This window comes from Pseudophryne corroboree, chromosome 8 (genome assembly GCF_028390025.1).
Source record: "Pseudophryne corroboree isolate aPseCor3 chromosome 8, aPseCor3.hap2, whole genome shotgun sequence".
Lineage (NCBI taxonomy): Eukaryota > Metazoa > Chordata > Amphibia > Anura > Myobatrachidae > Pseudophryne > Pseudophryne corroboree.
In genome coordinates this window covers 153,144,698-153,288,876 of record NC_086451.1, presented here as the reverse complement: position 1 = coordinate 153,288,876, position 144,179 = coordinate 153,144,698, and positions in this window count along the sequence as shown.

The window sequence follows — 144,179 nt, the reverse complement described above, 5'->3', positions numbered from 1 at the left end:
GACATAGATATTCATATTATAGAGCCACAAACCACACTAGTAAAATAAAAACATGATAACATTGGATTCGAACCAATGACAGTCTTAATTTGATAGTGCAAACCCAACACCTTACTAACTGTGCTAACCAGACTGTGCATACCAGGCACACAATTTATCAGAGATTTAAGTGAATAAGCTACAGTGTCCAAGGTACTAAACATAATATATTCTATGGGGTGTCATAAGCAAGTCATTAGAATACTTTCCTACTAAATTTATAAGACATAAGCATTCAATATTTTAGTAAACAAAGAGAAAATAAAGCTATCTATTAGGTTTCACTAAAAAGTCCATTGAAAGACTTGACTATTGTTGTTAAAAGACATATGCAATCATATTATAGAGCCACAAACCACACTAGTAAAATAAAAACATGATAACATGGGATTCAAACCAATGACAGTCTTAATTTGATAGTGTAATCCCAACACCTTACTAACTGTGCTAACCAGACCGTGCATGCAATACACACAATTTATCAGAGATTTAAGTGAATAAGCTACAGTGTCCAAGGTACTAAACATAATATATTCTATGGGGTGTCATAAGCAAGTCATTAGAATACTTTCCTACTAAATTTATAAGACATAAGCATTCAATATTTTAGTAAACAAAGAGAAAATAAAGCTATCTATTGGGTTTCACTAAAAAGTCCATTAAAAGACTTGACTATTGTTGTTAAAAGACATAGGCATTCATATTATAGAGCCACAAACCACACTAGTAAAATAAAAACATGATAACATGGGATTCGAACCAATGACAGTCTTAATTTGATAATGCAAACCCAACACCTTACTAACTGTGCTAACCAGACTGTTCATATAAGACACACAATTTATCAGAGATTTAAGTGAATAAGCTACAGTGTCCAAGGTACTAAACATAATATATTCTATGGGGTGTCATAAGCAAGTCATTAGAATACTTTCCTACTAAATTAATAAGACATAAGCATTCAATATTTAAGTAAACAAAGAGAAAATAAAGCTATCTATTGGGTTTCACTAAAAAGTCCATTGGAAGACTTGACTATTGTTGTTAAAAGACATAGATATTCATATTATAGAGCCACAAACCACACTAGTAAAATAAAAGCATGTTAACATGGGATTCGAACCAATGACAGTCTTAATTTGATAGCGCAAACCCAATACCTTACTAACTGTGCTAATCAGCCTGTGCATACCAGGCACCCAATTTATCAGAGATTTAAGTGAATAAGCTACAGTGTCCAAGGTACTAAACATAATATATTCTATAGGGTGTCATAAGCAAGTCATTAGAATACTTTCCTACTAAATTAATAAGACATAAGCATTCAATATTTGAGTAAACAAAGAGAAAATAAAGCTATCTATTGGGTTTCACTAAAAAGTCCATTGGAAGACTTGACTATTGTTGTTAAAAGACATAGGCATTCATATTATAGAGCCACAAACCACACTAGTAAAATAAAAACATGAAAACATTGGATTCAAACCAATGACAGTCTTACTTTGATAGTGCAAACCCAACACCTTACTAAATGTGCTAACCAGACTGTACATACCAGGCCCATAATTTATCAGAGATTTAAGTGAATAAGCTACAGTGTCCAAGGTACTAAACATAATATATTCTATGGGGTGTCATAAGCAAGTCATTAGAATACTTTCCTACTAAATTTATAATACATAAGCATTCAATATTTGAGTAAACAAAGAGAAAATAAAGCTATCTATTGGGTTTCACTAAAAGTCCATTGGAAGACTTGACTATTGTTGTTAAAAGACATAGGCATTCATATTATAGAGCCACAAACCACACTAGTAAAATAAGAACATGATAACAAAGGATTCAAACCAATGACAGTTTTAATTTGATAGTGTAAACACAACACCTTACTAACAGTGCTAACCAGACCGTGCATACCATACACACAATTTATCAGAGATTTAAGTGAATAAGCTACAGTGTCCAAGGTACTAAACATAATATATTCTATGGGGTGTCATAAGCAAGTCATTAGAAAACTTTCCTACTAAATTTATAATACATAAGCATTCAATATTTGAGTAAACAAAAAGAAAATAAAGCTATCTATTGGGTTTCACTAAAAGTCCATTGGAAGACTTGACTATTGTTGTTAAAAGACATAGGCAATCATATTATAGAGCCACAAATCACACTAGTAAAATAGAAACATGATAACATGGGATTCGAACCAATGACAGTCTTAATTTGATAGCGCAAACCCAATACCTTACTAACAGTGCTAATCAGCCTGTGCATACAAGGCACCCAATTTATCAGAGATTTAAGTGTATAAGCTACAGTGTCCAAGGTACTAAACATAATATATTCTATAGGGTGTCATAAGCAAGTCATTAGAATACTTTCCTACTAAATTAATAAGACATAAGCATTCAATATGTGAGTAAACAAAGAGAAAATAAAGCTATCTATTGGGTTTCACTAAAAAGTCCATTGGAAGACTTGACTAGTGTTGTTAAAAGACATAGATATTCATATTATAGAGCCACAAACCACACTAGTAAAATAAAAACATGATAACATTGGATTCGAACTAATGACAGTCTTAATTTGATAGTGCAAACCCAACACCTTACTAACTGTGCTAACCAGACTGTGCATACCAGGTACACAATTTATCAGAGATTTAAGTGAATAAGCTACAGTGTCCAAGGTACTAAACATAATATATTCTATGGGGTGTCATAAGCAAGTCATTAGAATACTTTCCTACTAAATTTATAAGACATAAGCATTCAATATTTTAGTAAACAAAGAGAAAATAAAGCTATCTATTGGGTTTCACTAAAAAGTCCATTGAAAGACTTGACTATTTTTGTTAAAAGACATATGCAATCATATTATAGAGCCACAAACCACACTAGTAAAATAAAAACATGATAACATGGAATTCAAACCAATGACAGTCTTAATTTGATAGTGTAAACCCAACACCTTACTAACTGTGCTAACCAGACCGTGCATGCAATACACACAATTTATCAGAGATTTAAGTGAATAAGCTACAGTGTCCAAGGTACTAAACATAATATATTCTATGGGGTGTCATAAGCAAGTCATTAGAATACTTTCCTACTAAATTTATAATACATAAGCATTCAATATTTGAGTAAACAAAGAGAAAATAAAGCTATCTATTGGGTTTCACTAAAAGTCCATTGGAAGACTTGACTATTGTTGTTAAAAGACATAGGCATTCATATTATAGAGCCACAAACCACACTAGTAAAATAAAAACATGATAACATGGGACTCAAACCAATGACAGTCTTAATTTGATAGTGTAAACCCAACACCTTACTAACTGTGCTAACCAGCCAGTGCATGCAATACACACAATTTATCAGAGATTTAAGTGAATAAGCTACAGTGTCCAAGGTACTAAACATAATATATTCTATGGGGTGTCATAAGCAAGTCATTAGAATACTTTCCTACTAAATTTATAAGACATAAGCATTCAATATTTTAGTAAACAAAGAGAAAATAAAGCTATCTATTGGGTTTCACTAAAAAGTCCATTAAAAGACTTGACTATTGTTGTTAAAAGACATAGGCATTCATATTATAGAGCCACAAACCACACTAGTAAAATAAAAACATGATAACATGGGATTCGAACCAATGACAGTCTTAATTTGATAATGCAAACCCAACACCTTACTAACTGTGCTAATCAGACTGTTCATATAAGACACACAATTTATCAGAGATTTAAGTGAATAAGCTACAGTGTCCAAGGTACTAAACATAATATATTCTATGGGGTGTCATAAGCAAGTCATTAGAATACTTTCCTACTAAATTAATAAGACATAAGCATTCAATATTTAAGTAAACAAAGAGAAAATAAAGCTATCTATTGGGTTTCACTAAAAAGTCCATTGGAAGACTTGACTATTGTTGTTAAAAGACATAGATATTCATATTATAGAGCCACAAACCACACTAGTAAAATAAAAGCATGTTAACATGGGATTCGAACCAATGACAGTCTTAATTTGATAGCGCAAACCCAATACCTTACTAACTGTGCTAATCAGCCTGTGCATACCAGGCACCCAATTTATCAGAGATTTAAGTGAATAAGCTACAGTGTCCAAGGTACTAAACATAATATATTCTATAGGGTGTCATAAGCAAGTCATTAGAATACTTTCCTACTAAATTAATAAGACATAAGCATTCAATATGTGAGTAAACAAAGAGAAAATAAAGCTATCTATTGGGTTTCACTAAAAAGTCCATTGGAAGACTTGACTAGTGTTGTTAAAAGACATAGATATTCATATTATAGAGCCACAAACCACACTAGTAAAATAAAAACATGATAACATTGGATTCGGACCAATGACAGTCTTAATTTGATAGTGCAAACCCAACACCTTACTAACTGTGCTAACCAGACTATGCATACCAGGCCCACAATTTATCAGAGATTTAAGTGAATAAGCTACAGTGTCCAAGGTACTAAACATAATATATTCTATGGGGTGTCATAAGCAAGTCATTAGAATACTTTCCTACTAAATTAATAAGACATAAGCATTCAATATTTAAGTAAACAAAGAGAAAATAAAGCTATCTATTGGGTTTCACTAAAAAGTCCATTGGAAGACTTGACTATTGTTGTTAAAAGACATAGATATTCATATTATAGAGCCACAAACCACACTAGTAAAATAAAAGCATGTTAACATGGGATTCGAACCAATGACAGTCTTAATTTGATAGCGCAAACCCAATACCTTACTAACTGTGCTAATCAGCCTGTGCATACCAGGCACCCAATTTATCAGAGATTTAAGTGAATAAGCTACAGTGTCCAAGGTACTAAACATAATATATTCTATAGGGTGTCATAAGCAGGTCTTTAGAATACTTTCCTACTAAATTAATAAGACATAAGCATTCAATATTTGAGTAAACAAAGAGAAAATAAAGCTATCTATTGGGTTTCACTAAAAAGTCCATTGGAAGACTTGACTATTGTTGTTAAAAGACATAGGCATTCATATTATAGAGCCACAAACCACACTAGTAAAATAAAAACATGAAAACATTGGATTCAAACCATTGACAGTCTTAATTTGATAGTGCAAACCCAACACCTTACTAACTGTGCTAACCAGACTGTACATACCAGGCCCATAATTTATAAGAGATTTAAGTGAATAAGCTACAGTGTCCAAGGTACTAAACATAATATATTCTATGGGGTGTCATAAGCAAGTCATTAGAATACTTTCCTACTAAATGTATAATACATAAGCATTCAATATTTGAGTAAACAAAGAGAAAATAAAGCTATCTATTGGGTTTCACTAAAAGTCCATTGGAAGACTTGACTATTGTTGTTAAAAGACATATGCAATCATATTATAGAGCCACAAACCACACTAGTAAAATAAAAACATGATAACATGGGATTCAAACCAATGACAGTTTTAATTTGATAGTGTAAACACAACACCTTACTAACTGTGCTAACCAGACCGTGCATACCATACACACAATTTATCAGAGATTTAAGTGAATAAGCTACAGTGTCCAAGGTACTAAACATAATATATTCTATGGGGTGTCATAAGCAAGTCATTAGAATACTTTCCTACTAAATTTATAATACATAAGCATTCAATATTTGAGTAAACAAAGAGAAAATAAAGCTATCTATTGGGTTTCACTAAAAGTCCATTGGAAGACTTGACTATTGTTGTTAAAAGACATAGGCAATCATATTCTAGAGCCACAAACCACACTAGTAAAATAAAAACATGATAACATGGGATTCAAACCAATGACAGTCTTAATTTGATAGTGTAAACCCAACACCTTACTAACTGCGCTAACCAGACCGTGCATGCAATACACACAATTTATCAGAGATTTAAGTGAATAAGCTACAGTGTCCAAGGTACTAAACATAATATATTCTATAGGGTGTCATAAGCAAGTCATTAGAATACTTTCCTACTAAATTAATAAGACATAAGCATTCAATATTTGAGTAAACAAAGAGAAAATAAAGCTATCTATTGGGTTTCACTAAAAAGTCAATTGGAAGACTTGACTATTGTTGTTAAAAGACATAGATATTCATAGTATAGAGCCACAAACCACACTAGTAAAATAAAACCATGTTAACATGGGATTCGAACCAATGACAGTCTTAATTTGATAGTGCAAACCCAATACCGTACTAACTGTGCTAATCAGACTGTGCATAGCAGACACCCAATTTATCAGAGATTTAAGTGAATAAGCTACAGTGTCCAAGGTACTAAACATAATATATTCTATGGGGTGTCATAAGCAAGTCATTAGAATACTTTCCTACTAAATTAATAAGACATAAGCATTCAATATTTGAGTTAACAAAGAGAAAATAAAGCTATCTATTGGGTTTCACTAAAAAGTCCATTGAAAGACTTGACTATTGTTGTTAAAAGACATAGATATTCATAGTATAGAGCCACAAACCACACTAGTAAAATAAAACCATGTTAACATAGGATTCGAACCAATGACAGTCTTAATTTGATAGTGCAAACCCAATACCGTACTAACTGTGCTAATCAGACTGTGCTAACCAGACACCCAATTTATCAGAGATTTAAGTGAATAAGCTATAGTGTCCAAGGTACTAAACATAATATATTCTATGGGGTGTCATAAGCAAGTCATTAGAATACTTTCCTACTAAATTTATAATACATAAGCATTCAATATTTGAGTAAACAAAGATAAAATAAAGCTATTTATTGGGTTTCACTAAAAGTCCATTGGAAGACTTGACTATTGTTGTTAAAAGACATAGGCAATCATATTCTAGAGCCACAAACCACACTAGTAAAATAAAAACATAATAACATGGGATTCAAACCAATGACAGTCTTAATTTGATAGTGTAAACCCAACACCTTACTAACTGTGCTAACCAGACCGTGCATGCAATACACACAATTTATCAGAGATTTAAGTGAATAAGCTACAGTGTCCAAGGTACTAAACATAATATATTCTATAGGGTGTCATAAGCAAGTCATTAGAATACTTTCCTACTAAATTAATAAGACATAAGCATTCAATATTTGAGTAAACAAAGAGAAAATAAAGCTATCTATTGGGTTTCACTAAAAAGTCAATTGGAAGACTTGACTATTGTTGTTAAAAGACATAGATATTCATAGTATAGAGCCACAAACCACACTAGTAAAATAAAACCATGTTAACATGGGATTCGAACCAATGACAGTCTTAATTTGATAGTGCAAACCCAATACCGTACTAACTGTGCTAATCAGACTGTGCATAGCAGACACCCAATTTATCAGAGATTTAAGTGAATAAGCTACAGTGTCCAAGGTACTAAACATAATATATTCTATGGGGTGTCATAAGCAAGTCATTAGAATACTTTCCTACTAAATTAATAAGACATAAGCATTCAATATTTGAGTTAACAAAGAGAAAATAAAGCTATCTATTGGGTTTCACTAAAAAGTCCATTGAAAGACTTGACTATTGTTGTTAAAAAGACATAGATATTCATAGTATAGAGCCACAAACCACACTAGTAAAATAAAACCATGTTAACATAGGATTCGAACCAATGACAGTCTTAATTTGATAGTGCAAACCCAATACCGTACTAACTGTGCTAATCAGACTGTGCTAACCAGACACCCAATTTATCAGAGATTTAAGTGAATAAGCTATAGTGTCCAAGGTACTAAACATAATATATTCTATGGGGTGTCATAAGCAAGTCATTAGAATACTTTCCTACTAAATTTATAATACATAAGCATTCAATATTTGAGTAAACAAAGATAAAATAAAGCTATTTATTGGGTTTCACTAAAAGTCCATTGGAAGACTTGACTATTGTTGTTAAAAGACATAGGCAATCATATTCTAGAGCCACAAACCACACTAGTAAAATAAAAACATGATAACATGGGATTCAAACCAATGACAGTCTTAATTTGATAGTGTAAACCCAACACCTTACTAACTGTGCTAACCAGCCAGTGCATGCAATGCACACAATTTATCAGAGATTTAAGTGAATAAGCTACAGTGTCCAAGGTACTAAACATAATATATTCTATGGGGTGTCATAAGCAAGTCATTAGAATACTTTCCTACTAAATTTATAAGACATAAGCATTCAATATTTTAGTAAACAAAGAGAAAATAAAGCTATCTATTGGGTTTCACTAAAAAGTCCATTAAAAGACTTGACTATTGTTGTTAAAAGACATAGGCATTCATATTATAGGTCCACAAACCACACTAGTAAAATAAAAACATGATAACATGGGATTCGAACCAATGACAGCCTTAATTTGATAATGCAAACCCAACACCTTACTAACTGTGCTAACCAGACTGTTCATATAAGACACACAATTTATCAGAGATTTAAGTGAATAAGCTACAGTGTCCAAGGTACTAAACATAATATATTCTATGGGGTGTCATAAGCAAGTCATTAGAATACTTTCTTACTAAATTAATAAGACATAAGCATTCAATATTTAAGTAAACAAAGAGAAAATAAAGCTATCTATTGGGTTTCACTAAAAAGTCCATTGGAAGACTTGACTATTGTTGTTAAAAGACATAGATATTCATATTATAGAGCCACAAACCACACTAGTAAAATAAAAGCATGTTAACATGGGATTCGAACCAATGACAGTCTTTATTTGATAGCGCAAACCCAATACCTTACTAACTGTGCTAATCAGCCTGTGCATACCAGGCACCCAATTTATCAGAGATTTAAGTGAATAAGCTACAGTGTCCAAGGTACTAAACATAATATATTCTATAGGGTGTCATAAGCAAGTCATTAGAATACTTTCCTACTAAATTAATAAGACATAAGCCTTCAATATTTGAGTAAACAAAGAGAAAATAAAGCTATCTATTGGGTTTCACTAAAAAGTCCATTGGAAGACTTGACTATTGTTGTTAAAAGACATAGATATTCATAGTATAGAGCCACAAACCACACTAGTAAAATAAAACCATGTTAACATGGGATTCGAACCAATGACAGTCTTAATTTGATAGTGTAAACCCAATACCGTACTAACTGTGCTAATCAGACTGTGCATACCAGGCACCCAATTTATCAGAGATTTAAGTGAATAAGCTACAGTGTCCAAGGTACTAAACATAATATATTCTATGGGGTGTCATAAGCAAGTCATTAGAATACTTTCCTACTAAATTAATAAGACATAAGCATTCAATATTTAAGTAAACAAAGAGAAAATAAAGCTATCTATTGGGTTTCACTAAAAAGTCCATTGGAAGACTTGACTATTGTTGTTAAAAGTCATAGATATTCATATTATAGAGCCACAAACCACACTAGTAAAATAAAAGCATGTTAACATGGGATTCAAACCAATGACAGTCTTAATTTGATAGCGCAAACCCAATACCTTACTAACTGTGCTAATCAGCCTGTGCATACCAGGCACCCAATTTATCAGAGATTTAAGTGAATAAGCTACAGTGTCCAAGGTACTAAACATAATATATTCTATAGGGTGTCATAAGCAAGTCATTAGAATACTTTTCTACTAAATTAATAAGACATAAGCATTCAATATTTGAGTAAACAAAGAGAAAATAAAGCTATCTATTGGGTTTCACTAAAAAGTCCATTGGAAGACTTGACTATTGTTGTTAAAAGACATAGATATTCATAGTATAGAGCCACAAACCACACTAGTAAAATAAAACCATGTTAACATGGGATTCGAACCAATGACAGTCTTAATGTGATAGTGCAAACCCAATACCGTACTAACTGTGCTAATCAGACTGTGCATACCAGACAGCCAATTTATCAGAGATTTAAGTGAATAAGCTACAGTGTCCAAGGTACTAAACATAATATATTCTATGGGGTGTCATAAGCAAGTCATTAGAATACTTTCCTACTAAATTTATAATACATAAGCATTCAATATTTGAGTAAACAAAGATAAAATAAAGCTATCTATTGGGTTTCACTAAAAGTCCATTGGAAGACTTGACTATTGTTGTTAAAAGACATAGGCAATCATATTCTAGAGCCAAAAACCACACTAGTAAAATAAAAACATGATAACATGGGATTCAAACCAATGACAGTTTTAATTTGATAGTGTAAACCCAACACCTTACTAACTGTGCTAACCAGACCGTGCATGCAATACACACAATTTATCAGAGATTTAAGTGAATAAGCTACAGTGTCCAAGGTACTAAACATAATATATTCTATAGGGTGTCATAAGCAAGTCATTAGAATACTTTCCTACTAAATTAATAAGACATAAGCATTCAATATTTGAGTAAACAAAGATAAAATAAAGCTATCTATTGGGTTTCACTAAAAAATCCATTGGAAGACTTGACTATTGTTGTTAAAAGACATAGGCATTCATATTATAGAGCCACAAACCACACTAGTAAAATAAAAACATGAAAACATTGGATTCGAACCAATGACAGTCTTAATTTGATAGTGCAAACCCAACACCTTACTAACTGTGCTAACCAGACTGTACATACCAGGTCCACAATTTATCAGAGATTTAAGTGAATAAGCTACAGTGTCCAAGGTACTAAACATAATATATTCTATGGGGTGTCATAAGCAAGTCATTAGAATACTTTCCTACTAAATTTATAATACATAAGCATTCAATATTTGAGTAAACAAAGAGAAAATAAAGCTATCTATTGGGTTTCACTAAAAGTCCATTGGAAGACTTGACTATTGTTGTTAAAAAACAATTGCAATCATATTATAGAGCCACAAACCACACTAGTAAAATAAAAACATGATAACATGGGATTCAAACCAATGACAGTCTTAATTTGACAGTGTAAACCCAACACCTTACTAACTGTGCTAACCAGACGGTGCATGCAATACACACAATTTATCAGAGATTTAAGTGAATAAGCTACAGTGTCCAAGGTACTAAACATAATATATTCTATGGGGTGTCATAAGCAAGTCATTAGAATACTTTCCTACTAAATTTATAATACATAAGCATTCAATATTTGAGTAAACAAAGAGAAAATAAAGCTATCTATTGGGTTTCACTAAAAGTCCATTGGAAGACTTGACTATTGTTGTTAAAAGACATAGGCATTCATATTATAGAGCCACAAACCACACTAGTAAAATAAAAACATGATAACATGGGATTCGAACCAATGACAGTCTTAATTTGATAATGCAAACCCAACACCTTACTAACTGTGCTAACCAGACTGTTCATATAAGACAAACAATTTATCAGAGATTTAAGTGAATAAGCTACAGTGTCCAAGGTACTAAACATAATATATTATATGGGGTGTCATAAGCAAGTCATTAGAATACTTTCCTACTAAATTAATAAGACATAAGCATTCAATATTTGAGTAAACAAAGAGAAATTAAAGCTATCTATTGGGTTTCACTAAAAGTCCATTGGAAGACTTGACTATTGTTGTTAAAAGACATAGGCATTCATATTATAGAGCCACAAACCACACTAGTAAAATAAAAACATGATAACATGGGATTCGAACCAATGACAGTCTTAATTTGATAGCGCAAACCCAATACCTTACTAAATGTGCTAATCAGCCTGTGCATACCAGGCACCCAATTTATCAGAGATTTAAGTGAATAAGCTACAGTGTCCAAGGTACTAAACATAATATATTCTATAGGGTGTCATAAGCAAGTCATTAGAATACTTTCCTACTAAATTATTAAGACATAAGCATTCAATATTTGAGTAAACAAAGAGAAATTAAAGCTATCTATTGGGTTTCACTAAAAAGTCCATTGGAAGACTTGACTATTGTTGTTAAAAGACATAGGCATTCATATTATAGAGCCACAAACCACACTAGTAAAATAAAAACATGAAAACATTGGATTCGAACCAATGACAGTCTTAATTTGATAGTGCAAACCCAACACCTTACTAACTGTGCTAACCAGACTGTACATACCAGACACACAATTTATCAGAGATTTAAGTGAATAAGCTACAGTGTCCAAGGTACTAAACATAATATATTCTATGGGGTGTCATAAGCAAGTCATTAGAATACTTTCCTACTAAGTTTATAATACATAAGCATTCAATATTTGAGTAAACAAAGAGAAAATAAAGCTATCTATTGGGTTTCACTAAAAGTCCATTGGAAGACTTGACTATTGTTGTTAAAAGACATAGGCATTCATATTATAGAGCCACAAACCACACTAGTAAAATAAAAACATGATAACATGGGATTCAAACCAATGACAGTCTTAATTTGATAGTGTAAACCCAACACCTTACTAACTGTGCTAACCAGACAAATGCATGCAATACACGCAATTTATCAGAGATTTAAGTGAATAAGCTACAGTGTCCAAGGTACTAAACATAATATATTCTATAGGGTGTCATAAGCAAGTCATTAGAATACTTTCCTACTAAATTAATAAGACATAAGCATTCAATATTTGAGTAAACAAAGAGAAAATAAAGCTATCTATTGGGTTTCACTAAAAAGTCCATTGGAAGACTTGACTATTGTTGTTAAAAGTCATAGATATTCATATTATAGAGCCACAAACCACACTAGTAAAATAAAAGCATGTTAACATGGGATTCAAACCAATGACAGTCTTAATTTGATAGCGCAAACCCAATACCTTACTAACTGTGCTAATCAGCCTGTGCATACCAGGCACCCAATTTATCAGAGATTTAAGTGAATAAGCTACAGTGTCCAAGGTACTAAACATAATATATTCTATAGGGTGTCATAAGCAAGTCATTAGAATACTTTTCTACTAAATTAATAAGACATAAGCATTCAATATTTGAGTAAACAAAGAGAAAATAAAGCTATCTATTGGGTTTCACTAAAAAGTCCATTGGAAGACTTGACTATTGTTGTTAAAAGACATAGATATTCATAGTATAGAGCCACAAACCACACTAGTAAAATAAAACCATGTTAACATGGGATTCGAACCAATGACAGTCTTAATGTGATAGTGCAAACCCAATACCGTACTAACTGTGCTAATCAGACTGTGCATACCAGACAGCCAATTTATCAGAGATTTAAGTGAATAAGCTACAGTGTCCAAGGTACTAAACATAATATATTCTATGGGGTGTCATAAGCAAGTCATTAGAATACTTTCCTACTAAATTTATAATACATAAGCATTCAATATTTGAGTAAACAAAGATAAAATAAAGCTATCTATTGGGTTTCACTAAAAGTCCATTGGAAGACTTGACTATTGTTGTTAAAAGACATAGGCAATCATATTCTAGAGCCAAAAACCACACTAGTAAAATAAAAACATGATAACATGGGATTCAAACCAATGACAGTTTTAATTTGATAGTGTAAACCCAACACCTTACTAACTGTGCTAACCAGACCGTGCATGCAATACACACAATTTATCAGAGATTTAAGTGAATAAGCTACAGTGTCCAAGGTACTAAACATAATATATTCTATAGGGTGTCATAAGCAAGTCATTAGAATACTTTCCTACTAAATTAATAAGACATAAGCATTCAATATTTGAGTAAACAAAGATAAAATAAAGCTATCTATTGGGTTTCACTAAAAAATCCATTGGAAGACTTGACTATTGTTGTTAAAAGACATAGGCATTCATATTATAGAGCCACAAACCACACTAGTAAAATAAAAACATGAAAACATTGGATTCGAACCAATGACAGTCTTAATTTGATAGTGCAAACCCAACACCTTACTAACTGTGCTAACCAGACTGTACATACCAGGTCCACAATTTATCAGAGATTTAAGTGAATAAGCTACAGTGTCCAAGGTACTAAACATAATATATTATATGGGGTGTCATAAGCAAGTCATTAGAATACTTTCCTACTAAATTTATAATACATAAGCATTCAATATTTGAGTAAACAAAGAGAAAATAAAGCTATCTATTGGGTTTCACTAAAAGTCCATTGGAAGACTTGACTATTGTTGTTAAAAAACAATTGCAATCATATTATAGAGCCACAAACCACACTAGTAAAATAAAAACATGATAACATGGGATTCAAACCAATGACAGTCTTAATTTGACAGTGTAAACCCAACACCTTACTAACTGTGCTAACCAGACGGTGCATGCAATACACACAATTTATCAGAGATTTAAGTGAATAAGCTACAGTGTCCAAGGTACTAAACATAATATATTCTATGGGGTGTCATAAGCAAGTCATTAGAATACTTTCCTACTAAATTTATAATACATAAGCATTCAATATTTGAGTAAACAAAGAGAAAATAAAGCTATCTATTGGGTTTCACTAAAAGTCCATTGGAAGACTTGACTATTGTTGTTAAAAGACATAGGCATTCATATTATAGAGCCACAAACCACACTAGTAAAATAAAAACATGATAACATGGGATTCGAACCAATGACAGTCTTAATTTGATAATGCAAACCCAACACCTTACTAACTGTGCTAACCAGACTGTTCATATAAGACAAACAATTTATCAGAGATTTAAGTGAATAAGCTACAGTGTCCAAGGTACTAAACATAATATATTATATGGGGTGTCATAAGCAAGTCATTAGAATACTTTCCTACTAAATTAATAAGACATAAGCATTCAATATTTGAGTAAACAAAGAGAAATTAAAGCTATCTATTGGGTTTCACTAAAAGTCCATTGGAAGACTTGACTATTGTTGTTAAAAGACATAGGCATTCATATTATAGAGCCACAAACCACACTAGTAAAATAAAAACATGATAACATGGGATTCGAACCAATGACAGTCTTAATTTGATAGCGCAAACCCAATACCTTACTAACTGTGCTAATCAGCCTGTGCATACCAGGCACCCAATTTATCAGAGATTTAAGTGAATAAGCTACAGTGTCCAAGGTACTAAACATAATATATTCTATAGGGTGTCATAAGCAAGTCATTAGAATACTTTCCTACTAAATTATTAAGACATAAGCATTCAATATTTGAGTAAACAAAGAGAAATTAAAGCTATCTATTGGGTTTCACTAAAAAGTCCATTGGAAGACTTGACTATTGTTGTTAAAAGACATAGGCATTCATATTATAGAGCCACAAACCACACTAGTAAAATAAAAACATGAAAACATTGAATTCGAACCAATGACAGTCTTAATTTGATAGTGCAAACCCAACACCTTACTAACTGTGCTAACCAGACTGTACATACCAGACACACAATTTATCAGAGATTTAAGTGAATAAGCTACAGTGTCCAAGGTACTAAACATAATATATTCTATGGGGTGTCATAAGCAAGTCATTAGAATACTTTCCTACTAAGTTTATAATACATAAGCATTCAATATTTGAGTAAACAAAGAGAAAATAAAGCTATCTATTGGGTTTCACTAAAAGTCCATTGGAAGACTTGACTATTGTTGTTAAAAGACATAGGCATTCATATTATAGAGCCACAAACCACACTAGTAAAATAAAAACATGATAACATGGGATTCAAACCAATGACAGTCTTAATTTGATAGTGTAAACCCAACACCTTACTAACTGTGCTAACCAGACAAATGCATGCAATACACGCAATTTATCAGAGATTTAAGTGAATAAGCTACAGTGTCCAAGGTACTAAACATAATATATTCTATAGGGTGTCATAAGCAAGTCATTAGAATACTTTCCTACTAAATTAATAAGACATAAGCATTCAATATTTGAGTAAACAAAGAGAAAATAAAGCTATCTATTGGGTTTCACTAAAAAGTCCATTGGAAGACTTGACTATTGTTGTTAAAAGACATAGGCATTCATATTATAGAGCCACAAACCACACTAGTAAAATAAAAACATGAAAACATTGGATTCGAACCAATGACAGTCTTAATTTGATAGTGCAAACCCAACACCTTACTAACTGTGCTAACCAGACTGTACATACCAGACACACAATTTATCAGAGATTTAAGTGAATAAGCTACAGTGTCCAAGGTACTAAACATAATATATTCTATGGGGTGTCATAAGCAAGTCATTAGAATACTTTCCTACTAAGTTTATAATACATAAGCATTCAATATTTGAGTAAACAAAGAGAAAATAAAGCTATCTATTGGGTTTCACTAAAAGTCCATTGGAAGACTTGACTATTGTTGTTAAAAGACATATGCAATCATATTATAGAGCCACAAACCACACTAGTAAAATAAAAACATGATAACATGGGATTCAAACCAATGACAGTCTTAATTTGATAGTGCAAACCCAACACCTTACTAACTGTGCTAACCAGACTGTACATACCATGCACACAATTTATCAGAGATTTAAGTGAATAAGCTACAGTGTCCAAGGTACTAAACATAATATATTCTATGGGGTGTCATAAGCAAGTCATTAGAATACTTTCCTACTAAGTTTATAATACATAAGCATTCAATATTTGAGTAAACAAAGAGAAAATAAAGCTATCTATTGGGTTTCACTAAAAGTCCATTGGAAGACTTGACTATTGTTGTTAAAAGACATAGGCATTCATATTATAGAGCCACAAACCACACTAGTAAAATAAAAACATGATAACATGGGATTCGAACCAATGACAGTCTTAATTTGATAATGCAAACCCAACACCTTACTAACTGTGCTAACCAGACTGTTCATATAAGACACACATTTTATCAGAGATTTAAGTGAATAAGCTACAGTGTCCAAGGTACTAAACATAATATATTCTATAGGGTGTCATAAGCAAGTCATTAGAATACTTTCCTACTAAATTAATAAGACATAAGCATTCAATATTTGAGTAAACAAAGATAAAATAAAGCTATCTATTGGGTTTCACTAAAAAATCCATTGGAAGACTTGACTATTGTTGTTAAAAGACATAGGCATTCATATTATAGAGCCACAAACCACACTAGTAAAATAAAAACATGAAAACATTGGATTCGAACCAATGACAGTCTTAATTTGATAGTGCAAACCCAACACCTTACTAACTGTGCTAACCAGACTGTACATACCAGGTCCACAATTTATCAGAGATTTAAGTGAATAAGCTACAGTGTCCAAGGTACTAAACATAATATATTCTATGGGGTGTCATAAGCAAGTCATTAGAATACTTTCCTACTAAATTTATAATACATAAGCATTCAATATTTGAGTAAACAAAGATAAAATAAAGCTATCTATTGGGTTTCACTAAAAAGTCCATTGAAAGACTTGACTATTGTTGTTAAAAGACATAGGCATTCATATTATAGAGCCACAAACCACACTAGTAAAATAAAAACATGATAACATGTGATTCGAACCAATGACAGTCTTAATTAGATATTGCAAACCCAACACCTTACTAACTGTGCTAACCAGACTGTTCATATAAGACACACAATTTATCAGAGATTTAAGTGAATAAGCTACAGTGTCCAAGGTACTAAACATAATATATTCTATGGGGTGTCATAAGCAAGTCATTAGAATACTTTCCTACTAAATTAATAAGACATAAGCATTCAATATTTAAGTAAACAAAGAGAAAATAAAGCTATCTATTGGGTTTCACTAAAAAGTCCATTGGAAGACTTGACTATTGTTGTTAAAAGTCATAGATATTCATATTATAGAGCCACAAACCACACTAGTAAAATAAAAGCATGTTAACATGGGATTCAAACCAATGACAGTCTTAATTTGATAGCGCAAACCCAATACCTTACTAACTGTGCTAATCAGCCTGTGCATACCAGGCACCCAATTTATCAGAGATTTAAGTGAATAAGCTACAGTGTCCAAGGTACTAAACATAATATATTCTATAGGGTGTCATAAGCAAGTCATTAGAATACTTTTCTACTAAATTAATAAGACATAAGCATTCAATATTTGAGTAAACAAAGAGAAAATAAAGCTATCTATTGGGTTTCACTAAAAAGTCCATTGGAAGACTTGACTATTGTTGTTAAAAGACATAGATATTCATAGTATAGAGCCACAAACCACACTAGTAAAATAAAACCATGTTAACATGGGATTCGAACCAATGACAGTCTTAATGTGATAGTGCAAACCCAATACCGTACTAACTGTGCTAATCAGACTGTGCATACCAGACAGCCAATTTATCAGAGATTTAAGTGAATAAGCTACAGTGTCCAAGGTACTAAACATAATATATTCTATGGGGTGTCATAAGCAAGTCATTAGAATACTTTCCTACTAAATTTATAATACATAAGCATTCAATATTTGAGTAAACAAAGATAAAATAAAGCTATCTATTGGGTTTCACTAAAAGTCCATTGGAAGACTTGACTATTGTTGTTAAAAGACATAGGCAATCATATTCTAGAGCCAAAAACCACACTAGTAAAATAAAAACATGATAACATGGGATTCAAACCAATGACAGTTTTAATTTGATAGTGTAAACCCAACACCTTACTAACTGTGCTAACCAGACCGTGCATGCAATACACACAATTTATCAGAGATTTAAGTGAATAAGCTACAGTGTCCAAGGTACTAAACATAATATATTCTATAGGGTGTCATAAGCAAGTCATTAGAATACTTTCCTACTAAATTAATAAGACATAAGCATTCAATATTTGAGTAAACAAAGATAAAATAAAGCTATCTATTGGGTTTCACTAAAAAATCCATTGGAAGACTTGACTATTGTTGTTAAAAGACATAGGCATTCATATTATAGAGCCACAAACCACACTAGTAAAATAAAAACATGAAAACATTGGATTCGAACCAATGACAGTCTTAATTTGATAGTGCAAACCCAACACCTTACTAACTGTGCTAACCAGACTGTACATACCAGGTCCACAATTTATCAGAGATTTAAGTGAATAAGCTACAGTGTCCAAGGTACTAAACATAATATATTCTATGGGGTGTCATAAGCAAGTCATTAGAATACTTTCCTACTAAATTTATAATACATAAGCATTCAATATTTGAGTAAACAAAGAGAAAATAAAGCTATCTATTGGGTTTCACTAAAAAGTCCATTGAAAGACTTGACTATTGTTGTTAAAAGACATAGGCATTCATATTATAGAGCCACAAACCACACTAGTAAAATAAAAACATGATAACATGTGATTCGAACCAATGACAGTCTTAATTAGATATTGCAAACCCAACACCTTACTAACTGTGCTAACCAGACTGTTCATATAAGACACACAATTTATCAGAGATTTAAGTGAATAAGCTACAGTGTCCAAGGTACTAAACATAATATATTCTATGGGGTGTCATAAGCAAGTCATTAGAATACTTTCCTACTAAATTAATAAGACATAAGCATTCAATATTTAAGTAAACAAAGAGAAAATAAAGCTATCTATTGGGTTTCACTAAAAAGTCCATTGGAAGACTTGACTATTGTTGTTAAAAGTCATAGATATTCATATTATAGAGCCACAAACCACACTAGTAAAATAAAAGCATGTTAACATGGGATTCAAACCAATGACAGTCTTAATTTGATAGCGCAAACCCAATACCTTACTAACTGTGCTAATCAGCCTGTGCATACCAGGCACCCAATTTATCAGAGATTTAAGTGAATAAGCTACAGTGTCCAAGGTACTAAACATAATATATTCTATAGGGTGTCATAAGCAAGTCATTAGAATACTTTTCTACTAAATTAATAAGACATAAGCATTCAATATTTGAGTAAACAAAGAGAAAATAAAGCTATCTATTGGGTTTCACTAAAAAGTCCATTGGAAGACTTGACTATTGTTGTTAAAAGACATAGATATTCATAGTATAGAGCCACAAACCACACTAGTAAAATAAAACCATGTTAACATGGGATTCGAACCAATGACAGTCTTAATGTGATAGTGCAAACCCAATACCGTACTAACTGTGCTAATCAGACTGTGCATACCAGACAGCCAATTTATCAGAGATTTAAGTGAATAAGCTACAGTGTCCAAGGTACTAAACATAATATATTCTATGGGGTGTCATAAGCAAGTCATTAGAATACTTTCCTACTAAATTTATAATACATAAGCATTCAATATTTGAGTAAACAAAGATAAAATAAAGCTATCTATTGGGTTTCACTAAAAGTCCATTGGAAGACTTGACTATTGTTGTTAAAAGACATAGGCAATCATATTCTAGAGCCAAAAACCACACTAGTAAAATAAAAACATGATAACATGGGATTCAAACCAATGACAGTTTTAATTTGATAGTGTAAACCCAACACCTTACTAACTGTGCTAACCAGACCGTGCATGCAATACACACAATTTATCAGAGATTTAAGTGAATAAGCTACAGTGTCCAAGGTACTAAACATAATATATTCTATAGGGTGTCATAAGCAAGTCATTAGAATACTTTCCTACTAAATTAATAAGACATAAGCATTCAATATTTGAGTAAACAAAGATAAAATAAAGCTATCTATTGGGTTTCACTAAAAAATCCATTGGAAGACTTGACTATTGTTGTTAAAAGACATAGGCATTCATATTATAGAGCCACAAACCACACTAGTAAAATAAAAACATGAAAACATTGGATTCGAACCAATGACAGTCTTAATTTGATAGTGCAAACCCAACACCTTACTAACTGTGCTAACCAGACTGTACATACCAGGTCCACAATTTATCAGAGATTTAAGTGAATAAGCTACAGTGTCCAAGGTACTAAACATAATATATTCTATGGGGTGTCATAAGCAAGTCATTAGAATACTTTCCTACTAAATTTATAATACATAAGCATTCAATATTTGAGTAAACAAAGAGAAAATAAAGCTATCTATTGGGTTTCACTAAAAGTCCATTGGAAGACTTGACTATTGTTGTTAAAAAACAATTGCAATCATATTATAGAGCCACAAACCACACTAGTAAAATAAAAACATGATAACATGGGATTCAAACCAATGACAGTCTTAATTTGACAGTGTAAACCCAACACCTTACTAACTGTGCTAACCAGACGGTGCATGCAATACACACAATTTATCAGAGATTTAAGTGAATAAGCTACAGTGTCCAAGGTACTAAACATAATATATTCTATGGGGTGTCATAAGCAAGTCATTAGAATACTTTCCTACTAAATTTATAATACATAAGCATTCAATATTTGAGTAAACAAAGAGAAAATAAAGCTATCTATTGGGTTTCACTAAAAGTCCATTGGAAGACTTGACTATTGTTGTTAAAAGACATAGGCATTCATATTATAGAGCCACAAACCACACTAGTAAAATAAAAACATGATAACATGGGATTCGAACCAATGACAGTCTTAATTTGATAATGCAAACCCAACACCTTACTAACTGTGCTAACCAGACTGTTCATATAAGACAAACAATTTATCAGAGATTTAAGTGAATAAGCTACAGTGTCCAAGGTACTAAACATAATATATTATATGGGGTGTCATAAGCAAGTCATTAGAATACTTTCCTACTAAATTAATAAGACATAAGCATTCAATATTTGAGTAAACAAAGAGAAATTAAAGCTATCTATTGGGTTTCACTAAAAGTCCATTGGAAGACTTGACTATTGTTGTTAAAAGACATAGGCATTCATATTATAGAGCCACAAACCACACTAGTAAAATAAAAACATGATAACATGGGATTCGAACCAATGACAGTCTTAATTTGATAGCGCAAACCCAACACCTTACTAACTGTGCTAATCAGCCTGTGCATACCAGGCACCCAATTTATCAGAGATTTAAGTGAATAAGCTACAGTGTCCAAGGTACTAAACATAATATATTCTATAGGGTGTCATAAGCAAGTCATTAGAATACTTTCCTACTAAATTATTAAGACATAAGCATTCAATATTTGAGTAAACAAAGAGAAATTAAAGCTATCTATTGGGTTTCACTAAAAAGTCCATTGGAAGACTTGACTATTGTTGTTAAAAGACATAGGCATTCATATTATAGAGCCACAAACCACACTAGTAAAATAAAAACATGAAAACATTGGATTCGAACCAATGACAGTCTTAATTTGATAGTGCAAACCCAACACCTTACTAACTGTGCTAACCAGACTGTACATACCAGACACACAATTTATCAGAGATTTAAGTGAATAAGCTACAGTGTCCAAGGTACTAAACATAATATATTCTATGGGGTGTCATAAGCAAGTCATTAGAATACTTTCCTACTAAGTTTATAATACATAAGCATTCAATATTTGAGTAAACAAAGAGAAAATAAAGCTATCTATTGGGTTTCACTAAAAGTCCATTGGAAGACTTGACTATTGTTGTTAAAAGACATAGGCATTCATATTATAGAGCCACAAACCACACTAGTAAAATAAAAACATGATAACATGGGATTCAAACCAATGACAGTCTTAATTTGATAGTGTAAACCCAACACCTTACTAACTGTGCTAACCAGACCGTGCATGCAATACACGCAATTTATCAGAGATTTAAGTGAATAAGCTACAGTGTCCAAGGTACTAAACATAATATATTCTATAGGGTGTCATAAGCAAGTCATTAGAATACTTTCCTACTAAATTAATAAGACATAAGCATTCAATATTTGAGTAAACAAAGAGAAAATAAAGCTATCTATTGGGTTTCACTAAAAAGTCCATTGGAAGACTTGACTATTGTTGTTAAAAGACATAGGCATTCATATTATAGAGCCACAAACCACACTAGTAAAATAAAAACATGAAAACATTGGATTCGAACCAATGACAGTCTTAATTTGATAGTGCAAACCCAACACCTTACTAACTGTGCTAACCAGACTGTACATACCAGACACACAATTTATCAGAGATTTAAGTGAATAAGCTACAGTGTCCAAGGTACTAAACATAATATATTCTATGGGGTGTCATAAGCAAGTCATTAGAATACTTTCCTACTAAGTTTATAATACATAAGCATTCAATATTTGAGTAAACAAAGAGAAAATAAAGCTATCTATTGGGTTTCACTAAAAGTCCATTGGAAGACTTGACTATTGTTGTTAAAAGACATATGCAATCATATTATAGAGCCACAAACCACACTAGTAAAATAAAAACATGATAACATGGGATTCAAACCAATGACAGTCTTAATTTGATAGTGCAAACCCAACACCTTACTAACTGTGCTAACCAGACTGTACATACCATGCACACAATTTATCAGAGATTTAAGTGAATAAGCTACAGTGTCCAAGGTACTAAACATAATATATTCTATGGGGTGTCATAAGCAAGTCATTAGAATACTTTCCTACTAAGTTTATAATACATAAGCATTCAATATTTGAGTAAACAAAGAGAAAATAAAGCTATCTATTGGGTTTCACTAAAAGTCCATTGGAAGACTTGACTATTGTTGTTAAAAGACATAGGCATTCATATTATAGAGCCACAAACCACACTAGTAAAATAAAAACATGATAACATGGGATTCGAACCAATGACAGTCTTAATTTGATAATGCAAACCCAACACCTTACTAACTGTGCTAACCAGACTGTTCATATAAGACACACATTTTATCAGAGATTTAAGTGAATAAGCTACAGTGTCCAAGGTACTAAACATAATATATTCTATAGGGTGTCATAAGCAAGTCATTAGAATACTTTCCTACTAAATTAATAAGACATAAGCATTCAATATTTGAGTAAACAAAGATAAAATAAAGCTATCTATTGGGTTTCACTAAAAAATCCATTGGAAGACTTGACTATTGTTGTTAAAAGACATAGGCATTCATATTATAGAGCCACAAACCACACTAGTAAAATAAAAACATGAAAACATTGGATTCGAACCAATGACAGTCTTAATTTGATAGTGCAAACCCAACACCTTACTAACTGTGCTAACCAGACTGTACATACCAGGTCCACAATTTATCAGAGATTTAAGTGAATAAGCTACAGTGTCCAAGGTACTAAACATAATATATTCTATGGGGTGTCATAAGCAAGTCATTAGAATACTTTCCTACTAAATTTATAATACATAAGCATTCAATATTTGAGTAAACAAAGAGAAAATAAAGCTATCTATTGGGTTTCACTAAAAGTCCATTGGAAGACTTGACTATTGTTGTTAAAAAACAATTGCAATCATATTATAGAGCCACAAACCACACTAGTAAAATAAAAACATGATAACATGGGATTCAAACCAATGACAGTCTTAATTTGACAGTGTAAACCCAACACCTTACTAACTGTGCTAACCAGACCGTGCATGCAATACACACAATTTATAAGAGATTTAAGTGAATAAGCTACAGTGTCCAAGGTACTAAACATAATATATTCTATGGGGTGTCATAAGCAAGTCATTAGAATACTTTCCTACTAAATTTATAATACATAAGCATTCAATATTTGAGTAAACAAAGAGAAAATAAAGCTATCTATTGGGTTTCACTAAAAGTCCATTGGAAGACTTGACTATTGTTGTTAAAAGACATAGGCATTCATATTATAGAGCCACAAACCACACTAGTAAAATAAAAACATGATAACATGGGATTCGAACCAATGACAGTCTTAATTTGATAATGCAAACCCAACACCTTACTAACTGTGCTAACCAGACTGTTCATATAAGACACACAATTTATCAGAGATTTAAGTGAATAAGCTACAGTGTCCAAGGTACTAAACATAATATATTATATGGGGTGTCATAAGCAAGTCATTAGAATACTTTCCTACTAAATTAATAAGACATAAGCATTCAATATTTGAGTAAACAAAGAGAAATTAAAGCTATCTATTGGGTTTCACTAAAAGTCCATTGGAAGACTTGACTATTGTTGTTAAAAGACATAGGCATTCATATTATAGAGCCACAAACCACACTAGTAAAATAAAAACATGATAACATGGGATTCGAACCAATGACAGTCTTAATTTGATAGCGCAAACCCAATACCTTACTAACTGTGCTAATCAGCCTGTGCATACCAGGCACCCAATTTATCAGAGATTTAAGTGAATAAGCTACAGTGTCCAAGGTACTAAACATAATATATTCTATAGGGTGTCATAAGCAAGTCATTAGAATACTTTCCTACTAAATTATTAAGACATAAGCATTCAATATTTGAGTAAACAAAGAGAAATTAAAGCTATCTATTGGGTTTCACTAAAAAGTCCATTGGAAGACTTGACTATTGTTGTTAAAAGACATAGGCATTCATATTATAGAGCCACAAACCACACTAGTAAAATAAAAACATGAAAACATTGGATTCGAACCAATGACAGTCTTAATTTGATAGTGCAAACCCAACACCTTACTAACTGTGCTAACCAGACTGTACATACCAGACACACAATTTATCAGAGATTTAAGTGAATAAGCTACAGTGTCCAAGGTACTAAACATAATATATTCTATGGGGTGTCATAAGCAAGTCATTAGAATACTTTCCTACTAAGTTTATAATACATAAGCATTCAATATTTGAGTAAACAAAGAGAAAATAAAGCTATCTATTGAGTTTCACTAAAAGTCCATTGGAAGACTTGACTATTGTTGTTAAAAGACATAGGCATTCATATTATAGAGCCACAAACCACACTAGTAAAATAAAAACATGATAACATGGGATTCAAACCAATGACAGTCTTAATTTGATAGTGTAAACCCAACACCTTACTAACTGTGCTAACCAGCCAGTGCATGCAATACACACAATTTATCAGAGATTTAAGTGAATAAGCTACAGTGTCCAAGGTACTAAACATAATATATTCTATGGGGTGTCATAAGCAAGTCATTAGAATACTTTCCTACTAAATTTATAAGACATAAGCATTCAATATTTTAGTAAACAAAGAGAAAATAAAGCTATCTATTGGGTTTCACTAAAAAGTCCATTAAAAGACTTGACTATTGTTGTTAAAAGACATAGGCATTCATATTATAGAGCCACAAACCACACTAGTAAAATAAAAACATGATAACATGGGATTCGAACCAATGACAGTCTTAATTTGATAATGCAAACCCAACACCTTACTAACTGTGCTAACCAGACTGTTCATATAAGGCACACAATTTATCAGAGATTTAAGTGAATAAGCTACAGTGTCCAAGGTACTAAACATAATATATTCTATGGGGTGTCATAAGCAAGTCATTAGAATACTTTCCTACTAAATTAATAAGACATAAGCATTCAATATTTGAGTAAACAAAGAGAAAATAAAGCTATCTATTGGGTTTCACTAAAAGTCCATTGGAAGACTTGACTATTGTTGTTAAAAGACATATGCAATCATATTATAGAGCCACAAACCACACTAGTAAAATAAAAACATGATAACATGGGATTCAAACCAATGACAGTCTTAATTTGATAGTGCAAACCCAACACCTTACTAACTGTGCTAACCAGACTGTACATACCATGCACACAATTTATCAGAGATTTAAGTGAATAAGCTACAGTGTCCAAGGTACTAAACATAATATATTCTATAGGGTGTCATAAGCAAGTCATTAGAATACTTTCCTACTAAATTAATAAGACATAAGCATTCAATATTTGAGTAAACAAAGATAAAATAAAGCTATCTATTGGGTTTCACTAAAAAATCCATTGGAAGACTTGACTATTGTTGTTAAAAGACATAGGCATTCATATTATAGAGCCACAAACCACACTAGTAAAATAAAAACATGAAAACATTGGATTCGAACCAATGACAGTCTTAATTTGATAGTGCAAACCCAACACCTTACTAACTGTGCTAACCAGACTGTACATACCAAGTCCACAATTTATCAGAGATTTAAGTGAATAAGCTACAGTGTCCAAGGTACTAAACATAATATATTCTATGGGGTGTCATAAGCAAGTCATTAGAATACTTTCCTACTAAATTTATAATACATAAGCATTCAATATTTGAGTAAACAAAGAGAAAATAAAGCTATCTATTGGGTTTCACTAAAAGTCCATTGGAAGACTTGACTATTGTTGTTAAAAAACAATTGCAATCATATTATAGAGCCACAAACCACACTAGTAAAATAAAAACATGATAACATGGGATTCAAACCAATGACAGTCTTAATTTGACAGTGTAAACCCAACACCTTACTAACTGTGCTAACCAGACCGTGCATGCAATACACACAATTTATCAGAGATTTAAGTGAATAAGCTACAGTGTCCAAGGTACTAAACATAATATATTCTATGGGGTGTCATAAGCAAGTCATTAGAATACTTTCCTACTAAATTTATAATACATAAGCATTCAATATTTGAGTAAACAAAGAGAAAATAAAGCTATCTATTGGGTTTCACTAAAAGTCCATTGGAAGACTTGACTATTGTTGTTAAAAGACATAGGCATTCATATTATAGAGCCACAAACCACACTAGTAAAATAAAAACATGATAACATGGGATTCGAACCAATGACAGTCTTAATTTGATAGCGCAAACCCAATACCTTACTAACTGTGCTAATCAGCCTGTGCATACCAGGCACCCAATTTATCAGAGATTTAAGTGAATAAGCTACAGTGTCCAAGGTACTAAACATAATATATTCTATAGGGTGTCATAAGCAAGTCATTAGAATACTTTCCTACTAAATTATTAAGACATAAGCATTCAATATTTGAGTAAACAAAGAGAAATTAAAGCTATCTATTGGGTTTCACTAAAAAGTCCATTGGAAGACTTGACTATTGTTGTTAAAAGACATAGGCATTCATATTATAGAGCCACAAACCACACTAGTAAAATAAAAACATGAAAACATTGGATTCGAACCAATGACAGTCTTAATTTGATAGTGCAAACCCAACACCTTACTAACTGTGCTAACCAGACTGTACATACCAGACACACAATTTATCAGAGATTTAAGTGAATAAGCTACAGTGTCCAAGGTACTAAACATAATATATTCTATGGGGTGTCATAAGCAAGTCATTAGAATACTTTCCTACTAAGTTTATAATACATAAGCATTCAATATTTGAGTAAACAAAGAGAAAATAAAGCTATCTATTGGGTTTCACTAAAAGTCCATTGGAAGACTTGACTATTGTTGTTAAAAGACATAGGCATTCATATTATAGAGCCACAAACCACACTAGTAAAATAAAAACATGATAACATGGGATTCAAACCAATGACAGTCTTAATTTGATAGTGTAAACCCAACACCTTACTAACTGTGCTAACCAGCCAGTGCATGCAATACACACAATTTATCAGAGATTTAAGTGAATAAGCTACAGTGTCCAAGGTACTAAACATAATATATTCTATGGGGTGTCATAAGCAAGTCATTAGAATACTTTCCTACTAAATTTATAAGACATAAGCATTCAATATTTTAGTAAACAAAGAGAAAATAAAGCTATCTATTGGGTTTCACTAAAAAGTCCATTAAAAGACTTGACTATTGTTGTTAAAAGACATAGGCATTCATATTATAGAGCCACAAACCACACTAGTAAAATAAAAACATGATAACATGGGATTCGAACCAATGACAGTCTTAATTTGATAATGCAAACCCAACACCTTACTAACTGTGCTAACCAGACTGTTCATATAAGGCACACAATTTATCAGAGATTTAAGTGAATAAGCTACAGTGTCCAAGGTACTAAACATAATATATTCTATGGGGTGTCATAAGCAAGTCATTAGAATACTTTCCTACTAAATTAATAAGACATAAGCATTCAATATTTAAGTAAACAAAGAGAAAATAAAGCTATCTATTGGGTTTCACTAAAAAGTCCATTGGAAGACTTGACTATTGTTGTTAAAAGACATAGATATTCATATTATAGAGCCACAAACCACACTAGTAAAATAAAAGCATGTTAACATGGGACTCGAACCAATGACAGTCTTAATTTGATAGCGCAAACCCAATACCTTACTAACTGTGCTAATCAGCCTGTGCATACCAGGCACCCAATTTATCAGAGATTTAAGTGAATAAGCTACAGTGTCCAAGGTACTAAACATAATATATTCTATAGGGTGTCATAAGCAAGTCATTAGAATACTTTCCTACTAAATTAATAAGACATAAGCATTCAATATTTGAGTAAACAAAGAGAAAATAAAGCTATCTATTGGGTTTCACTAAAAAGTCCATTGGAAGACTTGACTATTGTTGTTAAAAGACATAGATATTCATAGTATAGAGCCACAAACCACACTAGTAAAATAAAACCATGTTAACATGGGATTCGAACCAATGACAGTCTTAATTTGATAGTGCAAACCCAATACCGTACTAACTGTGCTAATCAGACTGTGCATACCAGACACCCAATTTATCAGAGATTTAAGTGAATAAGCTACAGTGTCCAAGGTACTAAACATAATATATTCTATGGGGTGTCATAAGCAAGTCATTAGAATACTTTCCTACTAAATTTATAAGACATAAGCATTCAATATTTTAGTAAACAAAGAGAAAATAAAGCTATCTATTGGGTTTCACTAAAAAGTCCATTGAAAGACTTGACTATTGTTGTTAAAAGACATAGGCATTTATATTATAGAGCCACATACCACACTAGTAAAATAAAAACATGATAACATGGGACTCGAACCAATGACAGTCTTAATTAGATAATGCAAACCCAACACCTTACTAACTGTGCTAACCAGACTGTTCATATAAGACACACAATTTATCAGAGATTTAAGTGAATAAGCTACAGTGTCCAAGGTACTAAACATAATATATTCTATGGGGTGTCATAAGCAAGTCATTAGAATACTTTCCTACTAAATTAATAAGACATAAGCATTCAATATTTGAGTTAACAAAGAGAAAATAAAGCTATCTATTGGGTTTCACTAAAAAGTCCATTGGAAGACTTGACTATTGTTGTTAAAAGACATAGATATTCATAGTATAGAGCCACAAACCACACTAGTAAAATAAAACCATGTTAACATAGGATTCGAACCAATGACAGTCTTAATTTGATAGTGCAAACCCAATACTGTACTAACTGTGCTAATCAGACTGTGCTAACCAGACACCCAATTTATCAGAGATTTAAGTGAATAAGCTATAGTGTCCAAGGTACTAAACATAATATATTCTATGGGGTGTCATAAGCAAGTCATTAGAATACTTTCCTACTAAATTTATAATACATAAGCATTCAATATTTGAGTAAACAAAGATAAAATAAAGCTTTTTATTGGGTTTCACTAAAAGTCCATTGGAAGACTTGACTATTGTTGTTAAAAGACATAGGCAATCATATTCTAGAGCCACAAACCACACTAGTAAAATAAAAACATGATAACATGGGATTCAAACCAATGACAGTCTTAATTTGATAGTGTAAACCCAACACCTTACTAACTGTGCTAACCAGACCGTGCATGCAATACACGCAATTTATCAGAGATTTAAGTGAATAAGCTACAGTGTCCAAGGTACTAAACATAATATATTCTATAGGGTGTCATAAGCAAGTCATTAGAATACTTTCCTACTAAATTAATAAGACATAAGCATTCAATATTTGAGTAAACAAAGAGAAAATAAAGCTATCTATTGGGTTTCACTAAAAAGTCCATTGGAAGACTTGACTATTGTTGTTAAAAGACATAGGCATTCATATTATAGAGCCACAAACCACACTAGTAAAATAAAAACATGAAAACATTGGATTCAAACCAATGATAGTCTTAATTTGATAGTGCAAACCCAACACCTTACTAACTGTGCTAACCAGACTGTACATACCAGACACACAATTTATCAGAGATTTAAGTGAATAAGCTACAGTGTCCAAGGTACTAAACATAATATATTCTATGGGGTGTCATAAGCAAGTCATTAGAATACTTTCCTACTAAGTTTATAATACATAAGCATTCAATATTTGAGTAAACAAAGAGAAAATAAAGCTATCTATTGGGTTTCACTAAAAGTCCATTGGAAGACTTGACTATTGTTGTTAAAAGACATATGCAATCATATTATAGAGCCACAAACCACACTAGTAAAATAAAAACATGATAACATGGGATTCAAACCAATGACAGTCTTAATTTGATAGTGCAAACCCAACACCTTACTAACTGTGCTAACCAGACTGTACATACCATGCACACAATTTATCAGAGATTTAAGTGAATAAGCTACAGTGTCCAAGGTACTAAACATAATATATTCTATGGGGTGTCATAAGCAAGTCATTAGAATACTTTCCTACTAAGTTTATAATACATAAGCATTCAATATTTGAGTAAACAAAGAGAAAATAAAGCTATCTATTGGGTTTCACTAAAAGTCCATTGGAAGACTTGACTATTGTTGTTAAAAGACATAGGCATTCATATTATAGAGCCACAAACCACACTAGTAAAATAAAAACATGATAACATGGGATTCAAACCAATGACAGTCTTAATTTGATAGTGTAAACCCAACACCTTACTAACTGTGCTAACCAGCCAGTGCATGCAATACACACAATTTATCAGAGATTTAAGTGAATAAGCTACAGTGTCCAAGGTACTAAACATAATATATTCTATGGGGTGTCATAAGCAAGTCATTAGAATACTTTCCTACTAAATTTATAAGACATAAGCATTCAATATTTTAGTAAACAAAGAGAAAATAAAGCTATCTATTGGGTTTCACTAAAAAGTCCATTAAAAGACTTGACTATTGTTGTTAAAAGACATAGGCATTCATATTATAGAGCCACAAACCACACTAGTAAAATAAAAACATGATAACATGGGATTCGAACCAATGACAGTCTTAATTTGATAATGCAAACCCAACACCTTACTAACTGTGCTAACCAGACTGTTCATATAAGACACACATTTTATCAGAGATTTAAGTGAATAAGCTACAGTGTCCAAGGTACTAAACATAATATATTCTATGGGGTGTCATAAGCAAGTCATTAGAATACTTTCCTACTAAATTAATAAGACATAAGCATTCAATATTTAAGTAAACAAAGAGAAAATAAAGCTATCTATTGGGTTTCACTAAAAAGTCCATTGGAAGACTTGACTATTGTTGTTAAAAGACATAGATATTCATATTATAGAGCCACAAACCACACTAGTAAAATAAAAGCATGTTAACATGGGATTCGAACCAATGACAGTCTTTACTTGATAGCGCAAACCCAATACCTTACTAACTGTGCTAATCAGCCTGTGCATACCAGGCACCCAATTTATCAGAGATTTAAGTGAATAAGCTACAGTGTCCAAGGTACTAAACATAATATATTCTATAGGGTGTCATAAGCAAGTCATTAGAATACTTTCCTACTAAATTAATAAGACATAAGCATTCAATATTTTAGTAAACAAAGAGAAAATAAAGCTATCTATTGGGTTTCACTAAAAAGTCCATTGAAAGACTTGACTATTGTTGTTAAAAGACATAGGCATTCATATTATAGAGCCACATACCACACTAGTAAAATAAAAACATGATAACATGGGATTCGAACCAATGACAGTCTTAATTAGATAATGCAAACCCAACACCTTACTAACTGTGCTAACCAGACTGTTCATATAAGACACACAATTTATCAGAGATTTAAGTGAATAAGCTACAGTGTCCAAGGTACTAAACATAATATATTCTATGGGGTGTCATAAGCAAGTCATTAGAATACTTTCCTACTAAATTAATAAGACATAAGCATTCAATATTTGAGTTAACAAAGAGAAAATAAAGCTATCTATTGGGTTTCACTAAAAGTCCATTGGAAGACTTGACTATTGTTGTTAAAAGACATAGGCAATCATATTCTAGAGCCACAAACCACACTAGTAAAATAAAAACATGATAACATGGGATTCAAACCAATGACAGTCTTAATTTGATAGTGTAAACCCAACACCTTACTAACTGTGCTAACCAGACCGTGCATGCAATACACACAATTTATCAGAGATTTAAGTGAATAAGCTACAGTGTCCAAGGTACTAAACATAATATATTCTATAGGGTGTCATAAGCAAGTCATTAGAATACTTTCCTACTAAATTAATAAGACATAAGCATTCAATATTTGAGTAAACAAAGAGAAAATAAAGCTATCTATTGGGTTTCACTAAAAAGTCCATTGGAAGACTTGACTATTATTGTTAAAAGACATAGGCATTCATATTATAGAGCCACAAACCACACTAGTAAAATAAAAACATGAAAACATTGGATTCGAACCAATGATAGTCTTAATTTGATAGTGCAAACCCAACACCGTACTAACTGTGCTAACCAGACTGTACATACCAGGCACACAATTTATCAGAGATTTAAGTGAATAAGCTACAGTGTCCAAGGTACTAAACATAATATATTCTATGGGGTGTCATAAGCAAGTCATTAGAATACTTTCCTACTAAATTTATAAGACATAAGCATTCAATATTTTAGTAAACAAAGAGAAAATAAAGCTATCTATTGGGTTTCACTAAAAAGTCCATTAAAAGACTTGACTATTGTTGTTAAAAGACATAGGCATTCATATTATAGAGCCACAAACCACACTAGTAAAATAAAAACATGATAACATGGGATTCGAACCAATGACAGTCTTAATTTGATAATGCAAACCCAACACCTTACTAACTGTGCTAACCAGACTGTTCATATAAGACACACAATTTATCAGAGATTTAAGTGAATAAGCTACAGTGTCCAAGGTACTAAACATAATATATTCTATGGGATGTCATAAGCAAGTCATTAGAATACTTTCCTACTAAATTAATAAGACATAAGCATTCAATATTTAAGTAAACAAAGAGAAAATAAAGCTATCTATTGGGTTTCACTAAAAAGTCCATTGGAAGACTTGACTATTGTTGTTAAAAGACATAGATATTCATATTATAGAGCCACAAACCACACTAGTAAAATAAAAGCATGTTAACATGGGATTCGAACCAATGACAGTCTTTATTTGATAGCGCAAACCCAATACCTTACTAACTGTGCTAATCAGCCTGTGCATAACAGGCACCCAATTTATCAGAGATTTAAGTGAATAAGCTACAGTGTCCAAGGTACTAAACATAATATATTCTATAGGGTGTCATAAGCAAGTCATTAGAATACTTTCCTACTAAATTAATAAGACATAAGCATTCAATATTTGAGTAAACAAAGAGAAAATAAAGCTATCTATTGGGTTTCACTAAAAAGTCCATTGGAAGACTTGACTATTGTTGTTAAAAGTCATAGATATTCATATTATAGAGCCACAAACCACACTAGTAAAATAAAAGCATGTTAACATGGGATTCAAACCAATGACAGTCTTAATTTGATAGCGCAAACCCAATACCTTACTAACTGTGCTAATCCGCCTGTGCATACCAGGCACCCAATTTATCAGAGATTTAAGTGAATAAGCTACAGTGTCCAAGGTACTAAACATAATATATTCTATAGGGTGTCATAAGCAAGTCATTAGAATACTTTCCTACTAAATTAATAAGACATAAGCATTCAATATTTAAGTAAACAAAGAGAAAATAAAGCTATCTATTGGGTTTCACTAAAAAGTCCATTGGAAAACTTGACGATTGTTGTTAAAAGACATAGATATTCATAGTATAGAGCCACAAACCACACTAGTAAAATAAAACCATGTTAATATGGGATTCGAACCAATGACAGTCTTAATTTGATAGTGCAAACCCAATACCGTACTAACTGTGCTAATCAGACTGTGCATACCAAACAGCCAATTTATCAGAGATTTAAGTGAATAAGCTACAGTGTCCAAGGTACTAAACATAATATATTCTATGGGGTGTCATAAGCAAGTCATTAGAATACTTTCCTACTAAATTTATAATACATAAGCATTCAATATTTGAGTAAACAAAGATAAAATAAAGCTATCTATTGGGTTTCACTAAAAGTCCATTGGAAGACTTGACTATTGTTGTTAAAAGACATAGGCAATCATATTCTAGAGCCACAAACCACACTAGTAAAATAAAAACATGATAACATGGGATTCAAACCAATGACAGTCTTAATTTGATAGTGTAAACCCAACACCTTACTAACTGTGCTAACCAGACCGTGCATGCAATACACACAATTTATCAGAGATTTAAGTGAATAAGCTACATTGTCCAAGGTACTAAACATAATATATTCTATAGGGTGTCATAAGCAAGTCATTAGAATACTTTCCTACTAAATTAATAAGACATAAGCATTCAATATTTGAGTAAACAAAGAGAAAATAAAGCTATCTATTGGGTTTCACTAAAAAGTCCATTGGAAGACTTGACTATTGTTGTTAAAAGACATAGGCATTCATATTATAGAGCCACAAACCACACTAGTAAAATAAAAACATGAAAACAGTGGATTCGAACCAATGACAGTCTTAATTTGATAGTGCAATCCCAACACTTTACTAACTGTGCTAACCAGACTGTACATACCAGGTGCACAATTTATCAGAGATTTAAGTGAATAAGCTACAGTGTCCAAGGTACTAAACATAATATATTCTATAGGGTGTCATAAGCAAGTCATTAGAATACTTTCCTACTAAATTAATAAGACATAAGCATTCAATATTTGAGTAAACAAAGAGAAAATAAAGCTATCTATTGGGTTTCACTAAAAAGTCCATTGGAAGACTTGACTATTGTTGTTAAAAGTCATAGATATTCATATTATAGAGCCACAAACCACACTAGTAAAATAAAAGCATGTTAACATGGGATTCAAACCAATGACAGTCTTAATTTGATAGCGCAAACCCAATACCTTACTAACTGTGCTAATCCGCCTGTGCATACCAGGCACCCAATTTATCAGAGATTTAAGTGAATAAGCTACAGTGTCCAAGGTACTAAACATAATATATTCTATAGGGTGTCATAAGCAAGTCATTAGAATACTTTCCTACTAAATTAATAAGACATAAGCATTCAATATTTAAGTAAACAAAGAGAAAATAAAGCTATCTATTGGGTTTCACTAAAAAGTCCATTGGAAAACTTGACGATTGTTGTTAAAAGACATAGATATTCATAGTATAGAGCCACAAACCACACTAGTAAAATAAAACCATGTTAATATGGGATTCGAACCAATGACAGTCTTAATTTGATAGTGCAAACCCAATACCGTACTAACTGTGCTAATCAGACTGTGCATACCAAACAGCCAATTTATCAGAGATTTAAGTGAATAAGCTACAGTGTCCAAGGTACTAAACATAATATATTCTATGGGGTGTCATAAGCAAGTCATTAGAATACTTTCCTACTAAATTTATAATACATAAGCATTCAATATTTGAGTAAACAAAGATAAAATAAAGCTATCTATTGGGTTTCACTAAAAGTCCATTGGAAGACTTGACTATTGTTGTTAAAAGACATAGGCAATCATATTCTAGAGCCACAAACCACACTAGTAAAATAAAAACATGATAACATGGGATTCAAACCAATGACAGTCTTAATTTGATAGTGTAAACCCAACACCTTACTAACTGTGCTAACCAGACCGTGCATGCAATACACACAATTTATCAGAGATTTAAGTGAATAAGCTACATTGTCCAAGGTACTAAACATAATATATTCTATAGGGTGTCATAAGCAAGTCATTAGAATACTTTCCTACTAAATTAATAAGACATAAGCATTCAATATTTGAGTAAACAAAGAGAAAATAAAGCTATCTATTGGGTTTCACTAAAAAGTCCATTGGAAGACTTGACTATTGTTGTTAAAAGACATAGGCATTCATATTATAGAGCCACAAACCACACTAGTAAAATAAAAACATGAAAACAGTGGATTCGAACCAATGACAGTCTTAATTTGATAGTGCAATCCCAACACTTTACTAACTGTGCTAACCAGACTGTACATACCAGGTGCACAATTTATCAGAGATTTAAGTGAATAAGCTACAGTGTTCAAGGTACTAAACATAATATATTCTATGGGGTGTCATAAGCAAGTCATTAGAACACTTTCCTACTAAATTTATAATACATAAGCATTCAATATTTGAGTAAACAAAGAGAAAATAAAGCTATCTATTGGGTTTCACTAAAAGTCCATTGGAAGACTTGACTATTGTTGTTAAAAGACATATGCAATCATATTATAGAGCCACAAACCACACTAGTAAAATAAAAACATGATAACATGGGATTCAAACCAATGACAGTCTTAATTTGATAGTGTAAACCCAACACCTTACTAACTGTGCTAACCAGACCGTGCATGCAATACACACAATTTATCAGAGATTTAAGTGAATAAGCTACAGTTTCCAAGGTACTAAACATAATATATTCTTTGGGGTGTCATAAGCAAGTCATTAGAATACTTTCCTACTAAATTTATAATACATAAGCATTCAATATTTGAGTAAACAAAGAGAAAATAAAGCTATCTATTGGGTTTCACTAAAAGTCCATTGGAAGACTTGACTATTGTTGTTAAAAGACATAGGCATTCATATTATAGAGCCACAAACCACACTAGTAAAATAAAAACATGATAACATGGGATTCAAACCAATGACAGTCTTAATTTGATAGTGTAAACCCAACACCTTACTAACTGTGCTAACCAGCCAGTACATGCAATACGCACAATTTATCAGAGATTTAAGTGAATAAGCTACAGTGTCCAAGGTACTAAACATAATATATTCTATGGGGTGTCATAAGCAAGTCATTAGAATACTTTCCTACTAAATTTATAAGACATAAGCATTCAATATTTTAGTAAACAAAGAGAAAATAAAGCTATCCATTGGGTTTCACTAAAAAGTCCATTAAAAGACTTGACTATTGTTGTTAAAAGACATAGGCATTCATATTATAGAGCCACAAACCACACTAGTAAAATAAAAACATGATAACATGGGATTCGAACTAATGACAATCTTAATTTGATAATGCAAACCGAACACCTTACTAACTGTGCTAACCAGACAGTGCATAACATACACACAATTTATCAGAGATTTAAGTGAATAAGCTACAGTGTCCAAGGTACTAAACATAATATATTCTATGGGGTGTCATACGCAAGTCATTAGAAAACTTTCCTAATAAATTTATAATACCTAAGCATTCAATATTTGAGTAAACAAAAAGAAAATAAAGCTATCTATTGGGTTTCAATAAAAGTCCATTGGAAGACTTGACTATTGTTGTTAAAAGACATAGGCATTCATATTATAGAGCCACAAACAACACTAGTAAAAAAAAAAACATGATAACATGGGATTCAAACCAATCACAGTCTTAATTTGATAGTGTAAACCCAACACCTTACTAACTGTGCTAACCAGACAGTGCATAACATACACACAATTTATCAGAGATTTAAGTGAATAAGCTACAGTGTCCAAGGTACTAAACATAATATATTCTATGGGGTGTGATAAGCAAGTCATTAGAATACTTTCCTACTAAAGTTATAAGACATAAGCATTCAATATTTTAGTAAACAAAGAGAAAATAAAGCTATCTATTGGGTTTCACTAAAAAGTCCATTGAAAGACTTGACTATTGTTGTTAAAAGACAAAGGCATTCATATTATAGAGCCACAAACCACACTAGGAAAATAAAAACATGATAACATGGGATTTGAACCAATGACAGTCTTAATTTGATAATGCAAACCCAACACCTTACTAACTGTGCTAACCAGACTGTGCATACCAGACAAACAATTTATCAGAGATTTAAGTGAATAAGCTGCAGTATCCAAGGTACTAAACATAATATGTTCTATGGGGTGTCATAAGCAAGTCATTAGAATACTTTCCTACTAATTTTATAATACATAAGCATTCAATATTTGAGTAAACAAAGAGAAAATAAAGCTATCTATTGGGTTTCACTAAAAGTCCATTGGAAGACTTGACTATTGTTGTTAAAAGACATAGGCATTCATATTATAGAGCCACAAACCACACTAGTAAAATAAGAACATGATAACATAGGATTCAAATCAATGACAGTTTTAATTTGATAGTGTAAACCCAACACCTTCCTAACTGTGCTAACCAGACCGTGCATACCATACACACAATTTATCAGAGATTTAAGTGAATAAGCTACAGTGTCCAAGGTACTAAACATAATATATTCTATAGGGTGTCATAAGCAAGTCATTAGAATACTTTCCTACTAAATTAATAAGAAATAAGCATTCAATATTTGAGTAAACAAAGAGAAAATAAAGCTATCTATTGGGTTTCACTAAAAAGTCCATTGGAAGACTTGACTATTGTTGTTAAAAGACATAGATATTCATATTATAGAGCCACAAACCACACTAGTAAAATAAAAACATGTTAACATGGGATTCGAACCAATGACAGTCTTAATTTGATAGTGTAAACACAACACCTTACTAACTGTGCTAACCAGACTGTGCATACCATGCACTCAATTTATCAGAGATTTAAGTGAATAAGCTACAGTGTCCAAGGTACTAAACATAATATATTCTATGGGGTGTCATAAGCAAGTCATTAGAATACTTTCCTACTAAATTTATAATACATAAGCATTCAATATTTGAGTAAACAAAGAGAAAATAAAGCTATCTATTGGGTTTCACTAAAAGTCCATTGGAAGACTTGACTATTGTTGTTAAAAGACATAGGCATTCATATTATAGAGCCACAAACCACACTAGTAAAATAAGAACATGATAACATAGGATTCAAACCAATGACAGTTTTAATTTGATAGTGTAAACACAACACCTTACTAACTGTGCTAACCAGCCCGTGCATACCATAAACACAATTTATCAGAGATTTAAGTGAATAAGCTACAGTGTCCAAGGTACTAAACATAATATATTCTATGGGGTGTCATACGCAAGTCATTTGAAAACTTTCCTAATAAATTTATAATACATAAGCATTCAATATTTGAGTAAACAAAAAGAAAATAAAGCTATCTATTGGGTTTCAATAAAAGTCCATTGGAAGACTTGACTATTGTTGTTAAAAGACATAGGCATTCATATTATAGAGCCACAACCCACACTAGTTAAAAAAAAAGCATGATAACATGGGATTCAAACCAATCACAGTCTTAATTTGATAGTGTAAACCCAACACCTTACTAACTGTGCTAACCAGACAGTGCATAACATACACACAATTTATCAGAGATTTAAGTGAATAAGCTACAGTGTCCAAGGTACTAAACATAATATATTCTATGGGGTGTGATAAGCAAGTCATTAGAATACTTTCCTACTAAATTTATAATACATAAGCATTCAATATTTGAGTAAACAAAGAGAAAATAAAGCTATCTATTGGGTTTCACTAAAAGTCCATTGGAAGACTTGACTATTGTTGTTAAAAGACATAGGCATTCATATTATAGAGCCACAAACCACACTAGTAAAATAAGAACATGATAACATAGGATTCAAACCAATGACAGTTTTAATTTGATAGTGTAAACACAACACCTTACTAACTGTGCTAACCAGCCCGTGCATACCATAAACACAATTTATCAGAGATTTAAGTGAATAAGCTACAGTGTCCAAGGTACTAAACATAATATATTCTATGGGGTGTCATACGCAAGTCATTTGAAAACTTTCCTAATAAATTTATAATACATAAGCATTCAATATTTGAGTAAACAAAAAGAAAATAAAGCTATCTATTGGGTTTCAATAAAAGTCCATTGGAAGACTTGACTATTGTTGTTAAAAGACATAGGCATTCATATTATAGAGCCACAAACCACACTAGTAAAAAAAAAGCATGATAACATGGGATTCAAACCAATCACAGTCTTAATTTGATAGTGTAAACCCAACACCTTACTAACTGTGCTAACCAGACAGTGCATAACATACACACAATTTATCAGAGATTTAAGTGAATAAGCTACAGTGTCCAAGGTACTAAACATAATATATTCTATGGGGTGTGATAAGCAAGTCATTAGAATACTTTCCTACTAAAGTTATAAGACATAAGCATTCAATATTTTAGTAAACAAAGAGAAAATAAAGCTATCTATTGGGTTTCACTAAAAAGTCCATTGAAAGACTTGACTATTGTTGTTAAAAGACAAAGGCATTCATATTATAGAGCCACAAACCACACTAGGAAAATAAAAACATGATAACATGGGATTTGAACCAATGACAGTCTTAATTTGATAATGCTAACCCAACACCTTACTAAATGTGCAAACCAGACTGTGCATATAAGACACCCAATTTATCAGAGATTTAAGTGAATAAGCTACAGTGTCCAAGGTACTAAACATAATATATTCTATGGGGTGTCATAAGCAAGTCATTAGAATACTTTCCTACTAAATTTATAAGACATAAACATTCAATATTTAAGTAAACAAAGAGAAAATAAAGCTATCTATTGGGTTCCACTAAAAAGTCCATTGGAAGACTTGACTATTGTTGTTAAAAGACATAGGCATTCATATTAAAGAGCCACAAACCACACTAGTAAAATAAATACATGATAACACAGGATTCGAACCAATGACAGTCTTAATTTGATAGTGCAAACCCAACACCTTACTAACTGTGCTAACCAGACTGTGCATACCAGACAAACAATTTATCAGAGATTTAAGTGAATAAGCTGCAGTGTCCAAGGTACTAAACATAATATATTCTATGGGGTGTCATAAGCAAGTCATTAGAATACTTTCCTACTAAATTTATAATACATAAGCATTCAGTATTTGAGTAAACAAAGAGAAAATAAAGCTATCTATTGGGTTTCACTAAAAGTCCATTGGAAGACTTGACTATTGTTGTTAAAAGACATAGGCATTCATATTATAGACCCACAAACCACACTAGTAAAATAAGAACATGATAACATAGGATTCAAATCAATGACAGTTTTAATTTGATAGTGTAAACCCAACACCTTCCTAACTGTGCTAACCAGACCGTGCATACCATACACACAATTTATCAGAGATTTAAGTGAATAAGCTACAGTGTCCAAGGTACTAAACATAATATATTCTATAGGGTGTCATAAGCAAGTCATTAGAATACTTTCCTACTAAATTAATAAGACATAAGCATTCAATATTTGAGTAAACAAAGAGAAAATAAAGCTATCTATTGGGTTTCACTAAAAAGTCCATTGGAAGACTTGACTATTGTTGTTAAAAGACATAGATATTCATATTATAGAGCCACAAACCACACTAGTAAAATAAAAACATGTTAACATGGGATTCGAACCAATGACAGTCTTAATTTGATAGTGTAAACACAACACCTTACTAACTGTGCTAACCAGACTGTGCATAACATGCACACAATTTATCAGAGATTTAAGTGAATAAGCTACAGTGTCCAAGGTACTAAACATAATATATTCTATGGGGTGTCATAAGCAAGTCATTAGAATACTTTCCTACTAAATTTATAATACATAAGCATTCAATATTTGAGTAAACAAAGAGAAAATAAAGCTATCTATTGGGTTTCACTAAAAGTCCATTGGAAGACTTGACTATTGTTGTTAAAAGACATAGGCATTCATATTATAGAGCCACAAACCACACTAGTAAAATAAGAATATGATAACATAGGATTCAAACCAATGACAGTTTTAATTTGATAGTGTAAACACAACACCTTACTAACTGTGCTAACCAGCCCGTGCATACCATACACACAATTTATCAGAGATTTAAGTGAATAAGCTACAGTGTCCAAGGTACTAAACATAATATATTCTATTGGGTGTCATACGCAAGTCATTAGAAAACTTTCCTAATAAATTTATAATACATAAGCATTCAATATTTGAGTAAACAAAAAGAAAATAAAGCTATCTATTGGGTTTCAATAAAAGTCCATTGGAAGACTTGACTATTGTTGTTAAAAGACATAGGCATTCATATTATAGAGCCACAAACCACACTAGTAAAAAAAAACATGATAACATGGGATTCAAACCAATCACAGTCTTAATTTGATAGTGTAAACCCAACACCTTACTAACTGTGCTAACCAGACAGTGCATAACATACACAGAATTTATCAGAGATTTAAGTGAATAAGCTACAGTGTCCAAGGTACTAAACATTATATATTCTATGGGGTGTGATAAGCAAGTCATTAGAATACTTTCCTACTAAAGTTATAAGACATAAGCATTCAATATTTTAGTAAACAAAGAGAAAATAAAGCTATCTATTGGGTTTCACTAAAAAGTCCATTGAAAGATTTGACTATTGTTGTTAAAAGACAAAGGCATTCATATTATAGAGCCACAAACCACACTAGGAAAATAAAAACATGATAACATGGGATTTGAACCAATGACAGTCTTAATTTGATAATGCTAACCCAACACCTTACTAAATGTGCAAACCAGACTGTGCATATAAGACACCCAATTTATCAGAGATTTAAGTGAATAAGCTACAGTGTCCAAGGTACTAAACATAATATATTCTATGGGGTGTCATAAGCAAGTCATTAGAATACTTTCCTACTAAATTTATAAGACATAAACATTCAATATTTAATTAAACAAAGAGAAAATAAAGCTATCTATTGGGTTCCACTAAAAAGTCCATTGGAAGACTTGACTATTGTTGTTAAAAGACATAGGCATTCATATTAAAGAGCCACAAACCACACTAGTAAAATAAAAACATGATAACACAGGATTCGAACCAATGACAGTCTTAATTTGATAGTGCAAACCCAACACCTTACTAACTGTGCTAACCAGACTGTGCATACCAGACAACCAATTTATCAGAGATTTAAGTGAATAAGCTGCAGTGTCCAAGGTACTAAACATAATATATTCTATGGGGTGTCATAAGCAAGTCATTAGAATACTTTCCTACTAAATTTATAATACATAAGCATTCAATATTTGAGTAAACAAAGAGAAAATAAAGCTATCTATTGGGTTTCACTAAAAGTCCATTGGAAGACTTGACTAATGTTGTTAAAAGACATAGGCATTCATATTATAGAGCCACAAACCACACTAGTAAAATAAGAACATGATAACATAGGATTCAAATCAATGATAGTTTTAATTTGATAGTGTAAAACCAACACCTTCCTAACTGTGCTAACCAGACCGTGCATACCATACACACAATTTATCAGAGATTTAAGTGAATAAGCTACAGTGTCCAAGATACTAAACATAATATATTCTATAGGGTGTCATAAGCAAGTCATTAGAATACTTTCCTACTAAATTAATAAGACATAAGCATTCAATATTTGAGTAAACAAAGAGAAAATAAAGCTATCTATTGGGTTTCACTAAAAGTCCATTGGAAGACTTGACTATTGTTGTTAAAAGACATAGGCATTCATATTATAGACCCACAAACCACACTAGTAAAATAAGAACATGATAACATAGGATTCAAATCAATGACAGTTTTAATTTGATAGTGTAAACCCAACACCTTCCTAACTGTGCTAACCAGACCGTGCATACCATACACACAATTTATCAGAGATTTAAGTGAATAAGCTACAGTGTCCAAGGTACTAAACATAATATATTCTATAGGGTGTCATAAGCAAGTCATTAGAATACTTTCCTACTAAATTAATAAGACATAAGCATTCAATATTTGAGTAAACAAAGAGAAAATAAAGCTATCTATTGGGTTTCACTAAAAAGTCCATTGGAAGACTTGACTATTGTTGTTAAAAGACATAGATATTCATATTATAGAGCCACAAACCACACTAGTAAAATAAAAACATGTTAACATGGGATTCGAACCAATGACAGTCTTAATTTGATAGTGTAAACACAACACCTTACTAACTGTGCTAACCAGACTGTGCATAACATGCACACAATTTATCAGAGATTTAAGTGAATAAGCTACAGTGTCCAAGGTACTAAACATAATATATTCTATGGGGTGTCATAAGCAAGTCATTAGAATACTTTCCTACTAAATTTATAATACATAAGCATTCAATATTTGAGTAAACAAAGAGAAAATAAAGCTATCTATTGGGTTTCACTAAAAGTCCATTGGAAGACTTGACTATTGTTGTTAAAAGACATAGGCATTCATATTATAGAGCCACAAACCACACTAGTAAAATAAGAATATGATAACATAGGATTCAAACCAATGACAGTTTTAATTTGATAGTGTAAACACAACACCTTACTAACTGTGCTAACCAGCCCGTGCATACCATACACACAATTTATCAGAGATTTAAGTGAATAAGCTACAGTGTCCAAGGTACTAAACATAATATATTCTATTGGGTGTCATACGCAAGTCATTAGAAAACTTTCCTAATAAATTTATAATACATAAGCATTCAATATTTGAGTAAACAAAAAGAAAATAAAGCTATCTATTGGGTTTCAATAAAAGTCCATTGGAAGACTTGACTATTGTTGTTAAAAGACATAGGCATTCATATTATAGAGCCACAAACCACACTAGTAAAAAAAAACATGATAACATGGGATTCAAACCAATCACAGTCTTAATTTGATAGTGTAAACCCAACACCTTACTAACTGTGCTAACCAGACAGTGCATAACATACACAGAATTTATCAGAGATTTAAGTGAATAAGCTACAGTGTCCAAGGTACTAAACATTATATATTCTATGGGGTGTGATAAGCAAGTCATTAGAATACTTTCCTACTAAAGTTATAAGACATAAGCATTCAATATTTTAGTAAACAAAGAGAAAATAAAGCTATCTATTGGGTTTCACTAAAAAGTCCATTGAAAGATTTGACTATTGTTGTTAAAAGACAAAGGCATTCATATTATAGAGCCACAAACCACACTAGGAAAATAAAAACATGATAACATGGGATTTGAACCAATGACAGTCTTAATTTGATAATGCTAACCCAACACCTTACTAAATGTGCAAACCAGACTGTGCATATAAGACACCCAATTTATCAGAGATTTAAGTGAATAAGCTACAGTGTCCAAGGTACTAAACATAATATATTCTATGGGGTGTCATAAGCAAGTCATTAGAATACTTTCCTACTAAATTTATAAGACATAAACATTCAATATTTAATTAAACAAAGAGAAAATAAAGCTATCTATTGGGTTCCACTAAAAAGTCCATTGGAAGACTTGACTATTGTTGTTAAAAGACATAGGCATTCATATTAAAGAGCCACAAACCACACTAGTAAAATAAAAACATGATAACACAGGATTCGAACCAATGACAGTCTTAATTTGATAGTGCAAACCCAACACCTTACTAACTGTGCTAACCAGACTGTGCATACCAGACAACCAATTTATCAGAGATTTAAGTGAATAAGCTGCAGTGTCCAAGGTACTAAACATAATATATTCTATGGGGTGTCATAAGCAAGTCATTAGAATACTTTCCTACTAAATTTATAATACATAAGCATTCAATATTTGAGTAAACAAAGAGAAAATAAAGCTATCTATTGGGTTTCACTAAAAGTCCATTGGAAGACTTGACTAATGTTGTTAAAAGACATAGGCATTCATATTATAGAGCCACAAACCACACTAGTAAAATAAGAACATGATAACATAGGATTCAAATCAATGATAGTTTTAATTTGATAGTGTAAAACCAACACCTTCCTAACTGTGCTAACCAGACCGTGCATACCATACACACAATTTATCAGAGATTTAAGTGAATAAGCTACAGTGTCCAAGATACTAAACATAATATATTCTATAGGGTGTCATAAGCAAGTCATTAGAATACTTTCCTACTAAATTAATAAGACATAAGCATTCAATATTTGAGTAAACAAAGAGAAAATAAAGCTATCTATTGGGTTTCACTAAAAGTCCATTGGAAGACTTGACTATTGTTGTTAAAAGACAAAGGCATTCATATTATAGAGCCACAAACCACACTAGGAAAATAAAAACATGATAACATGGGATTTGAACCAATGACAGTCTTAATTTGATAATGCTAACCCAACACCTTACTAAATGTGCAAACCAGACTGTGCATATAAGACACCCAATTTATCAGAGATTTAAGTGAATAAGCTACAGTGTCCAAGGTACTAAACATAATATATTCTATGGGGTGTCATAAGCAAGTCATTAGAATACTTTCCTACTAAATTTATAAGACATAAACATTCAATATTTAATTAAACAAAGAGAAAATAAAGCTATCTATTGGGTTCCACTAAAAAGTCCATTGGAAGACTTGACTATTGTTGTTAAAAGACATAGGCATTCATATTAAAGAGCCACAAACCACACTAGTAAAATAAATACATGATAACACAGGATTCGAACCAATGACAGTCTTAATTTGATAGTGCAAACCCAACACCTTACTAACTGTGCTAACCAGACTGTGCATACCAGACAACCAATTTATCAGAGATTTAAGTGAATAAGCTGCAGTGTCCAAGGTACTAAACATAATATATTCTATGGGGTGTCATAAGCAAGTCATTAGAATACTTTCCTACTAAATTTATAATACATAAGCATTCAATATTTGAGTAAACAAAGAGAAAATAAAGCTATCTATTGGGTTTCACTAAAAGTCCATTGGAAGACTTGACTAATGTTGTTAAAAGACATAGGCATTCATATTATAGAGCCACAAACCACACTAGTAAAATAAGAACATGATAACATAGGATTCAAATCAATGATAGTTTTAATTTGATAGTGTAAACCCAACACCTTCCTAACTGTGCTAACCAGACCGTGCATACCATACACACAATTTATCAGAGATTTAAGTGAATAAGCTACAGTGTCCAAGATACTAAACATAATATATTCTATAGGGTGTCATAAGCAAGTCATTAGAATACTTTCCTACTAAATTAATAAGACATAAGCATTCAATATTTGAGTAAACAAAGAGAAAATAAAGCTATCTATTGGGTTTCACTAAAAGTCCATTGGAAGACTTGACTATTGTTGTTAAAAGACATAGGCATTCATATTATAGAGCCACAAACCACACTAGTAAAATAAGAACATGATAACATAGGATTCAAACCAATGACAGTTTTAATTTGATAGTGTAAACACAACACCTTACTAACTGTGCTAACCAGCCCGTGCATACCATACACACAATTTATCAGAGATTTAAGTGAATAAGCTACAGTGTCCAAGGTACTAAACATAATATATTCTATGGGGTGTGATAAGCAAGTCATTAGAATACTTTCCTACTAAAGTTATAAGACATAAGCATTCAATATTTTAGTAAACAAAGAGAAAATAAAGCTATCTATTGGGTTTCACTAAAAAGTCCATTGAAAGACTTGACTATTGTTGTTAAAAGACAAAGGCATTCATATTATAGAGCCACAAACCACACTAGGAAAATAAAAACATGATAACATGGGATTTGAATCAATGACAGTCTTAATTTGATAATGCAAACCCAACACCTTACTAACTGTGCTAACCAGACTGTGCATACCAGGCAAACAATTTATCAGAGATTTAAGTGAATAAGCTGCAGTGTCCAAGGTACTAAACATAATATATTCTATGGGGTGTCATAAGCAAGTCATTAGAATACTTTCCTACTAAATTTATAATACATAAGCATTCAGTATTTGAGTAAACAAAGAGAAAATAAAGCTATCTATTGGGTTTCACTAAAAGTCCATTGGAAGACTTGACTATTGTTGTTAAAAGACATAGGCATTCATATTATAGACCCACAAACCACACTAGTAAAATAAGAACATGATAACATAGGATTCAAATCAATGACAGTTTTAATTTGATAGTGTAAACCCAACACCTTCCTAACTGTGCTAACCAGACCGTGCATACCATACACACAATTTATCAGAGATTTAAGTGAATAAGCTACAGTGTCCAAGGTACTAAACATAATATATTCTATAGGGTGTCATAAGCAAGTCATTAGAATACTTTCCTACTAAATTAATAAGACATAAGCATTCAATATTTGAGTAAACAAAGAGAAAATAAAGCTATCTATTGGGTTTCACTAAAAAGTCCATTGGAAGACTTGACTATTGTTGTTAAAAGACATAGATATTCATATTATAGAGCCACAAACCACACTAGTAAAATAAAAACATGTTATCATGGGATTCGAACCAATGACAGTCTTAATTTGATAGTGTAAACACAACACCTTACTAACTGTGCTAACCAGACTGTGCATAACATGCACACAATTTATCAGAGATTTAAGTGAATAAGCTACAGTGTCCAAGGTACTAAACATAATATATTCTATGGGGTGTCATAAGCAAGTCATTAGAATACTTTCCTACTAAATTTATAATACATAAGCATTCAATATTTGAGTAAACAAAGAGAAAATAAAGCTATCTATTGGGTTTCACTAAAAGTCCATTTGAAGACTTGACTATTGTTGTTAAAAGACATAGGCATTCATATTATAGAGCCACAAACCACACTAGTAAAATAAGAATATGATAACATAGGATTCAAACCAATGACAGTTTTAATTTGATAGTGTAAACACAACACCTTACTAACTGTGCTAACCAGCCCGTGCATACCATACACACAATTTATCAGAGATTTAAGTGAATAAGCTACAGTGTCCAAGGTACTAAACATAATATATTCTATTGGGTGTCATACGCAAGTCATTAGAAAACTTTCCTAATACATTTATAATACATAAGCATTCAATATTTGAGTAAACAAAAAGAAAATAAAGCTATCTACTGGGTTTCAATAAAAGTCCATTGGAAGACTTGACTATTGTTGTTAAAAGACATAGGCATTCATATTATAGAGCCACAAACCACACTAGTAAAAAAAACATGATAACATGGGATTCAAACCAATCACAGTCTTAATTTGATAGTGTAAACCCAACACCTTACTAACTGTGCTAACCAGACAGTGCATAACATACACAGAATTTATCAGAGATTTAAGTGAATAAGCTACAGTGTCCAAGGTACTAAACATAATATATTCTATGGGGTGTGATAAGCAAGTTATTAGAATACTTTCCTACTAAAGTTATAAGACATAAGCATTCAATATTTTAGTAAACAAAGAGAAAATAACGCTATCTATTGGGTTTCACTAAAAAGTCCATTGAAAGACTTGACTATTGTTGTTAAAAGACAAAGGCATTCATATTATAGAGCCACAAACCACACTAGGAAAATAAAAACATGATAACATGGGATTTGAACCAATGACAGTCTTAATTTGATAATGCTAACCCAACACCTTACTAAATGTGCAAACCAGACTGTGCATATAAGACACCCAATTTATCAGAGATTTAAGTGAATAAGCTACAGTGTCCAAGGTACTAAACATAATATATTCTATGGGGTGTCATAAGCAAGTCATTAGAATAATTTCCTACTAAATTTATAAGACATAAACATTCAATATTTAAGTAACCAAAGAGAAAATAAAGCTATCTATTGGGTTCCACTAAAAAGTCCATTGGAAGACTTGACTATTGTTGTTAAAAGACATAGGCATTCATATTAAAGAGCTACAAACCACACTAGTAAAATAAAAACATGATAACATAGGATTCGAACCAATGACACTCTTAATTTGATAGTGCAAACCCAACACCTTACTAACTGTGATAACCAGACTGTGCGTACCAGACAAACAATTTATCAGAGATTTAAGTGAATAAGCTGCAGTGTCCAAGGTACTAAACATAATATATTCTATAGGGTGTCATAAGCAAGTCATTAGAATACTTTCCTACTAAATTAATAAGACATAAGCATTCAATATTTAAGTAAACAAAGAGAAAATAAAGCTATCTATTGGGTTTCACTAAAAGTCCATTGGAAGACTTGACTATTGTTGTTAAAAGACATAGGCATTCATATTATAGAGCCACAAACCACACTAGTAAAATAAGAACATGATAACATAGGATTCAAACCAATGACAGTTTTAATTTGATAGTGTAAACACAACACCTTACTAACTGTGCTAACCAGACCGTGCATACCATACCCACAATTTATCAGAGATTTAAGTGAATAAACTACAGTGTCCAAGGTACTAAACATAATATATTCTATGGGGTGTCATAAGCAAGTCATTAGAATACTTTCCTACTAAATTTATAAGACATAAGCATTCAATATTAAAGTAAACAAAGAGAAAATAAAGCTATCTATTGGGTTTCACTAAAAAGTCCATTGAAAGACTTGACTATTGTTGTTAAAAGACATAGGCATTCATATTATAGAGCCACAAACCACACTAGTAAAATAAAAACATGATAACATGGGATTCGAACCAATAACAGTCTTAATTTGATAATGCAAACCCAACACCTTACTAACTGTGCTAACCAGACTGTTCATATAAGACACACAATTTATCAGAGATTTAAGTGAATAAGCTACAGTGTCCAAGGTACTAAACATAATATATTCTATGGGGTGTCATAAGCAAGTCATTAGAATACTTTCCTACTAAATTAATAAGACATAAGCATTCAATATTTAAGTAAACAAAGAGAAAATAAAGCTATCTATTGGGTTTCACTAAAAAGTCCATTGGAAGACTTGACTATTGTTGTTAAAAGACATATATATTCATATTATAGAGCCACAAACCACACTAGTAAAATAAAAGCATGTTAACATGGGAGTCGAACCAATGACAGTCTTAATTTGATAGCGCAAACCCAATACCTTACTAACTGTGCTAATCAGCATGTGCATACCAGGCACCCAATTTATCAGAGATTTAAGTGAATAAGTTACAGTGTCCAAGGTACTAAACATAATATATTCTATAGGGTGTCATAAGCAAGTCATTAGAATACTTTCCTACTAAATTAATAAGACATAAGCATTCAATATTTGAGTAAACAAAGAGAAAATAAAGCTATCTATTGGGTTTCACTAAAAAGTCCATTGGAAGACTTGACTACTGTTGTTAAAAGACATAGATATTCATAGTATAGAGCCACAAACCACACTAGTAAAATAAAACCATGTTAACATGGGATTCGAACCAATGACAGTCTTAATTTGATAGTGCAAACCCAATACCGAACTAACTGTGCTAATCAGACTGTGCATACCAGACACCCAATTTATCAGAGATTTAAGTGAATAAGCTACAGTGTCCAAGGTACTAAACATAATATATTCTATAGGGTGTCATAAGCAAGTCATTAGAATACTTTCCTACTAAATTAATAAGACATAAGCATTCAATATTTGAGTAAACAAAGAGAAAATAAAGCTATCTATTGGGTTTCACTAAAAAGTCCATTGGAAGACTTGACTATTGTTGTTAAAAGACATAGATATTCATATTATAGAGCCACAAACCACACTAGTAAAATAAAAACATGATAACATAGGATTCGAACCAATGACAGTCTTAATTTGATAGTGTAAACACAACACCTTACTAACTGTGCTAACCAGACCATGCATACCATACACACAATTTATCAGAGATTTAAGTGAATAAACTACAGTGTCCAAGGTACTAAACATAATATATTCTATAGGGTGTCATAAGCAAGTCATTAGAATACTTTCCTACTAAATTAATAAGACATAAGCATTCAATATTTAAGTAAACAAAGAGAAAATAAAGCTATCTATTGGGTTTCACTAAAAGTCCATTGGAAGACTTGACTATTGTTGTTAAAAGACATAGGCATTCATATTATAGAGCCACAAACCACACTAGTAAAATAAGAACATGATAATATAGGATTCAAACCAATGACAGTTTTAATTTGATAGTGTAAACACAACACCTTACTAACTGTGCTAACCAGACCATGCATACCATACTCACAATTTATCAGAGATTTAAGTGAATAAACTACAGTGTCCAAGGTACTAAACATAATATATTCTATGGGGTGTCATAAGCAAGTCATTAGAATACTTTCCTACTAAATTAATAAGACATAAGCATTCAATATTTAAGTAAACAAAGAGAAAATAAAGCTATCTATTGGGTTTCACTAAAAAGTCCATTGGAAGACTTGACTATTGTTGTTAAAAGACATAGGCATTCATATTATAGAGCCACAAACCACACTAGTAAAATAAAAACATGATAACATTGTATTCGAACCAATTACAGTCTTAATTTGATAGTGCAAACCCAACACCTTACTAACTGTGCTAACCAGACTGTACATACCAGGCACACAATTTATCAGAGATTTAAGTGAATAAGCTACAGTGTCCAAGGTACTAAACATAATATATTCTATGGGGTGTCATAAGCAAGTCATTAGAATACTTTCCTACTAAATTAATAAGACATAAGCATTCAATATTTAAGTAAACAAAAAGAAAATAAAGCTATCTATTGGGTTTCACTAAAAAGTCCATTGGAAGACTTGACTATTGTTGTTAAAAGACATAGGCAATCATATTATAGAGCCACAAACCACACTAGTAAAATAAAAACATGATAACATGGGATTCAAACCAATGACAGTCTTAATTTGATAGTGTAAACCCAACACCTTACTAACTGTGCTAACCAGACCATGCATGCAATACACGCAATTTATCAGAGATTTAAGTGAATAAGCTACAGTGTCCAAGGTACTAAACATAATATATTCTATGGGGTGTCATAAGCAAGTCATTAGAATACTTTTCTACTAAATTTATAAGACATAAGCATTCAATATTTTAGTAAACAAAGAGAAAATAAAGCTATCTATTGGGTTTCACTAAAAAGTCCATTGGAAGACTTGACTATTGTTGTTAAAAGACATAGGCATTCATATTATAGAGCCAAAAACCACACTAGTAAAATAAAAACATGATAACATGGGATTCGAACCAATGACAGTCTTAATTTGATAATGCAAACCCAACACCTTACTAACTGTGCTAACCAGACTGTTCATATAAGACTCACAATTTATCAGAGATTTAAGTGAATAAGCTACAGTGTCCAAGGTACTAAACATAATATATTCTATGGGAAGTCATAAGCAAGTCATTAGAATACTTTCCTACTAAATTAATAAGACATAAGCATTCAATATTTAAGTAAACAAAGAGAAAATAAAGCTATCTATTGGGTTTCACTAAAAAGTCCATTGGAAGACTTGACTATTGTTGTTAAAAGACATAGGCATTCATATTATAGAGCAACAAACCACACTAGTAAAATAAAAACATGATAACATTAGATTCGAACCAATGACAGTCTTAATTTGATAGTGCAAACCCAACACCTTACTAACTGTGCTAACCAGACTGTGCATACCAGGCACACAATTTATCAGAGATTTAAGTGAATAAGCTACAGTGTCCAAGGTACTAAACATAATATATTCTATGGGGTGTCATAAGCAAGTCATTAGAATACTTTCCTACTAAATTTATAATACATAAGCATTCAATATTTGAGTAAACAAAGAGAAAATAAAGCTATCTATTGGGTTTCACTAAAAGTCCATTGGAAGACTTGACTATTGTTGTTAAAAGACATAGGCATTCATATTATAGAGCCACAAACCACACTAGTAAAATAAGAACATGATAACATAGGATTCAAACCAATGACAGTTTTAATTTGATAGTGTAAACACAACACCTTACTAACTGTGCTAACCAGCCCGTGCATACCATACACACAATTTATCAGAGATTTAAGTGAATAAGCTACAGTGTCCAAGGTACTAAACATAATATATTCTATGGGGTGTCATACGCAAGTCATTAGAAAACTTTCCTAATAAATTTATAATACATAAGCATTCAATATTTGAGTAAACAAAAAGAAAATAAAGCTATCTATTGGGTTTCAATAAAAGTCCATTGGAAGACTTGACTATTGTTGTTAAAAGACATAGGCATTCATATTATAGAGCCACAAACCACACTAGTAAAAAAAAAAACATGATAACATGGGATTCAAACCAATCACAGTCTTAATTTGATAGTGTAAACCCAACATCTTACTAACTGTGCTAACCAGACAGTGCATAACATACACAGAATTTATCAGAGATTTAAGTGAATAAGCTACAGTGTCCAAGGTACTAAACATAATATATTCTATGGGGTGTGATAAGCAAGTCATTAGAATACTTTCCTACTAAAGTTATAAGACATAAGCATTCAATATTTTAGTAAACAAAGAGAAAATAAAGCTATCTATTGGGTTTCACTAAAAAGTCCATTGAAAGACTTGACTATTGTTGTTAAAAGACAAAGGCATTCATATTATAGAGCCACAAACCACACTAGGAAAATAAAAACATGATAACATGGGATTTGAACCAATGACAGTCTTAATTTGATAATGCTAACCCAACACCTTACTAAATGTGCAAACCAGACTGTGCATATAAGACACCCAATTTATCAGAGATTTAAGTGAATAAGCTACAGTGTCCAAGGTACTAAACATAATATATTCTATGGGGTGTCATAAGCAAGTCATTAGAATACTTTCCTACTAAATTTATAAGACATAAACATTCAATATTTAAGTAAACAAAGAGAAAATAAAGCTATCTATTGGGTTCCACTAAAAAGTCCATTGGAAGACTTAACTATTGTTGTTAAAAGACATAGGCATTCATATTAAATAGCCACAAACCACACTAGTAAAATAAAAACATGATAACATAGGAGTCGAACCAATGACAGTCTTAATTTGATAGTGCAAACCCAACACCTTCCTAACTGTGCTAACCAGACCGTGCATACCATACACACAATTTATCAGAGATTTAAGTGAATAAGCTACAGTGTCCAAGATACTAAACAGAATATATTCTATAGGGTGTCATAAGCAAGTCATTAGAATACTTTCCTACTAAATTAATAAGACATAAGCATTCAATATTTGAGTAAACAAAGAGAAAATAAAGCTATCTATTGGGTTTCACTAAAAAGTCCATTGGAAGACTTGACTATTGTTGTTAAAAGACATAGATATTTAAATTATAGAGCCACAAACCACACTAGTAAAATAAAAACATGATAACATAGGATTCGAACCAATGACAGTCTTAATTTGATAGTGTAAACACAACACCTTACTAACTGTGCTAACCAGAATGTGCATACCAGACAAACAATTTATCAGAGATTTAAGTGAATAAGCTACAGTGTCCAAGGTACTAAACATAATATATTCTATAGGGTGTCATAAGCAAGTCATTAGAATACTCTCCTACTAAATTAATAAGACATAAGCATTCAATATTTAAGTAAACAAAGAGAAAATAAAGCTATCTATTGGGTTTCACTAAAAGTCCATTGGAAGACTTGACTATTGTTGTTAAAAGACATAGGCATTCATATTATAGAGCCACAAACCACACTAGTAAAATAAGAACATGATAACATAGGATTCAAACCAATGACAGTTTTAATTTGATAGTGTAAACACAACACCTTACTAACTATGCTAACCAGACCGTGCATACCATACCCACAATTTATCAGAGATTTAAGTGAATAAACTACAGTGTCCAAGGTACTAAACATAATATATTCTATGGGGTGTCATAAGCAAGTCATTAGAATACTTTCCTACTAAATTTAAAAGACATAAGCATTCAATATTTTAGTAAACAAAGAGAAAATAAAGCTATCTATTGGGTTTCGCTAAAAAGTCCATTGAAAGACTTGACTATTGTTGTTAAAAGACATAGGCATTCATATTATAGAGCCACAAACCACACTAGTAAAATAAAAACATGACAACATGGGATTCGAACCAATAACAGTCTTAATTTGATAATGCAAACCCAACACCTTACTAACTGTGCTAACCAGACTGTTCATATAAGACACACAATTTATCAGAGATTTAAGTGAATAAGCTACAGTGTCCAAGGTACTAAACATAATATATTCTATGGGGTGTCATAAGCAAGTCATTAGAATACTTTCCTACTAAATTAATAAGACATAAGCATTCAATATTTAAGTAAACAAAGAGAAAATAAAGCTATCTATTGGGTTTCACTAAAAAGTCCATTGGAAGACTTGACTATTGTTGTTAAAAGACATATATATATTCATATTATAGAGCCATAAACCACACTAGTAAAATAAAAGCATGTTAACATGGGAGTCGAACCAATGACAGACTTAATTTGATAGCACAAACCCAATACCTTACTAACTCTGCTAATCAGCATGTGCATACCAGGCACCCAATTTATCAGAGATTTAAGTGAATAAGCTACAGTGTCCAAGGTACTAAACATAATATATTCTATAGGGTGTCATAAGCAAGTCATTAGAATACTTTCCTACTAAATTAATAAGACATAAGCATTCAATATTTGAGTAAACAAAGAGAAAATAAAGCTATCTATTGGGTTTCACTAAAAAGTCCATTGGAAGACTTGACTATTGTTGTTAAAAGACATAGATATTCATAGTATAGAGCCACAAACCACACTAGTAAAATAAAACCATGTTAACATGGGATTCGAAGCAATGACAGTCTTAATTTGATAATGCAAACCCAACACCTTACTAACTGTGCTAACCAGACTGTTCATATAAGGCACACAATTTATCAGAGATTTAAGTGAATAAGCTACAGTGTCCAAGGTACTAAACATAATATATTCTATGGGGTGTCATAAGCAAGTCATTAGAATACTTTCCTACTAAATTAATAAGACATAAGCAATCAATATTTAAGTAAACAAAGAGAAAATAAAGCTATCTATTGGGTTTCACTAAAAAGTCCATTGGAAGACTTGACTATTGTTGTTAAAAGACATAGATATTCATATTATAGAGCCACAAACCACACTAGTAAAATAAAAGCATGTTAACATGGGAGTCGAACCAATGACAGTCTTAATTTGATAGCGCAAACCCAATACCTTACTAACTGTGCTAATCAGCCTGTGCATACCAGGCACCCAATTTATCAGAGATTTAAGTGAATAAGCTACAGTGTCCAAGGTACTAAACATAATATATTCTATAGGGTGTCATAAGCAAGTCATTAGAATACTTTCCTACTAAATTAATAAGACATAAGCATTCAATATTTGAGTAAACAAAGAGAAAATAAAGCTATCTATTGGGGTTCACTAAAAAGTCCATTGGAAGACTTGACTATTGTTGTTAAAAGACATAGGCATTCATATTATAGAGCCACAAACCACACTAGTAAAATAAAAATATGATAACATTGGATTCGAACCAATGACAGTCTTAATTTGATCGTGCAAACCCAACACCTTACTAACTGTGCTAACCAGACTGTGCATACCAGGCACACCATTTATCAGAGATTTAAGTGAATAAGCTACAGTGTCCAAGGTACTAAACATAATATATTCTATGGGGTGTCATAAGCAAGTCATTAGAATACTTTCCTACTAAATTAATAAGACATAAGCATTCAATATTTGAGTAAACAAAGAGAAAATAAAGCTATCTATTGGGTTTCACTAAAAAGTCCATTGGAAGACTTGACTATTGTTGTTAAAAGACATAGATATTCATAGTATAGAGCCACAAACCACACTAGTAAAATAAAACCATGTTAACATGGGATTCGAACCAATGACAGTCTTAATTTGATAGTGCAAACCCAATACCGTACTAACTGTGCTAATCAGACTGTGCATACCAGACACCCCATTTATCAGAGATTTAAGTGAATAAGCTACAGTGTCCAAGGTACTAAACATAATATATTCTATAGGGTGTCATAAGCAAGTCATTAGAATACTTTCCTACTAAATTAATAAGACATAAGCATTCAATATTTGAGTAAACAAAGAGAAAATAAAGCTATCTATTGGGTTTCACTAAAAAGTCCATTGGAAGACTTGACTATTGTTGTTAAAAGACATAGGCATTCATTTTATAGAGCCACAAACCACACTAGTAAAATAAAAACATGATAACATTGGATTCGAACCAATGACAGTCTTAATTTGATAGTGCAAACCCAACACCTTACTAACTGCGCTAACCTGACTGTGCATACCAGGCACACCATTTATCAGAGATTTAAGTGAATAAGCTACAGTGTCCAAGGTACTAAACATAATATATTCTATGGGGTGTCATAAGCAAGTCATTAGAATACTTTCCTACTAAATTTATAATACATAAGCATTCAATATTTGAGTAAACAAAGAGAAAATAAAGCTATCTATTGGGTTTCACTAAAAGTCCATTGAAAGACTTGACTATTGTTGTTAAAAGACATAGGCAATAATATTATAGAGCCACAAACCACACTAGTAAAATAAAAACATGATAACATGGGATTCAAACCAATGACAGTCTTAATTTGATAGTGTAAACCCAACACATTACTAACTGTGCTAACCAGACCGTGCATGCAATACACACAATTTATCAGAGATTTAAGTGAATAAGCTACAGTGTCCAAGGTACTAAACATAATATATTCTATGGGGTGTCATAAGCAAGTCATTAGAATACTTTCCTACTAAATTTATAAGACATAAGCATTCAATATTTTAGTAAACAAAGAGAAAATAAAGCTATCTATTGGGTTTCACTAAAAAGTCCATTGGAAGACTTGACTATTGTTGTTAAAAGACATAGGCATTCATATTATAGAGCCACAAACCACATTAGTAAAATAAAAACATGATAACATAGGATTCTGACCAATGACAGTTTTAATTTGATAGTGTAAACACAACACCTTACTAACTGTGCTAACCAGACCGTGCATACCATGCACACAATTTATCAGAGATTTAAGTGAATAAGCTACAGTGTCCAAGGTACTAAACATAATATACTCTATGGGGTGTCATAAGCAAGTCATTAGAATACTTTCCTACTAAATTTATAATACATAAGCATACAATATTTGAGTAAACAAAGAGAAAATAAAGCTATCTATTGGGTTTCACTAAAAGTCCTTCGGAAGACTTGACTATTGTTGTTAAAAGACATAGGCATTCATATTATAGAGCCACAAACCACACTAGTAAAATAAGAACATGATAACAAAGGATTCAAACCAATGACAGTTTTAATTTGATTGTGTAAACACAACACCTTACTAACTGTGCTAACCAGACCGTGCATACCATACACACAATTTATAAGAGATTTAAGTGAATAAGCTACAGTGTCCAAGGTACTAAACATAATATATTCTATGGGGTGTCATAAGCAAGTCATTAGAAAACTTTCCTACTAAATTTATAATACATAAGCATTCAATATTTGAGTAAACAAAAAGAAAATAAAGCTATCTATTGGGTTTCACTAAAAGTCCATTGGAAGACTTGACTATTGTTGTTAAAAGACATAGGCAATCATATTATAGAGCCACAAACCACACTAGTAAAATAAAAACATGATAACATGGGATTCGAACCAATGACAGTCTTAATTTAATAATGCAAACCCAACACCTTACTAACTGTGCTAACCAGACTGTTCATATAAGACACACAATTTATCAGAGATTTAAGTGAATAAGCTACAGTGTCCAAGGTACTAAACATAATATATTCTATGGGGTGTCATAAGCAAGTCATTAGAATACTTTCCTACTAAATTAATAAGACATAAGCATTCAATATTTAAGTAAACAAAGAGAAAATAAAGCTATCTATTGGGTTTCACTAAAAAGTCCATTGGAAGACTTGACTATTGTTGTTAAAAGACATAGGCATTCATATTATAGAGCCACAAACCACACTAGTAAAATAAAAACATGATAACATAGGATTCGAACCAATGACAGTCTTAATTTGATAGTGCAAACCCAACACCTTACTAACTGTGCTAACCAGACTGTGCATACCAAGCACACCATTTATCAGAGATTTAAGTGAATAAGCTACAGTGTCCAAGGTACTAAACATAATATATTCTATGGGGTGTCATAAGCAAGTCATTAGAATACTTTCCTACTAAATTTATAAGACATAAACATTCAATATTTAAGTAAACAAAGAGAAAATAAAGCTATCTATTGGGTTCCACTAAAAAGTCCATTTGAAGACTTGACTATTGTTGTTAAAAGACATAGGCATTTATATTAAAGAGCCACAAACCACACTAGTAAAATAAAAACATGATAACATAGGTTTCAAACCAATGACAGTCTTAATTTGATAGTGCAAACACAACACCTTACTAACTGTGCTAACCAGACCGTGCATACCATGCACACAATTTATCAGAGATTTAAGTGAATAAGCTACAGTGTCCAAGGTACTAAACATAATATACTCTATGGGGTGTCATAAGCAAGTCATTAGAATACTTTCCTACTAAATTTATAATACATAAGCATACAATATTTGAGTAAACAAAGAGAAAATAAAGCTATCTATTGGGTTTCACTAAAAGTCCTTCGGAAGACTTGACTATTGTTGTTAAAAGACATAGGCATTCATATTATAGAGCCACAAACCACACTAGTAAAATAAGAACATGATAACAAAGGATTCAAACCAATGACAGTTTTAATTTGATTGTGTAAACACAACACCTTACTAACTGTGCTAACCAGACCGTGCATACCATACACACAATTTATAAGAGATTTAAGTGAATAAGCTACAGTGTCCAAGGTACTAAACATAATATATTCTATGGGGTGTCATAAGCAAGTCATTAGAAAACTTTCCTACTAAATTTATAATACATAAGCATTCAATATTTGAGTAAACAAAAAGAAAATAAAGCTATCTATTGGGTTTCACTAAAAGTCCATTGGAAGACTTGACTATTGTTGTTAAAAGACATAGGCAATCATATTATAGAGCCACAAACCACACTAGTAAAATAAAAACATGATAACATGGGATTCGAACCAATGACAGTCTTAATTTAATAATGCAAACCCAACACCTTACTAACTGTGCTAACCAGACTGTTCATATAAGACACACAATTTATCAGAGATTTAAGTGAATAAGCTACAGTGTCCAAGGTACTAAACATAATATATTCTATGGGGTGTCATAAGCAAGTCATTAGAATACTTTCCTACTAAATTAATAAGACATAAGCATTCAATATTTAAGTAAACAAAGAGAAAATAAAGCTATCTATTGGGTTTCACTAAAAAGTCCATTGGAAGACTTGACTATTGTTGTTAAAAGACATAGGCATTCATATTATAGAGCCACAAACCACACTAGTAAAATAAAAACATGATAACATAGGATTCGAACCAATGACAGTCTTAATTTGATAGTGCAAACCCAACACCTTACTAACTGTGCTAACCAGACTGTGCATACCAGGCACACAATTTATCAGAGATTTAAGTGAATAAGCTACAGTGTCCAAGGTACTAAACATAATATATTCTATGGGGTGTCATAAGCAAGTCATTAGAATACTTTCCTACTAAATTTATAAGACATAAACATTCAATATTTAAGTAAACAAAGAGAAAATAAAGCTATCTATTGGGTTCCACTAAAAAGTCCATTTGAAGACTTGACTATTGTTGTTAAAAGACATAGGCATTTATATTAAAGAGCCACAAACCACACTAGTAAAATAAAAACATGATAACATAGGATTCAAACCAATGACAGTCTTAATTTGATAGTGCAAACCCAACACCTTACTAACTGTGCTAACCAGACTGTGCATACCAGGCACACAATTTATCAGAGATTTAAGTGAATAAGCTACAGTGTCCAAGGTACTAAACATAATATATTCTATGGGGTGTCATAAGCAAGTCATTAGAATACTTTCCTACTAAATTTATAATACATAAGCATTCAATATTTGAGTAAACAAAGAGAAAATAAAGCTATCTATTGGGTTTCACTAAAAAGTCCATTGAAAGACTTGACTATTGTTGTTAAAAGACATAGGCATTCATATTATAGAGCCACAAACCACACTAGTAAAATAAAAACATGATAACATGGGATTCGAACCAATGACAGTCTTAATATGATAATGCAAACCCAACACCTTACTAACTGTGCTAACCAGACTGCTCATATAAGACATACAATTTATCAGAGATTTAAGTGAATAAGCTACAGTGTCCAAGGTACTAAACATAATATATTCTATGGGGTGTCATAAGCAAGTCAGAATACTTTCCTACTAAATTAATAAGACATAAGCATTCAATATTTAAGTAAACAAAGAGAAAATAAAGCTATCTATTGGGTTTCACTAAAAAGTCCATTGGAAGACTTGACTATTGTTGTTAAAAGACATAGATATTCATATTATAGAGCCAGAAACCACACTAGTAAAATAAAAGCATGTTAACATGGGAGTCGAACCAATGACAGTCTTAATTTGATAGCACAAACCCAATACCTTACTAACTGTACTAACCAGACTGTGCATACCAGGCACACAATGTATCAGAGATTTAAGTGAATAAGCTACAGTGTCCAAGGTACTAATCATAATATATTCTATAGGGTGTCATAAGCAAGTCATTAGAATACTTTCCTACTAAATTAATAAGACATAAGCATTCAATATTTGAGTAAACAAAGAGAAAATAAAGCTATCTATTGGGTTTCACTAAAAAGTCCATTGGAAGACTTGACTATTGTTGTTAAAAGACATAGGCATTCATATTATAGAGCCACAAACCACACTAGTAAAATAAAAACATGATAACATTGGATTCGAACCAATGACAGTCTTAATTTGATAGTGCAAACCCAGCACCTTACTAACTGTACTAACCAGACTGTGCATACCAGGCACACAATTTATCAGAGATTTAAGTGAATAAGCTACAGTGTCCAAGGTACTAAACATAATATATTCTATGGGGTGTCATAAGCAAGTCATTAGAATACTTTCCTACTAAATTTATAATACATAAGCATTCAATATTTGAGTAAAAAAAGAGAAAATAAAGCTATCTATTGGGTTTCACTAAAAAGTCCATTGAAAGACTTGACTTTTTTTGTTAAAAGACATAGGCATTCATATTATAGAGCCACAAACCACACTAGTAAAATAAAAACATGATAACATGGTATTTGAACCAATGACAGTCTTAATTTGATAATGCAAACCCAACAAATTACTAACTGTGCTAACCAGACTGTTCATATAAGACACACAATTTATCAGAGATTTAAGTGAATAAGCTACAGTGTCCAAGGTACTAAACATAATATATTCTATAGGGTGTCATAAGCAAGTCATTAGAATACTTTCCTACTAAATTAATAAGACATAAGCATTCAATATTTGAGTAAACAAAGAGAAAATAAAGCTATCTATTGGGTTTCACTAAAAAGTCCATTGGAAGACTTGACTATTGTTGTTAAAAGACATAGGCATTCATATTATAGAGCCACAAACCACATTAGTAAAATAAAAACATGATAACAGAGGATTCGAACCAATGACAGTCTTAATTTGATAGTGCAAACCCAACACCTTACTAACTGTGCTAACCAGACTGTGTATACCAGACAACCAATTTATCAGAGATTTAAGTGAATGAGCTACAGTGTCCAAGGTACTAAACATAATATATTCTATGGGGTGTCATAAGCAAGTCATTAAAATACTTTCCTACTAAATTTATAATACATAAGCATTCAATATTTGAGTAAACAAAGAGAAAATAAAGCTATCTATTGGGTTTCACTAAAAGTCCATTGGAAGACTTGACTATTGTTGTTAAAAGACATAGGCATTCATATTATAGAGCCACAAACCACACTAGTAAAATAAGAACATGATAACATAGGATTCAAACCAATGACAGTTTTAATTTGATAGTGTAAACACAACACCTTACTAACTGTGCTAACCAGCCCGTGCATACCATACACACAATTTATCAGAGATTTAAGTGAATAAGCTACAGTGTCCAAGGTACTAAACATAATATATTCTATGGGGTGTCATACGCAAGTCATTAGAAAACTTTCCTAATAAATTTATAATACATAAGCATTCAATATTTGAGTAAACAAAAAGAAAATAAAGCTATCTATTGGGTTTCAATAAAAGTCCATTGGAAGACTTGACTATTGTTGTTAAAAGACATAGGCATTCATATTATAGAGCCACAAACCACACTAGTAAAAAAAAACATGATAACATGGGATTCAAACCAATGACAGTCTTAATTTGATAGTGTAAACCCAACACCTTACTAACTGTGCTAACCAGACAGTGCATAACATACACAGAATTTATCAGAGATTTAAGTGAATAAGCTACAGTGTCCAAGGTACTAAACATAATATATTCTATGGGGTGTGATAAGCAAGTCATCAGAATACTTTCCTACTAAAGTTATAAGACATAAGCATTCAATATTTTAGTAAACAAAGAGAAAATAAAGCTATCTATTGGGTTTCACTAAAAAGTCCATTGAAAGACTTGACTATTGTTGTTAAAAGACAAAGGCATTCATATTATAGAGCCACAAACCACACTAGGAAAATAAAAACATGATAACATGGGATTTGAACCAATGACAGTCTTAATTTGATAATGCTAACCCAACACCTTACTAAATGTGCAAACCAGACTGTGCATATAAGACACCCAATTTATCAGAGATTTAAGTGAATAAGCTACAGTGTCCAAGGTACTAAACATAATATATTCTATGGGGTGTCATAAGCAAGTCATTAGAATACTTTCCTACTAAATTTATAAGACATAAACATTCAATATTTAAGTAAACAAAGAGAAAATAAAGCTATCTATTGGGTTCCACTAAAAAGTCCATTGGAAGACTTGACTATTGTTGTTAAAAGACATAGGCATTCATATTAAAGAGCCACAAACCACACTAGTAAAATAAAAACATGATAACATAGGATTCGAACCAATGACAGTCTTAATTTGATAGTGCAAACCCAACACCTTACTAACTGTGCTAACCAGACTGTGCATACCAGGCACACAATTTATCAGAGATTTAAGTGAATAAGCTACAGTGTCCAAGGTACTAAACATAATATATTCTATGGGGTGTCATAAGCAAGTCATTAGAATACTTTCCTACTAAATTTATAATACATAAGCATTCAATATTTGAGTAAACAAAGAGAAAATAAAGCTATCTATTGGGTTTCACTAAAAAGTCCATTGAAAGACTTGACTATTGTTGTTAAAAGACATAGGCATTCATATTATAGAGCCACAAACCACACTAGTAAAATAAAAACATGATAACATGGGATTCGAACCAATGACAGTCTTAATTTGATAATGCAAACCCAACACCTTACTAACTGTGCTAACCAGACTGTTCATATAAGACATACAATTTATCAGAGATTTAAGTGAATAAGCTACAGTGTCCAAGGTACTAAACATAATATATTCTATGGGGTGTCATAAGCAAGTCATTAGAATACTTTTCTACTAAATTTATAAGACATAAGCATTCAATATTTTAGTAAACAAAGAGAAAATAAAGCTATCTATTGGGTTTCACTAAAAAGTCCATTGGAAGACTTGACTATTGTTGTTAAAAGACATAGGCATTCATATGATAGAGCCACAAACCACATTAGTAAAATAAAAACATGATAACAGAGGATTTGAACCAATGACAGTCTTAATTTGATAGTGCAAACCCAACACCTTACTAACTGTGCTAACCAGACTGTGCATACCAGACAACCAATTTATCAGAGATTTAAGTGAATAAGCTACAGTGTCCAAGGTACTAAACATAATATATTCTATGGGGTGTCATAAGCAAGTCATTAGAATACTTTCCTACTAAATTTATAATACATAAGCATTCGATATTTGAGTAAACAAAGAGAAAATAAAGCTATCTATTGGGTTTCACTAAAAGTCAATTGGAAGACTTGACTATTGTTGTTAAAAGACATAGGCATTCATATTATAGAGCCACAAACCACACTAGTAAAATAAGAACATGATAACATAGGATTCAAACCAATGACAGTTTTAATTTGATAGTGTAAACACAACACCTTACTAACTGTGCTAACCAGCCCGTGCATACCATACACACAATTTATCAGAGATTTAAGTGAATAAGCTACAGTGTCCAAGGTACTAAACATAATATATTCTATGGGGTGTCATACGCAAGTCATTAGAAAACTTTCCTAATAAATTTATAATACATAAGCATTCAATATTTGAGTAAACAAAAAGAAAATAAAGCTATCTATTGGGTTTCAATAAAAGTCCATTGGAAGACTTGACTATTGTTGTTAAAAGACATAGGCATTCATATTATAGAGCCACAAACCACACTAGTAAAAAAAAAACATGATAACATGGTATTCAAACCAATCACAGTCTTAATTTGATAGTGTAAACCCAACACCTTACTAACTGTGCTAACCAGACAGTGCATAACATGCACAGAATTTATCAGAGATTTAAGTGAATAAGCTACAGTGTCCAAGGTACTAAACATAATATATTCTATGGGGTGTGATAAGCAAGTCATCAGAATACTTTCCTACTAAAGTTATAAGACATAAGCATTCAATATTTTAGTAAACAAAGAGAAAATAAAGCTATCTATTGGGTTTCACTAAAAAGTCCATTGAAAGACTTGACTATTGTTGTTAAAAGACAAAGGCATTCATATTATAGAGCCACAAACCACACTAGGAAAATAAAAACATGATAACATGGGATTTGAACCAATGACAGTCTTAATTTGATAATGCTAACCCAGCACCTTACTAAATGTGCAAACCAGACTGTGCATATAAGACACCCAATTTATCAGAGATTTAAGTGAATAAGCTACAGTGTCCAAGGTACTAAACATAATATATTCTATGGGGTGTCATAAGCAAGTCATTAGAATACTTTCCTACTAAATTTATAAGACATAAACATTCAATATTTAAGTAAACAAAGAGAAAATAAAGCTATCTATTGGGTTCCACTAAAAAGTCCATTGGAAGACTTGACTATTGTTGTTAAAAGACATAGGCATTTATATTAAAGAGCCACAAACCACACTAGTAAAATAAAAACATGATAACATAGGATTCGAACCAATGACAGTCTTAATTTGATAGTGCAAACCCAACACCTTACTAACTGTGCTAACCAGACTGTGCATACCAGGCCCACAATTTATCAGAGATTTAAGTGAATAAGCTACAGTGTCCAAGGTACTAAACATAATATATTCTATGGGGTGTCATAAGCAAGTCATTAGAATACTTTCCTACTAAATTTATAATACATAAGCATTCAATATTTGAGTAAACAAAGAGAAAATAAAGCTATCTATTGGGTTTCACTAAAAAGTCCATTGAAAGACTTGACTATTGTTGTTAAAAGACATAGGCATTCATATTATAGAGCCACAAACCACACTAGTAAAATAAAAACATGATAACATGGGATTCGAACCAATGACAGTCTTAATATGATAATGCAAACCCAACACCTTACTAACTGTGCTAACCAGACTGCTCATATAAGACATACAATTTATCAGAGATTTAAGTGAATAAGCTACAGTGTCCAAGGTACTAAACATAATATATTCTATGGGGTGTCATAAGCAAGTCATTAGAATACTTTCCTACTAAATTAATAAGACATAAGCATTCAATATTTGAGTAAACAAAGAGAAAATAAAGCTATCTATTGGGTTTCACTAAAAAGTCCATTGGAAGACTTGACTATTGTTGTTAAAAGACATAGGCATTCATATTATAGAGCCACAAACCACACTAGTAAAATAAAAACATGATAACATTGGATTCGAACCAATGACAGTCTTAATTTGATAGTGCAAACCCAGCACCTTACTAAATGTACTAACCAGACTGTGCATACCACGCACACAATTTATCAGAGATTTAAGTGAATAAGCTACAGTGTCCAAGGTACTAAACATAATATATTCTATGGGGTGTCATAAGCAAGTCATTAGAATACTTTCCTACTAAATTTATAATACATAAGCATTCAATATTTGAGTAAAAAAAGAGAAAATAAAGCTATCTATTGGGTTTCACTAAAAAGTCCATTGAAAGACTTGACTTTTTTTGTTAAAAGACATAGGCATTCATATTATAGAGCCACAAACCACACTAGTAAAATAAAAACATGATAACATGGTATTTGAACCAATGACAGTCTTAATTTGATAATGCAAACCCAACACCTTACTAACTGTGCTAACCAGACTGTTCATATAAGACACACAATTTATCAGAGATTTAAGTGAATAAGCTACAGTGTCCAAGGTACTAAACATAATATATTCTATAGGGTGTCATAAGCAAGTCATTAGAATACTTTCCTACTAAATTAATAAGACATAAGCATTCAATATTTGAGTAAACAAAGAGAAAATAAAGCTATCTATTGGGTTTCACTAAAAAGTCCATTGGAAGACTTGACTATTGTTGTTAAAAGACATAGGCATTCATATTATAGAGCCACAAACCACATTAGTAAAATAAAAACATGATAACAGAGGATTCGAACCAATGACAGTCTTAATTTGATAGTGCAAACCCAACACCTTACTAACTGTCCTAACCAGACTGTGCATACCAGACAACCAATTTATCAGAGATTTAAGTGAATAAGCTACAGTGTCCAAGGTACTAAACATAATATATTCTATGGGGTGTCATAAGCAAGTCATTAGAATACTTTCCTACTAAATTTATAATACATAAGCATTCAATATTTGAGTAAACAAAGAGAAAATAAAGCTATCTATTGGGTTTCACTAAAAGTCCATTGGAAGACTTGACTATTGTTGTTAAAAGACATAGGCATTCATATTATAGAGCCACAAACCACACTAGTAAAATAAGAACATGATAACATAGGATTCAAACCAATGACAGTTTTAATTTGATAGTGTAAACACAACACCTTACTAACTGTGCTAACCAGCCCGTGCATACCATACACACAATTTATCAGAGATTTAAGTGAATAAGCTACAGTGTCCAAGGTACTAAACATAATATATTCTATGGGGTGTCATACGCAAGTCATTAGAAAACTTTCCTAATAAATTTATAATACATAAGCATTCAATATTTGAGTAAACAAAAAGAAAATAAAGCTATCTATTGGGTTTCAATAAAAGTCCATTGGAAGACTTGACTATTGTTGTTAAAAGACATAGGCATTCATATTATAGAGCCACAAACCACACTAGTAAAAAAAAAACATGATAACATGGGATTCAAACCAATGACAGTCTTAATTTGATAGTGTAAACCCAACACCTTACTAACTGTGCTAACCAGACAGTGCATAACATACACAGAATTTATCAGAGATTTAAGTGAATAAGCTACAGTGTCCAAGGTACTAAACATAATATATTCTATGGGGTGTGATAAGCAAGTCATCAGAATACTTTCCTACTAAAGTTATAAGACATAAGCATTCAATATTTTAGTAAACAAAGAGAAAATAAAGCTATCTATTGGGTTTCACTAAAAAGTCCATTGAAAGACTTGACAATTGTTGTTAAAAGACAAAGGCATTCATATTATAGAGCCACAAACCACACTAGGAAAATAAAAACATGATAACATGGGATTTGAACCAATGACAGTCTTAATTTGATAATGCTAACCCAACACCTTACTAAATGTGCAAACCAGACTGTGCATATAAGACACCCAATTTATCAGAGATTTAAGTGAATAAGCTACAGTGTCCAAGGTACTAAACATAATATATTCTATGGGGTGTCATAAGCAAGTCATTAGAATACTTTCCTACTAAATTTATAAGACATAAACATTCAATATTTAAGTAAACAAAGAGAAAATAAAGCTATCTATTGGGTTCCACTAAAAAGTCCATTGGAAGACTTGACTATTGTTGTTAAAAGACATAGGCATTCATATTAAAGAGCCACAAACCACACTAGTAAAATAAAAACATGATAACATAGGATTCGAACCAATGACAGTCTTAATTTGATAGTGCAAACCCAACACCTTACTAACTGTGCTAACCAGACTGTGCATACCAGGCACACAATTTATCAGAGATTTAAGTGAATAAGCTACAGTGTCCAAGGTACTAAACATAATATATTCTATGGGGTGTCATAAGCAAGTCATTAGAATACTTTCCTACTAAATTTATAATACATAAGCATTCAATATTTGAGTAAACAAAGAGAAAATAAAGCTATCTATTGGGTTTCACTAAAAAGTCCATTGAAAGACTTGACTATTGTTGTTAAAAGACATAGGCATTCATATTATAGAGCCACAAACCACACTAGTAAAATAAAAACATGATAACATGGGATTCGAACCAATGACAGTCTTAATTTGATAATGCAAACCCAACACCTTACTAACTGTGCTAACCAGACTGTTCATATAAGATATACAATTTATCAGAGATTTAAGTGAATAAGCTACAGTGTCCAAGGTACTAAACATAATATATTCTATGGGGTGTCATAAGCAAGTCATTAGAATACTTTCCTACTAAATTAATAAGACATAAGCATTCAATATTTAAGTAAACAAAGAGAAAATAAAGCTATCTATTGGGTTTCACTAAAAAGTCCATTGTAAGACTTGACTATTGTTGTTAAAAGACATAGATATTCATATTATAGAGCCACAAACCACACTAGTAAAATAAAAGCATGTTAACATGGGAGTCGAACCAATGACAGTCTTAATTTGATAGCGCAAACCCAATACCTTACTAACTGTACTAACCAGACTGTGCATACCAAGCACACAATTTATCAGAGATTTAAGTGAATAAGCTACAGTGTCCAAGGTACTAAACATAATATATTCTATGGGGTGTCATAAGCAAGTCATTAGAATACTTTCCTACTAAATTTATAATACATAAGCATTCAATATTTGAGTAAACAAAGAGAAAATAAAGCTATCTATTGGGTTTCACTAAAAAGTCCATTGAAAGACTTGACTATTGTTGTTAAAAGACATAGGCATTCATATTATAGAGCCACAAACCACATTAGTAAAATAAAAACATGATAACAGAGGATTCGAACCAATGACAGTCTTAATTTGATAGTGCAAACCCAACACCTTACTAACTGTGCTAACCAGACTTTGCATACCAGACAACCAATTTATCAGAGATTTAAGTGAATAAGCTACAGTGTCCAAGGTACTAAACATAATATATTCTATGGGGTGTCATAAGCAAGTCAGAATACTTTCCTACTAAATTTATAATACATAAGCATTCAATATTTGAGTAAACAAAGAGAAAATAAAGCTATCTATTGGGTTTCACTAAAAGTCCATTGGAAGACTTGACTATTGTTGTTAAAAGACATAGGCATTCATATTAAAGAGCCACAAACCACACTAGTAAAATAAAAACATGATAACATGGGATTTGAACCAATGACAGTCTTAATTTGATAATGCAAACCCAACACTTTACTAACTGTGCTAACCAGACTGTTCATATAAGACACACAATTTATCAGAGATTTAAGTGAATAAGCTACAGTGTACAAGGTACTAAACATAATATATTCTATAGGGTGTCATAAGCAAGTCATTAGAATACTTTCCTACTAAATTAATAAGACATAAGCATTCAATATTTGAGTAAACAAAGAGAAAATAAAGCTATCTATTGGGTTTCACTAAAAAGTCCATTGGAAGACTTGACTATTGTTGTTAAAAGACATAGGCATTCATATTATAGAGCCACAAACCACATTAGTAAAATAAAAACATGATAACAGAGGATTCGAACCAATGACAGTCTTAATTTGATAGTGCAAACCCAACACCTTACTAACTGTGCTAACCAGACTTTGCATACCAGACAACCAATTTATCAGAGATTTAAGTGAATAAGCTACAGTGTCCAAGGTACTAAACATAATATATTCTATGGGGTGTCATAAGCAAGTCATTAGAATACTTTCCTACTAAATTTATAATACATAAGCATTCAATATTTGAGTAAACAAAGAGAAAATAAAGCTATCTATTGGGTTTCACTAAAAGTCTATTGGAAGACTTGACTATTGTTGTTAAAAGACAAAGGCATTCATATTATAGAGCCACAAACCACACTAGGAAAATAAAAACATGATAACATGGGATTTGAACCAATGACAGTCTTAATCTGATAATGCTAACCCAACACCTTACTAAATGTGCAAACCAGACTGTGCATATAAGACACCTAATTTATCAGAGATTTAAGTGAATAAGCTACAGTGTCCAAGGTACTAAACATAATATATTCTATGGGGTGTCATAAGCAAGTCATTAGAATACTTTCCTACTAAATTTATAAGACATAAACATTCAATATTTAAGTAAACAAAGAGAAAATAAAGCTATCTATTGGGTTTCACTAAAAAGTCCATTGGAAGACTTGACTATTGTTGTTAAAAGACATAGGCATTCATATTATAGAGCCACAAACCACATTAGTAAAATAAAAACATGATAACAGAGGATTCGAACCAATGACAGTCTTAATTTGATAGTGCAAACCCAACACCTTACTAACTGTGCTAACCAGACTGTGCATACCAGACAACCAATTTATCAGAGATTTAAGTGAATAAGCTACAGTGTCCAAGGTACTAAACATAATATATTCTATGGGGTGTCATAAGCAAGTCATTAGAATACTTTCCTACTAAATTTATAATACATAAGCATTCAATATTTGAGTAAACAAAGAGAAAATAAAGCTATCTATTGGGTTTCACTAAAAGTCCATTGGAAGACTTGACTATTGTTGTTAAAAGACATAGGCATTCATATTATAGAGCCACAAACCACACTAGTAAAAAAAAAACATGATAACATGGGATTCAAACCAATCACAGTCTTAATTTGATAGTGTAAACCCAACACCTTACTAACTGTGCTAACCAGACAGTGCATAACATACACAGAATTTATCAGAGATTTAAGTGAATAAGCTACAGTGTCCAAGGTACTAAACATAATATATTCTATGGGGTGTGATAAGCAAGTCATTAGAATACTTTCCTACTAAAGTTATAAGACATAAGCATTCAATATTTTAGTAAACAAAGAGAAAATAAAGCTATCTATTGGGTTTCACTAAAAAGTCCATTGAAAGACTTGACTATTGTTGTTAAAAGACAAAGGCATTCATATTATAGAGCCACAAACCACACTAGGAAAATAAAAACATGATAACATGGGATTTGAACCAATGACAGTCTTAATTTGATAATGCTAACCCAACACCTTACTAAATGTGCAAACCAGACTGTGCATATAAGACACCTAATTTATCAGAGATTTAAGTGAATAAGCTACAGTGTCCAAGGTACTAAACATAATATATTCTATGGGGTGTCATAAGCAAGTCATTAGAATACTTTCCTACTAAATTTATAAGACATAAACATTCAATATTTAAGTAAACAAAGAGAAAATAAAGCTATCTATTGGGTTCCACTAAAAAGTCCATTGAAAGACTTGACTATTGTTGTTAAAAGACAAAGGCATTCATATGATAGAGCCACAAACCACATTAGTAAAATAAAAACATGATAACAGAGGATTTGAACCAATGACAGTCTTAATTTGATAGTGCAAACCCAACACCTTACTAACTGTGCTAACCAGACTGTGCATACCAGACAACCAATTTATCAGAGATTTAAGTGAATAAGCTACAGTGTCCAAGGTACTAAACATAATATATTCTATGGGGTGTCATAAGCAAGTCATTAGAATACTTTCCTACTAAATTTATAATACATAAGCATTCGATATTTGAGTAAACAAAGAGAAAATAAAGCTATCTATTGGGTTTCACTAAAAGTCAATTGGAAGACTTGACTATTGTTGTTAAAAGACATAGGCATTCATATTATAGAGCCACAAACCACACTAGTAAAATAAGAACATGATAACATAGGATTCAAACCAATGACAGTTTTAATTTGATAGTGTAAACACAACACCTTACTAACTGTGCTAACCAGCCCGTGCATACCATACACACAATTTATCAGAGATTTAAGTGAATAAGCTACAGTGTCCAAGGTACTAAACATAATATATTCTATGGGGTGTCATACGCAAGTCATTAGAAAACTTTCCTAATAAATTTATAATACATAAGCATTCAATATTTGAGTAAACAAAAAGAAAATAAAGCTATCTATTGGGTTTCAATAAAAGTCCATTGGAAGACTTGACTATTGTTGTTAAAAGACATAGGCATTCATATTATAGAGCCACAAACCACACTAGTAAAAAAAAAACATGATAACATGGTATTCAAACCAATCACAGTCTTAATTTGATAGTGTAAACCCAACACCTTACTAACTGTGCTAACCAGACAGTGCATAACATGCACAGAATTTATCAGAGATTTAAGTGAATAAGCTACAGTGTCCAAGGTACTAAACATAATATATTCTATGGGGTGTGATAAGCAAGTCATCAGAATACTTTCCTACTAAAGTTATAAGACATAAGCATTCAATATTTTAGTAAACAAAGAGAAAATAAAGCTATCTATTGGGTTTCACTAAAAAGTCCATTGAAAGACTTGACTATTGTTGTTAAAAGACAAAGGCATTCATATTATAGAGCCACAAACCACACTAGGAAAATAAAAACATGATAACATGGGATTTGAACCAATGACAGTCTTAATTTGATAATGCTAACCCAGCACCTTACTAAATGTGCAAACCAGACTGTGCATATAAGACACCCAATTTATCAGAGATTTAAGTGAATAAGCTACAGTGTCCAAGGTACTAAACATAATATATTCTATGGGGTGTCATAAGCAAGTCATTAGAATACTTTCCTACTAAATTTATAAGACATAAACATTCAATATTTAAGTAAACAAAGAGAAAATAAAGCTATCTATTGGGTTCCACTAAAAAGTCCATTGGAAGACTTGACTATTGTTGTTAAAAGACATAGGCATTTATATTAAAGAGCCACAAACCACACTAGTAAAATAAAAACATGATAACATAGGATTCGAACCAATGACAGTCTTAATTTGATAGTGCAAACCCAACACCTTACTAACTGTGCTAACCAGACTGTGCATACCAGGCCCACAATTTATCAGAGATTTAAGTGAATAAGCTACAGTGTCCAAGGTACTAAACATAATATATTCTATGGGGTGTCATAAGCAAGTCATTAGAATACTTTCCTACTAAATTTATAATACATAAGCATTCAATATTTGAGTAAACAAAGAGAAAATAAAGCTATCTATTGGGTTTCACTAAAAAGTCCATTGAAAGACTTGACTATTGTTGTTAAAAGACATAGGCATTCATATTATAGAGCCACAAACCACACTAGTAAAATAAAAACATGATAACATGGGATTCGAACCAATGACAGTCTTAATATGATAATGCAAACCCAACACCTTACTAACTGTGCTAACCAGACTGCTCATATAAGACATACAATTTATCAGAGATTTAAGTGAATAAGCTACAGTGTCCAAGGTACTAAACATAATATATTCTATGGGGTGTCATAAGCAAGTCATTAGAATACTTTCCTACTAAATTAATAAGACATAAGCATTCAATATTTGAGTAAACAAAGAGAAAATAAAGCTATCTATTGGGTTTCACTAAAAAGTCCATTGGAAGACTTGACTATTGTTGTTAAAAGACATAGGCATTCATATTATAGAGCCACAAACCACACTAGTAAAATAAAAACATGATAACATTGGATTCGAACCAATGACAGTCTTAATTTGATAGTGCAAACCCAGCACCTTACTAAATGTACTAACCAGACTGTGCATACCACGCACACAATTTATCAGAGATTTAAGTGAATAAGCTACAGTGTCCAAGGTACTAAACATAATATATTCTATGGGGTGTCATAAGCAAGTCATTAGAATACTTTCCTACTAAATTTATAATACATAAGCATTCAATATTTGAGTAAAAAAAGAGAAAATAAAGCTATCTATTGGGTTTCACTAAAAAGTCCATTGAAAGACTTGACTTTTTTTGTTAAAAGACATAGGCATTCATATTATAGAGCCACAAACCACACTAGTAAAATAAAAACATGATAACATGGTATTTGAACCAATGACAGTCTTAATTTGATAATGCAAACCCAACACCTTACTAACTGTGCTAACCAGACTGTTCATATAAGACACACAATTTATCAGAGATTTAAGTGAATAAGCTACAGTGTCCAAGGTACTAAACATAATATATTCTATAGGGTGTCATAAGCAAGTCATTAGAATACTTTCCTACTAAATTAATAAGACATAAGCATTCAATATTTGAGTAAACAAAGAGAAAATAAAGCTATCTATTGGGTTTCACTAAAAAGTCCATTGGAAGACTTGACTATTGTTGTTAAAAGACATAGGCATTCATATTATAGAGCCACAAACCACATTAGTAAAATAAAAACATGATAACAGAGGATTCGAACCAATGACAGTCTTAATTTGATAGTGCAAACCCAACACCTTACTAACTGTCCTAACCAGACTGTGCATACCAGACAACCAATTTATCAGAGATTTAAGTGAATAAGCTACAGTGTCCAAGGTACTAAACATAATATATTCTATGGGGTGTCATAAGCAAGTCATTAGAATACTTTCCTACTAAATTTATAATACATAAGCATTCAATATTTGAGTAAACAAAGAGAAAATAAAGCTATCTATTGGGTTTCACTAAAAGTCCATTGGAAGACTTGACTATTGTTGTTAAAAGACATAGGCATTCATATTATAGAGCCACAAACCACACTAGTAAAATAAGAACATGATAACATAGGATTCAAACCAATGACAGTTTTAATTTGATAGTGTAAACACAACACCTTACTAACTGTGCTAACCAGCCAGTGCATACCATACACACAATTTATCAGAGATTTAAGTGAATAAGCTACAGTGTCCAAGGTACTAAACATAATATATTCTATGGGGTGTCATACGCAAGTCATTAGAAAACTTTCCTAATAAATTTATAATACATAAGCATTCAATATTTGAGTAAACAAAAAGAAAATAAAGCTATCTATTGGGTTTCAATAAAAGTCCATTGGAAGACTTGACTATTGTTGTTAAAAGACATAGGCATTCATATTATAGAGCCACAAACCACACTAGTAATAAAAAAACATGATAACATGGGATTCAAACCAATGACAGTCTTAATTTGATAGTGTAAACCCAACACCTTACTAACTGTGCTAACCAGACAGTGCATAACATACACAGAATTTATCAGAGATTTAAGTGAATAAGCTACAGTGTCCAAGGTACTAAACATAATATATTCTATGGGGTGTGATAAGCAAGTCATCAGAATACTTTCCTACTAAAGTTATAAGACATAAGCATTCAATATTTTAGTAAACAAAGAGAAAATAAAGCTATCTATTGGGTTTCACTAAAAAGTCCATTGAAAGATTTGACAATTGTTGTTAAAAGACAAAGGCATTCATATTATAGAGCCACAAACCACACTAGGAAAATAAAAACATGATAACATGGGATTTGAACCAATGACAGTCTTAATTTGATAATGCTAACCCAACACCTTACTAAATGTGCAAACCAGACTGTGCATATAAGACACCCAATTTATCAGAGATTTAAGTGAATAAGCTACAGTGTCCAAGGTACTAAACATAATATATTCTATGGGGTGTCATAAGCAAGTCATTAGAATACTTTCCTACTAAATTTATAAGACATAAACATTCAATATTTAAGTAAACAAAGAGAAAATAAAGCTATCTATTGGGTTCCACTAAAAAGTCCATTGGAAGACTTGACTATTGTTGTTAAAAGACATAGGCATTCATATTAAAGAGCCACAAACCACACTAGTAAAATAAAAACATGATAACATAGGATTCGAACCAATGACAGTCTTAATTTGATAGTGCAAACCCAACACCTTACTAACTGTGCTAACCAGACTGTGCATACCAGGCACACAATTTATCAGAGATTTAAGTGAATAAGCTACAGTGTCCAAGGTACTAAACATAATATATTCTATGGGGTGTCATAAGCAAGTCATTAGAATACTTTCCTACTAAATTTATAATACATAAGCATTCAATATTTGAGTAAACAAAGAGAAAATAAAGCTATCTATTGGGTTTCACTAAAAAGTCCATTGAAAGACTTGACTATTGTTGTTAAAAGACATAGGCATTCATATTATAGAGCCACAAACCACACTAGTAAAATAAAAACATGATAACATGGGATTCGAACCAATGACAGTCTTAATTTGATAATGCAAACCCAACACCTTACTAACTGTGCTAACCAGACTGTTCATATAAGATATACAATTTATCAGAGATTTAAGTGAATAAGCTACAGTGTCCAAGGTACTAAACATAATATATTCTATGGGGTGTCATAAGCAAGTCATTAGAATACTTTCCTACTAAATTAATAAGACATAAGCATTCAATATTTAAGTAAACAAAGAGAAAATAAAGCTATCTATTGGGTTTCACTAAAAAGTCCATTGTAAGACTTGACTATTGTTGTTAAAAGACATAGATATTCATATTATAGAGCCACAAACCACACTAGTAAAATAAAAGCATGTTAACATGGGAGTCGAACCAATGACAGTCTTAATTTGATAGCGCAAACCCAATACCTTACTAACTGTACTAACCAGACTGTGCATACCAAGCACACAATTTATCAGAGATTTAAGTGAATAAGCTACAGTGTCCAAGGTACTAAACATAATATATTCTATGGGGTGTCATAAGCAAGTCATTAGAATACTTTCCTACTAAATTTATAATACATAAGCATTCAATATTTGAGTAAACAAAGAGAAAATAAAGCTATCTATTGGGTTTCACTAAAAAGTCCATTGAAAGACTTGACTATTGTTGTTAAAAGACATAGGCATTCATATTATAGAGCCACAAACCACATTAGTAAAATAAAAACATGATAACAGAGGATTCGAACCAATGACAGTCTTAATTTGATAGTGCAAACCCAACACCTTACTAACTGTGCTAACCAGACTTTGCATACCAGACAACCAATTTATCAGAGATTTAAGTGAATAAGCTACAGTGTCCAAGGTACTAAACATAATATATTCTATGGGGTGTCATAAGCAAGTCATTAGAATACTTTCCTACTAAATTTATAATACATAAGCATTCAATATTTGAGTAAACAAAGAGAAAATAAAGCTATCTATTGGGTTTCACTAAAAGTCCATTGGAAGACTTGACTATTGTTGTTAAAAGACATAGGCATTCATATTATAGAGCCACAAACCACACTAGTAAAATAAAAACATGATAACATGGAATTTGAACCAATGACAGTCTTAATTTGATAATGCAAACCCAACACTTTACTAACTGTGCTAACCAGACTGTTCATATAAGACACACAATTTATCAGAGATTTAAGTGAATAAGCTACAGTGTACAAGGTACTAAACATAATATATTCTATAGGGTGTCATAAGCAAGTCATTAGAATACTTTCCTACTAAATTAATAAGACATAAGCATTCAATATTTGAGTAAACAAAGAGAAAATAAAGCTATCTATTGGGTTTCACTAAAAAGTCCATTGGAAGACTTGACTATTGTTGTTAAAAGACATAGGCATTCATATTATAGAGCCACAAACCACATTAGTAAAATAAAAACATGATAACAGAGGATTCGAACCAATGACAGTCTTAATTTGATAGTGCAAACCCAACACCTTACTAACTGTGCTAACCAGACTTTGCATACCAGACAACCAATTTATCAGAGATTTAAGTGAATAAGCTACAGTGTCCAAGGTACTAAACATAATATATTCTATGGGGTGTCATAAGCAAGTCATTAGAATACTTTCCTACTAAATTTATAATACATAAGCATTCAATATTTGAGTAAACAAAGAGAAAATAAAGCTATCTATTGGGTTTCACTAAAAGTCTATTGGAAGACTTGACTATTGTTGTTAAAAGACAAAGGCATTCATATTATAGAGCCACAAACCACACTAGGAAAATAAAAACATGATAACATGGGATTTGAACCAATGACAGTCTTAATCTGATAATGCTAACCCAACACCTTACTAAATGTGCAAACCAGACTGTGCATATAAGACACCTAATTTATCAGAGATTTAAGTGAATAAGCTACAGTGTCCAAGGTACTAAACATAATATATTCTATGGGGTGTCATAAGCAAGTCATTAGAATACTTTCCTACTAAATTTATAAGACATAAACATTCAATATTTAAGTAAACAAAGAGAAAATAAAGCTATCTATTGGGTTTCACTAAAAAGTCCATTGGAAGACTTGACTATTGTTGTTAAAAGACATAGGCATTCATATTATAGAGCCACAAACCACATTAGTAAAATAAAAACATGATAACAGAGGATTCGAACCAATGACAGTCTTAATTTGATAGTGCAAACCCAACACCTTACTAACTGTGCTAACCAGACTGTGCATACCAGACAACCAATTTATCAGAGATTTAAGTGAATAAGCTACAGTGTCCAAGGTACTAAACATAATATATTCTATGGGGTGTCATAAGCAAGTCATTAGAATACTTTCCTACTAAATTTATAATACATAAGCATTCAATATTTGAGTAAACAAAGAGAAAATAAAGCTATCTATTGGGTTTCACTAAAAGTCCATTGGAAGACTTGACTATTGTTGTTAAAAGACATAGGCATTCATATTATAGAGCCACAAACCACACTAGTAAAAAAAAAACATGATAACATGGGATTCAAACCAATCACAGTCTTAATTTGATAGTGTAAACCCAACACCTTACTAACTGTGCTAACCAGACAGTGCATAACATACACAGAATTTATCAGAGATTTAAGTGAATAAGCTACAGTGTCCAAGGTACTAAACATAATATATTCTATGGGGTGTGATAAGCAAATCATTAGAATACTTTCCTACTAAAGTTATAAGACATAAGCATTCAATATTTTAGTAAACAAAGAGAAAATAAAGCTATCTATTGGGTTTCACTAAAAAGTCCATTGAAAGACTTGACTATTGTTGTTAAAAGACAAAGGCATTCATATTATAGAGCCACAAACCACACTAGGAAAATAAAAACATGATAACATGGGATTTGAACCAATGACAGTCTTAATTTGATAATGCTAACCCAACACCTTACTAAATGTGCAAACCAGACTGTGCATATAAGACACCTAATTTATCAGAGATTTAAGTGAATAAGCTACAGTGTCCAAGGTACTAAACATAATATATTCTATGGGGTGTCATAAGCAAGTCATTAGAATACTTTCCTACTAAATTTATAAGACATAAACATTCAATATTTAAGTAAACAAAGAGAAAATAAAGCTATCTATTGGGTTCCACTAAAAAGTCCATTGAAAGACTTGACTATTGTTGTTAAAAGACAAAGGCATTCATATTATAGAGCCACAAACCACACTAGGAAAATAAAAACTTGATAACATTGGATTCGAACCAATGACAGTCTTAATTTGATAGTGCAAACCCAACACCTTACTAACTGTACTAACCAGACTGTGCATACCAAGTACACAATTTATCAGAGATTTAAGTGAATAAGCTACAGTGTCCAAGGTACTAAACATAATATATTCTATGGGGTGTCATAAGCAAGTCATTAGAATACTGTCCTACTAAATTTATAATACATAAGCATTCAATATTTGAGTAGACAAAGAGAAAATAAAGCTATCTATTGGGTTTCACTAAAAAGTCCATTGAAAGACTTGACTATTGTTGTTAAAAGACATAGGCATTCATATTATAGAGCCACAAACCACACTAGGAAAATAAAAACATGATAACATGGGATTTGAACCAATGACAGTCTTAATTTGATAACGCTAACCCAACACCTTACTAAATGTGCAAACCAGACTGTGCATATAAGGCACCCAATTTATCAGAGATTTAAGTGAATAAGCTACAGTGTCCAAAGTACTAAACATAATATATTCTATGGGGTGTCATAAGCAAGTCATTAGAATACTTTCCTACTAAATTTATAATACATAAGCATTCAATATTTGAGTAGACAAAGAGAAAATAAAGCTATCTATTGGGTTCCACTAAAAAGTCCATTGGAAGACTTGACTATTGTTGTTAAAAGGCATAGGCATTTATATTAAAGAGCCACAAACCACACTAGTAAAATAAAAACATGATAACATAGGATTCGAACCAATGACAGTCTTAATTTGATAGTGCAAACCCAACACCTTACTAACTGTGCTAACCAGACTGTGCATCCCAGGCACACAATTTATCAGAGATTTAAGTGAATAAGCTACAGTGTCCAAGGTACTAAACATAATATATTCTATGGGGTGTCATAAGCAAGTCATTAGAATACTTTCCTACTAAATTAATAAGACATAAGCATTCAATATTTGAGTAAACAAAGAGAAAATAAAGCTATCTATTGGGTTTCACTAAAAAGTCCATTGGAAGACTTGACTATTGTTGTTAAAAGACATAGGCATTCATTTTATAGAGCCACAAACCACACTAGTAAAATAAAAACATGATAACATTGGATTCGAACCAATGACAGTCTTAATTTGATAGTGCAAACCCAACACCTTACTAACTGCGCTAACCTGACTGTGCATACCAGGCACACCATTTATCAGAGATTTAAGTGAATAAGCTACAGTGTCCAAGGTACTAAACATAATATATTCTATGGGGTGTCATAAGCAAGTCATTAGAATACTTTCCTACTAAATTTATAATACATAAGCATTCAATATTTGAGTAAACAAAGAGAAAATAAAGCTATCTATTGGGTTTCACTAAAAAGTCCATTGGAAGACTTGACTATTGTTGTTAAAAGACATAGGCATTCATATTATAGAGCCACAAACCACATTAGTAAAATAAAAACATGATAACATAGGATTCAAACCAATGACAGTCTTAATTTGATAGTGTAAACCCAACACATTACTAACTGTGCTAACCAGACCGTGCATGCAATACACACAATTTATCAGAGATTTAAGTGAATAAGCTACAGTGTCCAAGGTACTAAACATAATATATTCTATGGGGTGTCATAAGCAAGTCATTAGAATACTTTCCTACTAAATTTATAAGACATAAGCATTCAATATTTGAGTAAACAAAGAGAAAATAAAGCTATCTATTGGGTTTCACTAAAAGTCCATTGAAAGACTTGACTATTGTTGTTAAAAGACATAGGCAATAATATTATAGAGCCACAAACCACACTAGTAAAATAAAAACATGATAACATGGGATTCAAACCAATGACAGTCTTAATTTGATAGTGTAAACCCAACACATTACTAACTGTGCTAACCAGACCGTGCATGCAATACACACAATTTATCAGAGATTTAAGTGAATAAGCTACAGTGTCCAAGGTACTAAACATAATATATTCTATGGGGTGTCATAAGCAAGTCATTAGAATACTTTCCTACTAAATTTATAAGACATAAGCATTCAATATTTTAGTAAACAAAGAGAAAATAAAGCTATCTATTGGGTTTCACTAAAAAGTCCATTGGAAGACTTGACTATTGTTGTTAAAAGACATAGGCATTCATATTATAGAGCCACAAACCACATTAGTAAAATAAAAACATGATAACATAGGATTCTGACCAATGACAGTTTTAATTTGATAGTGTAAACACAACACCTTACTAACTGTGCTAACCAGACCGTGCATACCATGCACACAATTTATCAGAGATTTAAGTGAATAAGCTACAGTGTCCAAGGTACTAAACATAATATACTCTATGGGGTGTCATAAGCAAGTCATTAGAATACTTTCCTACTAAATTTATAATACATAAGCATACAATATTTGAGTAAACAAAGAGAAAATAAAGCTATCTATTGGGTTTCACTAAAAGTCCTTCGGAAGACTTGACTATTGTTGTTAAAAGACATAGGCATTCATATTATAGAGCCACAAACCACACTAGTAAAATAAGAACATGATAACAAAGGATTCAAACCAATGACAGTTTTAATTTGATTGTGTAAACACAACACCTTACTAACTGTGCTAACCAGACCGTGCATACCATACACACAATTTATAAGAGATTTAAGTGAATAAGCTACAGTGTCCAAGGTACTAAACATAATATATTCTATGGGGTGTCATAAGCAAGTCATTAGAAAACTTTCCTACTAAATTTATAATACATAAGCATTCAATATTTGAGTAAACAAAAAGAAAATAAAGCTATCTATTGGGTTTCACTAAAAGTCCATTGGAAGACTTGACTATTGTTGTTAAAAGACTTAGGCAATCATATTATAGAGCCACAAACCACACTAGTAAAATAAAAACATGATAACATGGGATTCGAACCAATGACAGTCTTAATTTAATAATGCAAACCCAACACCTTACTAACTGTGCTAACCAGACTGTTCATATAAGACACACAATTTATCAGAGATTTAAGTGAATAAGCTACAGTGTCCAAGGTACTAAACATAATATATTCTATGGGGTGTCATAAGCAAGTCATTAGAATACTTTCCTACTAAATTAATAAGACATAAGCATTCAATATTTAAGTAAACAAAGAGAAAATAAAGCTATCTATTGGGTTTCACTAAAAAGTCCATTGGAAGACTTGACTATTGTTGTTAAAAGACATAGGCATTCATATTATAGAGCCACAAACCACACTAGTAAAATAAAAACATGATAACATAGGATTCGAACCAATGACAGTCTTAATTTGATAGTGCAAACCCAACACCTTACTAACTGTGCTAACCAGACTGTGCATACCAGGCACACAATTTATCAGAGATTTAAGTGAATAAGCTACAGTGTCCAAGGTACTAAACATAATATATTCTATGGGGTGTCATAAGCAAGTCATTAGAATACTTTCCTACTAAATTTATAAGACATAAACATTCAATATTTAAGTAAACAAAGAGAAAATAAAGCTATCTATTGGGTTCCACTAAAAAGTCCATTGGAAGACTTGACTATTGTTGTTAAAAGACATAGGCATTTATATTAAAGAGCCACAAACCACACTAGTAAAATAAAAACATGATAACATAGGATTCAAACCAATGACAGTCTTAATTTGATAGTGCAAACCCAACACCTTACTAACTGTGCTAACCAGACTGTGCATACCAGGCACACAATTTATCAGAGATTTAAGTGAATAAGCTACAGTGTCCAAGGTACTAAACATAATATATTCTATGGGGTGTCATAAGCAAGTCATTAGAATACTTTCCTACTAAATTTATAATACATAAGCATTCAATATTTGAGTAAACAAAGAGAAAATAAAGCTATCTATTGGGTTTCACTAAAAAGTCCATTGAAAGACTTGACTATTGTTGTTAAAAGACATAGGCATTCATATTATAGAGCCACAAACCACACTAGTAAAATAAAAACATGATAACATGGGATTCGAACCAATGACAGTCTTAATATGATAATGCAAACCCAACACCTTACTAACTGTGCTAACCAGACTGCTCATATAAGACATACAATTTATCAGAGATTTAAGTGAATAAGCTACAGTGTCCAAGGTACTAAACATAATATATTCTATGGGGTGTCATAAGCAAGTCAGAATACTTTCCTACTAAATTAATAAGACATAAGCATTCAATATTTAAGTAAACAAAGAGAAAATAAAGCTATCTATTGGGTTTCACTAAAAAGTCCATTGGAAGACTTGACTATTGTTGTTAAAAGACATAGATATTCATATTATAGAGCCAGAAACCACACTAGTAAAATAAAAGCATGTTAACATGGGAGTCGAACCAATGACAGTCTTAATTTGATAGTGCAAACCCAATACCTTACTAACTGTACTAACCAGACTGTGCATACCAGGCACACAATGTATCAGAGATTTAAGTGAATAAGCTACAGTGTCCAAGGTACTAATCATAATATATTCTATAGGGTGTCATAAGCAAGTCATTAGAATACTTTCCTACTAAATTAATAAGACATAAGCATTCAATATTTGAGTAAACAAAGAGAAAATAAAGCTATCTATTGGGTTTCACTAAAAAGTCCATTGGAAGACTTGACTATTGTTGTTAAAAGACATAGGCATTCATATTATAGAGCCACAAACCACACTAGTAAAATAAAAACATGATAACATTGGATTCGAACGAATGACAGTCTTAATTTGATAGTGCAAACCCAGCACCTTACTAACCGTACTAACCAGACTGTGCATACCAGGCACACAATTTATCAGAGATTTAAGTGAATAAGCTACAGTGTCCAAGGTACTAAACATAATATATTCTATGGGGTGTCATAAGCAAGTCATTAGAATACTTTCCTACTAAATTTATAATACATAAGCATTCAATATTTGAGTAAAAAAAGAGAAAATAAAGCTATCTATTGGGTTTCACTAAAAAGTCCATTGAAAGACTTGACTTTTTTTGTTAAAAGACATAGGCATTCATATTATAGAGCCACAAACCACACTAGTAAAATAAAAACATGATAACATGGTATTTGAACCAATGACAGTCTTAATTTGATAATGCAAACCCAACAAATTACTAACTGTGCTAACCAGACTGTTCATATAAGACACACAATTTATCAGAGATTTAAGTGAATAAGCTACAGTGTTCAAGGTACTAAACATAATATATTCTATAGGGTGTCATAAGCAAGTCATTAGAATACTTTCCTACTAAATTAATAAGACATAAGCATTCAAAATTTGAGTAAACAAAGAGAAAATAAAGCTATCTATTGGGTTTCACTAAAAAGTCCATTGGAAGACTTGACTATTGTTGTTAAAAGACATAGGCATTCATATTATAGAGCCACAAACCACATTAGTAAAATAAAAACATGATAACAGAGGATTCGAACCAATGACAGTCTTAATTTGATAGTGCAAACCCAACACCTTACTAACTGTGCTAACCAGACTGTGTATACCAGACAACCAATTTATCAGAGATTTAAGTGAATAAGCTACAGTGTCCAAGGTACTAAACATAATATATTCTATGGGGTGTCATAAGCAAGTCATTAAAATACTTTCCTACTAAATTTATAATACATAAGCATTCAATATTTGAGTAAACAAAGAGAAAATAAAGCTATCTATTGGGTTTCACTAAAAGTCCATTGGAAGACTTGACTATTGTTGTTAAAAGACATAGGCATTCATATTATAGAGCCACAAACCACACTAGTAAAATAAGAACATGATAACATAGGATTCAAACCAATGACAGTTTTAATTTGATAGTGTAAACACAACACCTTACTAACTGTGCTAACCAGCCCGAGCATACCATACACACAATTTATCAGAGATTTAAGTGAATAAGCTACAGTGTCCAAGGTACTAAACATAATATATTCTATGGGGTGTCATACGCAAGTCATTAGAAAACTTTCCTAATAAATTTATAATACATAAGCATTCAATATTTGAGTAAACAAAAAGAAAATAAAGCTATCTATTGGGTTTCAATAAAAGTCCATTGGAAGACTTGACTATTGTTGTTAAAAGACATAGGCATTCATATTATAGAGCCACAAACCACACTAGTAAAAAAAAAACATGATAACATGGGATTCAAACCAATGACAGTCTTAATTTGATAGTGTAAACCCAACACCTTACTAACTGTGCTAACCAGACAGTGCATAACATACACAGAATTTATCAGAGATTTAAGTGAATAAGCTACAGTGTCCAAGGTACTAAACATAATATATTCTATGGGGTGTGATAAGCAAGTCATCAGAATACTTTCCTACTAAAGTTATAAGACATAAGCATTCAATATTTTAGTAAACAAAGAGAAAATAAAGCTATCTATTGGGTTTCACTAAAAAGTCCATTGAAAGACTTGACTATTGTTGTTAAAAGACAAAGGCATTCATATTATAGAGCCACAAACCACACTAGGAAAATAAAAACATGATAACATGGGATTTGAACCAATGACAGTCTTAATTTGATAATGCTAACCCAACACCTTACTAAATGTGCAAACCAGACAGTGCATATAAGACACCCAATTTATCAGAGATTTAAGTGAATAAGCTACAGTGTCCAAGGTACTAAACATAATATATTCTATGGGGTGTCATAAGCAAGTCATTAGAATACTTTCCTACTAAATTTATAAGACATAAACATTCAATATTTAAGTAAACAAAGAGAAAATAAAGCTATCTATTGGGTTCCACTAAAAAGTCCATTGGAAGACTTGACTATTGTTGTTAAAAGACATAGGCATTCATATTAAAGAGCCACAAACCACACTAGTAAAATAAAAACATGATAACATAGGATTCGAACCAATGACAGTCTTAATTTGATAGTGCAAACCCAACACCTTACTAACTGTGCTAACCAGACTGTGCATACCAGGCACACAATTTATCAGAGATTTAAGTGAATAAGCTACAGTGTCCAAGGTACTAAACATAATATATTCTATGGGGTGTCATAAGCAAGTCATTAGAATACTTTCCTACTAAATTTATAATACATAAGCATTCAATATTTGAGTAAACAAAGAGAAAATAAAGCTATCTATTGGGTTTCACTAAAAAGTCCATTGAAAGACTTGACTATTGTTGTTAAAAGACATAGGCATTCATATTATAGAGCCACAAACCACACTAGTAAAATAAAAACTTGATAACATGGGATTCGAACCAATGACAGTCTTAATTTGATAATGCAAACCCAACACCTTACTAACTGTGCTAACCAGACTGTTCATATAAGACATACAATTTATCAGAGATTTAAGTGAATAAGCTACAGTGTCCAAGGTACTAAACATAATATATTCTATGGGGTGTCATAAGCAAGTCATTAGAATACTTTTCTACTAAATTTATAAGACATAAGCATTCAATATTTTAGTAAACAAAGAGAAAATAAAGCTATCTATTGGGTTTCACTAAAAAGTCCATTGGAAGACTTGACTATTGTTGTTAAAAGACATAGGCATTCATATGATAGAGCCACAAACCACATTAGTAAAATAAAAACATGATAACAGAGGATTTGAACCAATGACAGTCTTAATTTGATAGTGCAAACCCAACACCTTACTAACTGTGCTAACCAGACTGTGCATACCAGACAACCAATTTATCAGAGATTTAAGTGAATAAGCTACAGTGTCCAAGGTACTAAACATAATATATTCTATGGGGTGTCATAAGCAAGTCATTAGAATACTTTCCTACTAAATTTATAATACATAAGCATTCGATATTTGAGTAAACAAAGAGAAAATAAAGCTATCTATTGGGTTTCACTAAAAGTCCATTGGAAGACTTGACTATTGTTGTTAAAAGACATAGGCATTCATATTATAGAGCCACAAACCACACTAGTAAAATAAGAACATGATAACATAGGATTCAAACCAATGACAGTTTTAATTTGATAGTGTAAACACAACACCTTACTAACTGTGCTAACCAGCCCGTGCATACCATACACACAATTTATCAGAGATTTAAGTGAATAAGCTACAGTGTCCAAGGTACTAAACATAATATATTCTATGGGGTGTCATACGCAAGTCATTAGAAAACTTTCCTAATAAATTTATAATACATAAGCATTCAATATTTGAGTAAACAAAAAGAAAATAAAGCTATCTATTGGGTTTCAATAAAAGTCCATTGGAAGACTTGACTATTGTTGTTAAAAGACATAGGCATTCATATTATAGAGCCACAAACCACACTAGTAAAAAAAAAACATGATAACATGGTATTCAAACCAATCACAGTCTTAATTTGATAGTGTAAACCCAACACCTTACTAACTGTGCTAACCAGACAGTGCATAACATGCACAGAATTTATCAGAGATTTAAGTGAATAAGCTACAGTGTCCAAGGTACTAAACATAATATATTCTATGGGGTGTGATAAGCAAGTCATCAGAATACTTTCCTACTAAAGTTATAAGACATAAGCATTCAATATTTTAGTAAACAAAGAGAAAATAAAGCTATCTATTGGGTTTCACTAAAAAGTCCATTGAAAGACTTGACTATTGTTGTTAAAAGACAAAGGCATTCATATTATAGAGCCACAAACCACACTAGGAAAATAAAAACATGATAACATGGGATTTGAACCAATGACAATCTTAATTTGATAATGCTAACCCAACACCTTACTAAATGTGCAAACCAGACTGTGCATATAAGACACCCAATTTATCAGAGATTTAAGTGAATAAGCTACAGTGTCCAAGGTACTAAACATAATATATTCTATGGGGTGTCATAAGCAAGTCATTAGAATACTTTCCTACTAAATTTATAAGACATAAACATTCAATATTTAAGTAAACAAAGAGAAAATAAAGCTATCTATTGGGTTCCACTAAAAAGTCCATTGGAAGACTTGACTATTGTTGTTAAAAGACATAGGCATTTATATTAAAGAGCCACAAACCACACTAGTAAAATAAAAACATGATAACATAGGATTCGAACCAATGACAGTCTTAATTTGATAGTGCAAACCCAACACCTTACTAACTGTGCTAACCAGACTGTGCATACCAGGCCCACAATTTATCAGAGATTTAAGTGAATAAGCTACAGTGTCCAAGGTACTAAACATAATATATTCTATGGGGTGTCATAAGCAAGTCATTAGAATACTTTCCTACTAAATTTATAATACATAAGCATTCAATATTTGAGTAAACAAAGAGAAAATAAAGCTATCTATTGGGTTTCACTAAAAAGTCCATTGAAAGACTTGACTATTGTTGTTAAAAGACATAGGCATTCATATTATAGAGCCACAAACCACACTAGTAAAATAAAAACATGATAACATGGGATTCGAACCAATGACAGTCTTAATATGATAATGCAAACCCAACACCTTACTAACTGTGCTAACCAGACTGCTCATATAAGACATACAATTTATCAGAGATTTAAGTGAATAAGCTACAGTGTCCAAGGTACTAAACATAATATATTCTATGGGGTGTCATAAGCAAGTCATTAGAATACTTTCCTACTAAATTAATAAGACATAAGCATTCAATATTTGAGTAAACAAAGAGAAAATAAAGCTATCTATTGGGTTTCACTAAAAAGTCCATTGGAAGACTTGACTATTGTTGTTAAAAGACATAGGCATTCATATTATAGAGCCACAAACCACACTAGTAAAATAAAAACATGATAACATTGGATTCGAACCAATGACAGTCTTAATTTGATAGTGCAAACCCAGCACCTTATTAACTGTACTAACCAGACTGTGCATACCACGCACACAATTTATCAGAGATTTAAGTGAATAAGCTACAGTGTCCAAGGTACTAAACATAATATATTCTATGGGGTGTCATAAGCAAGTCATTAGAATACTTTCCTACTAAATTTATAATACATAAGCATTCAATATTTGAGTAAAAAAAGAGAAAATAAAGCTATCTATTGGGTTTCACTAAAAAGTCCATTGAAAGACTTGACTTTTTTTGTTAAAAGACATAGGCATTCATATTATAGAGCCACAAACCACACTAGTAAAATAAAAACATGATAACATGGTATTTGAACCAATGACAGTCTTAATTTGATAATGCAAACCCAACACCTTACTAACTGTGCTAACCAGACTGTTCATATAAGACACACAATTTATCAGAGATTTAAGTGAATAAGCTACAGTGTCCAAGGTACTAAACATAATATATTCTATAGGGTGTCATAAGCAAGTCATTAGAATACTTTCCTACTAAATTAATAAGACATAAGCATTCAATATTTGAGTAAACAAAGAGAAAATAAAGCTATCTATTGGGTTTCACTAAAAAGTCCATTGGAAGACTTGACTATTGTTGTTAAAAGACATAGGCATTCATATTATAGAGCCACAAACCACATTAGTAAAATAAAAACATGATAACAGAGGATTCGAACCAATGACAGTCTTAATTTGATAGTGCAAACCCAACACCTTACTAACTGTCCTAACCAGACTGTGCATACCAGACAACCAATTTATCAGAGATTTAAGTGAATAAGCTACAGTGTCCAAGGTACTAAACATAATATATTCTATGGGGTGTCATAAGCAAGTCATTAGAATACTTTCCTACTAAATTTATAATACATAAGCATTCAATATTTGAGTAAACAAAGAGAAAATAAAGCTATCTATTGGGTTTCACTAAAAGTCCATTGGAAGACTTGACTATTGTTGTTAAAAGACATAGGCATTCATATTATAGAGCCACAAACCACACTAGTAAAATAAGAACATGATAACATAGGATTCAAACCAATGACAGTTTTAATTTGATAGTGTAAACACAACACTTTACTAACTGTGCTAACCAGCCCGTGCATACCATACACACAATTTATCAGAGATTTAAGTGAATAAGCTACAGTATCCAAGGTACTAAACATAATATATTCTATGGGGTGTCATACGCAAGTCATTAGAAAACTTTCCTAATAAATTTATAATACATAAGCATTCAATATTTGAGTAAACAAAAAGAAAATAAAGCTATCTATTGGGTTTCAATAAAAGTCCATTGTAAGACTTGACTATTGTTGTTAAAAGACATAGGCATTCATATTATAGAGCCACAAACCACACTAGTAAAAAAAAAAACATGATAACATGGGATTCAAACCAATGACAGTCTTAATTTGATAGTGTAAACCCAACACCTTACTAACTGTGCTAACCAGACAGTGCATAACATCCACAGAATTTATCAGAGATTTAAGTGAATAAGCTACAGTGTCCAAGGTACTAAACATAATATATTCTATGGGGTGTGATAAGCAAGTCATCAGAATACTTTCCTACTAAAGTTATAAGACATAAGCATTCAATATTTTAGTAAACAAAGAGAAAATAAAGCTATCTATTGGGTTTCACTAAAAAGTCCATTGAAAGACTTGACAATTGTTGTTAAAAGACAAAGGCATTCATATTATAGAGCCACAAACCACACTAGGAAAATAAAAACATGATAACATGGGATTTGAACCAATGACAGTCTTAATTTGATAATGCTAACCCAACACCTTACTAAATGTGCAAACCAGACTGTGCATATAAGACACCCAATTTATCAGAGATTTAAGTGAATAAGCTACAGTGTCCAAGGTACTAAACATAATATATTCTATGGGGTGTCATAAGCAAGTCATTAGAATACTTTCCTACTAAATTTATAAGACATAAACATTCAATATTTAAGTAAACAAAGAGAAAATAAAGCTATCTATTGGGTTCCACTAAAAAGTCCATTGGAAGACTTGACTATTGTTGTTAAAAGACATAGGCATTCATATTAAAGAGCCACAAACCACACTAGTAAAATAAAAACATGATAACATAGGATTCGAACCAATGACAGTCTTAATTTGATAGTGCAAACCCAACACCTTACTAACTGTGCTAACCAGACTGTGCATACCAGGCACACAATTTATCAGAGATTTAAGTGAATAAGCTACAGTGTCCAAGGTACTAAACATAATATATTCTATGGGGTGTCATAAGCAAGTCATTAGAATACTTTCCTACTAAATTTATAATACATAAGCATTCAATATTTGAGTAAACAAAGAGAAAATAAAGCTATCTATTGGGTTTCACTAAAAAGTCCATTGAAAGACTTGACTATTGTTGTTAAAAGACATAGGCATTCATATTATAGAGCCACAAACCACACTAGTAAAATAAAAACATGATAACATGGGATTCGAACCAATGACAGTCTTAATTTGATAATGCAAACCCAACACCTTACTAACTGTGCTAACCAGACTGTTCATATAAGATATACAATTTATCAGAGATTTAAGTGAATAAGCTACAGTGTCCAAGGTACTAAACATAATATATTCTATGGGGTGTCATAAGCAAGTCATTAGAATACTTTCCTACTAAATTAATAAGACATAAGCATTCAATATTTAAGTAAACAAAGAGAAAATAAAGCTATCTATTGGGTTTCACTAAAAAGTCCATTGTAAGACTTGACTATTGTTGTTAAAAGACATAGATATTCATATTATAGAGCCACAAACCACACTAGTAAAATAAAAGCATGTTAACATGGGAGTCGAACCAATGACAGTCTTAATTTGATAGCGCAAACCCAATACCTTACTAACTGTACTAACCAGACTGTGCATACCAAGCACACAATTTATCAGAGATTTAAGTGAATAAGCTACAGTGTCCAAGGTACTAAACATAATATATTCTATGGGGTGTCATAAGCAAGTCATTAGAATACTTTCCTACTAAATTTATAATACATAAGCATTCAATATTTGAGTAAACAAAGAGAAAATAAAGCTATCTATTGGGTTTCACTAAAAGTCCATTGGAAGACTTGACTATTGTTGTTAAAAGACATAGGCATTCATATTATAGAGCCACAAACCACACTAGTAAAAAAAAAACATGATAACATGGGATTCAAACCAATCACAGTCTTAATTTGATAGTGTAAACCCAACACCTTACTAACTGTGCTAACCAGACAGTGCATAACATACACAGAATTTATCAGAGATTTAAGTGAATAAGCTACAGTGTCCAAGGTACTAAACATAATATATTCTATGGCAGTGTTTCCCAACCACGGTCCTCAAGGCACACTAACAGTCCTGGTTTTAGTGATATCCAGGCTTGAACACAGGTGACTTAATTAGTAGCTCAGTTATTTTCATTTAACCATCTGTGCTGAAGCCTGGAAATCACTAAAACCTGCACTGTTGGTGTGCCTTGAGGACCGCGGTTGGGAATGCCTGTTCTATGGGGTGTGATAAGCAAGTCATTAGAATACTTTCCTACTAAAGTTATAAGACATAAGCATTCAATATTTTAGTAAACAAAGAGAAAATAAAGCTATCTATTGGGTTTCACTAAAAAGTCCATTGAAAGACTTGACTATTGTTGTTAAAAGACAAAGGCATTCATATTATAGAGCCACAAACCACACTAGGAAAATAAAAACATGATAACATAGGATTTGAACCAATGACAGTCTTAATCTGATAATGCTAACCCAACACCTTACTAAATGTGCAAACCAGACTGTGCATATAAGACACCTAATTTATCAGAGATTTAAGTGAATAAGCTACAGTGTCCAAGGTACTAAACATAATATATTCTATGGGGTGTCATAAGCAAGTCATTAGAATACTTTCCTACTAAATTTATAAGACATAAACATTCAATATTTAAGTAAACAAAGAGAAAATAAAGCTATCTATTGGGTTCCACTAAAAAGTCCATTGGAAAACTTGACTATTGTTGTTAAAAGACATAGGCATTCATATTAAAGAGCCACAAACCACACTAGTAAAATAAAAACATGATAACATAGGATTCGAACCAATGACAGTCTTAATTTGATAGTGCAAACCCAACACCTTACTAACTGTGCTAACCAGACTGTGCATACCAGGCACACAATTTATCAGAGATTTAAGTGAATAAGCTACAGTGTCCAAGGTACTAAACATAATATATTCTATGGGGTGTCATAAGCAAGTCATTAGAATACTTTCCTACTAAATTTATAATACATAAGCATTCAATATTTGAGTAAACAAAGAGAAAATAAAGCTATCTATTGGGTTTCACTAAAAAGTCCATTGAAAGACTTGACTATTGTTGTTAAAAGACATAGGCATTCATATTATAGAGCCACAAACCACACTAGGAAAATAAAAACATGATAACATGGGATTTGAACCAATGACAGTCTTAATTTGATAAAGCTAACCCAACACCTTACTAAATGTGCAAACCAGACTGTGCATATAAGACACCCAATTTATCAGAGATTTAAGTGAATAAGCTACAGTGTCCAAGGTACTAAACATAATATATTCTATGGGGTGTCATAAGCAAGTCATTAGAATACTTTCCTACTAAATTTATAAGACATAAACATTCAATATTTAAGTAAACAAAGAGAAAATAAAGCTATCTATTGGGTTTCACTAAAAAGTCCATTGGAAGACTTGACTATTGTTGTTAAAAGACATAGGCATTCATATTATAGAGCCACAAACCACATTAGTAAAATAAAAACATGATAACAGAGGATTCGAACCAATAACAGTCTTAATTTGATAGTGCTAACCCAACACCTTACTAACTGTGCTAACCAGACTGTGCATACCAGACAACCAATTTATCAGAGATTTAAGTGAATAAGCTACAGTTTCCAAGGTACTAAACATAATATATTCTATGGGGTGTCATAAGCAAGTCATTAGAATACTTTCCTACTAAATTTATAATACATAAGCATTCAATATTTGAGTAAACAAAGAGAAAATAAAGCTATCTATTGGGTTTCACTAAAAGTCCATTGGAAGACTTGACTATTGTTGTTAAAAGACATAGGCATTCATATTATAGAGCCACAAACCACACTAGTAAAAAAAAAACATGATAACATGGGATTCAAACCAATCACAGTCTTAATTTGATAGTGTAAACCCAACACCTTACTAACTGTGCTAACCAGACAGTGCATAACATACACAGAATTTATCAGAGATTTAAGTGAATAAGCTACAGTGTCCAAGGTACTAAACATAATATATTCTATGGGGTGTGATAAGCAAGTCATTAGAATACTTTCCTACTAAAGTTATAAGACATAAGCATTCAATATTTTAGTAAACAAAGAGAAAATAAAGCTATCTATTGGGTTTCACTAAAAAGTCCATTGAAAGACTTGACTATTGTTGTTAAAAGACAAAGGCATTCATATTATAGAGCCACAAACCACACTAGGAAAATAAAAACATGATAACATGGGATTTGAACCAATGACAGTCTTAATTTGATAATGCTAACCCAACACCTTACTAAATGTGCAAACCAGACTGTGCATATAAGACACCTAATTTATCAGAGATTTAAGTGAATAAGCTACAGTGTCCAAGGTACTAAACATAATATATTCTATGGGGTGTCATAAGCAAGTCATTAGAATACTTTCCTACTAAATTTATAAGACATAAACATTCAATATTTAAGTAAACAAAGAGAAAATAAAGCTATCTATTGGGTTCCACTAAAAAGTCCATTGAAAGACTTGACTATTGTTGTTAAAAGACAAAGGCATTCATATTATAGAGCCACAAACCACACTAGGAAAATAAAAACATGATAACATTGGATTCGAACCAATGACAGTCTTAATTTGATAGTGCAAACCCAACACCTTACTAACTGTACTAACCAGACTGTGAATACCAAGTACACAATTTATCAGAGATTTAAGTGAATAAGCTACAGTGTCCAAGGTACTAAACATAATATATTCTATGGGGTGTCATAAGCAAGTCATTAGAATACTTTCCTACTAAATTTATAATACATAAGCATTCAATATTTGAGTAGACAAAGAGAAAATAAAGCTATCTATTGGGTTTCACTAAAAAGTCCATTGAAAGACTTGACTATTGTTGTTAAAAGACATAGGCATTCATATTATAGAGCCACAAACCACACTAGGAAAATAAAAACATGATAACATGGGATTTGAACCAATGACAGTCTTAATTTGATAATGCTAACCCAACACCTTACTAAATGTGCAAACCAGACTGTGCATATAAGACACCCAATTTATCAGAGATTTAAGTGAATAAGCTACAGTGTCCAAGGTACTAAACATAATATATTCTATGGGGTGTCATAAGCAAGTCATTAGAATACTTTCCTACTAAATTTATAAGACATAAACATTCAATATTTAAGTAAACAAAGAGAAAATAAAGCTATCTATTGGGTTCCACTAAAAAGTCCATTGGAAGACTTGACTATTGTTGTTAAAAGGCATAGGCATTTATATTAAAGAGCCACAAACCACACTAGTAAAATAAAAACATGATAACATAGGATTCGAACCAATGACAGTCTTAATTTGATAGTGCAAACCCAACACCTTACTAACTGTGCTAACCAGACTGTGCATCCCAGGCACACAATTTATCAGAGATTTAAGTGAATAAGCTACAGTGTCCAAGGTACTAAACATAATATATTCTATGGGGTGTCATAAGCAAGTCATTAGAATACTTTCCTACTAAATTTATAATACATAAGCATTCAATATTTGAGTAAACAAAGAGAAAATAAAGCTATCTATTGGGTTTCACTAAAAAGTCAATTGAAAGACTTGACTATTGTTGTTAAAAGACATAGGCATTCATATTATAGAGCCACAAACCACACTAGTAAAATAAAAACATGATAACATGGGATTCGAACCAATGACAGTCTTAATATGATAATGAAAACCCAACATCTTACTAACTGTGCTAACCAGACTGCTCATATAAGACATACAATTTATCAGAGATTTAAGTGAATAAGCTACAGTGTCCAAGGTACTAAACATAATATATTCTATGGGGTGTCATAAGCAAGTCATTAGAATACTTTCCTACTAAATTAATAAGACATAAGCATTCAATATTTAAGTAAACAAAGAGAAAATAAAGCTATCTATTGGGTTTCACTAAAAAGTCCATTGGAAGACTTGACTATTGTTGTTAAAAGACATAGATATTCATATTATAGAGCCACAAACCACACTAGTAAAATATAAGCATGTTAACATGGGAGTCGAACCAATGACAGTCTTAATTTGATAGCGCAAACCCAATACCTTACTAACTGTACTAACCAGACTGTGCATACCAGGCACACAATGTATCAGAGATTTAAGTGAATAAGCTACAGTGTCCAAGGTACTAATCATAATATATTCTATAGGGTGTCATAAGCAAGTCATTAGAATACTTTCCTACTAAATTAATAAGACATAAGCATTCAATATTTGAGTAAACAAAGAGAAAATAAAGCTATCTATTGGGTTTCACTAAAAAGTCCATTGGAAGACTTGACTATTGTTGTTAAAAGACATAGGCATTCATATTATAGAGCCACAAACCACACTAGTAAAATAAAAACATGATAACATGGTATTTGAACCTATGACAGTCTTAATTTGATAATGCAAACCCAACACCTTACTAACTGTGCTAACCAGACTGTTCATATTAGACACACTATTTATCAGAGATTTAAGTGAATAAGCTACAGTGTCCAAGGTACTAAACATAATATATTCTATGGGGTGTCATAAGCAAGTCATTAGAATACTTTCCTACTAAATTTATAATACATAAGCATTCAATATTTGAGTAAAAAAAGAGAAAATAAAGCTATCTATTGGGTTTCACTAAAAAGTCCATTGAAAGACTTGACTTTTTTTGTTAAAAGACATAGGCATTCATATTATAGAGCCACAAACCACACTAGTAAAATAAAAACATGATAACATGGTATTTGAACCTATGACAGTCTTAATTTGATAATGCAAACCCAACACCTTACTAACTGTGCTAACCAGACTGTTCATATTAGACACACTATTTATCAGAGATTTAAGTGAATAAGCTACAGTGTCCAAGGTACTAAACATAATATATTCTATAGGGTGTCATAAGCAAGTCATTAGAATACTTTCCTACTAAATTAATAAGACATAAGCATTCAATATTTGAGTAAACAAAGAGAAAATAAAGCTATCTATTGGGTTTCACTAAAAAGTCCATTGGAAGACTTGACTATTGTTGTTAAAAGACATAGGCATTCATATTATAGAGCCACAAACCACATTAGTAAAATAAAAACATGATAACAGAGGATTCGAACCAATGACAGTCTTAATTTGATAGTGCAAACCCAACACCTTACTAACTGTGCTAACCAGACTGTGCATACCAGACAACCAATTTATCAGAGATTTAAGTGAATAAGCTACAGTGTCCAAGGTACTAAACATAATATATTCTATGGGGTGTCATAAGCAAGTCATTAGAATACTTTCCTACTAAATTTATAATACATAAGCATTCAATATTTGAGTAAACAAAGAGAAAATAAAGCTATCTATTGGGTTTCACTAAAAGTCCATTGGAAGACTTGACTATTGTTGTTAAAAGACATAGGCATTCATATTATAGAGCCACAAACCACACTAGTAAAATAAGAACATGATAACATAGGATTCAAACCAATGACAGTTTTAATTTGATAGTGTAAACACAACACCTTACTAACTGTGCTAACCAGCCCGTGCATACCATACCCACAATTTATCAGAGATTTAAGTGAATAAGCTACAGTGTCCAAGGTACTAAACATAATATATTCTATGGGGTGTCATACGCAAGTCATTAGAAAACTTTCCTAATAAATTTATAATACATAAGCATTCAATATTTGAGTAAACAAAAAGAAAATAAAGCTATCTATTGGGTTTCAATAAAAGTCCATTGGAAGACTTGACTATTGTTGTTAAAAGACATAGGCATTCATATTATAAAGCCACAAACCACACTAGTAAAAAAAAAACATGATAACATGGGATTCAAACCAATGACAGTCTTAATTTGATAGTGTAAACCCAACACCTTACTAACTGTGCTAACCAGACAGTGCATAACATACACAGAATTTATCAGAGATGTAAGTGAATAAGCTACAGTGTCCAAGTTACTAAACATAATATATTCTATGGGGTGTGATAAGCAAGTCATCAGAATACTTTCCTACTAAAGTTATAAGACATAAGCATTCAATATTTTAGTAAACAAAGAGAAAATAAAGCTATCTATTGGGTTTCACTAAAAAGTCCATTGAAAGACTTGACTATTGTTGTTAAAAGACAAAGGCATTCATATTATAGAGCCACAAACCACACTAGGAAAATAAAAACATGATAACATGGGATTTGAACCAATGACAGTCTTAATTTGATAATGCTAACCCAACACCTTACTAAATGTGCAAACCAGACTGTGCATATAAGACACCCAATTTATCAGAGATTTAAGTGAATAAGCTACAGTGTCCAAGGTACTAAACATAATATATTCTATGGGGTGTCATAAGCAAGTCATTAGAATACTTTCCTACTAAATTTATAAGACATAAACATTCAATATTTAAGTAAACAAAGAGAAAATAAAGCTATCTATTGGGTTCCACTAAAAAGTCCATTGGAAGACTTGACTATTGTTGTTAAAAGACATAGGCATTCATATTAAAGAGCCACAAACCACACTAGTAAAATAAAAACATGATAACATAGGATTCGAACCAATGACAGTCTTAATTTGATAGTGCAAACCCAACACCTTACTAACTGTGCTAACCAGACTGTGCATACCAGGCACACAATTTATCAGAGATTTAAGTGAATAAGCTACAGTGTCCAAGGTACTAAACATAATATATTCTATGGGGTGTCATAAGCAAGTCATTAGAATACTTTCCTACTAAATTAATAAGACATAAGCATTCAATATTTGAGTAAACAAAGAGAAAATAAAGCTATCTATTGGGTTTCACTAAAAAGTCCATTGGAAGACTTGACTATTGTTGTTAAAAGACATAGGCATTCATATTATAGAGCCACAAACCACACTAGTAAAATAAAAACATGATAACATTGGATTCGAACCAATGACAGTCTTAATTTGATAGTGCAAACCCAACACCGTACTAACTGTACTAACCAGACTGTGCATACCAGGCACACAATTTATCAGAGATTTAAGTGAATAAGCTACAGTGTCCAAGGTACTAATCATAATATATTCTATAGGGTGTCATAAGCAAGTCATTAGAATACTTTCCTACTAAATTAATAAGACATAAGCATTCAATATTTGAGTAAACAAAGAGAAAATAAAGCTATCTATTGGGTTTCACTAAAAAGTCCATTGGAAGACTTGACTATTGTTGTTAAAAGACATAGGCATTCATATTATAGAGCCACAAACCACACTAGTAAAATAAAAACATGATAACATAGGATTCGAACCAATGACAGTCTTAATTTGATAGTGCAAACCCAACACCTTACTAACTGTGCTAACCAGACTGTGCATACCAGGCACACAATTTATCAGAGATTTAAGTGAATAAGCTACAGTGTCCAAGGTACTAAACATAATATATTCTATGGGGTGTCATAAGCAAGTCATTAGAATACTTTCCTACTAAATTAATAAGACATAAGCATTCAATATTTGAGTAAACAAAGAGAAAATAAAGCTATCTATTGGGTTTCACTAAAAAGTCCATTGGAAGACTTGACTATTGTTGTTAAAAGACATAGGCATTCATATTATAGAGCCACAAACCACACTAGTAAAATAAAAACATGATAACATTGGATTCGAACCAATGACAGTCTTAATTTGATAGTGCAAACCCAACACCGTACTAACTGTACTAACCAGACTGTGCATACCAGGCACACAATTTATCAGATATTTAAGTGAATAAGCTACAGTGTCCAAGGTACTAATCATAATATATTCTATATGGTGTCATAAGCAAGTCATTAGAATACTTTCCTACTAAATTAATAAGACATAAGCATTCAATATTTGAGTAAACAAAGAGAAAATAAAGCTATCTATTGGGTTTCACTAAAAAGTCCATTGGAAGACTTGACTATTGTTGTTAAAAGACATAGGCATTCATATTATAGAGCCACAAACCACACTAGTAAAATAAAAACATGATAACATTGGATTCGAACCAATGACAGTCTTAATTTGATAGTGCAAACCCAACACCGTACTAACTGTACTAACCAGACTGTGCATACCAGGCACACAATTTATCAGAGATTTAAGTGAATAAGCTACAGTGTCCAAGGTACTAAACATAATATATTCTATGGGGTGTCATAAGCAAGTCATTAGAATACTTTCCTACTAAATTTATAATACATAAGCATTCAATATTTGAGTAAAAAAAGAGAAAATAAAGCTATCTATTGGGTTTCACTAAAAAGTCCATTGAAAGACTTGACTTTTTTTTGTTAAAAGACATAGGCATTCATATTATAGAGCCACAAACCACACTAGTAAAATAAAAACATGATAACATGGGATTTGAACCAATGACAGTCTTAATTTGATAATGCAAACCCAACTCCTTACTAACTGTGCTAACCAGACTATTCATATAAGACACACAATTTATCAGAGATTTAAGTGAATAAGCTACAGTGTCCAAGGTACTAAACATAATATATTCTATAGGGTGTCATAAGCAAGTCATTAGAATACTTTCCTACTAAATTAATAAGACATAAGCATTCAATATTTGAGTAAACAAAGAGAAAATAAAGCTATCTATTGGGTTTCACTAAAAAGTCCATTGGAAGACTTGACTATTGTTGTTAAAAGACATAGGCATTCATATTATAGAGCCACAAACCACATTAGTAAAATAAAAACATGATAACAGAGGATTCGAACCAATGACAGTCTTAATTTGATAGTGCAAACCCAACACCTTACTAACTGTGCTAACCAGACTGTGCATACCAGGCAACCAATTTATCAGAGATTTAAGTGAATAAGCTACAGTGTCCAAGGTACTAAACATAATATATTCTATGGGGTGTCATAAGCAAGTCATTAGAATACTTTCCTACTAAATTTATAATACATAAGCATTCAATATTTGAGTAAACAAAGAGAAAATAAAGCTATCTATTGGGTTTCACTAAAAGTCCATTGGAAGACTTGACTATTGTTGTTAAAAGACATAGGCATTCATATTATAGAGCCACAAACCACACTAGTAAAAAAAATACATGATAACATGGGATTCAAACCAATCACAGTCTTAATTTGATAGTGTAAACCCAACACCTTACTAACTGTGCTAACCAGACAGTGCATAATATACACAGAATTTATCAGAGATTTAAGTGAATAAGCTACAGTGTCCAAGGTACTAAACATAATATATTCTATGGGGTGTGATAAGCAAGTCATTAGAATACTTTCCTACTAAAGTTATAAGACATAAGCATTCAATATTCTAGTAAACAAAGAGAAAATAAAGCTATCTATTGGGTTTCACTAAAAAGTCCATTGAAAGACTTGACTATTGTTGTTAAAAGACAAAGGCATTCATATTATAGAGCCACAAACCACACTAGGAAAATAAAAACATGATAACATGGGATTTGAACCAATGACAGTCTTAATTTGATAATGCTAACCCAACACCTTACTAAATGTGCAAACCAGACTGTGCATATAAGACACCTAATTTATCAGAGATTTAAGTGAATAAGCTACAGTGTCCAAGGTACTAAACATAATATATTCTATGGGGTGTCATAAGCAAGTCATTAGAATACTTTCCTACTAAATTTATAAGACATAAACATTCAATATTTAAGTAAACAAAGAGAAAATAAAGCTATCTATTGGGTTCCACTAAAAAGTCCATTGGAAAACTTGACTATTGTTGTTAAAAGACATAGGCATTCATATTAAAGAGCCACAAACCACACTAGTAAAATAAAAACATGATAACATAGGATTCGAACCAATGACAGTCTTAATTTGATAGTGCAAACCCAACACCTTACTAACTGTGCTAACCAGACTGTGCATACCAGGTACACAATTTATCAGAGATTTAAGTGAATAAGCTACAGTGTCCAAGGTACTAAACATAATATATTCTATGGGGTGTCATAAGCAAGTCATTAGAATACTTTCCTACTAAATTTATAATACATAAGCATTCAATATTTGAGTAAACAAAGAGAAAATAAAGCTATCTATTGGGTTTCACTAAAAAGTCCATTGAAAGACTTGACTATTGTTGTTAAAAGACAAAGGCATTCATATTATAGAGCCACAAACCACACTAGGAAAATAAAAACATGATAACATTGGATTCAAACCAAAGACAGTCTTAATTTGATAGTGCAAACCCAACACCTTACTAACTGTACTAACCAGACTGTGCATACCAGGTACACAATTTATCAGAGATTTAAGTGAATAAGCTACAGTGTCCAAGGTACTAAACATAATATATTCTATGGGGTGTCATAAGCAAGTCATTAGAATACTTTCCTACTAAATTTATAATACATAAGCATTCAATATTTGAGTAAACAAAGAGAAAATAAAGCTATCTATTGGGTTTCACTAAAAAGTCCATTGAAAGACTTGACTATTGTTGTTAAAAGACATAGGCATTCATATTATAGAGCCACAAACCACACTAGTAAAATAAAAACATGATAACATGGGATTCGAACCAATGACAGTCTTAATTTGATAATGCAAACCCAACACCTTACTAACTGTGCTAACCAGACTGTTCATATAAGACACACAATTTATCAGAGATTTAAGTGAATAAGCTACAGTGTCCAAGGTACTAAACATAATATATTCTATGGGGTGTCATAAGCAAGTCATTAGAATACTTTCCTACTAAATTAATAAGACATAAGCATTCAATATTTAAGTAAACAAAGAGAAAATAAAGCTATCTATTGGGTTCCACTAAAAAGTCCATTGGAAGACTTGACTATTGTTGTTAAAAGACATAGGCATTCATATTAAAGAGCCACAAACCACACTAGTAAAATAAAAACATGATAACATAGGATTCGAAACAATGACAGTCTTAATTTGATAGTGCAAACCCAACACCTTACTAACTGTGCTAACCAGACTGTGCATACCAGGCACACAATTTATCAGAGATTTAAGTGAATAAGCTACAGTGTCCAAGGTACTAAACATAATATATTCTATGGGGTGTCATAAGCAAGTCATTAGAATACTTTCCTACTAAATTAATAAGACATAAGCATTCAATATTTAAGTAAACAAAGAGAAAATAAAGCTATCTATTGGGTTTCACTAAAAAGTCCATTGGAAGACTTGACTATTGTTGTTAAAAGACATAGATATTCATATTATAGAGCCACAAACCACACTAGTAAAATAAAAGCATGTTAACATGGGAGTCGAACCAATGACAGTCTTAATTTGATAGCGCAAACCCAATACCTTACTAACTGTACTAACCAGACCGTGCATACTGGGCACACAATTTATCAGAGATTTAAGTGAATAAGCTACAGTGTCCAAGGTACTAAACATAATATATTCTATAGGGTGTCATAAGCAAGTCATTAGAATACTTTCCTACTAAATTAATAAGACATAAGCATTCAATATTTGAGTAAACAAAGAGAAAATAAAGCTATCTATTGGGTTTCACTAAAAAGTCCATTGGAAGACTTGACTATTGTTGTTAAAAGACATAGGCATTCATATTATAGAGCCACAAACCACACTAGTAAAATAAAAACATGATAACATTGGATTCGATCCAATGACAGTCTTAATTTGATAGTGCAAACCCAACACCTTACTAACTGTACTAACCAGACTGTGCATACCAAGCACACAATTTATCAGAGATTTAAGTGAATAAGCTACAGTGTCCAAGGTACTAAACATAATATATTCTATGGGGTGTCATAAGCAAGTCATTAGAATACTTTCCTACTAAATTTATAATACATAAGCATTCAATATTTGAGTAAAAAAAGAGAAAATAAAGCTATCTATTGGGTTTCACTAAAAAGTCCATTGAAAGACTTGACTTTTTTTGTTAAAAGACATAGGCATTCATATTATAGAGCCACAAACCACACTAGTAAAATAAAAACATGATAACATGGGATTTGAACCAATGACAGTCTTAATTTGATAATGCAAACCCAACACCTTACTAACTGTGCTAACCAGACTGTTCATATAAGACACACAATTTATCAGATATTTAAGTGAATAAGCTACAGTGTCCAAGGTACTAAACATTATATATTCTATAGGGTGTCATAAGCAAGTCATTAGAATACTTTCCTACTAAATTAATAAGACATAAGCATTCAATATTTGAGTAAACAAAGAGAAAATAAAGCTATCTATTGGGTTTCACTAAAAAGTCCATTGGAAGACTTGACTATTGTTGTTAAAAGACATAGGCATTCATATTATAGAGCCACAAACCACACTAGTAAAATAAAAACATGATAACATTGGATTCGAACCAATGACAGTCTTAATTTGATAGTGCAAACCCAACACCTTACTAACTGTGCTAACCAGACTGTGCATACCAGGCACACAATTTATCAGAGATTTAAGTGAATAAGCTACAGTGTCCAAGGTACTAAACATAATATATTCTATGGGGTGTCATAAGCAAGTCATTAGAATACTTTCCTACTAAATTTATAATACATAAGCATTCAATATTTGAGTAAACAAATTGAAAATAAAGCTATCTATTGGGTTTCACTAAAAGTCCATTGGAAGACTTGACTATTGTTGTTAAAAGACATAGGCAATCATATTATAGAGCCACAAACCACACTAGTAAAATAAAAACATGATAACATGGGATTCAAACCAATGACAGTCTTAATTTGATAGTGTAAACCCAACACCTTACTAACTGTGCTAACCAGACCATGCATGCAATACACGCAATTTATCAGAGATTTAAGTGAATAAGCTACAGTGTCCAAGGTACTAAACATAATATATTCTATGGGGTGTCATACGCAAGTCATTAGAAAACTTTCCTAATAAATTTATAATACATAAGCATTCAATATTTGAGTAAACAAAGAGAAAATAAAGCTATCTATTGGGTTTCACTAAAAAGTCCATTGAAAGACTTGACTATTGTTGTTAAAAGACATAGGCATTCATATTATAGAGCCACAAACCACACTAGTAAAATAAAAACATGATAACATGGGATTCGAACCAATGACAGTCTTAATATGATAATGAAAACCCAACACCTTACTAACTGTGCTAACCAGACTGCTCATATAAGACATAAAATTTATCAGAGATTTAAGTGAATAAGCTACAGTGTCCAAGGTACTAAACATAATATATTCTATGGGGTGTCATAAGCAAGTCATTAGAATACTTTCCTACTAAATTAATAAGACATAAGCATTCAATATTTAAGTAAACAAAGAGAAAATAAAGCTATCTATTGGGTTTCACTAAAAAGTCCATTGGAAGACTTGACTATTGTTGTTAAAAGACATAGATATTCATATTATAGAGCCACAAACCACACTAGTAAAATAAAAGCATGTTAACATGGGAGTTGAACCAATGACAGTCTTAATTTGATAGCGCAAACCCAATACCTTACTAACTGTACTAACCAGACTGTGCATACCAGGCACACAATGTATCAGAGATTTAAGTGAATAAGCTACAGTGTCCAAGGTACTAATCATAATATATTCTATAGGGTGTCATAAGCAAGTCATTAGAATACTTTCCTACTAAATTAATAAGACATAAGCATTCAATATTTGAGTAAACAAAGAGAAAATAAAGCTATCTATTGGGTTTCACTAAAAAGTCCATTGGAAGACTTGACTATTGTTGTTAAAAGACATAGGCATTCATATTATAGAGCCACAAACCACACTAGTAGAATAAAAACATGATAACATTGGATTCGAACCAATGACAGTCTTAATTTGATAGTGCAAACCCACCACCTTACTAACTGTACTAACCAGACTGTGCATACCAGGCACACAATTTATCAGAGATTTAAGTGAATAAGCTACAGTGTCCAAGGTACTAAATATAATATATTCTATGGGGTGTCATAAGCAAGTCATTAGAATACTTTCCTACTAAATTTATAATACATAAGCATTCAATATTTGAGTAAAAAAAGAGAAAATAAAGCTATCTATTGGGTTTCACTAAAAAGTCCATTGAAAGACTTGACTTTTTTTGTTAAAAGACATAGGCATTCATATTATAGAGCCACAAACCACACTAGTAAAATAAAAACATGATAACATGGTATTTGAACCTATGACAGTCTTAATTTGATAATGCAAACCCAACACCTTACTAACTGTACTAACCAGACTGTTCATATAAGACACACTATTTATCAGAGATTTAAGTGAATAAGCTACAGTGTCCAAGGTACTAAACATAATATATTCTATAGGGTGTCATAAGCAAGTCATTAGAATACTTCCCTACTAAATTAATAAGACATAAGCATTCAATATTTGAGTAAACAAAGAGAAAATAAAGCTATCTATTGGGTTTCACTAAAAAGTCCATTGGAAGACTTGACTATTGTTGTTAAAAGACATAGGCATTCATATTATAGAGCCACAAACCACATTAGTAAAATAAAAACATGATAACAGAGGATTCGAACCAATGACAGTCTTAATTTGATAGTGCAAACCCAACACCTTACTAACTGTGCTAACCAGACTGTGCATACCAGACAACCAATTTATCAGAGATTTAAGTGAATAAGCTACAGTGTCCAAGGTACTAAACATAATATATTCTATGGGGTGTCATAAGCAAGTCATTAGAATACTTTCCTACTAAATTTATAATACATAAGCATTCAATATTTGAGTAAACAAAGAGAAAATAAAGCTATCTATTGGGTTTCACTAAAAGTCCATTGGAAGACTTGACTATTGTTGTTAAAAGACATAGGCATTCATATTATAGAGCCACAAACCACACTAGTAAAATAAGAACATGATAACATAGGATTCAAACCAATGACAGTTTTAATTTGATAGTGTAAACACAACACCTTACTAACTGTGCTAACCAGCCCGTGCATACCATACACTCAATTTATCAGAGATTTAAGTGAATAAGCTACAGTGTCCAAGGTACTAAACATAATATATTCTATGGGGTGTCATACGCAAGTCATTAGAAAACTTTCCTAATAAATTTATAATACATAAGCATTCAATATTTGAGTAAACAAAAAGAAAATAAAGCTATCTATTGGGTTTCAATAAAAGTCCATTGGAAGACTTGACTATTGTTGTTAAAAGACATAGGCATTCATATTATAGAGCCACAAACCACACTAGTAAAAAAAAAACATGATAGCATGGGATTCAAACCAATGACAGTCTTAATTTGATAGTGTAAACCCAACACCTTACTAACTGTGCTAACCAGACAGTGCATAACATACACAGAATTTATCAGAGATTTAAGTGAATAAGCTACAGTGTCCAAGGTACTAACCATAATATATTCTATGGGGTGTGATAAGCAAGTCATCAGAATACTTTCCTACTAAAGTTATAAGACATAAGCATTCAATATTTTAGTAAACAAAGAGAAAATAAAGCTATCTATTGGGTTCCACTAAAAAGTCCATTGAAAGACTTGACTATTGTTGTTAAAAGACAAAGGCATTCATATTATAGAGCCACAAACCACACTAGGAAAATAAAAACATGATAACATGGGATTTGAACCAATGGCAGTCTTAATTTGATAATGCTAACCCAACACCTTACTAAATGTGCAAACCAGACTGTGCATATAAGACACCCAATTTATCAGAGATTTAAGTGAATAAGCTACAGTGTCCAAGGTACTAAACATAATATATTCTATGGGGTGTCATAAGCAAGTCATTAGAATACTTTCCTACTAAATTTATAAGACATAAACATTCAATATTTAAGTAAACAAAGAGAAAATAAAGCTATCTATTGGGTTCCACTAAAAAGTCCATTGGAAGACTTGACTATTGTTGTTAAAAGACATAGGCATTCATATTAAAGAGCCACAAACCACACTAGTAAAATAAAAACATGATAACATAGGATTCGAACCAATGACAGTCTTAATTTGATAGTGCAAACCCAACACCTTACTAACTGTGCTAACCAGACTGTGCATACCAGGCACACAATTTATCAGAGATTTAAGTGAATAAGCTACAGTGTCCAAGGTACTAAACATAATATATTCTATGGGGTGTCATAAGCAAGTCATTAGAATACTTTCCTACTAAATTTATAAGACATAAGCATTCAATATTTAAGTAAACAAAGAGAAAATAAAGCTATCTATTGGGTTTCACTAAAAAGTCCATTGGAAGACTTGACTATTGTTGTTAAAAGACATAGATATTCATATTATAGAGCCACAAACCACACTAGTAAAATAAAAGCATGTTAACATGGGAGTCGAACCAATGACAGTCTTAATTTGATAGCGCAAACCCAATACCTTACTAACTGTACTAACCAGACTGTGCATACCAGGCACACAATTTATCAGAGATTTAAGTGAATAAGCTACAGTGTCCAAGGTACTAATCATAATATATTCTATAGGGTGTCATAAGCAAGTCATTAGAATACTTTCCTACTAAATTAATAAGACATAAGCATTCAATATTTGAGTAAACAAAGAGAAAATAAAGCTATCTATTGGGTTTCACTAAAAAGTCCATTGGAAGACTTGACTATTGTTGTTAAAAGACATAGGCATTCATATTATAGAGCCACAAACCACACTAGTAAAATAAAAACATGATAACAGAGGATTCGAACCAATGACAGTCTTAATTTGATAGTGCAAACCCAACACCTTACTAACTGTGCTAACCAGACTGTGCATACCAGACAACCAAGTTATCAGAGATTTAAGTGAATAAGCTACAGTGTCCAAGGTACTAAACATAATATATTCTATGGGGTGTCATAAGCAAGTCATTAGAATACTTTCCTACTAAATTTATAATACATAAGCATTCAATATTTGAGTAAACAAAGAGAAAATAAAGCTATCTATTGGGTTTCACTAAAAGTCCATTGGAAGACTTGACTATTGTTGTTAAAAGACATAGGCATTCATATTATAGAGCCACAAACCACACTAGTAAAAAAAATACATGATAACATGGGATTCAAACCAATCACAGTCTTAATTTGATAGTGTAAACCCAACACCTTACTAACTGTGCTAACCAGACAGTGCATAACATACACAGAATTTATCAGAGATTTAAGTGAATAAGCTACAGTGTCCAAGGTACTAAACATAATATATTCTATGGGGTGTGATAAGCAAGTCATTAGAATACTTTCCTACTAAAGTTATAAGACATAAGCATTCAATATTCTAGTAAACAAAGAGAAAATAAAGCTATCTATTGGGTTTCACTAAAAAGTCCATTGAAAGACTTGACTATTGTTGTTAAAAGACAAAGGCATTCATATTATAGAGCCACAAACCACACTAGGAAAATAAAAACATGATAACATGGGATTTGAACCAATGACAGTCTTAATTTGATAATGCTAACCCAACACCTTACTAAATGTGCAAACCAGACTGTTCATATAAGACACCTAATTTATCAGAGATTTAAGTGAATAAGCTACAGTGTCCAAGGTACTAAACATAATATATTCTATGGGGTGTCATAAGCAAGTCATTAGAATACTTTCCTACTAAATTTATAAGACATAAACATTCAATATTTAAGTAAACAAAGAGAAAATAAAGCTATCTATTGGGTTCCACTAAAAAGTCCATTGGAAAACTTGACTATTGTTGTTAAAAGACATAGGCATTCATATTAAAGAGCCACAAACCACACTAGTAAAATAAAAACACGATAACATAGGATTCGAACCAATGACAGTCTTAATTTGATAGTGCAAACCCAACACCTTACTAACTGTGCTAACCAGACTGTGCATACCAGGCACACAATTTATCAGAGATTTAAGTGAATAAGCTACAGTGTCCAAGGTACTAAACATAATATATTCTATGGGGTGTCATAAGCAAGTCATTAGAATACTTTCCTACTAAATTTATAATACATAAGCATTCAATATTTGAGTAAACAAAGAGAAAATAAAGCTATCTATTGGGTTTCACTAAAAAGTCCATTGAAAGACTTGACTATTGTTGTTAAAAGACAAAGGCATTCATATTATAGAGCCACAAACCACACTAGGAAAATAAAAACATGATAACATTGGATTCGAACCAAAGACAGTCTTAATTTGATAGTGCAAACCCAACACCTTACTAACTGTACTAACCAGACTGTGCATACCAGGTACACAATTTATCAGAGATTTAAGTGAATAAGCTACAGTGTCCAAGGTACTAAACATAATATATTCTATGGGGTGTCATAAGCAAGTCATTAGAATACTTTCCTACTAAATTTATAATACATAAGCATTCAATATTTGAGTAAACAAAGAGAAAATAAAGCTATCTATTGGGTTTCACTAAAAAGTCCATTGAAAGACTTGACTATTGTTGTTAAAAGACATAGGCATTCATATTATAGAGCCACAAACCACACTAGTAAAATAAAAACATGATAACATGGGATTCGAACCAATGACAGTCTTAATTTGATAATGCAAACCCAACACCTTACTAACTGTGCTAACCAGACTGTTCATATAAGACACACAATTTATCAGAGATTTAAGTGAATAAGCTACAGTGTCCAAGGTACTAAACATAATATATTATATGGGGTGTCATAAGCAAGTCATTAGAATACTTTCCTACTAAATTAATAAGACATAAGCATTCAATATTTAAGTAAACAAAGAGAAAATAAAGCTATCTATTGGGTTCCACTAAAAAGTCCATTGGAAGACTTGACTATTGTTGTTAAAAGACATAGGCATTCATATTAAAGAGCCACAAACCACACTAGTAAAATAAAAGCATGTTAACGTGGGAGTCGAACCAATGACAGTCTTAATTTGATAGCGCAAACCCATTACCTTACTAACTGTACTAACCAGACTGTGCATACCACGCACACAATTTATCAGAGATTTAAGTGAATAAGCTACAGTGTCCAAGGTACTAAACATAATATATTCTATGGGGTGTCATAAGCAAGTCATTAGAATACTTTCCTACTAAATTTATAAGACATAAGCATTCAATATTTAAGTAAACAAAGAGAAAATAAAGCTATCTATTGGGTTTCACTAAAAAGTCCATTGGAAGACTTGACTATTGTTGTTAAAAGACATAGATATTCATATTATAGAGCCACAAACCACACTAGTAAAATAAAAGCATGTTAACATGGGAGTCGAACCAATGACAGTCTTAATTTGATAGCGCAAACCCAATACCTTACTAACTGTACTAACCAGACTGTGCATACCAGGCACACAATTTATCAGAGATTTAAGTGAATAAGCTACAGTGTCCAAGGTACTAAACATAATATATTCTATAGGGTGTCATAAGCAAGTCATTAGAATACTTTCCTACTAAATTAATAAGACATAAGCATTCAATATTTGAGTAAACAAAGAGAAAATAAAGCTATCTATTGGGTTTCACTAAAAAGTCCATTGGAAGACTTGACTATTGTTGTTAAAAGACAAGAGCCACAAACCACACTAGGAAAATAAAAACATGATAACATGGGATTTGAAAAAATGACAGTCTTAATTTGATAGTGCAAACCCAACACCTTACTAACTGTGCTAACCAGACTGTGCATACCAGGCACACAATTTATCAGAGATTTAAGTGAATAAGCTACAGTGTCCAAGGTACTAAACATAATATATTCTATGGGGTGTCATAAGCAAGTCATTAGAATACTTTCCTACTAAATTTATAATACATAAGCATTCAATATTTGAGTAAACAAAGAGAAAATAAAGCTATCTATTGGGTTTCACTAAAAAGTCCATTGAAAGACTTGACTATTGTTGTTAAAAGACAAAGGCATTCATATTATAGAGCCACAAACCACACTAGGAAAATAAAAACATGATAACATTGGATTCGAACCAAAGACAGTCTTAATTTGATAGTGCAAACCCAACACCTTACTAACTGTACTAACCAGACTGTGCATACCAGGTACACAATTTATCAGAGATTTAAGTGAATAAGCTACAGTGTCCAAGGTACTAAACATAATATATTCTATGGGGTGTCATAAGCAAGTCATTAGAATACTTTCCTACTAAATTTATAATACATAAGCATTCAATATTTGAGTAAACAAAGAGAAAATAAAGCTATCTATTGGGTTTCACTAAAAAGTCCATTGAAAGACTTGACTATTGTTGTTAAAAGACATAGGCATTCATATTATAGAGCCACAAACCACACTAGTAAAATAAAAACATGATAACATGGGATTCGAACCAATGACAGTCTTAATTTGATAATGCAAACCCAACACCTTACTAACTGTGCTAACCAGACTGTTCATATAAAACAAACAATTTATCAGAGATTTAAGTGAATAAGCTACAGTGTCCAAGGTACTAAACATAATATATTCTATGGGGTGTCATAAGCAAGTCATTAGAATACTTTCCTACTAAATTAATAAGACATAAGCATTCAATATTTAAGTAAACAAAGAGAAAATAAAGCTATCTATTGGGTTCCACTAAAAAGTCCATTGGAAGACTTGACTATTGTTGTTAAAAGACATAGGCATTCATATTAAAGAGCCACAAACCACACTAGTAAAATAAAAGCATGTTAACATGGGAGTCGAACCAATGACAGTCTTAATTTGATAGCGCAAACCCATTACCTTACTAACTGTACTAACCAGACTGTGCATACCAGGCACACAATTTATCAGAGATTTAAGTGAATAAGCTACAGTGTCCAAGGTACTAAACATAATATATTCTATAGGGTGTCATAAGCAAGTCATTAGAATACTTTCCTACTAAATTAATAAGACATAAGCATTCAATATTTGAGTAAACAAAGAGAAAATAAAGCTATCTATTGGGTTTCACTAAAAAGTCCATTGGAAGACTTGACTATTGTTGTTAAAAGACATAGGCATTCATATTATAGAGCCACAAACCACACTAGTAAAATAAAAACATGATAACATTGGATTCGAACCAATGACAGTCTTAATTTGATAGTGCAAACCCAACACCTTACTAACTGTGCTAACCAGACTGTGCATACCAGGCACACAATTTATCAGAGATTTAAGTGAATAAGCTACAGTGTCCAAGGTACTAAACATAATATATTCTATGGGGTGTCATAAGCAAGTCATTAGAATACTTTCCTACTAAATTTATAATACATAAGCATTCAATATTTGAGTAAACAAATTGAAAATAAAGCTATCTATTGGGTTTCACTAAAAGTCCATTGGAAGACTTGACTATTGTTGTTAAAAGACATAGGCAATCATATTATAGAGCCACAAACCACACTAGTAAAATAAAAACATGATAACATAGGATTCAAACCAATGACAGTCTTAATTTGATAGTGTAAACCCAACACCTTACTAACTGTGCTAACCAGACCATGCATGCAATACACGCAATTTATCAGAGATTTAAGTGAATAAGCTACAGTGTCCAAGGTACTAAACATAATATATTCTATGGGGTGTCATACGCAAGTCATTAGAAAACTTTCCTAATAAATTTATAATACATAAGCATTCAATATTTGAGTAAACAAAAAGAAAATAAAGCTATCTATTGAGTTTCAATAAAAGTCCATTGGAAGACTTGACTATTGTTGTTAAAAGACATAGGCATTCATATTATAGAGCCACAAACCACACTAGTAAAAAAAAAACATGATAACATGGGATTCAAACCAATGACAGTCTTAATTTGATAGTGCAAACCCAACACCTTACTAACTGTGCTAACCAGACTGTGCATACCAGGCACACAATTTATCAGAGATTTAAGTGAATAAGCTACAGTGTCCAAGGTACTAAACATAATATATTCTATGGGGTGTCATAAGCAAGTCATTAGAATACTTTCCTACTAAATTTATAATACATAAGCATTCAATATTTGAGTAAACAAAGAGAAAATAAAGCTATCTATTGGGTTTCACTAAAAAGTCCATTGGAAGACTTGACTATTGTTGTTAAAAGACATAGGCATTCATATTATAGAGCCACAAACCACACTAGTAAAATAAAAACATGATAACATTGGATTCAAACCAATGACAGTCTTAATTTGATAGTGCAAACCCAACACCGTACTAACTGTACTAACCAGACTGTGCATACCAGGCACACAATTTATCAGAGATTTAAGTGAATAAGCTACAGTGTCCAAGGTACTAAACATAATATATTCTATGGGGTGTCATAAGCAAGTCATTAGAATACTTTCCTACTAAATTTATAATACATAAGCATTCAATATTTGAGTAAACAAATTGAAAATAAAGCTATCTATTGGGTTTCACTAAAAGTCCATTGGAAGACTTGACTATTGTTGTTAAAAGACATAGGCAATCATATTATAGAGCCACAAACCACACTAGTAAAATAAAAACATGATAACATGGGATTCAAACCAATGACAGTCTTAATTTGATAGTGTAAACCCAACACCTTACTAACTGTGCTAACCAGACCATGCATGCAATACACGCAATTTATCAGAGATTTAAGTGAATAAGCTACAGTGTCCAAGGTACTAAACATAATATATTCTATGGGGTGTCATACGCAAGTCATTAGAAAACTTTCCTAATAAATTTATAATACATAAGCATTCAATATTTGAGTAAACAAAAAGAAAATAAAGCTATCTATTGGGTTTCAATAAAAGTCCATTGGAAGACTTGACTATTGTTGTTAAAAGACATAGGCATTCATATTATAGAGCCACAAACCACACTAGTAAAAAAAAAACATGATAACATGGGATTCAAACCAATGACAGTCTTAATTTGATAGTGTAAACCCAACACCTTACTAACTGTGCTAACCAGACAGTGCATAACATACACAGAATTTATCAGAGATTTAAGTGAATAAGCTACAGTGTCCAAGGTACTAAACATAATATATTCTATGGGGTGTGATAAGCAAGTCATCAGAATACTTTCCTACTAAAGTTATAAGACATAAGCATTCAATATTTTAGTAAACAAAGAGAAAATAAAGCTATCTATTGGGTTTCACTAAAAAGTCCATTGAAAGACTTGACTATTGTTGTTAAAAGACAAAGGCATTCATATTATAGAGCCACAAACCACACTAGGAAAATAAAAACATGATAACATGGGATTTGAACCAATGACAGTCTTAATTTGATAATGCTAACCCAACACCTTACTAAATGTGCAAACCAGACTGTGCATATAAGACACCCAATTTATCAGAGATTTAAGTGAATAAGCTACAGTGTCCAAGGTACTAAACATAATATATTCTATGGGGTGTCATAAGCAAGTCATTAGAATACTTTCCTACTAAATTTATAAGACATAAACATTCAATATTTAAGTAAACAAAGAGAAAATAAAGCTATCTATTGGGTTCCACTAAAAAGTCCATTGGAAGACTTGACTATTGTTGTTAAAAGACATAGGCATTCATATTAAAGAGCCACAAACCACACTAGTAAAATAAAAACATGATAACATAGGATTCGAAACAATGACAGTCTTAATTTGATAGTGCAAATCCAACACCTTACTAACTGTGCTAACCAGACAGTGCATACCAGGCACATAATTTATCAGAGATTTAAGTGAATAAGCTACAGTGTCCAAGGTACTAAACATAATATATTCTATGGGGTGTCATAAGCAAGTCATTAGAATACTTTCCTACTAAATTTATAATACATAAGCATTCAATATTTGAGTAAACAAAGAGAAAATAAAGCTATCTATTGGGTTTCACTAAAAAGTCCATTGAAAGACTTGACTATTGTTGTTAAAAGACATAGGCATTCATATTATAGAGCCACAAACCACACTAGTAAAATAAAAACATGATAACATAGGATTCGAACCAATGACAGTCTTAATTTGATAATGCAAACCCAACACCTTACTAACTGTGCTAACCAGACTGTTCATATAAGACATACAATTTATCAGAGATTTAAGTGAATAAGCTACAGTGTCCAAGGTACTAAACATAATATATTCTATGGGGTGTCATAAGCAAGTCATTAGAATACTTTCCTACTAAATTAATAAGACATAAGCATTCAATATTTAAGTAAACAAAGAGAAAATAAAGCTATCTATTGGGTTTCACTAAAAAGTCCATTGGAAGACTTGACTATTGTTGTTAAAAGACATAGATGTTCATATTATAGAGCCATAAACCACACTAGTAAAATAAAAGCATGTTAACATGGGAGTCGAACCAATGACAGTCTTAATTTGATAGCGCAAACCCAATACCTTACTAACTGTACTAACCAGACTGTGCATACCAGGCACACAATTTATCAGAGATTTAAGTGAATAAGCTACAGTGTCCAAGGTACTAATCATAATATATTCTATAGGGTGTCATAAGCAAGTCATTAGAATACTTTCCTACTAAATTAATAAGACATAAGCATTCAATATTTGAGTAAACAAAGAGAAAATAAAGCTATCTATTGGGTTTCACTAAAAAGTCCATTGGAAGACTTGACTATTGTTGTTAAAAGACATAGGCATTCATATTATAGAGCCACAAACCACACTAGTAAAATAAAAACATGATAACATTGGATTCGAACCAATGACAGTCTTAATTTGATAGTGCAAACCCAACACCGTACTAACTGTACTAACCAGACTGTGCATACCAGGCACACAATTTATCAGAGATTTAAGTGAATAAGCTACAGTGTCCAAGGTACTAAACATAATATATTCTATGGGGTGTCATAAGCAAGTCATTAGAATACTTTCCTACTAAATTTATAATACATAAGCATTCAATATTTGAGTAAACAAATTGAAAATAAAGCTATCTATTGGGTTTCACTAAAAGTCCATTGGAAGACTTGACTATTGTTGATAAAAGACATAGGCAATCATATTATAGAGCCACAAACCACACTAGTAAAATAAAAACATGATAACATGGGATTCAAACCAATGACAGTCTTAATTTGATAGTGTAAACCCAACACCTTACTAACTGTGCTAACCAGACCATGCATGCAATACACGCAATTTATCAGAGATTTAAGTGAATAAGCTACAGTGTCCAAGGTACTAAACATAATATATTCTATGGGGTGTCATACGCAAGTCATTAGAAAACTTTCCTAATAAATTTATAATACATAAGCATTTAATATTTGAGTAAACAAAAAGAAAATAAAGCTATCTATTGGGTTTCAATAAAAGTCCATTGGAAGACTTGACTATTGTTGTTAAAAGACATAGGCATTCATATTATAGAGCCACAAACCACACTAGTAAAAAAAAACATGATAACATGGGATTCAAAACAATGACAGTCTTAATTTGATAGTGTAAACCCAACACCTTACTAACTGTGCTAACCAGACAGTGCATAACATACACAGAATTTATCAGAGATTTAAGTGAATAAGCTACAGTGTCCAAGGTACTAGACATAATATATTCTATGGGGTGTGATAAGCAAGTCATCAGAATACTTTCCTACTAAAGTTATAAGACATAAGCATTCAATATTTTAGTAAACAAAGAGAAAATAAAGCTATCTATTGGGTTTCACTAAAAAGTCCATTGAAAGACTTGACTATTGTTGTTAAAAGACATAGGCATTCATATTATAGAGCCACAAACCACACTAGTAAAATAAAAACATGATAACATGGGATTTGAATCAATGACAGTCTTAATTTGATAATGCTAACCCAACACCTTACTAAATGTGCAAACCAGACTGTGCATATAAGACACCCAATTTATCAGAGATTTAAGTGAATAAGCTACAGTGTCCAAGGTACTAAACATAATATATTCTATGGGGTGTCATAAGCAAGTCATTAGAATACTTTCCTACTAAATTTATAAGACATAAACATTCAATATTTAAGTAAACAAAGAGAAAATAAAGCTATCTATTGGGTTCCACTAAAAAGTCCATTGGAAGACTTGACTATTGTTGTTAAAAGACATAGGCATTCATATTATAGAGCCACAAACCACACTAGTAAAATAAAAACATGATAACATAGGATTCGAACCAATGACAGTCTTAATTTGATAGTGCAAACCCAACACCTTACTAACTGTGCTAACCAGACTGTGCATACCAGGCACACAATTTATCAGAGATTTAAGTGAATAAGCTACAGTGTCCAAGGTACTAAACATAACATATTCTATGGGGTGTCATAAGCAAGTCATTAGAATACTTTCCTACTAAATTAATAAGACATAAGCATTCAATATTTAAGTAAACAAAGAGAAAATAAAGCTATCTATTGGGTTTCACTAAAAAGTCCATTGGAAGACTTGACTATTGTTGTTAAAAGACATAGATATTCATATTATAGAGCCACAAACCACACTAGTAAAATAAAAGCATGTTAACATGGGAGTCAAACCAATGACAGTCTTAATTTGATAGCGCAAACCCAACACCTTACTAACTGTACTAACCAGACTGTGCATACCAGGCACACAATTTATCAGAGATTTAAGTGAATAAGCTACAGTGTCCAAGGTACTAATCATAATATATTCTATAGGGTGTCATAAGCAAGTCATTAGAATACTTTCCTACTAAATTAATAAGACATAAGCATTCAATATTTGAGTAAACAAAGAGAAAATAAAGCTATCTATTGGGTTTCACTAAAAAGTCCATTGGAAGACTTGACTATTGTTGTTAAAAGACATAGGCATTCATATTATAGAGCCACAAACCACACTAGTAAAATAAAAACATGATAACATTGGATTCAAACCAATGACAGTCTTAATTTGATAGTGCAAACCCAACACCGTACTAACTGTACTAACCAGACTGTGCATACCAGGCACACAATTTATCAGAGATTTAAGTGAATAAGCTACAGTGTCCAAGGTACTAAACATAATATATTCTATGGGGTGTCATAAGCAAGTCATTAGAATACTTTCCTACTAAATTTATAATACATAAGCATTCAATATTTGAGTAAACAAATTGAAAATAAAGCTATCTATTGGGTTTCACTAAAAGTCCATTGGAAGACTTGACTATTGTTGTTAAAAGACATAGGCAATCATATTATAGAGCCACAAACCACACTAGTAAAATAAAAACATGATAACATGGGATTCAAACCAATGACAGTCTTAATTTGATAGTGTAAACCCAACACCTTACTAACTGTGCTAACCAGACCATGCATGCAATACACGCAATTTATCAGAGATTTAAGTGAATAAGCTACAGTGTCCAAGGTACTAAACATAATATATTCTATGGGGTGTCATACGCAAGTCATTAGAAAACTTTCCTAATAAATTTATAATACATAAGCATTCAATATTTGAGTAAACAAAAAGAAAATAAAGCTATCTATTGGGTTTCAATAAAAGTCCATTGGAAGACTTGACTATTGTTGTTAAAAGACATAGGCATTCATATTATAGAGCCACAAACCACACTAGTAAAAAAAAAAAACATGATAACATGGGATTCAAACCAATGACAGTCTTAATTTGATAGTGTAAACCCAACACCTTACTAACTGTGCTAACCAGACAGTGCATAACATACACAGAATTTATCAGAGATTTAAGTGAATAAGCTACAGTGTCCAAGGTACTAAACATAATATATTCTATGGGGTGTGATAAGCAAGTCATCAGAATACTTTCCTACTAAAGTTATAAGACATAAGCATTCAATATTTTAGTAAACAAAGAGAAAATAAAGCTATCTATTGGGTTTCACTAAAAAGTCCATTGAAAGACTTGACTATTGTTGTTAAAAGACAAAGGCATTCATATTATAGAGCCACAAACCACACTAGGAAAATAAAAACATGATAACATGGGATTTGAACCAATGACAGTCTTAATTTGATAATGCTAACCAAACACCTTACTAAATGTGCAAACCAGACTGTGCATATAAGACACCCAATTTATCAGAGATTTAAGTGAATAAGCTACAGTGTCCAAGGTACTAAACATAATATATTCTATGGGGTGTCATAAGCAAGTCATTAGAATACTTTCCTACTAAATTTATAAGACATAAACATTCAATATTTAAGTAAACAAAGAGAAAATAAAGCTATCTATTGGGTTCCACTAAAAAGTCCATTGGAAGACTTGACTATTGTTGTTAAAAGACATAGGCATTCATATTAAAGAGCCACAAACCACACTAGTAAAATAAAAACATGATAACATAGGATTCGAACCAATGACAGTCTTAATTTGATAGTGCAAATCCAACACCTTACTAACTGTGCTAACCAGACAGTGCATACCAGGCACATAATTTATCAGAGATTTAAGTGAATAAGCTACAGTGTCCAAGGTACTAAACATAATATATTCTATGGGGTGTCATAAGCAAGTCATTAGAATACTTTCCTACTAAATTTATAATACATAAGCATTCAATATTTGAGTAAACAAAGAGAAAATAAAGCTATCTATTGGGTTTCACTAAAAAGTCCATTGAAAGACTTGACTATTGTTGTTAAAAGACATAGGCATTCATATTATAGAGCCACAAACCACACTAGTAAAATAAAAACATGATAACATAGGATTCGAACCAATGACAGTCTTAATTTGATAATGCAAACCCAACACCTTACTAACTGTGCTAACCAGACTGTTCATATAAGACATACAATTTATCAGAGATTTAAGTGAATAAGCTACAGTGTCCAAGGTACTAAACATAATATATTCTATGGGGTGTCATAAGCAAGTCATTAGAATACTTTCCTACTAAATTAATAAGACATAAGCATTCAATATTTAAGTAAACAAAGAGAAAATAAAGCTATCTATTGGGTTTCACTAAAAAGTCCATTGGAAGACTTGACTATTGTTGTTAAAAGACATAGATGTTCATATTATAGAGCCATAAACCACACTAGTAAAATAAAAGCATGTTAACATGGGAGTCGAACCAATGACAGTCTTAATTTGATAGCGCAAACCCAGTACCTTACTAACTGTACTAACCAGACTGTGCATACCAGGCACACAATTTATCAGAGATTTAAGTGAATAAGCTACAGTGTCCAAGGTACTAATCATAATATATTCTATAGGGTGTCATAAGCAAGTCATTAGAATACTTTCCTACTAAATTAATAAGACATAAGCATTCAATATTTGAGTAAACAAAGAGAAAATAAAGCTATCTATTGGGTTTCACTAAAAAGTCCATTGGAAGACTTGACTATTGTTGTTAAAAGACATAGGCATTCATATTATAGAGCCACAAACCACACTAGTAAAATAAAAACATGATAACATTGGATTCGAACCAATGACAGTCTTAATTTGATAGTGCAAACCCAACACCGTACTAACTGTACTAACCAGACTGTGCATACCAGGCACACAATTTATCAGAGATTTAAGTGAATAAGCTACAGTGTCCAAGGTACTAAACATAATATATTCTATGGGGTGTCATAAGCAAGTCATTAGAATACTTTCCTACTAAATTTATAATACATAAGCATTCAATATTTGAGTAAACAAATTGAAAATAAAGCTATCTATTGGGTTTCACTAAAAGTCCATTGGAAGACTTGACTATTGTTGTTAAAAGACATAGGCAATCATATTATAGAGCCACAAACCACACTAGTAAAATAAAAACATGATAACATGGGATTCAAACCAATGACAGTCTTAATTTGATAGTGTAAACCCAACACCTTACTAACTGTGCTAACCAGACCATGCATGCAATACACGCAATTTATCAGAGATTTAAGTGAATAAGCTACAGTGTCCAAGGTACTAAACATAATATATTCTAGGGGGTGTCATACGCAAGTCATTAGAAAACTTTCCTAATAAATTTATAATACATAAGCATTTAATATTTGAGTAAACAAAAAGAAAATAAAGCTATCTATTGGGTTTCAATAAAAGTCCATTGGAAGACTTGACTATTGTTGTTAAAAGACATAGGCATTCATATTATAGAGCCACAAACCACACTAGTAAAAAAAAACATGATAACATGGGATTCAAAACAATGACAGTCTTAATTTGATAGTGTAAACCCAACACCTTACTAACTGTGCTAACCAGACAGTGCATAACATACACAGAATTTATCAGAGATTTAAGTGAATAAGCTACAGTGTCCAAGGTACTAGACATAATATATTCTATGGGGTGTGATAAGCAAGTCATCAGAATACTTTCCTACTAAAGTTATAAGACATAAGCATTCAATATTTTAGTAAACAAAGAGAAAATAAAGCTATCTATTGGGTTTCACTAAAAAGTCCATTGAAAGACTTGACTATTGTTGTTAAAAGACATAGGCATTCATATTATAGAGCCACAAACCACACTAGTAAAATAAAAACATGATAACATGGGATTTGAACCAATGACAGTCTTAATTTGATAATGCTAACCCAACACCTTACTAAATGTGCAAACCAGACTGTGCATATAAGACACCCAATTTATCAGAGATTTAAGTGAATAAGCTACAGTGTCCAAGGTACTAAACATAATATATTCTATGGGGTGTCATAAGCAAGTCATTAGAATACTTTCCTACTAAATTTATAAGACATAAACATTCAATATTTAAGTAAACAAAGAGAAAATAAAGCTATCTATTGGGTTCCACTAAAAAGTCCATTGGAAGACTTGACTATTGTTGTTAAAAGACATAGGCATTCATATTATAGAGCCACAAACCACACTAGTAAAATAAAAACATGATAACATAGGATTCGAACCAATGACAGTCTTAATTTGATAGTGCAAACCCAACACCTTACTAACTGTGCTAACCAGACTGTGCATACCAGGCACACAATTTATCAGAGATTTAAGTGAATAAGCTACAGTGTCCAAGGTACTAAACATAACATATTCTATGGGGTGTCATAAGCAAGTCATTAGAATACTTTCCTACTAAATTTATAATACATAAGCATTCAATATTTGAGTAAACAAAGAGAAAATAAAGCTATCTATTGGGTTTCACTAAAAAGTCCATTGAAAGACTTGACTATTGTTGTTAAAAGACATAGGCATTCATATTATAGAGCCACAAACCACACTAGTAAAATAAAAACATGATAACATGGGATTCGAACCAATGACAGTCTTAATTTGATAATGCAAACCCAACACCTTACTAACTGTGCTTACCAGACTGTTCATATAAGACATACAATTTATCAGAGATTTAAGTGAATAAGCTACAGTGTCCAAGGTACTAAACATAATATATTCTATGGGGTGTCATAAGCAAGTCATTAGAATACTTTCCTACTAAATTAATAAGACATAAGCATTCAATATTTAAGTAAACAAAGAGAAAATAAAGCTATCTATTGGGTTTCACTAAAAAGTCCATTGGAAGACTTGACTATTGTTGTTAAAAGACATAGATATTCATATTATAGAGCCACAAACCACACTAGTAAAATAAAAGCATGTTAACATGGGAGTCGAACCAATGACAGTCTTAATTTGATAGCGCAAACCCAATACCTTACTAACTGTACTAACCAGACTGTGCATACCAGGCACACAATTTATCAGAGATTTAAGTGAATAAGCTACAGTGTCCAAGGTACTAATCATAATATATTCTATAGGGTGTCATAAGCAAGTCATTAGAATACTTTCCTACTAAATTAATAAGACATAAGCATTCAATATTTGAGTAAACAAAGAGAAAATAAAGCTATCTATTGGGTTTCACTAAAAAGTCCATTGGAAGACTTGACTATTGTTGTTAAAAGACATAGGCATTCATATTATAGAGCCACAAACCACACTAGTAAAATAAAAACATGATAACATTGGATTCGAACCAATGACAGTCTTAATTTGATAGTGCAAACCCAACACCGTACTAACTGTACTAACCAGACTGTGCATACCAGGCACACAATTTATCAGAGATTTAAGTGAATAAGCTACAGTGTCCAAGGTACTAAACATAATATATTCTATGGGGTGTCATAAGCAAGTCATTAGAATACTTTCCTACTAAATTTATAATACATAAGCATTCAATATTTGAGTAAAAAAAGAGAAAATAAAGCTATCTATTGGGTTTCACTAAAAAGTCCATTGAAAGACTTGACTTTTTTTGTTAAAAGACATAGGCATTCATATTATAGAGCCACAAACCACACTAGTAAAATAAAAACATGATAACATGGGATTTGAACCAATGACAGTCTTAATTTGATAATGCAAACCCAACACCTTACTAACTGTGCTAACCAGACTGTTCATATAAGACACACAATTTATCAGAGATTTAAGTGAATAAGCTACAGTGTCCAAGGTACTAAACATAATATATTCTATGGGGTGTCATAAGCAAGTCATTAGAATACTTTCCTACTAAATTTATAATACATAAGCATTCAATATTTGAGTAAACAAAGAGAAAATAAAGCTATCTATTGGGTTTCACTAAAAGTCCATTGGAAGACTTGACTATTGTTGTTAAAAGACATAGGCATTCATATTATAGAGCCACAAACCACACTAGTAAAAAAAAAACATGATAACATGGGATTCAAACCAATCACAGTCTTAATTTGATAGTGTAAACCCAACACCTTACTAACTGTGCTAACTAGACAGTGCATAACATACACAGAATTTATCAGAGATTTAAGTGAATAAGCTACAGTGTCCAAGGTACTAAACATAATATATTCTATGGGGTGTGATAAGCAAGTCATTAGAATACTTTCCTACTAAAGTTATAAGACATAAGCATTCAATATTCTAGTAAACAAAGAGAAAATAAAGCTTTCTATTGGGTTTCACTAAAAAGTCCATTGAAAGACTTTACTATTGTTGTTAAAAGACAAAGGCATTCATATTATAGAGCCACAAACCACACTAGGAAAATAAAAACATGATAACATGGGATTTGAACCAATGACAGTCTTAATTTGATAATGCTAACCCAACACCTTACTAAATGTGCAAACCAGACTGTGCATATAAGACACCTAATTTATCAGAGATTTAAGTGAATAAGCTACAGTGTCCAAGGTACTAAACATAATATATTCTATGGGGTGTCATAAGCAAGTCATTAGAATACTTTCCTACTAAATTAATAAGACATAAGCATTCAATATTTAAGTAAACAAAGAGAAAATAAAGCTATCTATTGGGTTCCACTAAAAAGTCCATTGGAAGACTTGACTATTGTTGTTAAAAGACATAGGCATTCATATTAAAGAGCAACAAACCACACTAGTAAAATAAAAGCATGTTAACATGGGAGTCGAACCAATGACAGTCTTAATTTGATAATGCAAACCCAACACCTTACTAACTGTGCTAACCAGACTGTTCATATAAGACATACAATTTATCAGAGATTTAAGTGAATAAGCTACAGTGTCCAAGGTACTAAACATAATATATTCTATGGGGTGTCATAAGCAAGTCATTAGAATACTTTCCTACTAAATTAATAAGACATAAGCATTCAATATTTAAGTAAACAAAGAGAAAATAAAGCTATCTATTGGGTTTCACTAAAAAGTCCATTGGAAGACTTGACTATTGTTGTTAAAAGACATAGATATTCATATTATAGAGCCACAAACCACACTAGTAAAATAAAAGCATGTTAACATGGGAGTCGAACCAATGACAGTCTTAATTTGATAGCGCAAACCCAATACCTTACTAACTGTACTAACCAGACTGTGCATACCAGGCACACAATTTATCAGAGATTTAAGTGAATAAGCTACAGTGTCCAAGGTACTAATCATAATATATTCTATAGGGTGTCATAAGCAAGTCATTAGAATACTTTCCTACTAAATTTATAATACATAAGCATTCAATATTTGAGTAAAAAAAGAGAAAATAAAGCTATCTATTGGGTTTCACTAAAAAGTCCATTGAAAGACTTGACTTTTTTTGTTAAAAGACATAGGCATTCATATTATAGAGCCACAAACCACACTAGTAAAATAAAAACATGATAACATGGGATTTGAACCAATGACAGTCTTAATTTGATAATGCAAACCCAACACCTTACTAACTGTGCTAACCAGACTGTTCATATAAGACACACAATTTATCAGAGATTTAAGTGAATAAGCTACAGTGTCCAAGGTACTAAACATAATATATTCTATGGGGTGTCATAAGCAAGTCATTAGAATACTTTCCTACTAAATTTATAATACATAAGCATTCAATATTTGAGTAAACAAAGAGAAAATAAAGCTATCTATTGGGTTTCACTAAAAGTCCATTGGAAGACTTGACTATTGTTGTTAAAAGACATAGGCATTCATATTATAGAGCCACAAACCACACTAGTAAAAAAAAAAACATGATAACATGGGATTCAAACCAATCACAGTCTTAATTTGATAGTGTAAACCCAACACCTTACTAACTGTGCTAACTAGACAGTGCATAACATACACAGAATTTATCAGAGATTTAAGTGAATAAGCTACAGTGTCCAAGGTACTAAACATAATATATTCTATGGGGTGTGATAAGCAAGTCATTAGAATACTTTCCTACTAAAGTTATAAGACATAAGCATTCAATATTCTAGTAAACAAAGAGAAAATAAAGCTTTCTATTGGGTTTCACTAAAAAGTCCATTGAAAGACTTGACTATTGTTGTTAAAAGACAAAGGCATTCATATTATAGAGCCACAAACCACACTAGGAAAATAAAAACATGATAACATGGGATTTGAACCAATGACAGTCTTAATTTGATAATGCTAACCCAACACCTTACTAAATGTGCAAACCAGACTGTGCATATAAGACACCTAATTTATCAGAGATTTAAGTGAATAAGCTACAGTGTCCAAGGTACTAAACATAATATATTCTATGGGGTGTCATAAGCAAGTCATTAGAATACTTTCCTACTAAATTAATAAGACATAAGCATTCAATATTTAAGTAAACAAAGAGAAAATAAAGCTATCTATTGGGTTCCACTAAAAAGTCCATTGGAAGACTTGACTATTGTTGTTAAAAGACATAGGCATTCATATTAAAGAGCAACAAACCACACTAGTAAAATAAAAGCATGTTAACATGGGAGTCGAGCCAATGACAGTCTTAATTTGATAATGCAAACCCAACACCTTACTAACTGTGCTAACCAGACTGTTCATATAAGACATACAATTTATCAGAGATTTAAGTGAATAAGCTACAGTGTCCAAGGTACTAAACATAATATATTCTATGGGGTGTCATAAGCAAGTCATTAGAATACTTTCCTACTAAATTAATAAGACATAAGCATTCAATATTTAAGTAAACAAAGAGAAAATAAAGCTATCTATTGGGTTTCACTAAAAAGTCCATTGGAAGACTTGACTATTGTTGTTAAAAGACATAGATATTCATATTATAGAGCCACAAACCACACTAGTAAAATAAAAGCATGTTAACATGGGAGTCGAACCAATGACAGTCTTAATTTGATAGCGCAAACCCAATACCTTACTAACTGTACTAACCAGACTGTGCATACCAGGCACACAATTTATCAGAGATTTAAGTGAATAAGCTACAGTGTCCAAGGTACTAATCATAATATATTCTATAGGGTGTCATAAGCAAGTCATTAGAATACTTTCCTACTAAATTTATAATACATAAGCATTCAATATTTGAGTAAAAAAAGAGAAAATAAAGCTATCTATTGGGTTTCACTAAAAAGTCCATTGAAAGACTTGACTATTGTTGTTAAAAGACATAGGCATTCATATTATAGAGCCACAAACCACACTAGTAAAATAAAAACATGATAACATGGGATTTGAACCAATGACAGTCTTAATTTGATAATGCAAACCCAACACCTTACTAACTGTGCTAACCAGACTGTTCATATAAGACACACAATTTATCAGAGATTTAAGTGAATAAGCTACAGTGTCCAAGGTACTAAACATAATATATTCTATGGGGTGTCATAAGCAAGTCATTAGAATACTTTCCTACTAAATTTATAAGACATAAACATTCAATATTTAAGTAAACAAAGAGAAAATAAAGCTATCTATTGGGTTCCACTAAAAAGTCCATTGGAAGACTTGACTATTGTTGTTAAAAGACATAGGCATTCATATTATAGAGCCACAAACCACACTAGTAAAATAAAAACATGATAACATAGGATTCGAACCAATGACAGTCTTAATTTGATAGTGCAAACCCAACACCTTACTAACTGTGCTAACCAGACTGTGCATACCAGGCACACAATTTATCAGAGATTTAAGTGAATAAGCTACAGTGTCCAAGGTACTAAACATAACATATTCTATGGGGTGTCATAAGCAAGTCATTAGAATACTTTCCTACTAAATTAATAAGACATAAGCATTCAATATTTAAGTAAACAAAGAGAAAATAAAGCTATCTATTGGGTTTCACTAAAAAGTCCATTGGAAGACTTGACTATTGTTGTTAAAAGACATAGATATTCATATTATAGAGCCACAAACCACACTAGTAAAATAAAAGCATGTTAACATGGGAGTCAAACCAATGACAGTCTTAATTTGATAGCGCAAACCCAACACCTTACTAACTGTACTAACCAGACTGTGCATACCAGGCACACAATTTATCAGAGATTTAAGTGAATAAGCTACAGTGTCCAAGGTACTAATCATAATATATTCTATAGGGTGTCATAAGCAAGTCATTAGAATACTTTCCTACTAAATTAATAAGACATAAGCATTCAATATTTGAGTAAACAAAGAGAAAATAAAGCTATCTATTGGGTTTCACTAAAAAGTCCATTGGAAGACTTGACTATTGTTGTTAAAAGACATAGGCATTCATATTATAGAGCCACAAACCACACTAGTAAAATAAAAACATGATAACATTGGATTCAAACCAATGACAGTCTTAATTTGATAGTGCAAACCCAACACCGTACTAACTGTACTAACCAGACTGTGCATACCAGGCACACAATTTATCAGAGATTTAAGTGAATAAGCTACAGTGTCCAAGGTACTAAACATAATATATTCTATGGGGTGTCATAAGCAAGTCATTAGAATACTTTCCTACTAAATTTATAATACATAAGCATTCAATATTTGAGTAAACAAATTGAAAATAAAGCTATCTATTGGGTTTCACTAAAAGTCCATTGGAAGACTTGACTATTGTTGTTAAAAGACATAGGCAATCATATTATAGAGCCACAAACCACACTAGTAAAATAAAAACATGATAACATGGGATTCAAACCAATGACAGTCTTAATTTGATAGTGTAAACCCAACACCTTACTAACTGTGCTAACCAGACCATGCATGCAATACACGCAATTTATCAGAGATTTAAGTGAATAAGCTACAGTGTCCAAGGTACTAAACATAATATATTCTATGGGGTGTCATACGCAAGTCATTAGAAAACTTTCCTAATAAATTTATAATACATAAGCATTCAATATTTGAGTAAACAAAAAGAAAATAAAGCTATCTATTGGGTTTCAATAAAAGTCCATTGGAAGACTTGACTATTGTTGTTAAAAGACATAGGCATTCATATTATAGAGCCACAAACCACACTAGTAAAAAAAAAAACATGATAACATGGGATTCAAACCAATGACAGTCTTAATTTGATAGTGTAAACCCAACACCTTACTAACTGTGCTAACCAGACAGTGCATAACATACACAGAATTTATCAGAGATTTAAGTGAATAAGCTACAGTGTCCAAGGTACTAAACATAATATATTCTATGGGGTGTGATAAGCAAGTCATCAGAATACTTTCCTACTAAAGTTATAAGACATAAGCATTCAATATTTTAGTAAACAAAGAGAAAATAAAGCTATCTATTGGGTTTCACTAAAAAGTCCATTGAAAGACTTGACTATTGTTGTTAAAAGACAAAGGCATTCATATTATAGAGCCACAAACCACACTAGGAAAATAAAAACATGATAACATGGGATTTGAACCAATGACAGTCTTAATTTGATAATGCTAACCAAACACCTTACTAAATGTGCAAACCAGACTGTGCATATAAGACACCCAATTTATCAGAGATTTAAGTGAATAAGCTACAGTGTCCAAGGTACTAAACATAATATATTCTATGGGGTGTCATAAGCAAGTCATTAGAATACTTTCCTACTAAATTTATAAGACATAAACATTCAATATTTAAGTAAACAAAGAGAAAATAAAGCTATCTATTGGGTTCCACTAAAAAGTCCATTGGAAGACTTGACTATTGTTGTTAAAAGACATAGGCATTCATATTAAAGAGCCACAAACCACACTAGTAAAATAAAAACATGATAACATAGGATTCGAACCAATGACAGTCTTAATTTGATAGTGCAAATCCAACACCTTACTAACTGTGCTAACCAGACAGTGCATACCAGGCACATAATTTATCAGAGATTTAAGTGAATAAGCTACAGTGTCCAAGGTACTAAACATAATATATTCTATGGGGTGTCATAAGCAAGTCATTAGAATACTTTCCTACTAAATTTATAATACATAAGCATTCAATATTTGAGTAAACAAAGAGAAAATAAAGCTATCTATTGGGTTTCTCTAAAAAGTCCATTGAAAGACTTGACTATTGTTGTTAAAAGACATAGGCATTCATATTATAGAGCCACAAACCACACTAGTAAAATAAAAACATGATAACATAGGATTCGAACCAATGACAGTCTTAATTTGATAATGCAAACCCAACAACTTACTAACTGTGCTAACCAGACTGTTCATATAAGACATACAATTTATCAGAGATTTAAGTGAATAAGCTACAGTGTCCAAGGTACTAAACATAATATATTCTATGGGGTGTCATAAGCAAGTCATTAGAATACTTTCCTACTAAATTAATAAGACATAAGCATTCAATATTTAAGTAAACAAAGAGAAAATAAAGCTATCTATTGGGTTTCACTAAAAAGTCCATTGGAAGACTTGACTATTGTTGTTAAAAGACATAGATGTTCATATTATAGAGCCATAAACCACACTAGTAAAATAAAAGCATGTTAACATGGGAGTCGAACCAATGACAGTCTTAATTTGATAGCGCAAACCCAATACCTTACTAACTGTACTAACCAGACTGTGCATACCAGGCACACAATTTATCAGAGATTTAAGTGAATAAGCTACAGTGTCCAAGGTACTAATCATAATATATTCTATAGGGTGTCATAAGCAAGTCATTAGAATACTTTCCTACTAAATTAATAAGACATAAGCATTCAATATTTGAGTAAACAAAGAGAAAATAAAGCTATCTATTGGGTTTCACTAAAAAGTCCATTGGAAGACTTGACTATTGTTGTTAAAAGACATAGGCATTCATATTATAGAGCCACAAACCACACTAGTAAAATAAAAACATGATAACATTGGATTCGAACCAATGACAGTCTTAATTTGATAGTGCAAACCCAACACCGTACTAACTGTACTAACCAGACTGTGCATACCAGGCACACAATTTATCAGAGATTTAAGTGAATAAGCTACAGTGTCCAAGGTACTAAACATAATATATTCTATGGGGTGTCATAAGCAAGTCATTAGAATACTTTCCTACTAAATTTATAATACATAAGCATTCAATATTTGAGTAAACAAATTGAAAATAAAGCTATCTATTGGGTTTCACTAAAAGTCCATTGGAAGACTTGACTATTGTTGTTAAAAGACATAGGCAATCATATTATAGAGCCACAAACCACACTAGTAAAATAAAAACATGATAACATGGGATTCAAACCAATGACAGTCTTAATTTGATAGTGTAAACCCAACACCTTACTAACTGTGCTAACCAGACCATGCATGCAATACACGCAATTTATCAGAGATTTAAGTGAATAAGCTACAGTGTCCAAGGTACTAAACATAATATATTCTAGGGGGTGTCATACGCAAGTCATTAGAAAACTTTCCTAATAAATTTATAATACATAAGCATTTAATATTTGAGTAAACAAAAAGAAAATAAAGCTATCTATTGGGTTTCAATAAAAGTCCATTGGAAGACTTGACTATTGTTGTTAAAAGACATAGGCATTCATATTATAGAGCCACAAACCACACTAGTAAAAAAAAACATGATAACATGGGATTCAAAACAATGACAGTCTTAATTTGATAGTGTAAACCCAACACCTTACTAACTGTGCTAACCAGACAGTGCATAACATACACAGAATTTATCAGAGATTTAAGTGAATAAGCTACAGTGTCCAAGGTACTAGACATAATATATTCTATGGGGTGTGATAAGCAAGTCATCAGAATACTTTCCTACTAAAGTTATAAGACATAAGCATTCAATATTTTAGTAAACAAAGAGAAAATAAAGCTATCTATTGGGTTTCACTAAAAAGTCCATTGAAAGACTTGACTATTGTTGTTAAAAGACATAGGCATTCATATTATAGAGCCACAAACCACACTAGTAAAATAAAAACATGATAACATGGGATTTGAACCAATGACAGTCTTAATTTGATAATGCTAACCCAACACCTTACTAAATGTGCAAACCAGACTGTGCATATAAGACACCCAATTTATCAGAGATTTAAGTGAATAAGCTACAGTGTCCAAGGTACTAAACATAATATATTCTATGGGGTGTCATAAGCAAGTCATTAGAATACTTTCCTACTAAATTTATAAGACATAAACATTCAATATTTAAGTAAACAAAGAGAAAATAAAGCTATCTATTGGGTTCCACTAAAAAGTCCATTGGAAGACTTGACTATTGTTGTTAAAAGACATAGGCATTCATATTATAGAGCCACAAACCACACTAGTAAAATAAAAACATGATAACATAGGATTCGAACCAATGACAGTCTTAATTTGATAGTGCAAACCCAACACCTTACTAACTGTGCTAACCAGACTGTGCATACCAGGCACACAATTTATCAGAGATTTAAGTGAATAAGCTACAGTGTCCAAGGTACTAAACATAACATATTCTATGGGGTGTCATAAGCAAGTCATTAGAATACTTTCCTACTAAATTTATAATACATAAGCATTCAATATTTGAGTAAACAAAGAGAAAATAAAGCTATCTATTGGGTTTCACTAAAAAGTCCATTGAAAGACTTGACTATTGTTGTTAAAAGACATAGGCATTCATATTATAGAGCCACAAACCACACTAGTAAAATAAAAACATGATAACATGGGATTCGAACCAATGACAGTCTTAATTTGATAATGCAAACCCAACACCTTACTAACTGTGCTTACCAGACTGTTCATATAAGACATACAATTTATCAGAGATTTAAGTGAATAAGCTACAGTGTCCAAGGTACTAAACATAATATATTCTATGGGGTGTCATAAGCAAGTCATTAGAATACTTTCCTACTAAATTAATAAGACATAAGCATTCAATATTTAAGTAAACAAAGAGAAAATAAAGCTATCTATTGGGTTTCACTAAAAAGTCCATTGGAAGACTTGACTATTGTTGTTAAAAGACATAGATATTCATATTATAGAGCCACAAACCACACTAGTAAAATAAAAGCATGTTAACATGGGAGTCGAACCAATGACAGTCTTAATTTGATAGCGCAAACCCAATACCTTACTAACTGTACTAACCAGACTGTGCATACCAGGCACACAATTTATCAGAGATTTAAGTGAATAAGCTACAGTGTCCAAGGTACTAATCATAATATATTCTATAGGGTGTCATAAGCAAGTCATTAGAATACTTTCCTACTAAATTAATAAGACATAAGCATTCAATATTTGAGTAAACAAAGAGAAAATAAAGCTATCTATTGGGTTTCACTAAAAAGTCCATTGGAAGACTTGACTATTGTTGTTAAAAGACATAGGCATTCATATTATAGAGCCACAAACCACACTAGTAAAATAAAAACATGATAACATTGGATTCGAACCAATGACAGTCTTAATTTGATAGTGCAAACCCAACACCGTACTAACTGTACTAACCAGACTGTGCATACCAGGCACACAATTTATCAGAGATTTAAGTGAATAAGCTACAGTGTCCAAGTTACTAAACATAATATATTCTATGTGGTGTCATAAGCAAGTCATTAGAATACTTTCCTACTAAATTTATAATACATAAGCATTCAATATTTGAGTAAAAAAAGAGAAAATAAAGCTATCTATTGGGTTTCACTAAAAAGTCCATTGAAAGACTTGACTTTTTTTGTTAAAAGACATAGGCATTCATATTATAGAGCCACAAACCACACTAGTAAAATAAAAACATGATAACATGGGATTTGAACCAATGACAGTCTTAATTTGATAATGCAAACCCAACACCTTACTAACTGTGCTAACCAGACTGTTCATATAAGACACACAATTTATCAGAGATTTAAGTGAATAAGCTACAGTGTCCAAGGTACTAAACATAATATATTCTATGGGGTGTCATAAGCAAGTCATTAGAATACTTTCCTACTAAATTTATAATACATAAGCATTCAATATTTGAGTAAACAAAGAGAAAATAAAGCTATCTATTGGGTTTCACTAAAAGTCCATTGGAAGACTTGACTATTGTTGTTAAAAGACATAGGCATTCATATTATAGAGCCACAAACCACACTAGTAAAAAAAAAACATGATAACATGGGATTCAAACCAATCACAGTCTTAATTTGATAGTGTAAACCCAACACCTTACTAACTGTGCTAACTAGACAGTGCATAACATACACAGAATTTATCAGAGATTTAAGTGAATAAGCTACAGTGTCCAAGGTACTAAACATAATATATTCTATGGGGTGTGATAAGCAAGTCATTAGAATACTTTCCTACTAAAGTTATAAGACATAAGCATTCAATATTCTAGTAAACAAAGAGAAAATAAAGCTTTCTATTGGGTTTCACTAAAAAGTCCATTGAAAGACTTTACTATTGTTGTTAAAAGACAAAGGCATTCATATTATAGAGCCACAAACCACACTAGGAAAATAAAAACATGATAACATGGGATTTGAACCAATGACAGTCTTAATTTGATAATGCTAACCCAACACCTTACTAAATGTGCAAACCAGACTGTGCATATAAGACACCTAATTTATCAGAGATTTAAGTGAATAAGCTACAGTGTCCAAGGTACTAAACATAATATATTCTATGGGGTGTCATAAGCAAGTCATTAGAATACTTTCCTACTAAATTAATAAGACATAAGCATTCAATATTTAAGTAAACAAAGAGAAAATAAAGCTATCTATTGGGTTCCACTAAAAAGTCCATTGGAAGACTTGACTATTGTTGTTAAAAGACATAGGCATTCATATTAAAGAGCAACAAACCACACTAGTAAAATAAAAGCATGTTAACATGGGAGTCGAAACAATGACAGTCTTAATTTGATAATGCAAACCCAACACCTTACTAACTGTGCTAACCAGACTGTTCATATAAGACATACAATTTATCAGAGATTTAAGTGAATAAGCTACAGTGTCCAAGGTACTAAACATAATATATTCTATGGGGTGTCATAAGCAAGTCATTAGAATACTTTCCTACTAAATTAATAAGACATAAGCATTCAATATTTAAGTAAACAAAGAGAAAATAAAGCTATCTATTGGGTTTCACTAAAAAGTCCATTGGAAGACTTGACTATTGTTGTTAAAAGACATAGATATTCATATTATAGAGCCACAAACCACACTAGTAAAATAAAAGCATGTTAACATGGGAGTCGAACCAATGACAGTCTTAATTTGATAGCGCAAACCCAATACCTTACTAACTGTACTAACCAGACTGTGCATACCAGGCACACAATTTATCAGAGATTTAAGTGAATAAGCTACAGTGTCCAAGGTACTAATCATAATATATTCTATAGGGTGTCATAAGCAAGTCATTAGAATACTTTCCTACTAAATTTATAATACATAAGCATTCAATATTTGAGTAAAAAAAGAGAAAATAAAGCTATCTATTGGGTTTCACTAAAAAGTCCATTGAAAGACTTGACTTTTTTTGTTAAAAGACATAGGCATTCATATTATAGAGCCACAAACCACACTAGTAAAATAAAAACATGATAACATGGGATTTGAACCAATGACAGTCTTAATTTGATAATGCAAACCCAACACCTTACTAACTGTGCTAACCAGACTGTTCATATAAGACACACAATTTATCAGAGATTTAAGTGAATAAGCTACAGTGTCCAAGGTACTAAACATAATATATTCTATGGGGTGTCATAAGCAAGTCATTAGAATACTTTCCTACTAAATTTATAATACATAAGCATTCAATATTTGAGTAAACAAAGAGAAAATAAAGCTATCTATTGGGTTTCACTAAAAGTCCATTGGAAGACTTGACTATTGTTGTTAAAAGACATAGGCATTCATATTATAGAGCCACAAACCACACTAGTAAAAAAAAAAACATGATAACATGGGATTCAAACCAATCACAGTCTTAATTTGATAGTGTAAACCCAACACCTTACTAACTGTGCTAACTAGACAGTGCATAACATACACAGAATTTATCAGAGATTTAAGTGAATAAGCTACAGTGTCCAAGGTACTAAACATAATATATTCTATGGGGTGTGATAAGCAAGTCATTAGAATACTTTCCTACTAAAGTTATAAGACATAAGCATTCAATATTCTAGTAAACAAAGAGAAAATAAAGCTTTCTATTGGGTTTCACTAAAAAGTCCATTGAAAGACTTGACTATTGTTGTTAAAAGACAAAGGCATTCATATTATAGAGCCACAAACCACACTAGGAAAATAAAAACATGATAACATGGGATTTGAACCAATGACAGTCTTAATTTGATAATGCTAACCCAACACCTTACTAAATGTGCAAACCAGACTGTGCATATAAGACACCTAATTTATCAGAGATTTAAGTGAATAAGCTACAGTGTCCAAGGTACTAAACATAATATATTCTATGGGGTGTCATAAGCAAGTCATTAGAATACTTTCCTACTAAATTAATAAGACATAAGCATTCAATATTTAAGTAAACAAAGAGAAAATAAAGCTATCTATTGGGTTCCACTAAAAAGTCCATTGGAAGACTTGACTATTGTTGTTAAAAGACATAGGCATTCATATTAAAGAGCAACAAACCACACTAGTAAAATAAAAGCATGTTAACATGGGAGTCGAGCCAATGACAGTCTTAATTTGATAATGCAAACCCAACACCTTACTAACTGTGCTAACCAGACTGTTCATATAAGACATACAATTTATCAGAGATTTAAGTGAATAAGCTACAGTGTCCAAGGTACTAAACATAATATATTCTATGGGGTGTCATAAGCAAGTCATTAGAATACTTTCCTACTAAATTAATAAGACATAAGCATTCAATATTTAAGTAAACAAAGAGAAAATAAAGCTATCTATTGGGTTTCACTAAAAAGTCCATTGGAAGACTTGACTATTGTTGTTAAAAGACATAGATATTCATATTATAGAGCCACAAACCACACTAGTAAAATAAAAGCATGTTAACATGGGAGTCGAACCAATGACAGTCTTAATTTGATAGCGCAAACCCAATACCTTACTAACTGTACTAACCAGACTGTGCATACCAGGCACACAATTTATCAGAGATTTAAGTGAATAAGCTACAGTGTCCAAGGTACTAATCATAATATATTCTATAGGGTGTCATAAGCAAGTCATTAGAATACTTTCCTACTAAATTTATAATACATAAGCATTCAATATTTGAGTAAAAAAAGAGAAAATAAAGCTATCTATTGGGTTTCACTAAAAAGTCCATTGAAAGACTTGACTTTTTTTGTTAAAAGACATAGGCATTCATATTATAGAGCCACAAACCACACTAGTAAAATAAAAACATGATAACATGGGATTTGAACCAATGACAGTCTTAATTTGATAATGCAAACCCAACACCTTACTAACTGTGCTAACCAGACTGTTCATATAAGACACACAATTTATCAGATATTTAAGTGAATAAGCTACAGTGTCCAAGGTACTAAACATTATATATTCTATAGGGTGTCATAAGCAAGTCATTAGAATACTTTCCTACTAAATTAATAAGACATAAGCATTCAATATTTGAGTAAACAAAGAGAAAATAAAGCTATCTATTGGGTTTCACTAAAAAGTCCATTGGAAGACTTGACTATTGTTGTTAAAAGACATAGGCATTCATATTATAGAGCCACAAACCACACTAGTAAAATAAAAACATGATAACATTGGATTCGAACCAATGACAGTCTTAATTTGATAGTGCAAACCCAACACCTTACTAACTGTGCTAACCAGACTGTGCATACCAGGCACACAATTTATCAGAGATTTAAGTGAATAAGCTACAGTGTCCAAGGTACTAAACATAATATATTCTATGGGGTGTCATAAGCAAGTCATTAGAATACTTTCCTACTAAATTTATAATACATAAGCATTCAATATTTGAGTAAACAAATTGAAAATAAAGCTATCTATTGGGTTTCACTAAAAGTCCATTGGAAGACTTGACTATTGTTGTTAAAAGACATAGGCAATCATATTATAGAGCCACAAACCACACTAGTAAAATAAAAACATGATAACATGGGATTCAAACCAATGACAGTCTTAATTTGATAGTGTAAACCCAACACCTTACTAACTGTGCTAACCAGACCATGCATGCAATACACGCAATTAATCAGAGATTTAAGTGAATAAGCTACAGTGTCCAAGGTACTAAACATAATATATTCTATGGGGTGTCATACGCAAGTCATTAGAAAACTTTCCTAATAAATTTATAATACATAAGCATTCAATATTTGAGTAAACAAAAAGAAAATAAAGCTATCTATTGGGTTTCAATAAAAGTCCATTGGAAGACTTGACTATTGTTGTTAAAAGACATAGGCATTCATATTATAGAGCCACAAACCACACTAGTAAAAAAAAAACATGATAACATGGGATTCAAACCAATGACAGTCTTAATTTGATAGTGTAAACCCAACACCTTACTAACTGTGCTAACCAGACAGTGCATAACATACACAGAATTTATCAGAGATTTAAGTGAATAAGCTACAGTGTCCAAGGTACTAAACATAATATATTCTATGGGGTGTGATAAGCAAGTCATCAGAATACTTTCCTACTAAAGTTATAAGACATAAGCATTCAATATTTTAGTAAACAAAGAGAAAATAAAGCTATCTATTGGGTTCCACTAAAAAGTCCATTGGAAGACTTGACTATTGTTGTTAAAAGACAAAGGCATTCATATTATAGAGCCACAAACCACACTAGGAAAATAAAAACATGATAACATGGGATTTGAACCAATGACAGTCTTAATTTGATAATGCTAACCCAACACCTTACTAAATGTGCAAACCAGACTGTGCATATAAGACACCCAATTTATCAGAGATTTAAGTGAATAAGCTACAGTGTCCAAGGTACTAAACATAATATATTCTATGGGGTGTCATAAGCAAGTCATTAGAATACTTTCCTACTAAATTTATAAGACATAAACATTCAATATTTAAGTAAACAAAGAGAAAATAAAGCTATCTATTGGGTTCCACTAAAAAGTCCATTGGAAGACTTGACTATTGTTGTTAAAAGACATAGGCATTCATATTAAAGAGCCACAAACCACACTAGTAAAATAAAAACATGATAACATAGGATTCGAACCAATGACAGTCTTAATTTGATAGTGCAAACCCAACACCTTACTAACTGTGCTAACCAGACTGTGCATACCAGGCACACAATTTATCAGAGATTTAAGTGAATAAGCTACAGTGTCCAAGGTACTAAACATAATATATTCTATGGGGTGTCATAAGCAAGTCATTAGAATACTTTCCTACTAAATTAATAAGACATAAGCATTCAATATTTAAGTAAACAAAGAGAAAATAAAGCTATCTATTGGGTTTCACTAAAAAGTCCATTGGAAGACTTGACTATTGTTGTTAAAAGACATAGATATTCATATTAT